The 129,434-nt window shown below is 46.7% G+C and overlaps 2 protein-coding genes across 2 annotated transcripts; both read right to left on the bottom strand.

The window, feature by feature from the left end:
• Positions 1 to 7,850: 7,850 nt before the first annotated feature.
• KCNJ3 (potassium inwardly rectifying channel subfamily J member 3) lies at positions 7,851 to 35,408 on the bottom strand. The gene is made up of 3 exons (XM_042827337.1): positions 34,731 to 35,408; positions 31,510 to 31,726; positions 7,851 to 8,434 (listed from the first exon to the last, which is right to left on the bottom strand). Exons 1-3 carry the CDS (start codon positions 35,406 to 35,408, stop codon positions 7,851 to 7,853), a joined length of 1,479 nt encoding a protein of 492 aa, XP_042683271.1.
• Positions 35,409 to 45,811: 10,403 nt separating this feature from the next.
• GALNT13 (polypeptide N-acetylgalactosaminyltransferase 13) lies at positions 45,812 to 122,964 on the bottom strand. The gene is made up of 14 exons (XM_042827237.1): positions 122,890 to 122,964; positions 115,803 to 115,901; positions 114,174 to 114,428; positions 91,464 to 91,632; positions 81,728 to 81,894; positions 80,487 to 80,694; positions 79,788 to 79,958; positions 73,515 to 73,632; positions 68,097 to 68,277; positions 58,022 to 58,161; positions 55,992 to 56,090; positions 52,245 to 52,379; positions 48,211 to 48,409; positions 45,812 to 45,879 (listed from the first exon to the last, which is right to left on the bottom strand). The coding sequence occupies exons 3-13, from the start codon at positions 114,313 to 114,315 to the stop codon at positions 48,224 to 48,226; spliced, it is 1,716 nt and encodes a 571-aa protein (XP_042683171.1). The 5' UTR covers positions 114,316 to 114,428; positions 115,803 to 115,901; positions 122,890 to 122,964; the 3' UTR covers positions 45,812 to 45,879; positions 48,211 to 48,223.
• Positions 122,965 to 129,434: the final 6,470 nt, after the last annotated feature.

The raw sequence follows: 129,434 nt of genomic DNA, 5'->3' as shown, positions 1-129,434 counted from the left end.
ACCCCACCATTCCAGGGTTCCGTGACCTTCAAGGTCCCTTCCAACCCAGCCATTCCAGAGTTTAAGGCTCCTTCCAGCCCAGCCACTCTGTAGCTCTATGATCTCTGCTGGGTTGACGCTGGGCTCTCCCCTGCGGCTTATGACCATGCTCACAGGGTGAACTCTCCTGCCTATAAAACCACCATTTTTCAGTCAATCCACATCTTCAGTCCTGGGGGGAATGATAATCATATGCTTCACTTTTCAATATTTTATTTCTTATTTTTACAAGTGAGGAGAGCAGTAAGCTGCCTTTTGAAACTGTAGCACATTTAAATATTTCAATTCTACCTCAATCCAAAGGGCAATCCTCCTGAGAGCTGTGCTGAGGCTTCTCATATCGGGAAAGGCATTTTCTAAATATTCATTTGAAATATTAAAGATTTAGGAGAGGCTCGATGATGTTGCTTTGGCTGCGAGTCGTGATGTGAATCATAAGGAGACAGGAAGGTATTCATCATGTTTTTGCTCCTGCAAAACTCACATTCTTGGCAAGAAAGCGAGATTTAAAATAACATCCAGAACAACTTCAGTTCCCAGTGGTGTTTACAAATGTGCAAGGGTTGGGCAGTGTTTGCATTTTAAAGCCCTGGAACTCTCAGTGCAGAGCATTCTCCTCCAGGACCCACCCCATGCAGGTGCCCCTAGGTGGTGGGACTCCTCATATTGCTCCAGTTCTGAGCATAGGAGGGGAATAATTTAGGAGGATAATGTCTATTTCTATTACACTCCACCCAGCAATTATACACAACCTAAAATTCCTGTCTACATCCATCTCCTTTTGTATTATTGTGTTGGGCAGCTATGGATTTTTCAGTCAGGTATTTCTGTCTCTGCAAGACCAAAATTGAGAAGTGTTTCTTTCTTTCCTCTCTTAGTAATTCCTGCAACTCTGCCTTATAGACAGTGGTTGTTATTAGCTGTGCTGGTGCAGCCCATACCTTCCATGTGCAGCTCTGCCAGAGCAATTTGTCACAGACTGAAGCCCGTGGCCATGCCCATAGGTCTCAGCTGATGATCTGCAGGAAATTAGGTGCTGTATTTTTATTGTGAATAGCCAAGACCTTGCAGAAAACAGGGAGATGAAGACAGTCAGGCCCATGGTGCATTTATTCTGCTCTGTCACCATAGAAACAGATAATTCACCAAAGGTCCATGTCAACAAAGCCAGTTTGCAAGACGGGGCATCATGGGGCTTCACCCCATTCACAGAAGGCTGGGTCCAGGCCCTTGTGAGCAGCGAGCACTCAGTGCACAGCTGGGTGCAAACTGAGCATTGCCATCCTGCTCCTTGCATTGCTGTGAGTCTAGGGCAGTGCAGGGAGCAGGAGGAGCTGGACACCTCCACACCATGCACAAAGGCAGCACAAGTAAAGAGGTCTGGGGCTGACAGCTACATCAGCATTTTATTTTATTTTCTTGCACATCCACTTGCTTACAGGATAAGATGCTGATGCCTGAATTTAACAAGACAATAACTTGTCTCCCTAACACCCAGCCCTACCAGCACTTTAAAATGTTCCTCTGCTGCTGCCTTTCTGCTTCATTACGTTTGGTGCTGAAGCATCAGAAAGGTAGCTGACATCTCTTACAGAGTGTGTCATTTCCTTTACACAGATTTCCTGAGGGCTGAGCAAACCACGTGTGTATGTACAGCAAGAAATACGTACAAAAAATACATAAATCATGTGATGACATTAAGGTATCAGCATAGAGGGCTGGTGGGCAGGTAAATGTGGTGTGCGTGCACAGCTGTATGGGACTGCTGGTAGTATCTGCACCACGCAGGGGCTGCAATGTGACTGAGGCATATTACTCCTGTGGCAGATTGTTTTGGAATACCATTAGACATATATATGTTGTTGAAGCCGTCATTTCTTTCTTCTTTTTTCCTTTTTTTAAACATTAAATTATAGGTTACACAGTGGGGGAAACCACGGGGTTTGCCTGGTCCTGCCCTACTGCATGCCATAAAGTCAGTAGAAGGGAAATTAATTCTCTTCACTCAGAGCTTTCTGTTCACTGATGCCACAGGGGATAGCTGAAGCAGAAGTGACTATATTCCTATATATTCCTAAATGACTGCATTCCTAAATGACTCTATTCCCATCAACAGTAACAGCAATGCGTATTGATGAGCTCTTTGGGTGCATATTTCTATTTGATGACTCCATCATCTCGGTAAGATTCAAATGATCAATTAGGGAGGCAGAAAATACAGATGTGTTCATGGGATTGGTTTCTGAGCTCTGTTTCTCCTGCTCTGCCCTTGGCACCGCATGCTGCTGTGCTCCTGTCACCCTGCTGCCACTCTGCCCTCTGAGCTGCCTCTGCTAAGGGAGCAAAGTATTAACAGGCAATGGATTCAGGAAGATACATTAAGGGGTTTCTGCAATTTACATATAATGAAATACAGGTAAAAGTGTAATGTGCTAATGAAAAAGAACAAAATGCTTTGTAGTCTTAAATGTGAACATCACAAATTTCTTAAAAACCTTTGTTATGAATTATCACTATTATTTCCAATTGGTATCTTCTATTTTTGTATCATTCGTTCTCACACTGTGAATTGGGGAACAATGAGAACATGGGGTGACGTGAATTGGGGATGTTGTCAATTGGTGATGGTGTGAACTGGGGGTGATACAAATTGAGGACAGCACGCATTGGAGATGATGTGAAGTGAGGATGTTGTGAATTGGTGGCAAGGTGAATTTGGGATGATGGGAAATGGACTGGGGATGTTGCAACATGGGGATGATGTGAATTGAAGACAACGTGAATTGGGGATGATGTGAATTGAACATATTCCGAATTGGGGATGTTCTGAATTGGTGACAATGGCAACTGAGGCTGTTGTGAATGTGTGACAATGTGATCTGGGGCCGTGAGCAGTCACACGGTGGCCGACAGCCTTGGCTTTGTAGGTGTGATGCAGGGAGCCAATAAGGCAAGAAAACCAGCCTGCACAGCAGTAACTGCTCACCTAACTGGCGATGTTAACGGCTGAGAGAAAAGTGCTCCCTATAAAACTAAGAGCACCAATTACATCCCAGCTTAGGGCGTATTTTTTTCCCCCACCTTGAGAGATGTGTCATTTGTTTTTTATTTCCTCTGCTACTGCCAGAGGGCTCCAAGAATGCCAAAGGAAGGGACAGCTGGAACCTTCCCAGGGAGCTGCTGCAGGATGCCAAGAGACAGAGCTCCCTGGTTATTCACTCAGCAGAAATGCTGCTCTGCTCTGTGCTGCCTCAGCCCTGCACGCTCATCCATCTGCCATGAGCACTGTCTCATGCCATTGGTGTGGAATGAGTCCAGACAGTGCCCAAAAAGCTGCTTATGAAAAAACCACAAACATTTTGGACAGAAATAAACATAAGCAGTTGGAAAAGGGGAGTACATCTGAAGTAGCAAAAAGCTATCTTGCTGTTTGCTATGTATTATAAATACACAGCCATCTCATGGGAATTTATGCACATATATTATGTGAACACATGTATTTCCTTACACAAGTGGTGCCATACCTGGGCACACACCCAAGGAAGCTCCACTGAGCGCACAGTTTGCAGCCACCAGCTCAGCCCATCCTCACTTTCCTCTCCTGCTGCTCCTCAGCCCTTCCTCAGCTTTAATGCCCAGCACTGGGCTGAGCAGGGCAGGTCCTGGTGGGCTGGAGCAAAGACAAATGCCACACCTGCTTATCTCAGTGCCATGGGATGCCCTCCTCTTGTTAGCATCCTGTATCCCTTGGAAGGAAAGAGGGGGAATCTGTGCATCCCCAGCCCACACCCTGCAGGGGAAGATGTTTGTTTTGGAAATAAGCGCATTTCTGCTGTACTGAGAATGCTTGGGAAGGCTGTAAACAGGTGAACAAAACTGGTGCTGCATTCATGCTAAACAGTGCTTAGAGGCATATGGAAATGAGGCTGATAGAAATTATAGGCTCTGTATCCATCCCTGTCTCTTTCCCCATCCTCCGTCTCTTTCCCATTCTGGCTGTCTCCTGGCAGCCCTGCTGGCTGGCTCCAGGTCGCACGCGTTCAGGAGCAATGCAACACTGCCATCCAACATCTTTAAGGACGCTGTGAATGCAGTTGAGCTCCAGCTGTCAGCCACCCAGCAGTCCTGCCCTGGTGCAGTTCCCTTGCTGCTGCAGGCAAAAGAAAGCCCTTAGATCTCATTCAAAAAGCAATCAAATTCTTCTCTGCCCCAACACATGATGAGCATGAACTTGTTTCAAGCTATTATTACAAGGGGGCACTTCTCTTTTTTTCTTGCCCTTCTTCCCCAGCCATCTTTATTCCAAGTATTTAAACAATTCCAGTTCCATTTCTCCCAGTAAGCAATGCAAATTTGCTGTTCTACAACACAGCTGAGGAAATAAATTCAAATGTATTCTGCGTCTGGCGGCACGGCGTGATTGATACAGCTCCGTGTTGCCATGTCTTTTTGTTCTGCCACACTCAGTAATTCAATTATGCTAAACAGAGCTTCAATTCCCCCATTGTGGCACTTCTAGCCCCAGCAGCAGGGCTGACTCCCAGAAACTGTGCAATTCCTGCTAAGAAAGAAGAAAGCAGAGAGGAAGGGCTGCTATGGGCAAGGAAGGACCTGACAGCCACTATGGAGTTCTGGGGAGAGAAATACCCTGTACCAATATAACAGCAGCCACTCTAGGACACGCAGCCCTTCATGAAGGTTAAAAAAAAGGGGACTGGCTGACAGACAAACACCCAGAGCATCACCAAACTGAACAATTCTGAAAGTTTAATACAGCTGTAGATAAAACTGAGCTTGCAGTATTAATGAATACAAGAGTCTGTTGTTTTGCATTATTCAAATAAACTTGTACATTTATACAGTTATAGAGTGCATGCCAGAAAATGCTTTTAGTTTATTCTAATTTGAATATGTACAATTTACAATATAATTCAAGCATAAATTCAGCAGTAGAGAACACAGACCGGCTGTGCAGTTGAACAAACAGCTACACTTCTCTTAGCACAAGCGTTAGGGCTGGGTGAAAACACTCAGGAAAAACAGAAAAGGGGCCATATCAGTAACAATGAAATGTTCACCAGGAATAACTTCCTGAACCCAACAACCAAAGACAGTTACCAACCATCCATGTTTTTACATTCACTCTCAGTAACAGAAGATGCGTTAACATACATCATACATTGCAATACAAGCCACAAGCCTCAGAAAACTTGTGTGCAACAAGGACAGGAGAATTATTTAAAGCATTGAATCAACTGTCGCTTTCAGTATTTTATATGGCATTAGTTCAACAGACACGAGAGCGCTGTCCCAGTGTTGGTGCAGAGGCACCCAGCACCTTGCCACCACTCCCACTCAGCCCCTAACATTCATTTTGTGCAGCACATGGCCATGGCTGGGGACACCCCATTGCTCTTGGTAAGGAGGCATGCTGGCTGTCCATATGGAGGCCTGGGTGCAGGGGGCTGAGCCAAAGCCTGCTGTGTCAGGAAGGGCTGCAGGGAGGTAGGCTGCCCTGAGCACGATGGGTGCCTGATCCCTGGAGATGCCAAGGCCTGGGGCTCTGGGCAGTCTGAGCAGATGGGGGACAGCCAGCCCATGGCATGGGGTGCGACTGGTGATCTTTAAGGTCCCCTCCAACCTAAGCCATTCTATGGTTCTACGACTCATCAGCCACCATCAAACTGGTTCAGGGTCCTTGGCTTTCTGCTTTGGACTGGAGGTAGCATATTTAATGTTGATGCCTGACCTTTGTATGTGGCCATTTTCACTCAGCCAAGGTCTTGTGGAGGAGTTACAAATGGCACAAAACTCTGTCTACAACATGGCCTGAATAAGTGTTAGCAAATAGGGGTAAAGCATTCAGCTCTTACCTTGCAACATTGGAATTCTGCTCATCAGTTGTTGAGTGCACAGCATCAGCGTGCAGGGAGCTACACACACACAGTTCCCTTTAACAACAACAGGCAAAGTATTTCAGTACAGCCAGAGGTGTAAAAAGCATGCAGTGCCACTCAAAAATCATCACAAACAGTGGAAAAAACCTTTAGTTAGTATAAAGTCCATGAGCGCACAGCTAATAGAGCACTGGGCAACTTCCAGGCCAAGCACTGAGCCCTTCTGGACTCTCAGCCAACCCTTCCAGCAATATTGCACTTCTCACTTCTCATCTCATACCATCATTTGTACCCAAACCAAACTATTGTCTCCCAATGAAGCGCAGATCCATCCTTATTGAGCAAGCATAAGCATTCACATCCAGTGGCCCAGAGCTCTCAAGCCAGAACTGCCCTACACAACTGCCATTGCACTTGTACATCTCCAACACCACACAGCTGTGCTTTGCCTCCAACACCATGACGCCATGCTGCCAGTGCTGCCTATTGGTCTGTCTCACCCAAAATGCCCACTAAAGCAAGACAGAGAGCCTTGTCACTGCCCAGCTCCAAAACAGCCACCCTGCTTTGGGTCCTTCAGCACAGCCCAGGCACTGCAACAGCCTGGTGTTAGGCAGGGTTAAGCACAGGTGTTGGGGCACAGCAGCAGAGAACAAGTAAAACAGGATAAAAACCCCAAAACCACACAGAGCCACAGGAGGATACCAAACCACACATTTACACAACGTATTACTCATTTCAAAACCCACAGGGTCAACCTTGGTTAACGTCTTTGCACACATTCTCACCAAAGAGAAAGCAGCACCATGGGACTCAGCAGCTCTCACAGCTCTGGCTGCAAGATGTGGGCTCACAGAACCACCACTGGGACCTGGGTTTGCAGGATGGGGCCTCAGAGTAAGGGAGAGCAAAGCCCCAGCACAACAGGGGCTCAGGGGGAGCCCAGCTCTGCTCCTGAGGCAGAGCACCCACAGCAGAAGCCTGGCTGACTTCAGAAACAACTGAATAACAACTGTTGTCATGTCCAGCTGTCCTGAGAAACCAAGCTTGTTGTCTGTACAGAGATAAATGAGGGAAGGATTCTAATTTTATCCAAAGGGCCAATTTCACTAATTTCTTTATAGTTTTTCCTAGCCTTACCAATAGAAGCTTCTTTTCTCAACAGCATCTTGTTAAATACACTTTTTTTCCCAGCAGTCTAGAGGCAGGAAAAGAAAACCCAAGAACTTAAAGCAAAATGTAAACCAACAGTTAGTTTAAGGCCAGCAGGTTTGGCGTGAGGAATTAATGAATACAATTCCTTTTAGGAGAAGAAAAAAAATAAAATAAAAATCACATGCACTGTAACTACTTTGTTGAACAAAACATAGAATCATAGAACAGCTTGGCTTGAAAAGGAGCACAGTGCTCACCCAGTTCCAACCCCTGCTGTGTGCAGGTCACCAACCAGCAGCCCAGGCTGCCCAGAGCCACATCCAGCCTGGCCTTGAATGCCTGCAGGGATGGGGCATCCACAGCCTCCTTGGGCAACCTGTGCCAGTGTGTAACATCACAACCCACGTCAGAAAAAAAAAGAAAATGAACTCAAATTATAATCTATGCTGACAGTTACCCACTCCCATGTCCCAACCTGCTACTGACTCTTAAGAAATACACAGGGAATGCAACACCCCTGGACGCATTTTTCAGACTATACAGTATAAATATAGTAGGAGCCATGCCAGAAAATTAGATGCAGGAATTGCACACTATTATTGCATGCGCATCGTGGTTCTACATGCCGGGGGCAGACGGCTCTGCTGGCCCCGGGCAGCCTGCTGGTGCACCCACAGCCCTGCCAGCACAGGGCACGGAGCCACATGGAGCTCTGGAAGGCCATCCTCCTGCTGGGGCAGTCTGGCCTTGGTAGCTGGGTTATGTGAAGCGATCCGAATTCATTTTTCTCAGTTTTGGAGGAAGGTTCCCTTCCATCCGACCGCCGCCCGACAGTTTCTGGAGCTTGGGCGGCAAGTCAGCCACAGACTGGCTCATGGGATCCGACATCATCTTGGTGGCTTTGGACACCAGTTTCTCTTCTGAATTCCCAGGGACTGAGCTGATCCGCTGCAGTTTCATGGGCAAATCGCCCATGCTGTAGGCCTTCTCCGAGGTGGTGGAGCTCATCCTGAGGAGTTTTTTAGGGAAGTCGTCCCTGCCAGTTATTTTCTGCAGTTTGGAAGGTAGTTTTATGCCAACTTCATCCAGACCATCCAGGCACTCCACTGAATTATTCCTCTCCTTGCTGTTGCTGACAGCGGGCGCTATCAGGGGTGAGGACATGAGCAGCATCTCCTCCTGCTCCTTCACGCTGTACGGCGGCGTGGGGACCTCAAACGTCGCGTGGAACTGCGAGTAGTCGACTTTGAAGAACCCTTCTTCCAAGGAAATAACCGGGAAGAAGCGATGGCCCCACAGCACCTCATCCTCAGTGTAGGACGTCCTGGCCTGGCACGTCATCCCTGCAAGCAGCAAGGCACAAAAGTGCATCCGTTATACACAACTTAGGAAGTGCACAAACCTTGGAGGTTTTTGAATGTTTTAAAAGGAAAAAAAAAAAAAAAGAGTTGATGTTTTTAAACATATGAAAGAAAAGACACTGGCATGTCTACCACTCTCACATAGTTGCTATTAAATTGTCATTCTTGAAGGGAGAGGAGCCAAAAAATAGAGAAAGGGATCTGCCTGTATGAATAATTCATGTCTGTTCTTATGGCCACTTCTGAAGGCTCTGCTGATGAAGGCAAAACACAGGCTATCTTGATAGCCTCAGGACTGAGCTAGCAGGAGCTGCTAACTTGAACTTGTTGCGATCTTGAAGGATGGCCTGGCTGCTCCACATACTCATCATATTCACCAAAATGCACAAAACCAGCCCTCACACTTTATGTATCCCTTGAATGAACCAAGCCCATTCTGGTGCACTGTGCTCCATTGGAACGCAGTGAGCATGGGTTAGGAAACGCATTTATTTCTCTTTAAGTGCTTCGCTGGCAACCTGCCCACAGATCACAGATATATAGTGATCAGGCTGAGATCAAAGGTTCCAAAAGTTAACACAGACAAAGAAATACGACCCAAGGGCCCAGCGCTGCCCTTGCCTTCCCTTCTGCCCCTGCCCTCTTGCCTTCTCCTCCTCCTCTGGGCCATTGGCCCCTGGCTGCCTGCCTGACCTGAAGAACCAGAGGGAAGCAGTGACTGGGGCAGCTGGAGATCTCCAGCTGTGTTGGGTTTTCTTGTTTTTATTTCCCAAATGGCATCTACAGCAATCTAGAAATGTGGCTACACAGCCATTTTATCTTACCATCATAGAATCATAAAATATTCCTACCTGGAAGAGACCTGTAAGGATCATCAAGTCCAACTCCTGATGTAACAAAAGGACATTTTATTCTCAGAACGTTAAATCTGCCTGGACAATCACACACTCTGCCTGGTTGGCAGCAGTGCCTTTAAGTCAGGAGCAAGTGAAAGGAAACTTTGGAAAGCACATGAAAAACATTACCAGGGCTGTAGGAAAGGGGAGTGGGGCCCGAATATGCATCTGATGACACACAGCCAGAGAAGGAAAGCATTATTATGCTGCATGTTACCACTATCGGGATGAAAGTTTCAGCTTTGCTAATACCCCACAGGACACAAACCTCACAGTTTTATCCCTTAAGGAAAAAGTGTGAACCTGGGAAGATTTTGCCCTGGATGCAACCCTCACTGCCCACAGTGCTTATAAATAGTGCTGCTAGTGCGGCTTTCAAACCCAGCCCATCCCTGCTGTCACCAACAGGACAATACTTCACACCTCATGATGCTTTTTCTATTTTGTTTCTATTTTCTTTATGAAGTGGAAGCAAACACATGCGTAATGGGTTTAGAAAAAATCCACCCTTTTTACCAAAAAGAAGGTAATTACAGTGAATACTTCTGCCATCTGCAGCCTTTATCCTGCAGCAGTTCATTAGCTGAATTTTCACAGGGAAAGCATGGCCCTTTCCCTTCTGCTCCCCTAGAACTGACCCCAAGGGAGCCTTCATTAGGACAGAGTGCTTCCAGCAACGCGTGCACATGGCAGAGCAGCACTCAGAGCTGCCCACAGAGCCAGGGCTGCTTGACTCCATGACCTGTGTTTTAGATGGCAAATGACTTCAAATCCAGAGCTCTTCTAGGACAGTTGGAGAAGGACAATGTAACTATGCTGATGGTATACAAAGTTGGACCTGTGCTGCAGAGCTGCATCACAGGATCATAGAATCACAGAACCATGGAATCACTGATTGGAAAAGACCTGAGAACCCCCCTAAGTCCATCCCTCACCCACTCCTCCATGCCCACGTCCCTCAGTGCCACATCCCCACAGCTCGGGGACACCCCCAGGGATGGTGACCCCCCACTCCCTGTGCAGCTGTGCCACTGCCTGACTGCTCTTTGGAGAAGAAATGTTTCCTAATACCCAACCTGACCCTCCATGCTCCAGGCCTCTTCTGCAAGAAAATCCATGTTTTATTGCATCAGTGTAACCCTATGGAAGCTCATCTGAGAGAGGAATATTTGCAGGTGTATCATTTTTCTTCAAGTTCAATGCATCCTATTCACGAACAAACCCAAGGTTGCAAATTACTCAGCAGTCCCCCAGAGGAGCTGCAGCTACTGATACGCTTGTCAGCACCAGGAATGATTGTCAAGCTCAGCAGAAGATGCTAGGAGGTGCTGAACGTGCTCTGTTAAGGCACTGGGCAAGAAATCGGTTCTCAGATTTTCCTTCAGTTCCACTGCATTGCTCTGCTCTCCCTCCCTTGCTCCTTATGGCAGAATCCTACGAGTGTGGCAGTGCCTCTTTGCAAGCAGTCAGCCTGTACTCAATACATGCCAGGTATGGAAAAGCTATTTCTGTGCCACCAATAGCAAGAGTCAAACTCCAACAGCAAGAGATGGGAGGGCATGGCACCAAATAGAGCACAGCAGGGAACCTCACCTTCCTCCTTGCTTCATGATTAACTTCAGCTCAAACAGCACATCCAAAGGGGTGAACACCAAAACTCAAAGCAGTTTTATTTCCAGGCTTTCCCATAGGAGCACTGCTGCAGATGACAGCCTATCTGAACAGCCACCACTGTGCTGTTTTCTATGTCTCCATACTTAATCTATGCTCTGCTGTGAGCAGCCCTGCCATCTTACAGCAGGTGCAGCTCCTTCTGCTCCCACCAAATCTACCAGGTCCCAGCACCATGCTCATGTTCTGCTCTCCCTCTGTTCATAGAGCCACCACTGTTGAAAAAGACCTCTAAAAATCAACTGCTCTGTCATTACAGATTCTTCTTTTTCCCAAGGAGTTATCCATCAGCAGGTATGATACTGACAGTTCTTTCCATGCCTTCATCATATTAATGGGCTGCTTGCATTTCTACTAACTTGTCTATTATTAATATTCATTTGCAGTATAAAATTTAAGCTCTCTTTTGGAATAAACTCTCCGAATGCTGCGCAGCCATCCGTTTGTCAAAGGAAAAGGCTGAGATGAGCATTGTTTATCACTCCAAACGTGGGCTTCCACCACAAAGTGCTCTTCAGGGCTGTTAGCAGCCGCTGATTGCAATGCACATTAACAAAGCTCTAGCTGAATAAAAATCATAATAATGTACCTGAAAAGTAGGAACAAGTGTCCAATAAGAAAACTCTCTATTATTAAAAAAAAGCAAAACACAACACAAGATGTAATAACATTGCTCACAGTGCCAGAGGGAAGAGATTTCCAAACAGAAGCTGCTCTTCTGCTAGCAAAACATGTTATTTTGGCTGATACACTGCATGCCAAAATCCTGAGCATTTTGGACCACCTCACCTAAGACTGTCCTGCAGTGCTTCCACCAGAAGCTGGAGCCTCCATTCCTCCTCCTGCCCATGCTGACAGTGCCACACATGTTCATAGAATCATCGAGTGGCCTGGGTTGCAAAGGAGCACAGTGCTCACCCAGTTCCAACCCCCTGCTATGTGCAGGGTTGCCAAAAGCAGCCCAGGCTGCCCAGAGCCACATCCAGCCTGGCCTTGAATGCCTGCAGGGATGGGGCATCCACAGCCTCCTTGGGCAACCTGTGCCAGTGCCTCACCACCCTGCATGTGGAAAAACTTCCTCCTATAACAACTTCCTCCTGTTCCACCCCAGCAGCCATGCAATGATGTGCAGCACCCAGCCCCCTGCCCCTCCACCACTGCAGATGCCAGGGGCTGCAGAGCTGAACTCTATGGGATGCCAGCCCCCATGTACGTGCTCCATGCTCATCTGGTCACAGTGGGACAGCCTGGCCATGCACATCTCCGAACATTTTCCATCACTGCCCTTGAATAAAGTAGAGCAGAGCTGCTGTCCAAGCCAAGCATGGGTTAAATTGGTGAACCTTGAGATTTATCTGAAGGCATCTTTTTAATAACCATGCCTTTTCCTTTCATCATTTGCACTGTCTGAAGCGAGCGCTATCACTCGCAGCAAAAGGCATCTATCTGCCATATTATAAGTTATTAACTACAAGTTATTATTTCTAATGAGGTAGAACATTTGCTGTTAGAGCCCCAACTGGGCTGAAGAAGTGAATGCAATTAACTCAGCTCAGCCAGGCGGCAGCTCTGCCAGCTTTTGTTTTCCTGTCCGTGGCTCCAGCAGCTCAGCTCCCCATCCCAGCAAGCACAGCTGGCAGGAGGGGAGCTCCCAGCACAGCTCCCAGCCACCCAGCGAGAGAACAGGATCCTTCAGCATCCCAAATCCCAGTCATTAAGATCATTATCCCAATTGCTTTAAGCTTTGCTACAGGATCAGGCTCATTCCACAGAAGAGCAAGGCCATCTCAAAGGATGGCAGTTGTTGACAAAAGCCCTGCAGAAAGCTAATTCTATCAGCAATAACCCTCAAGTTACGTCTAAATTTCTAAAGGACCTGTGTGGGGGATGGCTGTATCCAGGCAACTCCTGGAACTCACAACACGCAGCCTTACAAACCTGGCAGACATGCTGCCACTTCTCTTCCTCTTGTTTCTTGGGCCCTGTGCATTAAAACCAATTTTGCACTGCCATCTGAGGCCATAAAAGCAATGCAAGGGAAGAACTTCGGTGTGCAACTTGGCATATTGGTACACCATGCTCCGTGCTGCACTACAATGGCACCAAGGGAAGATCAGCAGCTCCAGCAACACGGAGGCGGCATGACTGCCACAGAAATCCATTTCTCTTGGGCTTCCAGGATGGTAGAGAAGGGAAACAGTGGCTTTTGGAAACCAAGGGAACGACAAGCTGGTTGGCATCACGTTCAGCACAATATCCCAATGGGAGCACCTGGCTGCCAAGCCTCTCTCCGCCTGAAATGAAAACAAATGGCTGAATTCTGCAGTAAGACAGAAAATGGGTGCCTGAAATGCGAGGGCAGAAACAATTCAGCCAAACCCGGAGTGATGGATGCTCTCAGGCTTTTCCTCCCGATGTTTGCTGCAGCATTATTTTTTAATACAACTTAAATTGACAAGCTGTGCCATGCACAGCTGAGAAACACAGCCCAGTTTCTACCCTGACAGCAGGCACGGTGTCTAACCCTTAATAGTTCCCACCTATTTTGAAGGAGCAGCTATTCTTAGCACCAGTGTTCTTCCACCGTAATTCCAGGATACATTTTTTATTAGGTGGACAATCATTAGAAGTGCCATAAAACTCTGTCAATTTGCAGCTGCCAGCCCCGGCTGCTGCCCAGCCTAATGCCTGATTTATGGTACAGCACTTCTGCAATCCCATTTTCCTGAACAGAGGAGAGGTGGGCAGACACTGTGCCACGTTCACATGCTTAATGGCTTTGATTATTTTTAAATAACGTTCCAATTAAATAACCTTCCCTAAAGATGAAAAAATGGCATTTTATAGAATTGTGGAATTGTCAAGGTTGGAGAAGCCCTGTTGGATTCCCAAACCCACCCTGCCATGCCCGCATCCCTCAGTGCCACATCCCCACAGCTCTGGCACACCCCCAGGGATGGTGACCTCCCATTCCATGGGCAGCTGTGCCACTGCCCGACTGCTCTTTGGAGTAGGACTGGTTCTTCGTATCCAACATATTTCCTCACAGGCACTGCTGCAGAATGGCAGCCATCAGCTGTTCCTTATCTGCACCCAAACCCCCAGCATCCATGTGCCAAGGAGCAGAGGGGTGAGGCTGCAGCTATGAAGAAAAGAAAACATTTTGACTCCCACAGCTCTGCACCACACGATTTTTGCTTCCCACAGCAGGGAAGCAGAGAGGCTGCCCGTTTTGTCCTTTTAGATCCACTCCACTTTCTCTGACGACAGTACAAGTGGGATTCAGTGACAGGACAGGGTGCTGGCATGTCCCCCGTGGCACAGCATGCTCTGCCTTGGAATTCCAACCGGCAGACAGCTTTTCACAGAACACTTAACGCTTAATCACCATCTATCACTGAAATCTATAAACCACGGGGAATGAAAGGAGGTCAGAGATCAAACGAAGGAAGGATGTATGCAAAGAGGGAAGCGAGGGGGATTGAGTAACAAAACGCACACATTTATGCAACAGTCAGGCATCACTCTTGTGCTAAACATTGCAATTTCTCATCGCACTGAATAGCAAAGGCAGGGTGCTGCCTTGCTGCCCGATTTAGATGCGTTGTTTGTGCTCCAGTGCTATAAATACCTCCCAGCTCGTTCAGGCTGTGCTCTTCTCCCAGCAGCTATCTATCTATCTGCACACTTAAAAAGCGCTGGTGACAGTCAGGGTATTTTTCTATCAGCTGCTCCTCCTAGGGCAGTTTTTAATCAGTGAGGCACACAGCTCTCTGGCACCTTGCAGACAGCTCGCCTTGATGTCTAGCAGGACTGCAGCCAGCGTGTGCTGTACGGGGCATTGAGTGTCACAAAACCTGTGTGACAAAGCCCAGCCCTGCTGCACACAGCCACACTGCCCCTGCCTAACAGCTGAATGCACGGTTAATGCAGTGGCAGCAATATATACTATAGGTATTTTTCATATATACTTTTTTTAACATGAAAAAAACCAAAACAACCCATGCTATTTTGAAAGAGCAACCTGTTCTCTCCTTTCTTCATGCAACAGTGAGTCAGGGCTGATTTCAGCCCTCCAGCCCCTCTCTTGGAGCAGCTCTCCCTGCAGAGCCATCTGCTGCGTGCTGCTCCCCACCTACCAGCACTGAGATGGCATCACTCACTGCCCTGCACCACACACAGCAAAGTGCTCTGCAGAGCCCCTTCCAGCCTGAATGCTCAGTGCTCCCAGCCCCTGTGCAGCTCTCCCCGTGCTCATAGCTGCTAATCTTTCCAAAAGAAGCACAGAGCCAACAGCAGACCCCAGGCCAAGAGGAAAGGTGATGCTGCATTGCTCTCCTCCAGGCCCACCCAAACCACAGTGGTTTTGTTTGCAGCACAGTGCAACTGGACAAGGCACAGAGAAAGGACTGCTTTGTGGTATCTGAACAAAACTGTTGGTGGGCAGAGGATGCAGCGGGAATATACAGCTTAAAGGAAACATAGGAGCAGTCTGCCAATTCACCACAAAAGGAAAGAAAAAGAAATTGAAAATAGGTTGAAAAATTATTATTCCCTTTGAATAAGAACATTTTAGTCATGAGATCAGCAATGCAAACATGAGTCCCAGTTCCCTTGGAATCCACAAACCCATCAGTGGTCCCATGCTCCTCCAACACCCACCAGACCATATGCTGCTCAGCACCAAAATAGGGCTCATCCATCTTCAGGGCTTTAGCAAGTCTGAAGGAGTATCATACGTCACAGACTGCCTTCCTGGGATGGAGAACTGCATCTCCACATGGAAAAGCACTGGCACTAAGCAGCACAGCTGGTGTTTTTTGGGGGCTCAGGTCCAGCAGGAGCCTATCAGCTGCTGTGTGCAGGAAGGAGATGCAGGACCCAGCAGGACAGCAGCTCCTGGGGATGCTGGGGCTCACCTACACATACCTCAAACATAGCAAGCAGTCTGTAAGCAATGCTGCTGAAAACAGCATGCCATACTGAATGGCAGCAACACAAGGAAGATAAAATACAACACCGTGTTTGAAAGTCAGTGTTCCCTACTTAGTGTTGTTGGTCTGACATACGTAATAATTAGGCAAATATCTTCACAACACTCAACACTGAAGGGCAACCCATCCATCCCCAGAGGTGCTTCAAATGAAGCTGCAGTGCTGTTGTAAATTGTCCTGCTCTGCATCCCTCTGGCTGCCTCCAACCAGCATAAGGCACCCAGGATGACTGTCAGCCTCCCACAAAAGAGGGGAAGTCTGGTTCACAATCCCCTCTTGGTGTACTAGTATTTACAGTTAGGACTACAACTGGCAGCCCCACTACTCATGCCCAGCTCACACGTATCTTAGGGCTTAGGCTGAAGGATGGGGTCTCAGCTGCTGGAAGCCAAATTCAGGCAGACAAAGGAACAAATAGCCTCTGGCATCAGGCAAGGGGCTGCCTGCTGCAAATGGATGGTAAATTCCTGGGGCATGGGATTGCTAAAGGCCATCCCCTCCTTGATCCACAGCCATAATTCCTCTTTGGAGGTGACCACGGGCACCCTCCACGGGCATCAGGGGTGGGAAGCAGAGATACCCACCTCCTTCCATGCCCTCAGCACCACCAGCACAGTGCTCAGGGGCAGCTCTGGTCTGGTAGGCCCAGCAGCTTGGGGAACACACTCTATCTCTCTGCTGCACAGATAGCTGCTGGCATTCTGCTTACAGCAGCTCTTCTGCCTGCAGCAACTTCACCACGGCTGCCCACTGTGAGAGTCCCTGCTTTGCACTTGAAACACAGCTCCATCACCAGCATCTCCTCATGTGTACAGCTCGTGTCATGTATTTAAAATTAATTCGCAGTGCTTAACACAAGATCCCTTGAACTAAACATAGCATTTGCCGCAGCGTCTTCAGTTTTAGCTGACAAACATTTCTTGCAAACACGTCAGGCACACAGAGCTTCCCAAGAAATAGATGCTATAACGTTGTCAGTTCTGGGTGAAATGAGTATTTTGATCATCTCTTTGATAATCCTGGGGCTATAAAAGTATCTTCAGGAAACCAGGTTCTCCCCAGTACGCCACATGTATATATATATAGCACACGTGTGTAGCAAACAAGTTATGGGATGGGGGGTAGAAAGCTCCCATAGGGTCTGTGTGGCTCCTGCCAGACCACAGCCTTTCTACCACACTCAGAATCATAGAATCACCAAGGCTGAAAAAGACCTCCAAGATCATCCAAGTCCAACCTATCACCAATATTTCTCACTGTGCCACGTCCCTCAACATGACGTCTAAACATCCATGCTTCATTTCATTGCATCAAGCACAAGGCTGAGTTTGCCCACACTTTCATTACTAAACACAGTGAAGAAAACTCTGTCTCGTTGCTGAAATAACAGGGTGAGAAGGTGAAGTGTTGCTCACATTCCTGAGCCCATACATTGGTGAGCAATGCCCTGCCCACAGACACGAAACTCCAAGCCAATACAGCCTTACAGGTCACTATGGGGATACATGAGTGCCAGCAGGAACTGCCTGTGCTGCTCTGTAATGTGAAGAATTGCACCTAAATGACAGCAAAGCCACGAGAGCAGCATCAGACACTCATTTCCAGAAGCAGTCAGTAGGAAAAGCATCAGATGTCCCAATAGGAATGGCTATAGCACAGCATCCCTCACCACCTCCCCTGCCCCCTCTGCTAAACCCAAACTCTTAAGAAGCCTCACCACACATTCAGTAGCTTTGCATTATGTTATCCTCTTGGTAATACATCTGGCTGGTCCCCTCCTTACTTTTACTTCTTACTACCAGATGCATTGCAGAGCTGCCACTTCATTCACAGCATCCCCAAACCTCTCCCATATTCAAACAAACAAAAATCCCACACTAGAAACAGGCCCAACAGTTCCTGGTGGGAAGGCCAGGCAGGCAAGACCCCAAGTTATTGAATCCTGCTTTCTTCACAAGGCCCATCTGCCACTGTGCCTTACATACAAAGCATCTAGAAGATAATATAGCAGAAAATAATTTCCCGCAGCGTGCACAGGAGAGAGACTATTACAGCAGTCAGCAAAGGTTAATTAGCAACAATATATATTGCACTGTGACGTCACACAGTATACTTGTTATTCCCATGCACACCCTCAGAGAATAAATAAGACAACTCAAAGCTGTGCTGTACAAACTGCTATATGCCCACGAGGAGCTCCTAATTTTATATATAAACCCATTCCCCTACATGCAGCCTGAACCAATGCTCTCACCCCAAGCCTGCAAACCCAGAGGCAGGTTTAAAAACCTGGGGGACCTTTCTGACATTTGGGGGAAAAAACATGAATTTCAGGACGCAGACCGTATTTTTGACAATTCCTTGTGAATGATGTGTGGCATTCCTTATAGCTTCAAATCCTATATTGCAGCTGGGCTGCAGAGGTGCCTCCATGCAGCACGTGCAGAAGGAGCAAACCTGAAGTGCTCAGAGATGTTGCCACCAGGCAGTAGCTGCCACCAGTACCTCTGCTCATAGCCATAAAAAGCTGGCATCAGTTTCCATCACTTCTTAAGCTTTAGGGTAAATATTTTATATAAGATAAATCCAAGAAATACTAAGAAGAGCTTAAATGGATACCTAAAATATTACAAGTTTATCCAAGCTATATTCTCCAAGTCAAGGACTTGTTAATTATTTTACTAAATATCTGATTTTATGCTGACACATGAAGAAAAAGGTGCTGGGAAAGTCTCTCTAGCAACTTCTTGCTTGGGAGATCCCTCACTGTAACAAAAACACACCTTGAACGTATATGGAAACTGCTCCCGTCCATCAGAAGACCCATCTCTACTGCAAGGTCTCAGGTTATGGGATGTCACGCTCAGCGTGTGCCGCAAGCAAGAGTTCAAGAAGCATCTGGACACCACTCTCAGACACATGGTCTGACTTTTGGGTGGTCATGTGTGGAACAGGAGTTGGACTTGACGGTCCTCATGGGTCCCATCTGGCTCAGAATATCCTATGATTCTAAATCCCATAGCAAGAGCTATGCCACTACACTGCTGATGGGCACCAACCCCGACCCCAGGTCTCTGAGCAGGATTAAGCAACACTGCCTGGCAGGGAGGGCATGAAACATGGTTTTCCTCCACAAACACAATCCCTGCCCATACCACACCACCATGGAACAAGGAACGTACACAAGTCCCTGCTCATCACACACACTGCATTATTTCAGCATCTTTCTTACCTCCCATTTCTAGGAGCACTCCTGCAGCCCCCAGGCAGCCACCCTGAGCCATACCTGGGCCAGCCCCTGCTCTGTGCTCACCAGCAGCCAAGCAGCACCAGGATGGCGTGCTATACTACCTGAACACCATTAATTATTTTGTTTGTGTTTACTGATGTTCTCAGGTTGATCTGCTCAGTGCTAATGAGGCATTTATTCTCAATTAGAAAGCTCTTGCAGAAGTGAGCTGTAATTCCAGTGAGTTTTGCAGATGAATTAATTACAACGCGAGCGCTCAGCCTTCTGCTGGTGCCTCTGCTCTGTGCAACGAGCTCCCATACTGAACAACAGCATTTTGAGGAGAAATAGGTCCACCTTTTTGTTCTGTACAAGGTACACAGTGTAAGGCATTGCATGCATTTCCTCCAGCTTTAAAATCTACCCAGCCTTGGCTGCTGAGCGGTGCTGCAAGAAGCAGCCGTGAGCAGAGAATTCCTGCAATGCAATGCCTGCTCAAAAAGAAATATTAAATATAAATCTGTGCTATTTCATCACGCAACATTAAGTCAGCAATGTTCCACTGTGGGAAATTTCATCCCCATTACTGCGTGCTGCGTGAATTTAAAGCATCTGCAGTATAATGAGAAGATGAAACAAGCTACAGAGAAACACTGGGAATATGCTTAGCACTACAATTTGTGCCCGTTAGATGATTGCATCTAATAGATGTGAGGCGTCATGCTAAAAAATGAAAGGGCAAAAAAGAATGAATTATTGATAGAGCTCTGAGGGGAAGTTTGAAGATATCTATATTTAGGGAGGAAGCCTCCAGGACCTGCTTTCTCTCTGCTCTTTGTGCTCTGGGTGCCCGCAGCTGGGCTGGGTGCAAGCAGGGGTGAGCCATGTAGGTGCCTTCCCTGCCTGCAGTACAGTGCCACATCTCCCAGGGTTGCCAGCAATGCACAGTGCTGATGACAAGCAATGTGCAATCTCCTTCTCTTTCTGCCAGAGCCCTGCTCCTTGGCAAGCTCCCAAGCACCCCAAGGCAAGGAGAAAATGTTCAGCTAGCCCCAGAGGACACTGTCAGCTCCAGCCTTTTTCCAGCCAAGTTCTTGTAATGTAGACACTGACAGTTCCAAGAGCTTCACGTCCCATTCTGAGCTGAGAAAGAATCATAGAATCACAGAATGGTTGGGTTGGAAGGGATCTTACAGATCACAGAACACTGCAATGGTTGGGTTGGAAGGGATCATCCAGTTCCAACCCCTGCCAAGAAGCAAACTGTTACAGGGAAGATGAGAACCTAGAGACAAGAAACCAAGAAGAAAATGTACCTAATTACTGTACTTCAGAAGCTGGTGAAGAGGCAAAACCCATGAGATATCCTTGGCTTTGTCATGTCACAAAGCAAAGTACATGCAAAACATTGGGAATCATTTAATAATTTAAACAAGACAAAACATTCAGCTGCTCTGGCACAGAGGGAGCTGTTAAGGAAGCCTGATGGCCCATAGATGGGGACACAGGCTCTGCAAAAGCTGCCATGTGACACCCATCCTGCTACCCATCAGATGCGAGCTTTGAGTGAGGATAGAAAAACCAAAACCTCAGAGCACACCCAATTTGATTTTTCATTCTCCTGCTCTCACAGCCTCATGTGCTTAAACTCCCTCTGGAAACACTTAAATATTGAGTTCAATGTTTAAGCTCAACGCTCAAGCCTGTCTCAAGCTCAACATGGCTCTTTCATCAACCCCATGAAATAAGTGAGGCAGCCCTGGAACTCAGGTAAACACGGACATAAACTGAAGGGTAGGAAAGTACAAAATATTTCAAAGAGCAACTAGTTGGTGCACATGAATTGTCCCAGACCAGTTCAAAAGCAACACATTACATCCATCAAGGTTGTAGACAACCTCGAGGACCACTGAGTCCAACTAATTTGTTGAAAAAGGACAGCAATGTTGCATGTCCATCTTCCAAAGTACGAAGAGCTACAACTGCATCTGCACCGAGCTGCCCTGCAAATCCCTCCTGCAGTACCTTAACGCTACATCGCAGGGCACAGATCTTCACTGTTAGACAGCATCGCTGTCTCAGATGCACTTCCAACATCAATAGCACCACTTGGAGATGTCATTTCCCATTAGGAGTAACTGCAGTAACGTGATCTGAACAATAAATCTTAAGGCTAGAGCAAGCCACTTTAGAACCACAGCAATCTACATCTGCTTCTTTTCCAGCATCACAATTGATGCTGATAGACATCAAAGAAAATAATTCTCACAATTTACTTCAGTTATCTATTATTTTCCCTATTCCTTTTGGTTTCCATATTCTGCCAGTTCTTTTACTGCTTATTATTTCCTTACTTCACCAAAACCTATCAGCACACCTTGCAGCTGATGATGCCAGCTAACTAACTAACTGGCCACTGCTCAGCTAACCAACCAGTGCATCACCAGCTGCTGCACAGCCTCAGCTTTCTGAGCACCCCCAGCCTCCTGCCCTTAAACACAGATCTGACCGCCAGGAGCAGACAGAGCACATTGCAGAGTACAGCCAGATTACTTCCTGGACCAATTTTGGCCTCTTTACTGCCTATTATCTAGGGTAATGATTCCTAAATTAGAGATGTTGCACTTTGGATGTGGTTACAAGCTGGGCAGAAATGTGGTTATTAATGCGGAAAGTAAAATTACAGTTGAGAAGTGCAAGTGGCACAGGGATTAGCAGCAGACAGAGCCCGACTGGTCGATGGAAAAGGAAAATGAGTCTGCAGCTCTCTGTGCTTAAAGGCAACCCAATCCAGCACTGGAACAAGGATAGCATTGATTCACAGCTCTGTCCAGGCATCATCTTTATTACCCCTGCGCTTCTCTGTACTCCGTGGTTGTAATTTTAACTTTAAAGTTGTTCCAACTTCTAGTTATTCTGGTCTCAGAAGCCCTCTGGAAGCCAAAATCAGCCAGAAACCCACAGCTACTCAACACCAAAAACAACACAGAAGGGAGCAAAGCATCATTTCTCTGATAGAGAAGCTGCTTTGCAATGCAGAACCATGAAATGGCAAACAGCAATCGACAGAAGAGTCGCAGAGCAGAGCACACTGTGGAGCAAACTGACGTGGTGGGGACACATGTCCTCAATCATGGACAATTAGTCACGCCATGTCCTTCGTTATTTACTCAGGGGATGGGAGCTCTCAGCTTCATCCCGAGTTATCAGGCCACAGACACAGATCAATATCATAACAAGGAGCTGAGAAAATCTTGTTAGAAAAATTGCTGCTTGAGGAGGCCACTTTGTTTTGCTTCATTTACCCCTGCCTCTCTGTGCTACCACTCCCTAGTGAAACTAACCCAGATAAAAAAAGGGACCACTCCTGATGTGACAGGCACCTGAGCAGCAGTGAGATCCCACAGATATCCCAGAAACAGCACTTCCAGGTGGCATTAGGATTCCTTCTGTAGGCACAGACTGATTTCACCTTTCCCAGGACGACTCTGTGCTGTATTTTGGTCAAAAGCATTCAAGAAACCCCTGCATGCCAACGATGCCAAGACCTCTGCAATGCATTGTGTATTTACACTGCTGTGGCACTCCCACATAAGCAGAACACTATTAACATGTCCGGTTGCTCAGTGCTGTAACGCGATGGAAAGTACAGCAATAATAGTAGGGTGGCAAAGCTTTTCGCTTCAGCAAATGAGAACAAGACCAAACGAAGCAGCTGTGGGGGCAGAAACAACTGAAAGAAGCTGCTTACCTTCAGAAGGCCTCAGGAATGCAGGAATCTCCAAGATACCCCTATCTCCACTGCCAACCCTTAAATGAGATCTGGGAAGGGGTGGGTCCTGACAAACAAGTACACTGCATGCACCTGAGCTCCCTTGGGTTGGCCCTGCGTTCCCACCAGGTGCTCAATCATTGCTTCAAATTATGAATTAGCATTGCTACTACAGGTGCCCAAGTTTTAAGTCAAGCATTAAGTCCAGGCACTCATTGTAAGTAGCACTAATCCCAAGGCTTCAAAGTGCTGATCTGGTAGAGGAGTTGAGACAACGACATTGGTCAGGGTTGATACGAAATGCACGGAAATAAGAACATCCCTAAACAATGTGCAAGAGAAAAAAAATCCCAACATGTTGAATTTTCTGTTTTTTGCAGTATTCTGGTGCTGATTTGTGGAACGTCCCAAGATGAAAGAGACCTAAAGGGATCACTGAGCCCAAGTCCGAGCTCCACGCAGACCCACCCAAAAAACAGACCATATGTCTGGGATCATTGTCCAAATGCATCTTGAATTCTGGCACACTTGGTGCCATCACCACTGCCACTGTACCAATGCCTGACCACCCTCTCAGTGAAGAACCTTCTCCCAATATCCAATGGCCACCAGTGCTCCTGGGTCCATCCGTATGTCTGGGATGGTGAAGAAGTGTGTTTCAACATGCAGAAACTCTTAACACCCAGATGAACTCCTGGATATTTTACTTCCACATCGTAGGCAGATGGGAAATAGCAGGTCTCCCAGCACCCTTACCTAGCTGCAGAAATCAGAGCAGGCTCCCAAGCACACACTGGTCACTTGGCTGCTGTGTCCATTGCGGGTTGGACTCAATGATCTCTTGAGGTCCCTCCCAACCCCTGCAATTCTGTGATTCCAATCAGTGCTGTAAGCACAGCAGCAGTCACGGTGCTGTGATCACTTATTCTGCCCCTACGGTCATGCCTTGCCTTGGCACACAGCATATCTCTGAAAAATCAATGGTTTTTCAATATAAGCCACCTCTTGGCAGCTGGAAAGGGCCACGAGGAGCTGCTGTGTGATTTGCTGCATAAGCTGTGCAGTAAAACAAAAGCTGACATTTGTAATTTGTTTAAAAGTGATCATAAACAATAAATCCTATCAAAACGCTGCGGATGCTGATAATCAAACTGCAATCAAGGCAGTCACTACAAAAGTAACCACTGCACATCAGGCAAGTTTTTCCAAAAACTGGAAACTTCCTGGAAATTCTGAGGCTGAGCCCTAAAACCTGGGAGTTCCTAAAGGCCTTCCCACTGAAATACAGTGAAACTACCTTTGTGATAGGGAGCCTCTTGGAGGAGTATTTAGGGATCAACTCTTGGGCAACTGAGAAGCTCTTTGACAAGTCGTATGTGACAGGAGATGGGAATCGGGTCAAACAAGAAAGCATTATTTTAGCAATGTGAATTCTACCTCTTCTGCTGCATTTACCCTCTGTGCTACCAACAAAGCTGTCGATACAAGTCAGAGAACGTGCAGCCGTGTGCCATGAATGCCTCATCCACAAAGTGTGACTATTTCACAGAATCATGGATGTTCTTGGTTGGAAAAGAGCTCTAAGATCATCACATCCAGCCCCAACCCATCTCCACCACATCGAATGCTGTTTGTTTTCAAATGAACAACGAGCAGGTGTGAAAAAACCCAGTCTTAGAAGCCAGCGAACTGGAAAGCTCCATCAGAAGCAGCCAGAAGGCACACACCACACCAAATGGGTTCAAAACAGACAGGTTGAGTTTGCTATGCAATACGTTTTGTGCTTTCTTTAACTAACGGGAGTACTGTGGTGCAGATCTCCAGGGAGTTAATAGGTAAGAAAAAAAACCAAGGTCCATGAACCTGTGGTAAATAATGCTGTTGGAGCAGGAAGCTGTTCCAGGACCCACAGCATCCTCAGCCTCTGCTCTCTGATGATACACCCAGATAACACAACCCATTTTTAGTTAGAAATCCAACCCACTCACAGCAGTTTGCCCATCACTGGCAAGCTCAGAATGCACTCAGTTCTGCCATTGCCACCTGCTCCCTGCTGATGCCCATCAGCACCATCGGTTCATAACCTCCAAGAGAAAAAAAGAGACAAAACAGCAAATGGAGAAGAAGTCTGGGTTATGTGCCAACACAGCCTCTTTCAGAAAAAGTACATCAGGCACTGCTACTCAGTTATTACAATAATTGCACAGCAAAGGCCATCTGAGGCATTCTGGAAATGCAGTACTGGAACTCAGGCAGGTCCCCCCCTGAGTGCAGGGGTGCAGGACCCAGGGTGGTCCTTCAGTGTGCTGTTACTGCTGGGTGAGCTGCAGAGGGGCCCCAGCTGCACCCATCATGCCAGTGAGTGAGGAACCTCCTGAGGATGCTGTCATAGGCAGTCCCACAGCCATAGAGCCACGGAATGGTTGGGTTGGGAGGAGTCTTAAAGACCACAGAACCATGGAATGGTTGGGTTAGAAGGGACCCCAAAGTCCCCCCAGCCCTACTCCTGCCATGAGCTGGCTGACCCCCATTAGCTCAGGTTGCACAGGGTCCCATCCATGGCCTCAGACACCTGCAGGGAATCACAGAATCACTAAGGTTGGACAAGACCTGCAGCAAAGGATACATCTCCAGCACCAGACACACCATGCTCCATCTCTCCTCCCTCCCAGCTAAATTGCACTGCAAATCAAGAGGCCACATGGGTGTTTATAAATGCAAAGAACATAATGCTTGCTAAGTTTTAACTATCACCAAAGGGCTCTGCTCTCAGTCAAGCGTGAAGGCCCATTTCGGGAGGGCTGCAAATACATCTGTGCAGAGCAGGAAGCTCGCCTTGCCTGCTTTAATCTGTTTCTTCCTCCAGGTCTAAAGGTGAAAACACACTTAATGATACTTAAACTACAGCGAAGAATCACCCGGCACTCGGATGTGTCCCCTAGGGAGTATCTAAAAATGTAAGTAAATAGCTCACAACAACATTAAAATATTCAGCAGCGTGCAGAAAGTGACCTCAGCCCCAGTCTGAAGCACTGACTTTGCTCATGATGTTCCCTGAGCCCTATGAATTAAATTGTCCCCGTTTCTTTAATCAAGTTGCCCTTGCAAATATGAAACCGCACTGAGATCCATATGTGCTCCAATAGGGCACAGAGCCACTGCAGGGCCTCAGCACACTCAACACTGTGCTACTGTGACAGGCTGCAGCCCAGGAGATGGGATACGTGCTGGGAAACCACGTAAAGCATCCACGTGGCTTCCATATGCCAGCTTGGCATGCCACATATGGGCCCAGCCCAGCCATCACAGGGTGAACACTAAAACACAGAGCTGCTCTGCTATCCAAGGAACGATGTTTAGCTGAAGATCTTCAGTTAGGTTTATGTTTTATATCATTTCTGTGATGGGGCAGGATGGCCCCCCCGCACCCTGAGTGGTGAGGAAGGACAGATGCCACAGACTGAGCATCCCGAGTGTGGTGATGGCATAGAAGTCAGCAATTCATACAACACAGAGCAGCAAGAATCAGACTCAGCAGACAATTCTTTGCCCTAATGACAATTAATATTTTTAATTTCATTTCACCTGCTTGCCATCCTCCCTTGTCCCCAAGGACCATTCCTCCTTCCCTTCCTCGCTGTGAGCGCACCACAAACGGCACCCAGGAGCCCAGCTGGGGCGAGCTCAGACTGCACTTAGGAAGGGAGAAATGCACCTCGCATTACTTGTCCTACTCGACTGATTTTTGCCCCTAGAACAAAACAAATTCCAGATTTCAGCCACGTATTTTCCCACCAATTTCTCCACCTACAACAGACAACGAGATGCATTCACTGAGCACATCTCCAAGCGTTTCATGCAATGCCACTGATGGCTGGAGATCATCCTAGCGCCCATACGTCAGCAACAGCCTTGCAGGGGCTGTAAAACACTCACACTTTGTTCATTTCAGTTTGATGCAGTGCAAACAAGTACCCTTACAAAGACATGACTTTTGATGAATCACCACTTGTTTAGATTATATACGATGAAAGCAAAGCATCTGCAGAACTCCAGATTAGAACGACTACCATTTGTCTCTTCTGTATCTCAGAAGACGTCTAAGGAAGAAAAGGGAAGAGCCGTGGAGGCTTCAGGCAGTGAAGCTGGGAGCTTTGGGGGTTGTGCTGTGAGCAGGAGGCACACAGCACCTGCTGTGCTTTCCCTGAGCAGCTTCTACGTGATGCCAGCACTGGAAAAAGATGTGCTGAACTGCCCCAACCACAGAATCATATCACGACATTCGAGTGCCTGCTGTACCCCAGCACTGGGTTGGGATTGTCCAGAGCACCTGAGCAGTTTTATCCCTCCTGCCTTCTGCCCACAGTATGTTTCCCCCTTGCATCCCATCCCCTCCCAAGCCAGCACAAGATATAAATGGCACGATAAAAGGAAAACAGAGAACAAATACATTTTTCACTCCACCTCCAACTTCGCTCAATGCAGGCGGTGGTTTCCTTACATCTCTGCGACCTTGAGAACCACACATGGGAACAGTGTTTTAAGTAGCTCTAGAAATTACCCAAACCTATTACCCAAACACAAAGCTTCGTATTGCAGCTCTTGGTTCCCTTGAGTCGCTTCAGTTCTGCAATCATTCACAAGTGGCTGCTCCTGAGATAAACCTTTCCACGGAGACCGCATCTCCGCCATTCACGCTATCCGTGCTTCTAAAAGTTAAAGTCAGTGGAATGTGCCTTTGATTCCCACTTTCTGCTCGTTCAATTAAAGAACCTGGCAGGCTGTTTGATTTCTTTCATCGGAAAAACGGTGTTAAGAGGTTTTCAAAATAACATTTCATGAGTTCTGAGGACACAGCGATGCACATCCCTGCTGGTTTCATGCCTATTTCAGGCTCATACTACCAGCTCCTCATCCAGCAATGGCAGCGGTTTGGAGGCCTCTGTGCTCCCAAAGGCAGACAGAGGGCTGGGGGGGTTCCCAGCCTCTCCAGCTCCACCTGCAAGTTGGGCAGTCCCAGTGCTGGCAGTGGGGCTGGGATGCTCCATCACAACAGCGTGAAACCGGGACAATGGGCTGTGAAAATAAACGCTCCGAGCGCTCTCCCAAATTACATGCTATCATAATAATGGAGGGGTTGGTGATATATCAAAAATAATCCAAAATGATTAGCAATTACCCTCGTGAATCATAACCGTCTTTGAATGCTGAAAAGCCATTTGAGCACTTCAGCTGTGAGGCTCCTCCATCGTAGCCAACGCTCCAAAAACCCGAAATAAACAGAGCCTGGAGAACATCCCGAGCATCCCCGGGTGTTCCCATGCAGCCCCCGGGGCTCAGCCATGGGGTGGGCACAGCAGGAGCCCGGCCCCACATCCCCCCTCCTCCTCCACCACAGCAACACTCAGAAAGGCCCAAAAATGCACCACGTGTTGGTATCTAAACAACCCGAAGCTGTAATTAAGGAGGGTATGGAAAGCGTAAAGCAATGTTTATATTCCCAGAAATTAAAATGTCAGCGACGAGGCAGCGAAATAATTTAATCAAGTTGGGAGGCATCTATGAGAAATCACTTTTACATGATTTAATGAGAGAAGGCATCGGAAATGGTGATTTTAATCAGCCAAGTGGGGCTCGTGAGCAAGAACCGCCCGCTTAGGGAACGTAGCTCACTTCTCCCAGAGACTGTTCTGTCCCTGCTGACACTCAGCACAACATTTATTGTACATATTTACCACTTCCCCAACCCCTGGGTAACGCTGCTCATCAGAAGCTTGAAGCAGAAAACAAAGCCAAAGACAAACATCAACAAAACCTTGTAATTCAAAACTGTGATTTGTAGGAGAGTCAAATGCTGGAGAGTCTCAAAGCAGGCGGGGAGCCCTGATGGTGCCATGGAGCCAAGCCCCAAACCCTGAGTTGGCTCTGCTCTTTGAAAGGGGAGATAACAGCAGGACAAGGGGAAATGGTTTGAAAGTTGAGGGAGGGCAGATTGAGGTTGGATGTCAGGGGGAAGTTCTTTGCTATGAGAGTGGTGAGGTGCTGGAACAGCTGCCAGAGAGGCTGTGATGCCCCGTCCATCCCTGGAGGTGTTCAAGGCCAGGTTGGATGGCGCCCTGGGCAGCCTGGGCTGCTGTGAAATGGGGAGGTTGGTGGCCCTGCAAGTGTCGGGGGTTGGAACTTCATCATCCTTGAGGTCCCTTCCATCCCAACTGTTTTATGATAAGTCTATGATTCTCCTTCATCACGCTCACTTTGCCTCACTCTGCTTCAGACCAAAGGCAGCTCCTGCAATGGCAATGCAAACAGGAGCAGCACTAAAAGCATCGCAGGAAACATACTTTTGTTCTTCTCTCTGATCTGCTGGCTGCCCCTCTCTTGGCTTTGGCACCAGCAGATCTCTGAAAACGCAGCGCCCTGTGAACCACAAGGGATGCTGTGGATCTGAGCACAGCTCTGCAGCACTTTATGGGCACACACACAGAAAATAATTTACTTGGAAAACAAAGCAGGAGCATGGGAAGAAGGCACTGGATCTCCCCTTAAACTCTAGAAGCTGAAGAGGTGATGAATACCAAAGCCTCTTCTATAAATATGCAGCCCTACAACGCACAGCAATGGGTGCTGCCATCAGCCACCGGACACCCAACCAGCCACCAACACTGCAAAGTGACTCAAACTCACCCATTCTCACAGCGCCAATGCAGTCTTTTGGGTTTTAAAATCCAATTTCATATTGTTTAAAAATGAATGATGTGGAATAAGGGTGATGGTTTCCCTGCAGGAGGTGATAGAAGGGCAGGGAGTGACTGCCTCCAAGGGAGCACTCAGGGCTGCCAAGAGGGCAGCTCTGCATTCAGCTCAGCACCTCCTGATCGTGGGATGGGGAAGGAAACCACCACTGGAAGGGGGCACAGCAGACCACCTATAAGGTCTCCTCACCATTAAAGCCAACCATAATTCCAGCAGAGCAAGGAAAGTGTTCCAACCAAACACCACGCAGTGGGCACTGCAGTGGATTGCACTCTGAATCTGAATCTGAATTCGCAATCTGAATTAACGGCAAAAAGAAGCAACTTTTCACATTTCTCATTCTCCCAGGCAAACTGAAAAGCAGTCAACATTTGTACACAGAACCAAAAATAGGAGCCCAGCTTCTGAACAACTGCGAGTTATTTCTGGCCCCTCCGTTCCACCGCTCTTTCCACACCAGCAGAAGGCATTTCAACCCTCTGCTGTGTGCCTGATATCACCAGACCGCCCCACAGGGCCTTCCTCCTCTACTCACAATATTAAAGATTCTTTAAAACCCTTTCATCCCTCCACGTTTCATCGAGATAGAACTCACTGTGCTCAATTTTACCCAATATTCATCTCATCTCACAAAACTAGGTCACAACATTTGCAAGCTTACACGAGTTCGGCTTTATAAATCCAGAAAATACCTCCTGTTTTTCTTGTTCTGTGTATGTCTACATTGAAAAATAAAACATCTGTGGAGTATAGCAACACACGACTTCCTGTTCCAAATTCTGATGGGCTATTTACAAAATCCCTTTTCTCTGGGCAGTAGTATTTTGAAACCACCCTGCTGAACAGCCCTGGAGCCCCCTGGGCAGCATCAGCCTGGCAGCCCCAACACCAGGCAGCTGAGCAATGCACAGCACTTTTCTTGAAAAGCAGCAAGGATTCTTAGCTGCTGCTATGGCCTCGTTGGTGCTGAAGGCTGATGTTGCTGAAATACTGCAGCCCGACTTTCTGTGGGATTGCCACCCTTGTGAGCAAAGCTGTGCAGCACAGAAATGCTGGAAAAATGGTAAAGACGTTCAGAATATCCCCACTAAGCATCTTTGTGATGAAGCCAGAGAGCAGAAAGTAAAGCAGGGCATGGCAGCAGCTCCAAGGCCCAGCCTGACCACAGGTCCAGTGCCCAGGTGGTGCTGTAGGACACCCAGCCATACCACCAAGCAATGCTGCAGGACACTCAGCTGTACCAATGGGTGATGCCAGAAAACACCCAACTGTACCATGGGGTGATGCCACAGGACACCCAACCGTACCACTGAGCAATGCTGCAGGACACCCAACTGTACCATGGGGTGATGTCAGAGGGTACTCAACCACACCACGGGCAATGCTGCAGGATCTAATGGTGTCGTGTTTTGTCCTCCAGGAAATCCTACCCGAGCACAAGCCAGTGACACTGAGAAAGGAAACAGGGATTTTGCCACCTCACACAGAGCATTGCTTTGGTAACAAATACATTCCCCAAAAAAATCAGTCGAGTATTTTCACTTTGAATGTAATAAATACATTTTCCAAAAAAAAAAAAAAAGAAAAATCACTGAATTATTTTCACTTTCAATGAAAATAAGACTTTGGCCGTCTGGAAATATTCACATTTGAATCATGCACGGCCTTCAGCAGGCAGCCTGAGCAGCAGCAAGCCCTGCAGGGTGCCATCTGCACGGTGGAGCATCTGCTCCACCACTCACCTGTGGTTTCCACGATGCCCTCCAGGATGACGACGATCTCGAACTGCTCCGTCTGCATGCTGCGCTGGGACAGGTCGTAGAAGGGGCTCTTGGCATCGATGACGTGGCAGATGGTGAGCGGCGAGACGAGGAAGAGCTGGTCGGCACCCGTGCTGAAGCCCACGTCCAGCTCCAGCTGGTCCAGCGGCAGGAACTCACCCTCGGGTGTCTGGCGGGACTGGGGGAGAGCAGAGGGACAGGGGTCAGGGTGGGAGGAAGGCCGCAAGCCCCAAAGCGTGGGCTCACACAGCACCCCCAGACCACAGCGAGGGCTCCCTCCCGCTTTACTCCTCACTCTTTATCCCTCCTCGCAGTGCTGTGAATAGGAAGGAACAGAACGTTACACCCCTTCCCAATCATTATTTTTATTACAGTTTCCCATTAGTCTCTATTTGGGTTTAAGGAAAGCTTTATGAATATGTGTTTGCCATATACGTAGAGCCCCAAAATGCCTGAAATGCATTTCCACCATTGCCCACAGCGTGCCCCATGGAGCCCCACGGCCGGGTGGGAGCTGCAGAGAGGCTGCAGGAACAGGGAGAGAGCGGAACAGAAAGGGATTAAGCGCCTCGCTGGGATTTGGTTTCTATTTTTACAATATTCACAGAACGTGGCTGGATCGGAAGATGTAATCCCAGCGAAACAATGATGTCTCCCAGTGCCCCGCAGTTCCAGCTGAGAAATGGGCTTTCATCCATGCATGTGAGCGCTGCAACCCATTGCACCCACATCGCCCTGCCCAGCACCACACCTTCAGCACAGAGCCAAGGAACACACACAGCACATCTGCACAAACATCTGCCCGGCGGCCAAAGGCTCCTTCCCTCCTGAGAAGCCTGCTGCTTTTCAGCCAGAAGGCAGAAGCTGGGCAAGGCAGCCAGCACGGCATGCAGACAGGGAGAGGAGTAGCATGGTCCCAGCAGGATGCCAGGGAGCTGCCTAAAATGTGGGTGCAGGGCAGGAACCCGAGGACAGGAGGTAGTGAAGGTTGAGGTGCTGACTGCAAAGAGACGATGCCATACTACAGGCATCGTAACCCAAAGAGAATCAGTAAAAATGGGTGTTAAAGAGAATGCGGTACTTTAAGGACACTGGAAAAGGAAATGTATCCAATTTGATGTGCTGACAGAGGAAGAAAATGATGGGGAAAAGGTTAAAAACGGGCAAATTGCTGTGCCCCTACTGCAGCTCCTCCGGGGCCTCAGGAAACCCATCCCAGGCACCGTCACAGCTGCTCGGGAGCGCCAGGCAGGACTGAGCTCAGGGCATAACCACCCCCATCACACACCATTTTGCTGTTCTGCTCAATACACTTGTGGAGAAAAAAGACCTTGGGGGACTGTTCTGACCCAGCGTCACATGGGCACCAAAGCACAGCACTGCCAGCATTCCCCTCAGCTCTTCACAACCACAGAGATCCATTCTGCAAAAGGAGCTCCGCCACGAGCGAGGCTTTGCAGTGATTCTGTGCTAGCATTTCCATTACAGCTTGCTTGTTTCCCCACATCATCTTCTTAGCAGGGAGGAAAAAAATAACAGCCAAGCAATTCTCAGGCTTTCCAACTGTCCATAGCATCTCCCAGCAGGACAACCTGGGAAGCAGCAGGGCAGCAGCAAGCAGGCACCGCTCTGCACTGCTCTCCACTGAGCGCACTGCGGTGCCCACGGACAGGACTCCCAGAGGAGCACTTTCACAGCACAGTTCCTGTCCCCGGGCAACAGCACCACTTTGTCTGAAAAGCCACTGTGGCACCTTTCACTTTCAGAAGAAAAACGAACAAACAAAGAAACAAAAAACAGCAGCAAAGCCTTCTGCTCTCGGGTCCTTCCAGCATTATCACAGAGCAGGACTTCTGTGGAGGCAGCTCCAAAGTTGCACAGATTGCATGGAGCCACACCAAGCTGTAAGCACCAACTTACAAAATTCCATTGGAATTGTTCCATTCGGACATAAACAGAGCTATTTTGTTGGTTTTTTTTTTTGCATCTGTGACAGAAAGGACCCTCTCAGCCTCTCCAAAGCCATATGGACACAGCTTATTCCACGTGCAGGGCATGGTGGTCACCGCAGTGCGCTCTAAGAATCGGGGCTGCTCCTGGGGCTCAGTGCACACTGTGCCATCACCCAACTTCCGACATGAGCCAATGACTGGGGCTCACTCACATCAGCACAAGAGAGCCCCAGCCCCAGCCGACTGCTCAGAAAGAAAGGACCAAGACTGGATGTATCCGCTCAGAGCATCCCCAGCACCACCCCAGCCCTGTTATTTGGGATGCAGTGGGGGCCCTGCTTGGTGCAAGCAATGCTGCCCACGGAACCCCACCAGCAATACCCACTGGGGTGAAAGCTCTGCACCTTCTGATGCCTCCAAGCAAAAGGCAGCTGCGTATCGCTGGGACCGGTTGCAGCAGATGGAACGAGAGCATCCCTCACAGGCAGAGGGGGCTGCCTCAGAGCGGGGCCCCCAGAACACCCAGCACCACGTCCCCCACAGCTGGGAAATGTGCAGGATGCTCTGTGTGTGCCAAACATCACCTGAGCCATCCCCTTCCACCCACTGCACGTTTATTTCAGCTCATCTATATATAAAACCGTAATAATGAGTCTCAAATAGATATTCAGTTTTCCTTGTTAATGTCTCACGCTTATTTTTCCTCAGATGTGCAGGGCTATTAGCATGGCTTTTGCACATCTAACCCTGACATTCAGCTGTCTGTGGAGTTCATGCACCACAGAAATGAAGTTCTCTCTAGCTGGTGCCTCCAAGAGCACAGAAATGTGTCAGAAAGGCAAACAGGTCCCTTTGAAAATACACACCAAGCAATTCCAGCTAAGAAGCCGTTACCTCTCAGAGAAAGAATCTAGTACCCGTAGGTATTTACATGCGAAACAGTGTGGAATGTAAACATTATCATAAGGGGATGGTGCCTCAGGAAGAAATCCTTCACCCAGAGGTGGTGAGGCCCTGGCACTGCCCAGAGCTGTGGTGCCCCATCCCTGGAGGTACCCAAGGCCGTGGATGGGCGCTGGGCAGCCTGAGCTGGGGGGCAGCCAGCCCATGGCAGTGCTGGGGCCGGGGCTGCGAGGTCCCTTCCAAGCCAACCATTCTGTGATCCTATGATGTCTGAGGTTCCTTCCAGCCCACCCCGTCCTGTGGCTCTACTCTACGGCAGTGCCTTACCTTGAGCAGCTTGCAGCGGATCTGCGCCGAGACCATATGGCTGTTGCGGAGGTTCCCCACGCGGAACATGAGGGTGAGCTTGCCGTCCCGCATGGAGATGGCCGCGTGCTCGCTGAACATCAGGGTCTCAGCCCTCTTCTTGGGCTGGGACATCTTGATGAACATGCAGCCGATGAGGAAGGCGTCCACGATGGAGCCCAGGATGGACTGGAAGAGGAAGAGGATGATGCCCTCGGGGCATTTGTCCGTGATGTAGCGGTAGCCGTAGCCGATGGTGGCCTCGGTCTCGATGAAGAAGAGGAAGGCGGAGGGGAAGTTGTAGACGTTGGCCACGCAGGGAGTGTAGCTGTCGTCGTGAGCCTTGTTCAGGTCGCCCCGCATGTAGGCGATCACCCACCACATGGAGGCCATGAAGAGCCAGGCCACGGTGTACGTGAGAACGAAGATGAAGAGGTTCCAGCGCCACTTGAGGTCCACCAGCGTGGTGAAAAGGTCGGACAGGTACCGGCTGGTCTCACCGCCCAGGTTCCCGTGCTGCACGTTGCACCGTCCGTTCTTATCCACGAAGCGCTGCCGCTTCCCCCGCGGGGCCGCCCGGGGCGGAGGCAGCCCCCCTCCGCTGGCCGAGGTGCTCACCACCTGGTACTCATCGCCCAGCTTCCTCCTCAGCGCCGACATGCTCCGCTCCGCTCCGCGCGGCACCGCACCGCACCGCGCCCCGGCGCCGCCGCTCTGCGGGCGCGGAGGCACCGCTTTGCGCGGCCGCCACCCACGCGGAGCCGCCGGCAGAGGCGGTGCGGGGCGGCCCCGGGCAGTGCGGGTACCGCCTCTCCCAGCACCGCCCATCAGAGCATCCTCTCCGCCTCCTCCTCCGCAGTGCCCCGCGGAGCCCCGGGTTGCGCTCCGGGACGCGCAGGGCACCGAAAGGTGCAAAGCTAGCGGGAGGGATGGGGAGCTCGCAGCCGCTGTGCGCTCGAGCTGCCGGCAATAAGGCACGCTGAGCGATGCGGCCGGGAGAGCCCCGATGTGCGGTGGCCGCGCTGACCTTCTCTCCGTGCCCGAGCCCGGGGGCAGAGGCGGTACCCGGAGCGCACTGCGGGGGGGACGAGTCAGAAGGAACATCGCACCACCACACATCGCACGTTTTCAAACAGGGAGCAAAAATAGAACTTCCAGTCACATTTCCAATCACGTCTGGGTGCGGGGGACATTTCGGGGATTTCATTAGAGCTTTACGACAGCTTACGCAAACTTCATTTCCCCTTCACTTCCCCTTCCCTTCCCCTTCCCAGCGTCTGACTGCTCGTTGGAGAACTGCCTCCTAAACCCTGCCCTACCCTCCCCGGCACAAGGTGAGGCGGTCACCTCCCGTCCTATCGCTGGTTACATCATTAACCCCAACGCTGCGGCTGCAGGAGCCACGCCAGTGCAAAGGGACTTATTTTCTCCTAATTGCTGCATTTCAATTCCCCCAATTCTTCTTGCTCCTGGAGAGACTCGCAGACTGAGAACATCTGTCTCCTGTCGCATGCGATGAGGTAAGGAAACAATGTGAGTGGGGAAGAGAATGACAGATGCTCAGCAATGTCCTTCCGCATAGGAGTGCTGCTGGAGGCGAGCAGGCTGCCCTAGGATCCACGGCCCTGCTTGGTGCCGCCAGGAGCTCCACAGTGCCACTGCAACTGTAGGAGAAGGTCAAGGCACCATGGAACTGCCTCGAGCTCTCATTCCCTCTGCACCACACGGTGCCATACACAGCTTCCCAACCGAGCCCAGATCCCAGCAGTGATGCCATTAGGAAAAGCCCAGAACCCTTTTCCCATCCAAACCACAAACGGATTATTTCTCAGCAATTAGGTGGGCTGCAGATACAAACAGTGATGCTGGCAGCAGAAGCAAACACTCATTGGGATGCAAAGCCACTCAGGAAACCCATGTGGGGGTTTCCAATTCAAATTCAAATCGAGTTCCTAAATGTTCTTAGGTTGCAGAACAGAAAATTCCACCGTGAATCATCAGATTGGTTCATAAGCAAATACAAGCTCAAATCAGGGGATAAAGGCAGCTAAGGAAGCGCAAAGCTGAGAGAGACATCCCAAAGTTCAAACCAGCTCTACGGCTTCCCTTCTTGAAAATCTCTCCCGACTGTGTGCCCTATCATTTACATTTCTGCCCCAACCTGTTGTCCCTTTGCTCTCCCGTGGCTTAACGTGTTGTGAATGGAAGTGAGGAGCTGTGCCAGCACGTCACAGATGTGGCACATCAGCCCTGAGCTGCGTGGAACCAGCAGGCAGCACGGCTCCATTTCTGATTCTGTCTGCATTTGTTGCTTGTTTGCTTTCAGGACCAGATGGATTTGAATAGTGATAGGACAAGGGGGAATGGTTTTAAACTGAGACAGAGGATGTTTAGGTTGGATATTAGGAGGAAGTTTTCACACACAGGGCGGTGAGGCACTGGCACAGGTTGCCCAAGGAGGCTGTGGATGCCCCATCCCTGCAGGCATTCAAGGCCAGGCTGGATGTGGCTCTGGGCAGCCTGGGCTGCTGGTTGGTGACCTGCACACAGCAGGGGGTTGGAACTGGGTGAGCATTGTGCTCCTTTGCAACCCAGGCCATTCTGTGATTCTGTGAAATGCAGTTCAGTAACGCAAAGGGCACAGCACTGACCCATAGTGCACACAAGCTAAGCATGGTAGAGGCAGCCAATTACAGAAGTCCAGCGGTGTGCTCAGAAAACGAAATCAATCTTCATTTCAGATAAACAGTTACAGCAGAAATGCAGCAAACATCCTTTTCTACAGACAATAAATGGCTGTTAGCTGAAGACAGGCATTCAAATGATCTTTACATTTCCCATCGGTGCTATTAGCAAACTCACATTTTCCAATAAAACGAGCGTAAATCACAGCCATAAATCACTGCAGCAGGGCTGGGGAGCATTGCACAGGGAGTGAGGGGGGCCCAGCCCTACCTGGAGCCAGCACAGCACCCAGCTGTGGGCACAGCACCCATCCCATCCCACCGCCAGGGCTGGGCCCAGCACCCAGTGTAGGTGGTGCAGCTCTGGGATCTGCTCCCAGTTCACCACCGGCCAGAGCAGTGTCCTCACCTGTGCCATAGAATCACAGTCATTAAGGCTGGAAAAGCCCTCCAGCCTGCAGCACAGCTGACACAGCATATGGGGTCATGAAAAGGTGAACTTTTGGTTCGATCTGTATGGATCTGTGTCCTCTACCTGCTCAGTATGCACCAGTGCTGCACCAGCAGCTCATTTTCTGTTTGCCAACCACAGGCACTCAGCTCCTGCCATGTCCTCCCAGGGGCAGCACCAAGCCTGAAGTCTGCACAGCGCAGTGCTGACATTTCATGGAAGAAAAAGATTCACAGGAGCTACAAAACCAGAAAGAAGTGTCTGCTCTTAGAGCACTCCTGCTTCCCTTAGAAATGTATTTTCAAAGCTACAGTGCCAGAGAGCCGACCTGGGGTCATTTGTATGCTTTTATGAGCTTCTTATTTGAAGTCTCAAGCCATGAATTCTTCCCTAAATAAACTCACACCTCACAAAAATGTGCACTTAGTGCTCCGGAACGTGGGCAGCTAAAAATACACCCAATTATCTCTGCTTGAAATGTCAGCACAGACAGGTCTGCAAACGAGTCCTTTCCCATCACATCTTAAATAACGGAGCAGAGACGAAAGTTGGATCTGCTCCTGGCACCTGGGAGAGCAGCGAGTGATGCTGGATGTGGCCGGGCTTCTTGGAAGAGCTGAAAGGAAGGAAGAAAAAAGGAATAAATAGAGAAAAGTGTGTCTTTGTGGAGGGCTTCCTGCTGGCTTTGGGTGCCAGGAGCTTTGCGACCCTCTCGACCCTGAGGAGCTCACTGTGCAACTCTGCTGGGATGTGGGCAGCACTGCAAACACTGTGGGGAATAAAACAAAAGCTCATTTACCCCATCTCCAGGCAAAACGTAAGAATAAAGCTGGGTATGCTGAGGCAGAGCTTTTCCAGAGAGATGCTCAGAAGGATGCTATTGAAATGAGCTCACCTGCAAGACCAAGGGAGATGTGTTACTGAGGCAGGTGTTAGCATGGAGCACCAGGATGCAAAATGGAATCAGTGGCAATGGAAGCCATCCCCAGGGATGTCTGCATGCAGAATTCATAAACCACTGCTCCCTCATTCGCTCACAGCAAAGCGAAACACCTGCAGCAGTTACATCGATATCCAAGCTGTCTTTGCTGGGCTGATCCAAGAAATGGCCCCAAGCTGTTGTGGAGGGGCAGGAATGAGGGATGCCCGAGCAGACCAGGTGAGGGGATGAGTCTGATGTGAAATACTGGCACAGGGCAGAATTTCTGCCTGTTGTGCTGGCAAAAATAGAAGTGGGCAACTGGAAACAGGCAAGGAGGAGGCGGGTGAGGCCTTACCCTGCACGGTCTGTTGGTAAGGTTGCATATACTTCAGCTGCCTCCATGCATTTCCTTCCTGACTTTGTCATTAATGACCATCAGCACTGAAGGAAGGGCTCACATGGCAAGGCTTCTCTTTCCCTTGTAGTGCAAAATTGGGACAGACAATACGTGCTTTGTTCACTCATTCCTTACTCCTAACCTCAGGGCTTTCAAAACGTTTGTAGTTTTGGATGTATGGAACATAAATCCTTCCTTTCTTTCTGCCTTTGCACCTAGGAAATGCCAAAGAAAGCTTTGCTGTGCTTCAAAACCGTGTGATTTAAAATACATTTTCCTCACATCTCAGATGTATTTCAGAAACGCGCAGCTCCCACTGCAGTCCCTGGGATGTCAGAACCTCAATACATTTCCATCCCTCACTACTCAGTTTTGATTAAAAGCAAGCCCTGCTATTTCTAGTGCTTGCACGCAAGCCAGTTGATCTTAAGAAAATAAAATGTTCCAGAAGAGGGAATAATGAGCCCTCCAAGAGCACCTCCTTGCACCCCAAGGAAGGGGATTCTTACCAGCAGCCCAATTTATGCCCACCAAAACCAGCCCTCATTGCCACCCGAGCACAGGAAATGTGCCCATGGAATCACAGAACCATTCAGGTTGGAGAAGACCTTTAGGATCCCCAACCCAACCCCACCCCACCAAGCCCCCTGGGAAACTGTGCCAGTGCCCAACTGCTCTTTAGAGGAGTTCTTCCTCGTTCCCAGCCTAACCCTTAAGGCAAGCCTGGAGCAAGCTGCAATAAAACCATGAAGATATGCTGAAAAACAGCAGCATTCATATATATATAAATGTATGTATATACATTCAGCTACATAGAATGTGGCTGTATCTATGGATTTAGTATATTAGAGACTATGAAGCATATTTGAGCTCTATGAAGGTCTGGCTTCATCTGCTTTGCAAATGCAGGAGCTCCTTACAGTATACTCTTCCAACCCAGTTCTCACAGCCTTCCCATATATTTTGCTGGAAGATAATTCCATTTGACAAATTTTAAAATGTTAAATACTACAAAGCATTGACCAACCTTAGCACTTCCTTAGCACATTTCCTCCCTTCTCTCCCCATTCTTTCCTAACGCCTGGCTGTTCAGGTACGCGCAGCCAGCACAAAGCACACTTTGGCTGAAGCACTTCTCTACAAATGGGTTTTTTGGGTTCCTTGGAGACCTTCTGACCCACCACGTCCTTTTCAGCCTACTGCTTCCATTTGGCTCATTTTACTCAGTAAACTCTCCTTTAAGGAATTTTCCTTCAGCTTCTCATTGCAATGGAAAGTAACACCTGCATCCCCAGAATTGCCTGGTGAGGTCCCAGGGAGCTGCCCCCAGGGAGTGTCAGCACAGACCAGCAGCAGGGCTGTTTCTTCTTCTTTTTTTAATTCCTGTGTGGTAAAAAGGTATTTCAGAATTAGAAAGGTGGTAAATAAAGCACAAATGTGTTCTCACATGCAGACCATACAAGAGGTTATCTTCACAGCTTTGGCTAGAGATCACTTACGCAGAGACGGATGAAATACAGGGCTGCAGCTTGGTGATTTCTGAGCATCCTGCTCTGGCACGTGAAGATCACAGGGTTGAGCTCCTACACAATGCAGAGCCAGATACTGATTTTCTCTCCATTTCCCTGACCAAAGGAGGTGCAGACAGAGGACGGGTGGGCTGAGCCATTGGGGTGAGCAGTGAGCAGCCCCTGGCACGTGGCCCCTGTCCTGCAGTGAGTGCAGCACCCAGACAGAGCCGTGCAGGAAAGGAGAACCCGGCTGCATTGCCGAGGGTTGAATTAAGGAGCACCAATTTAATCACTTGCAGGCGTGACTCCTTCCCTGTGGCAGATGTCACCCAGCAGACAACGAGGGCGTATCATACAGCAAATGGAGTCGCCCCTCTCACATGGCTGGGGCTGTGCAGACTGAACCCATTGCTCACGTATCCCATTGAGCACAGCCTTACCAGTAGTGATGGTGGGTGACACCAGGCAGGTGTGGGACGGCTCGTGCAGGCTTGGCATGTCCCCACATGCATAGCATTTAACTCATGGTGATTTGCTTAAGGGCTCGACCCCCAGGAATTTTTTATCTCCATGCAACTCCTAAATGTACCTCAAAAGAAGAGAGAAAAACACACATAGTTTGGTTTGGTTTTTTTTGCTTTTCCTTTTCCTAATGAAAAATGAGATGCTGGTTGTTTCCCTCGCTGTAATTATAGCCCCATTACCAATCCTAACTATTAACGCTTCTGCAAAATGCAAAAAGAAACATACCTCTGCCTGCACTCATTACTCACAAATAGATTATTTCATGATTCATCTAAATGATTCACATGCTATAATTAACACGAGCTCTACAGTTAATTGCATCTCTGAAATAGTTTAATAATCAGAGTAGCGACTTGACGGGCGTTTTTTTAACGGCGTCTGTGCGATGGATGTTTTATATCAACTGCAGCTTATTAGAAGCAAACACACAAATACATTTTTCTCTGCAGACTGTCCGGGTTGTTTTAGGCTCAGAAAACACAGAAGCAGGTATGCTTTGAGAGAAAAGATTTGTCTGCTTTTTCTATTTGCACAAGTGTCCTTGTCAGTCTCTATGACGCACTGCAGATGAAGGCCACATCACCTCTCCTGACTCTTAACACCATGACTTCATTTTCACAAGGTTAATACCAAAAAGATTTGATTTAGACAAGAATTGGAATTAGAGTAAAAGCTGACATAACCGTGTTAGCACTGGGGATTGGGTTTCTCTGGAGCCCCTTCCATGGAGCCAATGCTATAACCCTGCCCCTGCCTCCCCACCTGCCAAGGATTCTTTGGCACTGATGCTTACAATCCTTTATTTTTAAAGCAGACTCTCCTCCACCCTCACCACAACCGACCACCTCACGACTCAAGATGTGACTGGAAGAAAGAAAATCCTCCAACTGCCAAAATAAGCCTAAAATGCCGTTATTGGCACCATGTGTTCAACATCACTGCTCTGTTAGCTGCACGCAGCTCTGCAACCATTGGCACTGTTGCAGCATCATCAGCAGCCACAGTTCTCATCCTTTGGCCCTCCTGTGCCCCAACTCCAGAGAGAAATCAGATTTATAGGAAAGCTGTACCTTTCCCATTGGTATTTTTCCCCAAAGCACAGCTGCTTGACGGAGCATTTGAAGAATGCTTACCCCAGGAGGTGTCATTTTGGGTTTTGCAACCCAAGGAGAAGCCAAAGGCAACGACAGCAACCACCCCACCTCCCACCTCTCTGCCAATTGCAAACTGTGCACGTGAACAAGGGCCGGGCAAACAGATGGGTTGTGCTGCAAAGCCAACCTTTCAGCACACAGCACCACTTAAGCAGAAACAGACAGAAGCACCAGAAGAAAACTAAACCAGTATATTTTAATTCTACAAAAATGTATAAATATTTAAATGTACAGCAAAGAGTACCAGGATGCCATTTAATAACTGTTACAACATTTAAAATGTGCAATTCTTTATCCACAGTCTACCTCTGTAAATTGAAGTCAATCCTTGCCCTCATCCAGGAGTGCTGCTAAGCAAGGCTGCAGGCTGCCATGCCTTGTGCCATCCCCCCACTTCACCAAAGCCCACCACAATCCCAATGCTCCCCCCAGGAACTGTGTGCCCCAAATGTTCCTCAGTGCCCACTTACCAAGCTGGCCTGAATGTGGAGAAGAGAAATAAGCATGGCTGGTAACTGTTGGAGCAACGGTTCTTGATGAAAGTGACCAAGAGTTGGAGAAGCAGTGCTGATACAAAGCCATGGATGTTGCTGGTGCCCTCTCAGCACCACCAGCCCAGCACAGCTCCTGCTGCTGGGACAGACCGAGGCTCACCAACTCCTTTTGTATCCCCAGGTTGTTCCACACGGGGAATGCAAGGACTTTTAGACAGCACAGAACCCAGGGAGCCTGGAGGCTCTGCCCAGCACCCACAGCAGAAACAACCAGAAGGCGCAGACACAAAGTCAGAACGCACAGCTTTGCAGCAAAGCACACAGCTTTTCTTCAAAACGCCCTTCAAAGAAAGAAATCCTTCTAGCGACTGGGAAATACGTGTGCAGAGAAACTCATCTAGCTGGACAGACCACAACGCCTCACTGCTTCAGCCCCACTTGTGCCTGGTTTCTCCTGTCTCCTTGGGCTCGCAGTGTGCTGATGACCTGGATGTCTGGCCCTCACTTCATCAGTGCAGTTCTTAACACAAGGACTACAAGCAATTCTCCGATGAAATAATTTTTATATTTAGTATTTGTAGAGTTCTCTTTATTTTAAACACACTGTGCAAATAGAAGCCAGTCCTCCCAACACCCTCTGGAGGTATTTTGTCAATGGAGAGCCAAACAGAACCACGCTTATCAGATGTGGTCTGTGACTCTGAGTGCTGCCCTTTGTGGGCACACAACCAAAGGAGAGATTTCGAATTATTTGCCCAGGAAACACAGAAATTTAGGAGATGGAGGAAAAACTGGGGTCCATGCACTCAGAAACTTACATTCATTTCCTACATCACAATTTGTTACCCTTGATGTTGTATCAGCATTTAAATTGCCCTTCACCACTACCACCTCATTCTACACGAGAGGTTCATGTGAAATTCTTCTGGAAGGACTTAGGGGTTTTGCACATTCTCACAAAGGAGGCAGATCCAGGATCTGACCCCTCATCAAGGAGGTAGGTCTGGGATTCGAGCCAACAGAAACACCCACTGTGTCTGAGGCTAAATTCAGTGCTTTTTTCCCTAAGTCAGAACGTAATTTCTCAGCCTCAGTCACTCTGAGACTGCACCTCAAGCCTAGCCCACTGCAGACTGCTTGCACCTTCAAGCAACGATGCCAGAAGAACCTCCCAATGCAAACAGACTCTAAGGGGTGCAGCAGCTGCCACCTCATGCACTGGGGATGCCCTGTCACACAGTGACATCGTCACACTGGAGGCAGCCATCAGTTGGCACCAGGAGTGCTCACTCCTAACGCTCACAGATGCTGTAGGATCTCCCATAACTTTCACTTCTGCAACAGCAAGCAAAAGCCGAGCATCTGGATGTATCATCCACCGGCCTGAGTGGCTCTGCATCCCGAACAGCCCTTGGAAAGGAGACAAAGAAATAATTAAAAAAAAAGAAAATCTGCATGAAGATTGGTTTACATTTGTTTGTGAGGTTTGTATGCTGTTCCTGTGAAGAAAGATTACAGCCAGCTTCTGTTTTGCTGGCTTTTAAGCCATACTGAATAATTCTGGGGGGATTTTAAAATGAGACTGGAAGTGTCTGACACCATACTGAGCAGGGCTGTCAGAATGGACACTTCTCAAATTGAACAGGCTTCTACATTTCATGTAATGATATGTATCTAGAAAATATAAATGGCTATGAATTTTTACTATCCACATATGAGAATACTGACCCATAATTATGTGAATCTCTGCTGTGATGGCCAATGGAAATGATACTGAATGGACAGGTCGCCTTCCCTTACCCAGCCAAAGGCTGACACATTAGCTCCTGGGATGCCTCCGACACGACCACGTGTCATCAGTGCTTCTTTAATAACCATGCTAACAAAGCAAAATGATTAAGCCACAAAATTATTAAAAATATAAATAAGCATCTGCCATCTCTACTGGAGCCGGACCCGACCCACGGTTTTACCCACTGTGACAGGGGATCCCTGGAGGAACGCTCCTGACTGCGTTTCACATAGGATGCAGGGACACAGTGATGCTCAAAAGCAGCTGCAGGTTGGGTCCAGCCTGACACCTGGCCTCTGTTTCTCACAGAGGATCAATTCAGTGGAAGCAGCAAAAACCCTTTGTCTGCCAGGTGTGAGGTTGCAGGCCCTAGCCCTGACCCAGTCTTCCTACTGCAGATTTCAACGCGTGTCACTCCTTCTTAGCATTGTTCCAACGTCTCTTTTGTTGTTCCATTCCATTTCAGTTTATGAATGCGCTCCATCCTGCTGCTGTTTCAAACACACACACGTGGCTATGCCGCTGTCTCTTGACATCAGAAACTCTGCACATCACCTCAGTGGCCCGTCGAGTGCAGGTCTTCCCCACTGCCAACATCCCATCGCCTTGCCAGGAAAGCCAGGTACCAACACGTGGAGGCTGCAGAACCACTGGCCGTCGTTCCCAGCGCCGTCAGCTCCGTAAGGCATTTCGTGCCGTGCCACTGCTCTGCAGCACGATGTACCACACACACACCAACACACTGCACCCAACCTCTCCCGCCAAACTTCACAAAGGTTTCTCTTGAAACAGTCACCGAGGACATTCGCGTTGCTAACGGCGCGGGTTTCGATATTTATAAGCTCCGATGCACTTCTTTTGAGCAGTCACGGGTTTGAAGGGGGCAGGTGGAGCCCTGCTGGAGAACAACACAGCACGGCTCCGTCGGTCGGCGGGCCTCCTGCGGGCGCGAGGCCTCCGACAGGGCTGTGGTTTCCAGCGGGGCCGGGGCCTCCTGTGGGCGAGAGGTTTCCAGCAGCCCCGAGGGCTGCGTGTCGGCAGGAGCCGCGGGGCCGGGCCGTCAGGCCCCCAGCGTCATGTTGCGCAGCAGCCACTGCTGGGACCGGCCGCCCGCACACTCCTTCATGCTGGGGACCAGCTTGTCCTCCTCCGACGGCCCGTCCAGGCACTGGTTGCTGTTGACGTGCCTCAGGGTGAGCTTCTGCAAAAGAGAAGTGGAAGAGCTGAAGCAACAAGACAATCATGGCTGGAAATGCTCTGTGGTTGCTTTTAGCCCTACCCGAGGCCCGGCTCTGTGCCACCCCAACCGCACTGCCTGCAGACCGAGGGGTCCTGCTGCTGAACCAGGCACAGCAGATGGAACGCAAACACAGCAGTGAGCACGTGTGAATATCACCACAAAGCAGCAGTGCTCTGCTTTAAGGAGGACCACCAAGATGACCAGAGGGCTGGAGCACCCCTCCTACAAAGAAAGGTCGAGGGAACTGGGCTTGTTGAGCTTAGAGAAGGCTGCGGGGAGACCTTATGATGGCCTTCCAATGATTGAAGGGAGCCTATAAACAGGAGGGGGAACGGCTGTTTGTGAAGGTGGACAGTGATAGGACAAGGGGGAATGGTTTTAAACTGAGACAGGGGAGATTTAGGTTGAATATTAGGAAGAAGTTTTTCACACACAGGGCAGTGAGGCACTGGCACAGGTTGCCCAAGGAGGCTGTGGATGCCCCATCCCTGCAGGCATTCAAGGCCAGGCTGGATGTGGCTCTGGGCAGCCTGGGCTGCTGGTTGGCGGCCTGCACACAGCAGGGGGTTGGAACTGGATGAGCATTGTGGGCATTTGCAACCCTGGCCATTCTGTGGTTCTATAACAATTCTATGATTAAGGAATTCAGACTCCAACAACCCAAACAGATATGCATTCCAGGTCACTTGGTGTTCGTTTAGAAATAACTGCTAGTGGATAACCTATGTTTCAGAAGCAAACTTCAATTTGTTACGTATTACATGAACAACATCATCGTACAGGTGATAATCTTTCTCTTTTCAATATATTTTTTCTTCTCTGTGCCCTTTCATTATTTGACTATGCTGCACTATTCCTGGGGAATGGGAGAGTCAGAAGGGGACAGAAGGAAGCTGAACACCTTTACCTGAAATCATCTGCTCAAAAGCACTGGCAGCACACATACATAAAGAGACTGAGGGAAGGTGAACGTATCACTGCGGACTGAGCTCTGTACAGCAGCTCCATGCAGGTTATAACCCTGCCCTAGCCAGAACAGCCAAGGGAACAGATTTCATTAACAACTGCAACACATTCTGCTTGGTTTTATATGCAGACAGATACCTGGGCTACTGCACCATGTAATTTTACACTGCAGTCCATCCTGGATTGACACGTCACATACTAACACTCTTCATTTCTATTACAAATATTATTTCACTGGCTCATTCTTAGAGGTTGGCTCCTTGGTTTAAAACAAACTATTATGCACTTCTCAATGAAAATCCTACAGATATTGCAAGAAATCACTGGGGGGCCATCTGACATGCATTCAGTGATGAATATAAGGAATTCTTCTCTAATTACTGGAGGAAAGAGTTAGCAGTGCGAACAGAAGCAGCTTGTTTACTAAACAGCACAGCTCAAAGCACCACTGATTCTTCACTCACATTGTTTCTTGAGCAATTAACCAGCTATCATCTTCTGCTATAACCAGAAATGCAAAGAAGTCTAAAAAAGCTGCCGTCGCCTTCATCAGCTGTTCCCTTCTTTTCAATGTATAATTTAGTGCTAGACTGACATATTATTGGGATTTTCAACCGTCTCATAGATTTTTTTTCTGTGTTCTGTCATTATTTATGCTATTACAAAAAAAGGCCTCATTTGCTTGGGAAACAATTAATTACTAGGCAATACAATACTCATACAAGGCAGCCTAAAATTTCTATTTCACTCAAAGCTGAGAACACACGGATGGGTGCAGAGCAAGCTGCACACACATTCAAATGCTCCAGAACTATGTTGTTTCACACTTAGCCATGTATGCAAATGATAGCTCTGAGGGGAAATCCCTCAGCTCATCAGAGCTCTGGGGCTCTGCACTAATGAGAGCAGTGCTCACCTCGACTTCAGGGTGGTGCACTTGGACATGGAGGGAACAATTTGCTGCATGAAAATATAAGACATGAGAGCAACCCCTGCTTGTGCCACTGAACTTATGTGGTCCCACTGTCTTCCACTACACATACACATCAGTGAAACTATCCGGGCAAAAAAGGCAGTGGTCAGCACAATATTTTTGATTCCTTCAGTGGTTAATGCTTCATAATTGTCTGCTGTAATTAACAACTAACAATAAACATGCATGCTATTATATATACCAAGAGATAGGAAAGGAATTCTCTTGAGGTAAACAAGCAGAGAAAAGAAAAGCATTTTCCTGCAAGGAGCTTAAATCCATAGCTGTTACATTCACTTTCGATGCTGTGTCTGGATGAACTTGCATGAGATGCTTTATATTCAGATACTAACCTCCAACAGCTTGTTAAAGGAAATAATCAGTGGGGCTGTAAAAAATGTTTCTAAAGACTTCCAGCCTGGTGTAGTTCCTTAGCATCCAAGTTTGCAAGGGGCTACCATTGCAAGCCTCCACGGTGGGACCATGGGTGCCATCCTCTATCCTGCTGAGTGTCAGGCATGACTGGGTGATTATGTGTAGAAATGTGTGGGTCTGCATGACAAAAAAATGGTGAAAATAAACAAAACCAGCAAACAGGAGGAGAAGCAAAGGAGAAAGCCATAGCCTTTGACTAGACACCCACAGCAGCAAGGCAGGTCAATCTAACAGCAGTGCTGATAGAGGGGATGGGGGGCTGACTGTGATACCCTGGAGTCAGACGGCACTGTGACCACTCACAGGGCCAGCTCACATGCACAGAGCACACATACAAACAGGCATGCCCATGCCCTGTCAGTGTGGCCTTCCAACACTTGAAGAGAGCCTATAAACAGGAGGGGGTGCGACTGTTTACAAGGGTGGACAGTGATAGGACAAGGGGGAATGGTTTTAAACTGAGACAGGGGAGGTTTAGGTTGGATGTTAGGAGGAAGTTTTTCACACACAGGGTGGTGAGGCACTGGAACAGGTTGCCCAAGGAGGCTGTGGATGCCCCATCCCTGCAGGCATTCAAGGCCAGGCTGGATGTGGCTCTGGGCAGCCTGGGCTGCTGGTTGGTGACCTGCACACAGCAGGGGGTTGGAGCTGGATGAGCACTGTGCTCCTTTGCAACCCAGGCCATTCTAGGATTCTATGATACTGTGAAATCAGCTCCAAAGATGCCAAGCTGTAAACATTTCTGAGTTCCCAGTGTGTCTTGATGTATTGCAGGTACAGCACTGGCAGCCTGACACCAGTGAGTTGCTACCTGAACAGATGAAGCTCCGGGGAGACCTGCAAGGAGAGGACTGTGCTGCTGGGGGAGGAGGAGATGCACTATTCTAGGGTTTGGCACAGGGGCTGCAGCTGTTTCCAAACTTACCTCAAAGCTATACTCCCATTTACCAACATACTGACAGGAGGAAAAAGAAAAGAAGGAAATGAGAGTCAGTGACTCAAGGCACATTTTTTGTGAAGACCTTCATCTTCCAGGGAGTGTAAATTCCACCGCATTGTGCAGATGTCATATTTAGTGACAAATTTGAGAGTAATTATGCACGATCAAATCCTGACATCGTTATTCATGCATGAAGAAACGAAGCCTTTTTCTCTCAAACATGACTAGTATTTTTTCTTCCTTGAGACCATTTGCATTTACCGTACATCCTAAGATTTCACCATCCTACACAGCCTAAAACTTGCTTGGGTGTTGTGGGGAGACACAATGGGATCTACCAGCTCATCCCTTCCCAAGGCAAGCATTGTAAAACCATTACACAATGCGTGCTGATGGGAAGCCATCAAAAGCTGAGAAAGTCCACCTTGGCACATGCCATTGACAGAGCTGATTTATACAGCTCCCTTGCAGTGAAATAGGCAGCTTGAAAATGGGCCAGGAATCCTAATGGGCTGTTAAGGAGTAGGAAATGAAAGCATTACCAATCAATAACAGAAGGCAATGGATTAGGAGGAAAAAAAAATCGAACAAAATGAATTTCCTGCCAAGATGTAAATGCATTCACACACAAAAAAAACCCCTCGGTTTAAAAATGCTGCAAACTGCTGTGGCTTGAACTGCCCAGAGGCAGTCTGCATTGGAAACAGAAAGAGCTGCCTGGGCTGCTTGAGCTGTCTCATAGGGCTCCCACACCAGGTTCCTTCACCACGCGATCCCCTAAAGCCCCATTCCATCCACCAATTCCTGGTGCACACTACTTTCTGATGGATTAAGCTCATGGAAAACCAGCAGGCAGGAAGCAGTGGCAGAATGCAGGTCCAGCAGTGCTTCCCAACACGGCAGCCCAGAGCTACAGGCAGCACGTGCTGTGCTCCAGCCACTGGAAACAGCAGAACCACGGAAAACCAACCTGAAAATTAAAAAAAAACCCACCCACATCTTGATTGAAAGCAAGTTTGTTTCAACATGGACTTTCATTTCTTTGCAGACATTAAACAAAACGTGCTTTATTTGCAGGAGGAACCTGCAGGAGGAGGCGCACAGCCGTGCTGTGAGCCATAGAGACAGCGTGGCACCGAGAGCAAGGCAAGTGCCCCACTCCTCTAATAGCAGCATCTTTGCTTCAGAAAGTAACTACATCTCTAGTTCACATTAACATGTATTAGAGATTCATGTTTCAAAAGCATTTTGCACAAATGTGGACACTTTCCGGCTTGGGAAAATGCAAGGAGGGGCATTTTAAATACTCTCTCCTTCAAGCTGATTCCATCCGATACCTTCACAAATACGTATGGAATGGCTGAGATTTACTTCTCCTATCCCATTTCCTTGTTTATTTTTGAAAAGAATATGAATGCCAGGCACATCTATGGGAATTTTAACGCCAGGAACACCTGAGATTTATCCACAGATGAACCTAAATAATGAACACCAACGCCGTTTCATAAGAAAAGTTCACAAGCTGAGTCTGAGTGTTTGCAGAGTAAAAGTGTTTTCTCAAACAAATAACTCCCGCGAATAAAAAGGTGTGTGATGCAATGCACTGTTCTGTGCACAGAGCAGTCAGCACAGCAGCAGTCTCCGAGATCCCTTATGTAAGGTCTGAGCACAAAAGGCAGAGTATTTCTTTTTTATGAGCTCCACCTAATGGCTGACGGCGTTTTTACACAGCTACAATCTTCTGCTGGGGATCTATTATGCTGAAGGTAAGAAGATAGCTTGTCTCTAATGCTAAAAGTAAAGGGAAACGTAATGGGTTGGAAGAAATGGAACCTATTCAGACAGAATGCTGAAAGCAGCAGCTGCTCTGTGATGCTGGAGAGGGTTACAAATGACCGTGCTGTTATAAGGCAGTACCTTCCAAGCTCTGCAGCACTTTCCCAGCTTTGCTGCCATGGAAATAGGCCAAAGCTAAGGTGGCATTTTTAAGCCTAGAACAGCGTAATTGTGCAACTGCAACCATCAGGCACTCAGTGTCAGAACTCCACGTGGGATTCATTTGCTGCAGCTTGTGCTTGAAATATCCAAAGAAAAGCAACCAGCGTTCTGACTTTTTATCAGGAAAAACTGCTCTCTGTGCTGGCAGCAGAGGAAAAAGCGTTTGGTGAGAAGCCTTGTCTTGAGCTCTGTGCACCTACTGACCAGTGCTACAATCTGCTTATGGAATAAAATGTGGGGAGATGAAAGGTCTTAAATCCCCAACATTAACTGCTGGCATGAGCACTTAACACCACCCAAACACATGCTGTGTAAGAAGAAAATCATCTTCGCTGCAGAGCACACTGGTTTCAATTCAGACGGGAAACTCAAAAATGAATCAAAACCTGGCAAACACACTGGGGCTAACTGTTGTTTGCCTTCTTGGCAGCTCACTGCTGTGGAATGGCAGGGTTGCATGGTTTTTATCAGAGGCAGGTAGAAAAAAATGCCAATACCTTCGTGTGGACTTCACTGTGCAAAACTGACATCCATGTTTCAAAGCAGAAGCTCAGAACTAACGCTTTCAACCTGCTGTTCCCTGCTGCATTTGAAGAGAGGTACTAATTCAGCCCTACAATATTGAGATTCTTCCGTGCTTTCTGTATTAATGCTGCAACTTATCTCTAAGTAACCGCATCTCTACAAACTGCTCTTCCTTTCACAACCCAGGGAAAGCCATGTCCCATCCCAGCAGCTAAATAAGCAGGTGACTGGCACATGGAAAATAACTAAACAGTTCAAACCCAGTCTAAAAGCTTCGAGAACAAGTAGAAACAAAGTAGTAAAACTCTAACTTAGACAAACACGTATTGTTTTCCATTTCTTTTATATAAATCAAGCAGAATGCTTCTTCAATTTTCTAAAGAGATCCAAGACAGCCACGTGCTGGGCTCAGTGAGCTGGCTGACTTGCTGTATACAGGGAAATGGTCAGCAACACGCTGCCCCAAGAGCACACAGGGGAACCCAGTACCTCAGCATCGTACTCCCAGAGCTGGTTCCCTCGCATGTGGTGGCATTTGAGCATGGTCACAGGGCCGTTCAGCCGCGACACGTCCAGGCACAGATCATCCGTGCGGATCTCCTTGTCTGCCGTGTAGGAAAACACCTGCCAAGAGAAAGTGCCTGCAGTGACAAGGCATTGGCAAAACGCAGCAACAGACAACATTTCTGGTCTTGAAGTGAGACAGGGGAGGTTTAGGTTGGATATGAGGAGGAAGTTTTTCACACACAGGGTGGTGAGGCACTGGCACAGGTTGCCCAAGGAGGCTGTGGATGCCCCATCCCTGCAGGCATTCAAGGCCAGGCTGGATGTGGCTCTGGGCAGCCTGGGCTGCTGGTTGGCGACCTGCACACAGCAGGGGTTGGAAGGAACACAACTTACTTCTCCCAACAACCATGTGGTATCGTGGACTTCATAAGCATTTCATGCAAGGTTCTCCAATTGTGGAAGTCCATAGTACATAGGAAAAGGAACACCACGTTTAGGAAAACACATTTTATGTGCCAAAAGCCATCGGCCACTCAGCCTTACTTCTTGGGAACAACACAGCGGGGACACAGAACAAAGACTGCAGCACAACACAAGTGTGAGCGCCGAGCTCAGAGGTAGTCCCACAGACCTTTGGATTGCATGAGTGACACTCTGACCTCCCCATCTGGAGAACCTGAGCCTCTTTTACACCATGTTGGGAAGAAGTGTTGATCTGCCTAGGGGTCAGAAGGCCCTACAGCAGGATCTGGACAGGGTGATCACTGCACTGAGGCCAGCTGGATGAAGTGCAACAAGACCAAGTGCTGCGTCATGCGCTTCAGCTCCAGCAACCCCATGCACTGCTACGTGGTGTTCAAGAAATGTGTAGAAATGTGGCTCTGAGGGACATGGTGGGATGGGTTGGGGTTGGACTTGGGGATCCTAGAGATCTTCTTCAACCTCAATGATTCCATAATTCCTTAAATGAATCGCTCCCCTGAGTGTCTACCTTAACTGCTGGCACCAAGGGTTATCCATGTTGAAGGCTGATGTGTGCAAGAATTACACAACTTGCAGATCTCTTAATAAAATTAGGAAATAAATGAAGACACAGCAGCCATCCGCCAACAAAATTCTATCAAACTAGGTATAAGCTTCAGAGGGATTCTTTAACAGAATGCCTTCAGCAATGCATTCACCCCTTGGAGACAGAAAGGAGGTGGAGGAAAATGTGGAGACCATAAGAGGACGAAATGGAGGATGATGGCAGGACTGCCACTAGTTGTGTTAAATTGTAAGGCCCTGACCCACTCAAAGTATCTCAAAGCATTCCCAACCCACTGTTCAAAGCCTTGATGGTGCTGCTGGCCCCAGCACAAGCCAACGTTAGGTTAAGTAAAGGCAATACTCTGTAAAAACTTGCAAAATCTATAAATTGCATACAGCTGTCATGGGAACAGAGGCAAGTATTGGGAAGCTGAGGTTCAGATAAGTCAATTAGAGCAACCATGAAAAATGAAATAGCGTGCAAAGACAGCAGAGGGGCTGCCAGGTCCCAGTCTGAGCAGTAAGACAGATATGGGAAAGTGCAGGCTGCAAGGATCAGTGGGCTCTGCATTTCTCTCACTCCTTATTCACCACTCAGCAGCCACCCGTTTGGATGAAAATCCAGGCTCCACAGGCATGGTGAAGTACCAGCCACCACCTGTTGCATTTATTCATCTTGAGATAAATCTCAGCAATCAAACTGAGGCTTTCCAAGTGCTGCTTTCACTTAAGAACACATCAGACACAGTTAACACTCAGATGGGCTTTTCTCAAGAGGAAAGGCACTTTTAAATACTGAGCCAGGGGTGCTCTGCTGAGGTCACATTCAAGCACACCGTCTTGTTGGAAAGGGGTGAGATGAGCCCATATCAAAAATCTGTTAATGTTCATATGCTGTAAGTATACATATCCCCACTTTTCTGTGCACAAAAGCACATTCTATGGCTTTTAAAAACACTGTGTAACCTCTATTTTGCAAACATTAGCCTTGCCAGTGCTTGCTGACGTGCAGAAAGCTAAGTATATGTAGGGCCCATCTCATTCTCTTACTTTTCAGAAGGATTTAGAAAGGAAAATTTATAGCTGAGGGCTAACCAAGGAAGACAGATGGGTGTCACTTCGAGAGGTTTCCCCAGAGGAGCTACAAGTGCAGAAGATGCTCTGGATGTAACCAGAAGAAGAAAAAAGGCCCAATTTTCTGTTAATGCAAAGCTCAGCAACATTTGTAGCACCGAGCATTGCTCACTGCAAGTAGCAGCATTTGGCTGCAGGAATCACTCATACACTCCCATGTACACACTGTACAGATAGTTTATCTCCTGCCATGCTCATTACTGAGAGATTTATCCATTACTATTTATCCTGAAGCAACTTCTACTTAAAATTTTAACTTATTTGTGTTGGTTTTCTTAGAGTAAACAAGTTTGCATCAGACATCTTCTAGGCTCAGGGACACAGCAGCTGTTTTCTGCTGTGCTTTACGGAAAGCAAATACTCAGATTTTGTAATGTATTTTCATTTGCATCTTTCCTTTTCCTCTCTTCTTTGATAACTGCAATACTCCATTATATCTTCTGAAAGAATAAGTGATGTCAGAGTTAACAATTACAGAAGATGGATTTGAAAAACACGCAGTCTTCAGGAAGAAAAATGAATGTTAATTAAGACAATGTAAAATTATCAAGCTACCATTTTACTAACGTCCATATTAATTACATACATAATCCTATTAACGTCACTGTATAAAAACAGAGGGTGAGGAACAACAGGTTGCATCTCAGAGCTAATTAAATAGCGTATGCCATGCGATGTGATGCAGTGCACGACAGCAGCACTCCTCCTGCCCTCCTCCTGCCCATGGCAGGGACATGCCTACACCCCAGCATGGCCCTCCAGCCCCATGTGCCCCCAGCAGCTCCTTGGACTCATCCCCACAGTCAGGAGAACTTTTGGTCGTGATGCACAATAGACCACAGCTACAACTGTGCCTCTGTTCCCTCCCCAGTTACTAACAAAATTTGTGTCCAGGATAAGCGACAGACATTGGAGTAAAATTTCCTTTTTGTTTTTTGAGATATATTGGCTTGGGAAGGCTGAGGAAGCACAGTGTTGTTGGGTATCTTTAGATACATCAAACGGCCAAGGTGCAAACAGAACCTTGGCTGTATAAAGTCTTACCAAAACGATAACCCTTCCATCTCCTAAGTCAAATTAACAATGAGAGAGAAGTCTGGGATTACTGTGACGACCTCTGAAAGGAAAGTGGAAGATTTTGCTCTGAGGTCCTTCATCTTCTCTCATTTGTTTGTAGCAGATGTGACACTGGAGAAAGCCACTCGTGAAAAAATAGCTTTATCACAGAACCAGAATCACAGAATGGTTGGGTTGGAAGGGACCTCAAGGATCATGAAGCTCCAACCCCCTGCCACACGCAGTGTCACCAACCTCCACATTTCACAGCAGCCCAGGCTGCCCAGGGCCCCATCCAACCTGGCCTTGAACACCTCCAGGGACAGGGCAGAGTATGCATCCCTTAAAGCTCAAAATCTCAGTTTAGAACCTTTATTACTACATTTACCGACCGCCGCAGGTTTTTTTTGCAGTGATCCAACATGTCTGCTGCAGTGAGCCAATTCTCACCAGGTTTTCCAGATCACCATTTGGCCTGTGGGACATCTACCCCCTTACTGTCATTCCTACCTGGTTCCCTCCCATGCCATGGCAGTTGAAGATGCCCACTTTCTCGTTTTCCTTACGGCCCATGTTGTCCAAACACTGGTTGGTGTCAACATTCCTGATCTGAAGAAAGAAAAAGATGAAACGTGCCTTAGAACAGTATGCCTGTAATGTCATGTTTGTGCAGAGAAAAATTACACCATGTATTTTCTCCTGCAGCCTACAGCTATCTATGCATTCAGCTACAGCAATGTGTTTTAACTTGCAATTTGTAAATGTCACACTCCCTAGAGCATTCCCATCACCACAGAAACACCAATACTTTTCAGCAGATGTTCCCTCAGAACCCACTCTATGCGGAGCAGACAAATGCAGTGACCACTTCTGCTGACTCAAACCATCCCTCTGCCATCTTTGCACAACACAGCTGTGCAGGACCCAGCATTACAGACACGCTGTCAGCAGTACAATGCACTACAAGACCACTTCCAGTGGTGCTCAGCTCATGCATCTGTCAGAAAAGACCACCAGACCCAGAAGCAATGTGGAGCACCTGAGTGACAGCAAGGTGTTGCTCCTCCAAACGCTTCTGGGCTGCACTGAACCCACAGAACAGCAGAGCACAGTACAGGGGTGAGCAGCAAGCTGGGGTGAGCTCTGGGAACTGGGAATATTTCCAGCCCTGACCATAAGGAAATGGGAACGTGGCCTAAGCACCATTTTTATTCAGAGAAAAATGCTTGTTTCACATCCTTCTGTGATTTTCCCCAACTCATTACCATGAAAAGCCTTTTTGTCTCACATCACCTTTTTGCAGAATAGAGTTGCAAGTGTTTCTAAGAGAAAGGCAGTCCCTGGGTTCCTCCAATCAGAGGACTAAAATGAAAAGTGACTCCAAAGCTCATCTGCGATGTTTATGTCTCAGCTTTACAAAACAATCCTTGCCTTGCCTATGCTTTGTATTCAAATGATCAAAATGCAAAAAGGAATATTCAGCATTCACCACACTGCCAACAGCTTATGCACTTTCTGATGCCTGTTTCTGTTTACCCAGGAAATAATCCAATGCAGCATCCATCTATCAGTTCTATTCTAACTGAAGGAAAAATTCAGTTGCAAATAAAATCCCAGTGACTGCCAGGACCTGCCTGTGAAGGCCCAGCTCTGGTGCTCTCCCACCTGCCCGCTGCTGCTGCTGCTGGAACTCAGGCTTCAGGCACAGTCAGCAGCTGTGACACTCAGGCACAGGTTCTAATTCATAGGTACCAAATTCCTGTTTCCCTAGAAACTGAGGCATTGTTGTTAAAAATGAGGTGTTTTAATAACTATTGTATGACTTCCTCGTACTTTTATTTTCCAGTCAGACAATATCGCACAAAACACCCTCATTTGACACTTGTGAGATGAGTTCTTTGCTTGCTGTAAAACCATGTTACACTTTATTCAGTCGTAGTTAAACCTGAAGCCCTACAGTGGCTTTTATTTTCCACTCCAATGGCAAGTTTCAATAGCAAATTGCTTTCCCAGCTGCAATAAAGCCATTTGCGCCTTTGATTGCTATTCCAACAGTACCTTTAAATCAAAGCATTCAAGAGCTTTCAAAAGTCAGCTGAGATACAACTCAATAGAAGCCTTTTAACAGCAAATTATCTGAGTTTTAAAGAGCCTTCCACACTCAGTGGTACTTGAACCACAGGGTTATGAGGGATGGTGGTGACACAGCGCTGGGCAGCCAGGCTGACTACCCTGTGGAGCACACTTCATTAGAAACAGGGGCAGAGGGAGAGAAGAAAACAACCCTATTGTGCTCCACATGACAAACAATGCTGCAGAGTTTTTTTTTCAAATGCTGTGTATTATTTAATCCTTTTCACACATCAGTCACAACCCCCCCCTTTTTTTTGACGCGGGGCTCCGTTTCAAAGACAAATCCCTAATGGTGAATGCTTTCCCAACAGCAACAGCCACGTTAAAAAGGCTTAGTGCAAATATCACCTGCTCAAAGCAAGAGGGAAAGACCTGAGGATGGAGTGAGGCAAGGAAGTGCAGCGTACCTCTCCCAGTGAGTAGTAGCGCCGCGGGATCTGCGAGTCGGGGTAGATGTTCTCCAGGTACCACGAGAAGGGTTTGCACTTCAGGGCTTCCCTCAGCGCTTTCCTGGCTGACACATCGCCGTAATCCACCTTCACAACACCTGAAATCGTTTCATTAAGAGAAACAGAGGGTCAAAGAGCAGTTGTCACAAAGGAAGACATCACCAACTGGCCAATTCCCTCCCACCCGGGCCCAGCTGCTGACACTGCTACACCACAGCTATCTACCAGCACTGAGAGACTCCTTCAGCAAAATGGAACCCCTGATAAAAGTGCCTTTTCTTCTTTCCTGATGATTTACCAGTTCAGACAGGCGGGGCCACTGAATGCCTCCATTACTTCATACCTTCAAACATTCATTTCAAAATTGAGGACCAAAGTCCAATTGCACAGAATCCAAGGATTTCTGACTGAATAACGATGAATCCCAGTTCCCTCTTTGACAAAGGTGATGTAGCAGTAAGTTACCGTGATACTGGCAGAAAGGAAACCACCTCCATCGCACAGCACTGAATGGGAAATGGGCCATAAATAGAAAATATGGATCACAACAGGAAAAAATGCAGATGAAAATTCAATGAGAGAGGAAATCAGCCAGAAATCCCTCCGGGACAGAAGAAGAGATGATGCTCTGAAGCCAAGAGCTTGGCATGTCACAAATTTGTGTGCTGACCTATCTAGCTGTGGAGCCCCTGCTCAGTGCAGGGCAGCTGACTACATGACCTTCACAGCTCCCTTCCAACTCTAAGAATTCCATGATTCTGTGGTTCTATCATTTTAGGTCCGTGTCCAGGAGAGAGGACCACAACAAGAGGATGCAGGAGGCAGTCGTGTGGTAAGCACACAACTCAGGGACTTCTGGTGAGCTAGATGAAGGAATGCTAACAGGCAAACCCCATACCTGCTGTCCACCAAGCAGGTTGGCCTGCACATGGCTCTGAGCTAAAGGAGACCTGCAGCAGCAGCCTGCAGTGCCCTGCTCGAGACCAACACAACTTAGACAGAGCTGTGCAACCTACTGGGCCTTCTTCTGACAGACAGTAAGCAGGAGACTACGGGATTTAATTCTATGTCTATTCTAAGCTGCAGTGCATGCATATTCACAGCCCCCTTGTTTTGGTGACAGGTGACTGCTTGCTGCTTCTCAGTGGCAGTGCTGTACCTCAACAGCTCCAGGTCACAGCTTGAAAGACACCACCACATCTACATCTGAAATCCACGCTGCTTTCCATCATCCATGGGATCTCATTTTGAACTTATTACATAAGTGAGCCCCCAAGGACGCCCCATCCTAACACACAAGGTGATATCCATTCCTAATGAAATCCAGCACTGGGAAACTACTCATTCCTATTGCCAAAAATTGAACCCTTATCCATGCTCCCAAATATCTACCAGCTGTCTCTGACAAATTAGTTCTACGTACCATCATGCAATTGTAGGATGCGACGTAACTCTAAATAATTAACTAAAATATGGGATACCCAACCAATTGGTGCCACTGGTTAAATCAGCACAGGTTGATCAGCATTGTACCACCAAAAGCTCTGAAGAAATGGAATGTGCTTGCCTGGTGCCAAGAAGCTCAGAGGCATTTAGGCAGGTGTTAGGCACAGAGGCACTGGGCCCTATGTTTAATGATGCTCAGCAGCAAGGCTTTGGAGGCCTGGCTGCTCTTGGGCTGCCCACCACAGCCTTAACCTCAGACCCAGGGATCCCACAGGAGGAGCAAAGCCCCAAGCCCTGTAGCAGGAACACCAGCAGGATCAGCAGAACACCTTGCAAATCAAGTCTCTTTCCTTCCTCTGTGTGTTCCCACATATTGAAACTGGGTCAGCACACCTTGGATATTTTCCCCCATACAGACACAGAAGTGCATTTTCAGTCTGACTGTTTTTGAGGTGACTGGAGCCACAGAAACATTAAGGCTGGAGGAGACCTTTCAGATCCCCAACCTCACCCATCCCCCCATGCCCACATCCCTCAGTGCCACATCCCCACAGGTCTGGGACACCCCCAGGGATGGTGACCCCCCACTCCCTGTGCAGCTGCCACTCACTGCCTGACTGCTCTTTGGGGAAGGAATTGCTCCTCATACCTACCTGACCCTCCCCCGGCACAACCTAAGGCCATTCACTCTCATCCTATCACTAAATAATCAATGGGACTCAGCAGAAACAAACAAACAGAATAACAGTTAGTGACTAATAAGCCTTCTTGCATTCCACTAAGAAAATGGAAGTGAAATGTCCTTGAATACAAAAAACAAGATGAAACATCGCAGGAAGGCAAAGAAAGGGCTGTGTGCAAAGGCAAATGTCCCAGGGAAAAAGGCAGATGATAATAACAGAGCAGCAGATGCGCTGCCAGTGGAACAAATTGAATAGCTGCAGAATTGCATTACACCTGCATTTTTTCTAATGGGCACGTCCTGGAAATTGGTATACAAGGACACGGCTTCAGAATTGGCTAAATGTACCATTTCTGTGTAAGAAGATATTTATTCACGACGATAAAGATGAAAACTATTCACTGGAGTGTAAGATGAAGTTGCAGAGCTGGGAATGACTGCCTTTATGCAAAGATAACCCTGAGAAAACGTACTCCAAATTTGGTTTCTGCCATCATTTGCTCCTTGAGACGTCAAAGAGGAAGGTGTCCCATGGTACACTGGTGCATTCCCAACCTGAGCAATTGTATGATTCTACGATTCAGAGGGAGAGAAGTGGGAGCAGAGCAGCACGTGGGCAGCATGGCTGACTGCTCCCAACCTGATCTAAATGTCCCCAGTGTCCCCAGATGATCAAAAAAGTCCCTAAGGAGGTTTGAGGGCCACCAGGAGGGACGTCACCAATGGTCATCCAACGTTGAAGGTCACTCAATAGATCAAGAAACCATTTATAAGGCCAGGAAATAATGGGAGCATCCCAATATGAAGCCAAAAGAGGACCATGGATGAGGCCAGCAGGAGGGACAAGGGACAGTGTTGAGGGACACCCAACAGCCTCTGCTTCCCAGGCTTCTGAGAGCCCCATTCCAAAGGTAACACATGATCATGCACAATTCCAAAGCCCAGGGAGCTCCACTTTACATCTCCATCAAAAGTAGATGCATTAATTGCTATTGGGCGCATTTGCTAATTAGCTAAAACATCAACAAAGTTGGCAGTGGGACTCCTTGGAATCCTATTTACGCCGCCACAAAAAAGATGTGTAAGAAAAAAGCACATCTGAAGGGGTCTCACATCACTGCAGAAGTGATGCAAGAGAAATGTATGCAGCATAACAGAAAATACATTTTGGAATGAAGATTCTGAGCTTTGCATGGGAAAACGTCACCATTTGGGGAAAACACATTTCAGGTGTCCACCACAAAAGATATTATTCATCAAGAGAATGAGTCAATATTGCCAAGACCTCCACAAGCACAGCCTCTTCTGTTGAAAAAGACTTTAAATTACATTTTGCCCCATAAACACATTTGCAATGTTATTTATATGTGGATATTGCAGAGAGAAAAGCAGAGGCCTACTGAGGCTGAATCCTACATCACCAGGTTGGTCCTGACAGTAAAACAAGCAGAGGATCAGTTCTACCACAACAGTCATCTTCTATGAGTTTCATTCTGAACATCCACACGAGCCCATGAAGTAAGATGCTTTCCCAATGGAGAGCAATAACATTAGGGATGAACAAACAAGCCAGCCTGCCTCCTCCACACATTCCCACCATGTTTTATATGACTTGGCACTTCAATATTGGGCACAATCCACACCACTGACGAGTGCATTGTTTTCTCATTCTGCTTTTATCACATGAAAAGTAATAAAGCAAAGGCTCCTTCTGCTCTTCCCCACCAGCTGAAAAGCTTGCTGAAGAGTGAAAATGTTTACCGAGAGCTCTTACTTGCAAGATTGATACAGTCATTATCAACCTAATTATATAATTACACTCGACAGGAGGATTGCACATCATCTGCTGAGTAAACACAAGCACTTATCTTGCAACCCGAAATTAAAACTTTAAGTGCTATATTTAAATCCTCAAAAACGTTTTAAACAAGGTGCCTGAAAAACAGTGGAACTCTGCATTTTAGCCTTGCTTGAGCAGCCTGGCTGGTGCAGGAGAACTGACCCCGAGCTGATGAGTGAGGCCACAGACATGTGGCTTAGTGATGCAGTGGGCATACAGAGAACCAAATGAGGCTGGGCATGAGCTTTTCAGCTGACTCTGCAAAAGCAGGCTGTTCTGAGTTGTAATTATTTCTGTGCAGTGATTAGCTACAGCATTTTAATATGCACAGATTGACAAAGCTGCCTGTATTTGGAAATGCACAGACCAAGTGGAATGAGATATGCTGGAAGAGCCAGAGAAATAAGTGAATTATGCTGCTGGAAATGCCACACCAGGTAAGTGGAGCAAGCTGAGAAGGGAAGGGTGTGCAAATCCACCCAGACAGACACATAAATATTTAGGTGTCTCAGAATAATAAACTAAGATGCATATTTTGCAAATGATAAAGATGTTGGCATTAGCAAAGCACCACCTGGAGCATAATGCTCTGCTACTGGTGTACATCAATTACATTGAAAACAATGCCCAGCAGTGAAAATAACAGAAAAATGACTGCTAAATAGACTAACAGTGAGGAGCTACTATTAAGCAATTAGTTTTTTCATTAGTGAAGCCAAGGAAAGACAAGATTCAGAGCATGAATGAACTGTTGCAAAGGAAAGCACAGCAGTGGGACAGAGTGGGGCATACTTTGCCCCAAGGGGATGAGGTCGACCATCCCAATTTTGGGTACTCTGCATTGCAAAGGAGCTTGGAAAGAGGTTTTCTTTGCATTTGGAACACTGCAAGGACCTACTGACTTACCACAAGTGAAACATGCCTAAGAGCACCACTAACATCAATGTGGGCCATAACACACAGAGCAGCTCTGCTGTTTTCAGAATGACTTAATGTATTTTTTTCTTCTCTAAGAAAGGGATTTCCTTTAATCCCATTTGAAGTGTGCCCAGTGTTTCTGACATTGTCTAGACTCTCCTGAGTTACTGGGCAGGGTAAAATTCAAAGCTCCTTGTCAAACACTGCATTGCATTGGTTTGAAGTTGAGGGAGGGCAGATTGAGGTTGGATGTCAGGGGGAAGTTCTGTGGTATGAGAGCAGTGAGGTGCTGGAACAGCTGCCCAGAGAGGCTGTGATGCCCCGTCCATCCCTGGAGGTGTTCAAGGCCAGGTTGGATGGGGCCCTGGGCAGCCTGGGATGCTGTGAAATGGGGAGGTTGGTGGCCCTGCGTGTGGCAGGGGGTTGGAAATTCAAGATCCTTGAGGTCCCTTCCAACCCAACCATTCTGTGATTGCCACCAAATCCAAACGGTAATCACTCCTCACTGCAGTTACATTCTGTGACCCCACTGACAGCTACAGACCCACGCCAGCCTCACCAAACAGCTCCTTCAGGGCCCACTCAGAAACAGGGTCCGCTCAGGACAGAAAGCAAAACCAGTGCCTCAGAACCAGCAGGGAGCACAGACAGCCTCCAGCAAGCAATCCCTAACTTGATTAATGAAGACTTTCACCTCCAACTATAATTGCGAGGTGTGCGCCCTAATTATGCTGAGAGAGACTGAAGGCAATGCTGCTGTGAGCAGCCCGGGTTCCTCTCAGGACATCATCTGAGACACAGAGTGAAGCAGGGCCCAGAGGAGAGCGGGGAAGATGAGTGTTGCTGATAGATAACAGCTTCAGAGACCTAATTACTGAAATGCATCTTGCTTTATTCTCCAACGGAATTATCTGGAGATCTGTACGTTTCACATTAACAACCTGAAGGAGATGTGTGCCAGACAGAAGGATAAAAAAAAGGAGTTCAGTGATACTAGGAACGATTTCTGACATTTTGCAATGTCCTATAAACAAATCAATTATTTCCTATGGATTTTTGTTAAGATTTTTCTGTTGCTGTTAAAATATTAACTTCTATCAATCTTTCTAGAACACATAAGCACCTTTCTCCTTCCTTTGCTTCTGAATCCCACAGAGCACTGTAATGGCATTTTACTTGGCAGTTTACATAGCATATCCTTAAATAACTGCCCACAACAGGAATAGCACTGGGCATTGGGGCTGGAATTAAACAAACCTGGTCCTGCCAACACCACTGTTATCACTGACTTGCTTTCACTCTTCCACATTAATACAGTGTTGTAGGTTCTCCATTCAAACCTGCTGCAAATAGGCAAACACGTAGCTGTGTGCAGAAGAGAGATGATGCTCAGCAGCGTTCAATTCTGCCAGTTTGTGCTCACTTTGGAAGCAAAAGGCAGCTTTATTCACAGAAAGAGGAGTCTCAATCTAACAATACACAGAGTAAATGCATTAGTATTTTAACCTAACTTTTCTTGTTATAAGAAACAGCCTCACTGAGAACTGGGAGTTGGACTGGATGATCCTTACATGTTCCTTCCAAATCAGGATATTCTATGCCTCTATAAAAACTGTGAGGAAAACCAAAGGTTTTTATCATGCACTGGCTCTACTTTCATACCTACAAGAGTGAATTACCAGCAATGCAGCAAGCGCTGCCAGCAGCTGCAGTGCCCAAGTGGGATGTGTGTCCCCCAGGCACACTTAGCAGTGAGGAACATGCAGACACTGAGGTGATGACAAAGTCCAGTCAGCAGGTGGAATGAGAGCTGAAACGCTGAGGGATTTTTTTCATTTTCTGGCTTGCTACTTTCCATTATTTCCAATGGAGAGAGCACTTTTAGAGCCACCTCGGCACCCTACAGGCATAAAAGAAAGGGCAAAGCACTGTGCCAGCCCTGGGGAAATGCTGCTGGGGAAACTGATGGAGAAATGTCCTTCTCGGTGTGAGGAGGACAGCGGTGCCTTCTCCAACTGCCTTCTTCCCCAGGCAATGACTGCAGAAAGCAGCACTAGCAATGCACGTGTCCTGCTGGATGACAGCCTGCTGAAAAACGGTTTGTTAAAGATAGCCTTGCATTTATAGCTGTGCTTGGGAGCCTAAATTAAAATGGCCCGCGGCAAGAACTGGGCTTTTCAATGGAAGAAGGGATGTCTCTTCCCTTCCAATGCAGCTGATGAAATGCTGGCTAGGAAGCCTAAGATTGGACATCCAAGCTAAAAAATATTGCTGACAAACTTTGCCTGCTGAAACCCTGGGAACTGTAAAGGTATTTTCCAAAGTGACCGCAGAAACTCCTCACTAATGTAACAGAAAATAACCTGTTATTCCTGTCCAAGATACATGTTGTAATGGAGAAACTTCAGGTCACATCTTCATCTGTGCACAGCAGATGTGGTTCAGGACAGAGCTTCACGATGGCTGCTGTCCCCAGAAATGCCAGCTATGTGTCCAGACCTTCTAACCAGGCACTTTCTCCTCAGCTGAGCAGTGAAATAAAGGCAACTTCAGACGATGACCCAGCACCGTTCCCTGCTCCCCAACCCAGGGAGCACCCCTTGGGCACTACGGCAAAAGACTGCTTGGCCAAGCAATGCCTGCAGTGCTCCAGAGGAACCAGCAGCTGGGAGGACTGCTGCCTTCACTCACACCCCCCAGTGTGCTCTCATAACCACTTACACAACAAAATCCCAACCCAAAGAACACGTTAAGCTACTGCACTGGAGCACTGATACATCAAACCAAAGAAGCAGACCGGGAGAAGTCAGGAGCAGAGGGGATTGCTCCAGTTTTACAGATGTTGCCTAGAAATAGTTCAGCCTGCCACAGGTAGGCTCATATCAGACTTATTTCATGTCCTTTTTATTGTAACTGCTAGCGCCCAAACCTAACCTTCTGTCCAGCGCTGAATTCCCCATTCAACTCAGAATACTGTGGTGAGAATGCATTAAAAAGTCAAGGAGGACCAGGGCAGTCCTGCTGTAATTAAATGCACTGCTGATTAGAAGACCCTAAAACCAAAGAAATGAAGGGAAGGAAAAAGAAAACACTTCTTTTTCTTTTAAAAAAATAAACTACACAGCATGAACTCCTCTTGAAACTCGAATTCTTAAATTATTCTCCCATACGCATCATTATTCTAGTCACATTTACATGTATTTTACTAAAATCTCATTTTAAATGTACTGTATTTTAAATAGCCCTTAGTTAGGTATTTTTGGAGCTGCAGCTTAGCTAAAGGCATTAAAGCAGCAAACTCCTCATCAGCCCAGCAAAGGCTGCTGCCCTGGCAGAAGACAGAGGGCACAGTGCCAGCCCCAAAGTGGAATGAATGGGCAGCATCTGCATGTCTTGTACTCACTAGCAAATGCATACTTTGAGGGTCAACTATTAAAAAAGCATTTACAGTTCAAGAAAAATGCAACAGGAATTTGGTATTATGGGACTGCACAAAAGCTGAACTTAGCAAAGGAGGTCTGCACAAAAGTACGGCTTATCTGATGGGAGAACCTCAGGACTTGAACTCTACTGCATCTTATATCAGCTTTGAGTTCACTTTTGTGCCATCACAGACATCCATTTCTCAGTGGGATTTTTTGTGTTGGCATTTTTCCCTCCTCTTACAGGAGCACAGAAACCTATTACATTCGTAACAGCCCAATTTTCCATCACACACTGTATTCCTTTACTTTCAATTGGGTAGATGTAATTATCAATTATAAAGGGACACAGTCCTGCCTATTTCACACAGCTCACTTCCCATATTTAAGAGGATTCTGCTGGTACTGCTGCTTTTCACTCACATTAGGTGAACTCTCTGCATGCTGCTAAATCCAGATGGAGGAACATCCACAGGGCACTTCCCTAGAGTTTGTGTGAGACCCCCTGTTTTTTGGCTCAAAGCTTGCTTCCTGAGGTATTTCTTGTGATAAGACTCTAACTGATTGATTGAGGAGGCAAGTGATGGGTGCTACAGTGTGACAATCAACATCACTTTGTGGACATTTGAAAGCACCTTTCCTTCAGAGCTGCTTGCCTCTGGAATAGAGCGCTCAGGAGTGTTTACTGGCGGAAGATCTGGTCTGTGACTACATAGCTCCAGCCTGGTATGGGAAAACTGGGCAATGATACCATTGTGTCCTGTGAAAAACAGAATGCAGGTGGGCATCCCTGCTCCCTCTTATTTGCTGGCAAGGCCTGGAAGATGGGAACAAAGGAGTTTCTGCTGAGATCCCAGAGCCAGAAGCTGCCACTCCCAGGAGAGCTGACTCAACCACTTTGGATTTGAGCTGTCACTCCAAAGAGAGCTGACTCGACCACTTTGGACTTGTAAATAATTTGGTACTACCATTGAAAAGTTGTTGTCATCAATGGAACAATGCCCGACAACCCACCACTACTGAAGATCAATGACTGAACTACAAACCACGTTGGACCCATGGTGGTGACTATCTTCCTCTTCTACAAAGACTGCTTGCTTCTATTTCCTATCTTTTCTATCACCCTTCTCCCCTTCCCCATCTCCCTGATTAAGATTTGTAATATACTGGTTGGAGCAACATTTGAACCGTCGTTTCTTAATCTCACATCAGGTATACATTTATCAAAGAATCTTCTCTCCCTCCTATAAATTGTAGCAAGACAGTGTGGCACACAAATGCCTGTTTATCCAGCTCTAGAAGTGAAGACAAAATGCCAGTGGCTTTAAAAAGGGCTTTCACAAAAGAAGTGAGGGAATCCCCATCCCTGGGAGTGTCCCACAGCTGTGGGGATGTGGCACTGAGGGACATGGTTCAGTGGGCATGGTGGGATGGGTTGGGTTGGGAATCCTAGAGGGTTTTTCCAGCCTTCATGTTTCTGTGGTTCTAAGTATATTGGCCAGGAAAGGGTGATTCAACAAAATGTACACCCAAACCAACAAATAAATCAGCAGAATGAGTAACAGCTACCATGGAGAAGGCTGAAATTTAGTATTCAAGTTAATACCTCTGAATTTGAAAATGAGCTCAAAGAAGAATGCATTAAACATCTGTGACTGTAGTACTCAACTCTCCACTCAAGTCATGTTAAACATCACCCCAAGGATTCAGAAACTAATTTCTTACCTGGGGATATTATGTAGAAGAAGTCTTTAAACTCATCCATCCAGACCTCTGCCAGCCTCCTGTTGTTCTTGTTGATGACATGTCCTGTGCCACCAGGAAAGGTGTAAGGGGTTGCTTTACGGAAGACATGGCCAACGTGTGAGCATGTGACAATCTCAAGGGAGCCACCACACTGCCAAACCTGAAACGAAAACGCGCAGAAAAGGTTGACTAAAGCCAGCACAAAAGGTGAAAAGCTTACAGCAGGAAGAACTCTGATAGGTTAGCAGCTACCTGCTCATTTATTTCCCCAGGTCACAATTCAACCGGGAATTTCAAACTCAAGTTTAAGGGGAACAGTAGGGACATAATTCCTGAGAGCAATGGAAGCACACAGACCTTAACCACAAAGTGAAAACTTGTGTGAATGGCAAAACTGGTTGTGTGATCTTATTACATACATACGTACAAACCACTGCCTCAGAAAGGAGTAACCCTGTACTATGTTTCCAAGCATAGGGTTTGAATGCTAACCATGTATTTGAGTTTTGAAGGAATACATAATATTCAAAGAAACAAAGAAGAACTTTTACAATCTATCTACCCACATCTGTAGCTTTTAAAGCAGAATCGAGTCCACGACCACACTAGTGAAGGCACAGCAGACTGTGGTTAATATTGAACAAGCAGCACTGGCACCTCAAACATCACAGATATCCCCAAATCTACACTCTGAGCAAGCTTAGTGCCTTCAATATGTCTGCACCAGTATGAACAATCCTTTAATCCTGAGCTAGGCATCCTGCTGGTAAACGAGGTACCATTCTTCTGGCAGCTCAGTAGTCTTGGTGTGATGTACATCAGCTGCTGCACTCCCTGCAATCTGCTGCCTCTCTGGGTGCTGGGAAGAACTAGAAAAGGAACCAGCAGAGGTTCCAGGTCCTACTGGACAGAACTAGAGGCAGCTGACTCCAGATGTGTACAGAAATAAATGAGGATTCCCAAGGGATGTTTATGGGGCTACCCAACTTTCTGTTTCTGGTTGGCTGTTCTGACAGTGGTGATTCCTTGAAGCTCTCCCTACACCGGGGCTCACTGACAAGTTTTGGCACCAACAAAGGTACCACCAGCTTGCCCAGCTTGTTACCCAGGCTCATCCCCTCTTTGCAGTGGTCTCCTGCTGAGCAGGGAGCAGGGCTAAAACTCACAATACCTCTTCCTAATAAGAAGCAGGGCTTAAGAATCCTTTGGTGTCTTAAGATCACTGGTACAGCCTTGTAATTAGAGCTCCTCGACACAGACATAACAGTTACCATAGAAACTTAATGCAGATTTTATTTAATTAGGACTAGATCCTTTTATATGATTTCATTAGTATGCTAAGTGATGTACTCTGTTGGGATGAGCAACGACAACATCAAAATATTCTGGTGTTTAACATCTTGTGTTTTGCAGCTCAGTGACAACCAGTCAGCTCAGGTGAAACTTCAGGTCGGTGGGTGCAGCAAGAAGAGAACACTTATTAAACCCAAAATATGCACTGCTGATGTATTTACACAGCAACACAGCAGCAATCCCCCACACAGGACAGCAGTGAACACAAACAGTTTGAGGGGTATTTTAACCTCTGTCAGTGCTGTGATCAGTGCTCTCACAGCTTCACCCCAACCCTCCTTCCTGGCAGGAGGTTCCTCCCATACTAACACTTTTATATGTGTGTTCTGCACATTTTTAAGTGTATTTTTGGCTGCCCTTGTTACAAGCTGCTAGCTACTGCAGTTGTCATAGGAATACAGATAAACCTGCACACTGCTCAGAAGGGCTTTAATTTTTTCAGCGTTACAAGAAAAAAAACCAACCAGAAAAGCCTACAACAAAACCAAGTTTCCTGAATGCTCACTGCTAAAATGACTCCTTTCCCCAGGCTCAGAGTGGCTAGAGCTTGCAGGATCACATTGATTTGGCACAGACAAGCATGCAACAGCATACAATTAATCACACTTCACTGCAAGCTCCTATTTGCCAAGATAATTTATCCCATTTTAAGTATTGGCATTAATTATTTAAAACTACCTTTTGATCTCAGACTTTTGGCAGTCATTCCCATTACTGCACAAAAGGAGTGCATTAAACTCCATCCCGTTTCTGCACAGCCCACCTTTGAGATCCTTTGCCCCTTCTGTCATTTTTGTACGCTCAGGTAAAGCCACTTCCCACCCGCCCATCATAAATGCAGGAAGCTAATAATGATCAATTTGTATGCAGATAAAAATAACGCATTAAAATGAGCAGAAAAAATACTCATGCAGGTTAGCTGATGGGTCGTTTTGGGTGGCTCTGCACTTGTGGTTATTGCAAGGAAATGGCTCTCCCAGGAGCCAGGCAATCTCCTTTTGTGACAGGATATGTAAAACTAAGTCCAAATGAGATAGACAGCTTCTTAGAGCTTGGATTAACATAAAACTAAAGTTTCAGGCTGGAGAGATTTAAGGCATTTGGTTTTGTTGTTTATATGTTAATGACTTTGTTTACAGCATTTTAGAAATATTTACTTCCATAAAAGATTGCTCTTTTTAGTATACACTACCTAATGTGTGTTTATGGATGGTGGCATTAGATCAAAGCTCTCTTGCATTCCCACAGGTTGAAAGTGTGCTGGAATATCCCCAGTGACTGCTGCAACCAGAAAGTTAACACTTCAGCCTGAGTATGTTAAATGAGTTGAAGTTGCTGGCTGCTGCGCAGTGGTGCATAAGGGAGAGTTAAGAAATACCTCTAATGTCAACCCACAAACCTCCACACTGAAACTGAGTTGGCATACCTTGGATATTTTCCCCCATACCTCTACAGAGGTGCATTTTCAGTCTGTCTGTGAGGAGATTGGAGCCAAAGGACCATTAAGGCTGGAGGAGAGCTCTCAGATCCCCAACCCCCCCCACCCCCCCATGCCCACTGCCCACGTCCCTCAGTGCCACATCCCCACAGCTCTGGGACACCCCCAGGGATGGTGACCCCCACTCCTTGGGCAGCTGTGCCACTGCCTGACTGCTCTCTGGAGAAGAGATTTCTGCTGCTGCTATCCAATAGGAACCTCTCCTGGTGCAACTCGAGGCCATTGCCTCTCATCCCATCACTGGTTACCCAGGGCTTTATACATCCCAACAGCACTCAGACCACAAAAACTCACTTCCAATGTCACTGCACTCTCAAAGGTAAGACAATCCTACATGCATGTGACCCCTCCAGCCCTACAGAGTCACATCCCATTGTGCCCATAACAGCACAGCACCAGTCTCCCTGCCATCCAAACCAACAAACATGCTAAGCCTGCTTACCAAACCACAGCCAAACATGCTCCCATCCCTGTAATTCTGCAGCCAGAAGAAGAGCTCTCCCATACCAGCAGGCTGAACACTGGCTGCTGCTGGTCCCTTGTCCATTCTGGAGGCAGAGCACTGCACTGGGTACAAGCAGCTATACAGAAGGCTATGGGGAGACCTCATTGTGGCCTTGAAGGGAGCATAGAAACAGGAGGGGGAACGGCTGTTTGTGAGGGTGGACAGTGATAAGACAAGGGGAACGGTTTTAAACTGAGACAGGGGAGGTTTAGGTTGGATATCAGGAGGAAGTTTTTCCACATGCAGGGTGGTGACCACAATGATCATCTAATTTCAACTTCCCTGCTAACCATCTAACCAATCTCCCTCATTGATCAAGCCCAACTGATGCACTGGGTTTCTTTAAAGAGAAAGGCTCTAGCCATATATCTCCATACCACTGGTTAAAGGTTTTTGTTGACTTTTTTTTTTTAATAAAAATGCATATGTATATAAAGAAGTTTTGTTATGTGTATACATTAACTCTATTAAATATTTCCCATGCAGCTCAGCAGGCTGGACACCCACACATGCTCCAAGCACAGCTTGGCCTCCACTCCAATCCTACACAACCTCCCAGCTCTGCAAACATGTTTGTTCTCCTCTCTGAGTGCTTTCCCAGCCCGTAATGCTCCCTGAGCTCAGTGGGAACCCTCCTGCAGATGCAGGATGGTGCTCTGCAGCACAGTGCACACGGAGCTGCGTGGGGCAGCCGTGCCACCAGGGCTCAATGTTTTACACTGCAATTGTGGTGCTCTTCCTCAGAAACATATTTCAGACTGTCTGCTAAAAGAATGCAACAGCCCCAAGCTGGTTCTGGGAAGGATTTTTTCTATGCACCAAGGAAATGAAGTGACAGCAAATTGCTGCAGGATTCCTCCAGTCGGGGTTGAATGCACATCTCTGCCCTTCACCATTTCGGTGAACAAGGTGAGCTTCACAGTGATGCTCAGCAAAAAGGGCAGCAGCACCAACCCACAGCACTAACCCAGGAGAGGCACGTGGCTGATACCCTAAGGCTGTGCTATTCCCTGCTGCAGGGATCTCTTCTAAAAAGACAAGAAACAAACGTGCTGCCTTAAAGGCTTCTGCTGAGCATACGCTTCTACACATGCCTGCATCCCGTGTGCATCCAAGGAACACCTTGGAAGGTTGTGCACCAAGAAAGCTGAAATCGGATTTAAAACGTCAATGCTCAGAGTAAGTCTCTCTACCTCTCCATTTTACTGGAAAGTGAATGATGTGTACTTAATAGAAAATGGCCTGAAGATGCTTTCAGGTTCTCAGCTGATCTCCTCTAGAAATATCTGCTTGACAGAACCCTTCAAAGCCTGCTCTGTCAATAGAAAACATTCCACCAACCAACCCTCGCTGAAAACGAGAGAGAAAAAATGGAAGAAGAATCTACCTGTGCAGTTCTGCGGGGATAGGACAGGTGTGGCAGGTTTTATTTTGCATACTTACTTCAAGTGCAAAAACTGTGATCCACCACAGGCATTAAAAACCATTCCCAGTATCGTTCCTACAGACTATTCATTGAAGACTCAGTGTTTCAATTTTCCTTTACTCCTAAAGGACAATCACCAAATGCATTTCACTCCATCAGATTCCCTCCTGTCCCAGGCAATGCACCAACCCTCTCCTGCAGGTAGTGCCATCCCATGCAGTGTAAGCATCACGGCCACAACTCACAAGTTCAAGCCAAAATATGCTTTCAGAAACACAGACATCAGTTGTTTTTTAACCTAGACACATTCATACCTTTATGTCAGTTAGCATTTGCACCATCTTGCAGAAAGCCTCACTTTTCCATACAAGGACATATTATTCTAATACATATATATCATCTCAGAAGTGTAAGGTCAAAGTTTCCAAACAGTTACAAAACGTTTCATGCAGTAAAAAGGACCAAATACTGTATTGAGACATCCCCAAATAGCTGCAGCATTACAATTAACCCACGACTTGCATGGCAGCTAAAACACAGCGGCCCTAACCCCAATGTAGGAACTGTTACAGCAAAAGTGTTTGTTGACAGAAAATGAAGGAAAACGGCAATTACCCTAAAAGACATTTCAAGATTCTCTCCACCCCAGATATCCATTCCTGCATCGTAAGATCCTATCTCTTCAAAGTAGTTTCTGTCAATAGAAAATAGGCCACCAGCCATAGTAGGGGTCCTAGTTGAAAACAAACAGAAAAAAAAAAAAAAAAGAAAGGAAAAAGAAAAGAAAAGAAATACCTTTTGAAAGACACTGTGGAATTCATTGCGTGATACTACAGCACACATCTCCTCAGACATTTTGACTATCAATACATTCTACGCACAGCAACTTCAATACAAAACATCACGCGGTTCCCCCGGCTCGCTGCCATGAGTTCAGGAGCACTGCAACAGTAAAGTGGATGGAATTTAGGCACTGCATCCAGAACAGCACTTAAATCCCATCTGAGATGCTTAGAGAAGGGAGTTCAATGCCTTAGCTTTGCCTTAGAGGGAGACTGAATGTGCGGAACATTACTGGGCGTAATCTCTCCCAACAGGATTAGGGATCCTTACAACAGGCAAATCCCATCAGCGTGCAGCTCCTCCTTTAAAGCTCCTCCTGCCCTGCTTCCCCACACCGATGCCTGCTCCAGGCTTTGCAGCACCCAATGCCTACACCAGGGCCAGCAGCAAAGCCCTGTGCTCCCACCCAGCCCTGCACACGCAGGCTGGGAGCTTCTGGGACGCGGCTGTGCTCACAGCACCGGGTGCTCACAGGGCAGCACGGCTCAGGGCATTGCTTTGAGCACTCTGTGCAGTGCTGGGAGAGGCCTCTGCGCCCTGAACCCACACACACCACCGCCACGCAGTGCTGCAGCTGTGGGGCAGCGGCTGAAGGCTGCGTGGCAGAAAAGCATCTGAGGATGCCAAGCCAACAGCCACTGACCGTGAGCAAGCAGGGTGCCAGGTGGCCAAGAAGGCCAACGGCATCCTGGTTGTGTCAGCAGTAGTGTGGCCAGCAGGAGGTGACTGTCCCTCTGGTGAGGCTGCACCTCAGTGCTGCGTTCAGACTTTGGGCCCCAGAAAGACATGGAGGTGCTGGAGCATGTCCAGAGAAGGGCAGTGGAGCTGTGTAAGGTCTGAGCACAGTCCAGTGGAGGGTGCCTGAGGGAGCGGGCATGGGTAACTGTTGAGAAGAGGAGGCTCAGGGCAGACCTCACTGCTCCCTACAAACCCTGAAAGGAGGTTGGACTGCGAGGGAGGAGAGGGTTCAGCCTCCCCACAGATAGCAGTGACAGGACAAGAGGATTCCACATTGCACCAGGGGAGGGTAGAGTGGGTATGAGGAAGAATTTCTTCTCCGAAGAGCAGCTGGGCACTGGTAGAGCTGCCCATGGAGTGTGGGGGGGTCACCATCCCTGAGGGAGTCCCAGAGCTGTGGGGATGTGGTACTGAAGTACATAGGCAGTGGGCATGGGTGGGCAAGGGATCCCAGAGGTCTTTTCCAATCTTAATGGTTCTGTGATTCTAGGACAAGACAGCACCAGCACCTCTGCCCATCTGAAGTGCAGCTTCCACACTTAATGTTTGGTGATACCCTTATGCAAACACTGCTATCAATCATGCTTCCAGGAATTTTTTTGCAAAACAACAAGTCAATAAGAATGGTTAACGTGCAATTCAGGAAAACTGATTTAACAGAGCTGCCTGCAGTCAGCTGCTATGTGAGCATGGGCAGCCTGCAGCCCCAAGCTTACCAACATTTCCTATTTTCCCCACGTCCCCAGTTCAGCTCAGGTTGCCCAAGGAGGCTGTGGATGCCCCATCCCTGCAGGCATTCAAGGCCAGGCTGGATGTGGCTCTGGGCAGCCTGGGCTGCTGGTTGGTGACCTGCACACAGCAGGGGGTTGGAACTGGGTGAGCATTGTGTTGCTTTGCAACCCAGGCCATTCTAGGATTCTACGGTTCATTCCCGCCTGTTCCACCTGGCCCCAGCACAACCTTGCCTCAGAGCTGAGATGCTACCACTGTAAAATGAGAGAGCTGAAAGAAATTTCTGTGATTGGTTACTTAGTGTATATGTCTATGCGAAACTTATTTAAAATAAAACCAAAAGCAGAGTCAGCACTTGGTTTACTCATAGGTTCAAATGTCTATCATGGATTAGAAGCCACTGTAAAAGCAAAGGAACCACTGTATGCCACAATGTTAAATAACTGAGGTGCAGCAGGCAGAGCTCGTCTTTGCTGAGTAAATTTAATGTTGCATAAACAGAACTGCAGAGCTCTCACTGAAAAACAGCTGAAACAGTAATTTGAGCAAGAAGGAGCATCTCTGCAGATTTTCTCAGTTTTGTGCTTATTAGCTCTGTTTTGCCTACTTGGAGTCTCACTAGCAATACGGTGCTATGATTAATGCTAGCCATCATTCCAACCCACTTCTCATTTTCTTTTGGAGACAGCTCTGCCTTTCCTTTCTGTGACTGTGAGCAGCAAGCAGGATTCCCATTCCCATGCTCGCCCCATTGCCTTCCCATAGGGAAGAGCACAGCAGACAGGTGTTTAAGCCCCACTCTGCTGCACCCCAATGCTCCCAGCACCAGCTCCCAATGCTGCTCAGTCCAGCACCAGCCCACATTACTTGCCCAAGGCAACCCCCTGCAAAGACCTCAGCCCACTGCTGCCCAAAGCACTCACCTCAGCACCTACAGCACCAGCCAGAGCCTAAGAGGACAAATAAAATGAGGTCCTTGATCTTGTGTTCTTTCCTCTTCCTAACCCATTTAATTTAGATTTTTTGGAACTATATACGTATATCTGAGTATTTTTAAGTAGAAGTCTCATCAGTTTTCTGTTCCAAAGCAATTAAAGGCAGATATGGCAATATCCGTAGAAAAGTGCAGTGAGAAGTGCTTTCTGGTTGGGATCCTGCAGCTGTAGGACGAGTTGGTTGCACAGTGACCTCAGCACAGTGTTGCACCACCACTGGCAAATCACAGAAGGAGCACTGAGCTCACCTGGAGACACAGGATGTGTGAGTACTGCTTTGCAGTGGGGAAAGAAGAGCACACCAATGAGAGATTGACTGAGGCCACTGGGTTTAGCACTCCATGAGCATTTACCACTAAACCTGAGAGACCTGTGACCGAGCTGCACTGCCCAGAGCCCTGTGCCAACGTCCTCAGCTCTACCTGTGCAGCCACATGGATTCTGCCCCCAGGCAGCCCAATGGAACAGGAGGCTTTGCACTTCAAGTGACGTGCTTTGCAAAGCCATGGACCAAGTGCACAAACCAGGTGTTACTCCAGTGACAGCATAAGTAACAGCATTTAGAGAATAGGAACAAGACAAAATCTTTGAGGAACTTTAAAACAGCAATGAGCGACAGCAATGGTCCTTTCCAGCTGGTGCTGAAGCATTACAAGAAAAAAGTAAGGGGAAAAGTGCTAGGGGCTGAGGTGTGATGGCCAGCAAAGGAGTAGTGTATGTGGGAGCAGCCATATCAGAACCCATTCTGTCTAAGGCAGGCGTTGCTCATCGGTATGAGAGGCACCTATGAATTCTTACTGTTCTCTTTGCTAGAAATATGACAAACAATCCAACTTTTCTAATAGATTCCATTAAGAAAGTGCTTTTCCAGCCATACTGCACAACAGGGAGATGTAGAAAGTCAGAGTCACTGCATTAATTAACCTTTTCCCATCAATTCCAGAGATTCCTGCAAGGACGGATATTTCAGTGGGCTGAAATACCTGATTTGTGAATTTAAGAGCTTCTTTAATTCCTTAAGCAAACAAACAAGCTGTGCTGCACATCCACTAATTAGAAAGGATCGTGTGCTTTCCCCTGAGGATAACACACGGTCTGTGCTTAACTCCCCCTTGGGATTAATGGTCCCAGTGATGGCCGAAACCCATTCATGCCAACAAGTGATTTCTTAGTGAGCTACTCTGATTTTTCCATTAAAAATTGTATATACAGTAACAATATATGCACAAAAAATACATTTTATATAAAATAATTAAAAGAATCACAGCACAGTTGGGTTGGAAGGGAGCCCTCAGCCCCAGCCCTGCTATGGGCTGGCTGCCCCCCAGCTCAGGCTGCCCAGGGCCCATCCATGGCCTGGGGCACCTGCAGGGATGGGGCACCACGGCTCTGAGCAGTGCCACGGCCTCACTGCACTCACAGGTTGATGATGTCTAATCTGCATTATGGCATTAAACGTAAAAAGTCACAGTAGGAATTTATCATTGTTATTACGACAGGTAAGAATTTGAGTAAAACACTTTTTCTGATTACATGGCTTTTTAGTGTAATAAAACGCAGGACTTGAGTGCAATGATTGCATTACACATACAAGCACATAAGTCACTGATCTTTATGTATTCTGGGCTTATTCCATTGATTGCAAAGAAAGAAAGATGAATGCACACATATTCAATCTTCATGAGATTGAAATAATGTTATAGAACGGGGAAGGCAATGCAAAAAAAATGAAGTCAGCAGCTTGTTCCCAAATGGTTGGTGTGGGTTTGGCTTTTTTTTGGCCTCTCATCTTTAGAACAGACAAGGAGCAGCATTTGCCAAAAGCCTTCTGAACTCAAATGAAATATTCGACTTTTTTCTCGTTGGATGCAGAGTTCACTTTTGTGATTCTGACACCTCAAGACTGATTTACTGCCACAATCTCTTGCATAGCTTTTGATAAGCATTTCCAGATAGTGGCCAGCACTGAAAGCAGCCAATGACTTATTAAATGCCATTTCCCATATGAAGACTGTTACACCTCTTCTCAGTGCTCACCAGCTGCCAGTGTTTCCAGGAGAAATCTCACTGCTGTTTTGCACCAAAAAATCTCCACTGCGTGTTCAGAAAGGGCACCTGTGCCTAAAAGCTAACAGCTTGCATCCCAGGCAGCCCAATTACACCACCTCTAGAGCCACCACCTCCCTCTCAAATACTTGTTACAGGGCTAATTAGAGGATGTGCTGTGTTGTTCATTAACTCCTGACCCTTCACTAACACCCACCTTCACCTGGAGGGCTCCCAAAACACCAGGCAAACACCAGCTACAGCCATCGAGGAAAGGATGAAAAGCTGCCTTGCTTTAATAGGAGTCAGTTACGTGTATGATTCTGGATTAACTTTACGTACTGCTTCCCTTCTGCCCATCTTTCAAAGCTTCCTGTGTCAGCACAGAAGGGCTGGAGCAAAGCCAAGGGTGTTGGAGGAGCAGCCAGCAGTGCCAGCCAGCACAGCGTGGGGCCGTGCAGCTCGTTATGACAATTAACACTGTGAACCTAACACACACTTCAGGCTTAACTGGGTAAGGAACTGGAAAGCAAAGTGGTTCCAGAGATGGTCTGATGAGAAAGAGATGTAAAACACCCAGCACTTCTCTGACCCCAGGCTTTGAAAGAATTACAGTGACAGATTTTGGCCACTGTCAGTCACAGCAGATCCGAAAAGCTTTTCTGTGCCCACCCTCTGCCTTACCTGGAAACTCTGCAAACCTTTGCTGGGAACTGCCATCCCCTGAGCTGCCTCTCTCCTAACCTGCCTGTCACCCACAGTCAGGGGGTTTACAGCACTAGAATTCTTTCCACTTCATCATGTCTCTTTGGACAGGTTTGAAACCATTACATCCACTTATTACAACTTAAAGTTGTTTTTTTTCCATTTTCTTTTTTTTTTAATTTTTCTTTCAGTTCTCATGGAGATGACAGAAGCTACTGGAGCTGAGCAAATAACCCATAGCAAGTAATGTATTCAATCTGCTTGGTTTCAACTTCATTTAGAACTTTTCTCAAGGTTTTGTTACAGACTTTGATTTCAGCAATTAGGAGGAGGAGGTCAGGAAGGCTCAGAGGAACTTAGGATATATTCTTAGATTAGTTTTGACTGGGTGTGCACTGTCATCACTGTTATTTTATAGGCAGTATGTATTTTAAGAAGTGCAGACCATAACCAAATGCTTGCATTAAATGTCCAAAATTTTGCATTTCAGAAATATGCTCTAATATTTGTTTTAAATCATGAGAACAGTAATGTCTGCAAACAAGTTCAACGAGGCTACTTGCAGATAACAAACACAGAAGGAAGCTCAATACTTAGAAAGCAAGTATTATTTTGAATTATTGAATGTTCTAAAGGAAATATTGACAGAGTTTTCTCAGCTCTGATAGTTATCTGATAGTTACACTACAGCATTAAGGACAAGGCAGATGTTGGTGCTTTCTGCCACAGCTATCTGGTGTGTATTCTCCAATACTGCAGCAAAACCTTCAGTATTATCATCTACGTACAGCAAAGCCAAACACCCCAGAACTCCATTTCCCCTCCTTACCTTACAGGCAAGGTTCTGTCCCCCTTCCTCCTGTCCATCTCCCTCTGGGGCACGGGATACCAGCGGAAGTTCAGCTTCCAGTTGAAGCCTCCATAAGTCATATCTGACCCAGCCATGTATTCAAACGTGTCATCACTGATCACGTCGATGATGGGGCACACAACAGTCCTCCTGTGAGGAAAAAAATAAAAGGCATTTGAAAACGAAACTGCTGTTTGAATCCCCCCACTGTTTTATTCTGTGGCTCCTCTGCAGGAAAGCTCTGTTCAGCAGTGCCCTGTGACACGACATGGCATAAACCAGAACCCAGGAAGTTCCATATGAACAGGAAGAAAAACTTCTTAACCTGGATGGTGGCACAGCTGCTCAGATTGGTGAGCAGTCTCCTTCTCTGGAGATATTTGTACCCACTTGGACACTGCATGCAGTGTAGCTGCTGTAGGGAACTCCTGGAGGGGTTGGGCTAGGGGGCTCCAGAGGTCCCTACCAGCCTCTAAGGTTCTGTGGTTCAGTATGTCAGATAGAAATTGTATAGAATCCTTTACCTTCCTGCAAAATTAATCTTTAACAAAATTCTTCTTTTTCAGATCAGTGAATGTTTTTCTGCTTTTTTATTGCTTTAGCAGCACGGTGCTCGAGGGACGGCCCTGAGCCCCAGCTGATGTTGCAAGGATCTGCTGTCCCCCACCCTCCTCTCACCTGTCCTCCCGGATCCTGGCCAGCAATGGCTCCAGCCAGCCACGGGTGCACTCACAGTGTGCATCCAGGAAGGTGACCACCTGCCCCCGGGCAGCTGCAGCCCCCCGCAGCCTTGCACGGATCAGCCCTGACCGCTGCTCCATCCGGAGGATCTTCACTGGGACCTCCAGCTTCTTCACATAGTTCTCCAAGGAGGCCTTCAGAAATTCTGCCAAAGGCAGTAGAAAATAATAATAATAATAATAATAATGAAACCTTACTTGAAGGTGCCGACGTCCTGGTGCTGCTGCCCTGAGCTGAGGTGCCCTACGCCATGAATGGGCTCTGGGCAACCAGAGCTGGGAAGCAGCCAGTCCACACCTGGGACTGTGACATCCCTTCCAACCCAACCCAACCATTCCATGGTTCTGTGGCCTTTAAGGTCTCTTCCAAGCCTTCTATGTCTCTGTGGCCTTTAAGGTCCCTTGCAACACAACGATTCTATGGTTTGATTATCTTTAAGGTCCCTTCCAACCCAACTGCTCTGTTGTTCTGTTACAGCTAGGTTCAGCAACTCCTGAGGGCTCCAAATGCAGCTGCAGAACATACGTGTCATGCTCTGCCCTGCCAGGGACCAACACTGGCACAGGGCAGGAAACTCCTCCTGACACGCGTGGAGTTGTTTTGAAGAGCAAGAGCAGAGCTACAGAGGCTCATGCTGCAACTTAGCTCTGTGCAGCCACAAAGCACACATCCATGAGTGCACCTCAGGAAAACATCACAGAGATAAAAGGATCTTCAAGTAAGTCACAGTCTGTTTTCCAGTAATAAATCAGCAACCAGTATTGGGTGTAAAATGATTACACTTCTGCTCATTCACAAATGGCTTAATATGACTACAGCTATTTCTGATAAATTGCACTGTTTGGGCCCTCTAGGACCAGCCTTTGGGCACAGAGAAGTAACAAGCCTGTATGTTTTCTGAAGCAGGGAAAACCAGGACAATGACTACAGTGAAGTTAGTGCTACATGGAGCAAAAGTAAAGGATGGCTTGGCTTGCACCCTCCTTCCACTGAATGGTTGCAACTGGATGTTACATTTGGCTGCACCGGGGAAAACCTCTCATCGTCCCATCCATCCCAGCTATGGGATATGATCCCATTAGGGAATGGAGCAAAAGAGAGACCGGGGAAGGGATTCTGCCTTGTGCAATGACCAAGCACAGCACAAAGGGCTGCTGACCGTTTCCTGCAGCACCCACCCCTCTCGCTGGCATCGTCCACCAGGATGATCTCGGCAAGCAGGCGGCGCGGGGAGCGGGCGACCACGCTGTGCACAGTGCGCAGCAGGGTGCTCCAGGCCTCGTTGTGGAACACGATGACCACACTGGTGTTTGGGAGCTCGTCAGGGTACACTTTGGTCTTGCACCTGCCAAAAGAAGTACAGGAGAAAGAAAAAGTGAATCTAGAAGATCCCTAATGAGTTCTACGGACAGGAAGGTCGGAAGGAATCTTCATACGCGTGAATTCTTTAGGAGGAGCTCCTCCAGTACATCAAACCTCTCTGTTAAGAGACAGGAAAACAAACGATCCAGGTCTCTGCAGCAAAGTCAGCTTGCCCATATGGTTTCTTTCATAAGCATTATCTACTATAACAAAACTCACTTTAATCTCTTCTTCTGAATCACTGCCATTAAAAAAGTACGTGAAATCGTGATCACAGCTTTCAAAATGCAAGGTGAGGTGATAATACAGAACACTGAACAGCACTGCATTCTGCAGAACAGGCAAAAGGTTCACAAGATAGTCACTGAACACCAGATCTGACTGCAGAAAGTATGGTGTTAATAGAAACCATACATACACAGGCATGTGTATGAACACATGTATAAATATTCGCACGCACAGAGCTACGTAATGGCCTTCACATCATTTGGATGGAGACCACCATTCAGGTCTGCTGGTCACCATCCCACCTTTCTAACTTCAGCAACCTTTCCGCATCTAGACATCGTGATGTGGATTCAGAGTTCACACAGAAAAAGTTCATCACTTGTAATCAGAGTCAGTTGTGACAGAACAAGGGGAAATGGCTTCAAGCTGAAAGAGGGTAGATTTAGGCTAGATAAAAGGAAAAAGTCTTTTACAGTGAGGGTGGTGAGGCACTGGAATAGGTTGCTCAGAGATGTGGTGGATGCCCCATCCCTGGAGACTTTCAAGGTAAGGCTGGACCAGGACCTGGGCAACCTGACCTAGCTGTGCATTGCAGTGGAGCTGGACTAGGTGACCTATACAGGTCTCTTCCAATTCTAAGGATTCTATGATTCTGTGATCATCCGTGACAACAGAGGTGCCTAAAAGAGCAAAAGCTCAGCAGAACAGTGTGTCCAAAATCAGACATTCTGAACTGATTTAATTCCAAGGCACACTGAATGGGTATATACAAAGCTGGCATAAATTCTGCTTGTCCCACAATTCACAACAATCGCTTGAATTATATTTAGAACAGACTCAATTTTGAAAACTGGGAGAGAGCTGCTCCATGGGATTGTTTACAAACGTCCAGACACGTGCATTAGCAGCTAAAGGCCAGGACACAAAGGGGCAGGCACTAACTTTGATCACAGAATCATGCAATCTCCTGAGTAGGAAGGGACCCACGAACTGTCAAGTCCTTCTCTGGCAGCCCTGGCTCCGCTCACAGCAACAGACCCTGCTGCTCATCCCCTCCTTAGCATCCCAGACACTTCCACGCTGGGATTATCCCCTCTGGGGGAGGATTATTCAATTTCCAAATGACTTCATTCTGCTGCTTGGCTATGTATAGTTACTCGGGTACCTCAAGCAATGAACTGGGATTTGCTGATATCTGGTCCGCTCATCAGAGACCAAATTAAATCTATTCACTCTGCTTAATTTGGGTCATTTGATTTCAGTAGAAAATGTAAATGCATGTACTTTGTCTATATTATGGTATTAAATCCATATTTCAGTAGATTACTGCAGTGCTCAGCCCACCCAGAGGAGCATTTAGTCTGCTCCGGGTGGCAAACTGGGCCCCATGCTGACTTCCACCCCACAGCATGCAGTCATCAAATCTGAAAGGTGCTCTCAGAGGAGCAGTTCTACAAGAAGCTCAACTTTCCTCAGCTTTCTGGGAGGTTCTGGAAACAGGCCTGCAAAAGTAAAGGGCTGGCTGTGCAAAGGGGAGGCCAAGAGCATGGCATCACCTAAGCAGCAACACTGTGCACAAAGATAAAATTGGGGATTGTCTACATTTGTGCTTTAGCTATCACTAATGTTTTGGTATGCTTCTTGAGCTCAAGGGATAGTTCATGTTGCATTTTATTTCTCACAGAATATTCACAGAAACATGGAATGGTTTGGGATGGCAGTGACCTGAAAGACCATAGAACCACAGAATGGTTGGGTTGGAAGGGAGCTTGAAGTTCATGCAACTATAGAATGATTGAGTTGGAAGAGGCCTTAAAAAGCACAGAACCATAGAATGGTTGGGCTGGAAGGGGCCTTAACCATCACAGAGCCATGGAATGGCTGGGCTGGAAGGAGCCCACCCTTGCTGTAGGCTGGCTGCCTCTACAAGCTCAGGCTGCCCACAGCCTCTCTCCTTGAAAAGAAGTGACCTAAGGATCAAATTTTAAATGAGCAGCTGCTCTGGAGCAGACAAACCGCACAGGCACAAAGTCATTAGTGCGTGCTAATTGATGAGTGTAACAGAGGTGATTCCTGTACTGGCTGCTGGGATGACCTCAGTCCACAAGCACCGGTCCCACGGTGAGAACATTCACTGCCTGGATTCAATAACTCCATGAGCTCGCTGACCTGTTGGCTACCTAACACTTGCAAGCTGCTCACGTATCTCCCATGGAGGCAACGCGCTGCTCCCTGGATCCTATGCCAGCACTCAGCTCTGGAAGCTAAACAAGACGTCAGTACTGCTTCAGCCATGCATCATGTGTGTAATCTCCATCACAGCACCGCTCACCTGGAAGTGTTTGTAACCACACAGAAGATAACATCTTCACTGCAACCACTGCACTGACACACACTGCACTTTTTCTGCTTCAGGAACACACACCTTGCTGAAGGAGAGGTAAAGGTAAGCCATGCACTGCCCACACAGCCATCAGATCCGAGGACTGCCACTCCACCACCTCAAAACTCCTCACAACGCACACCAGTTGTTAACAATGATCAATGTTAACTGATGCTGGCATGCTGGCAAGACTTCCCCAGAAACACTGGTTTTCCTTCTGCACTCATCAGATGTTACTTTATAAATACACATGAAGTAAATACAGCTGTTTAAATGCAGGAAAAACACATTTTCCAAGATCAGTAATATGGAAACAGTGAGACTATTTACCATCCTTCCCGTTGGCTGTGTGCAAATTGCACGAACATGAAGGGCTGTGCTGTGATTTTTCTCTTCCAGAATTATATTGAGGCTCTCAGGAAAGAAAATCAAGGCAGAAAATCATGCAGGAAGGCAAAACACTTGGAGGGAAAATGAGAACGTAACCAGTAAGTAGAATTTATTATGCAGTATTTGTGATACGGTGCATTAGGGAACATAAAGAACTGTGTTAAATAGATGTAGTTTATATGAGCTGGGGGATTTTGATGATTATTTAGTCATTACCCACTATTACCTTGCATTACTGAGAATATAAAGATGGAAACGCATAGAAAAGGCTGCATGTTGGTGCAATCCTGGATGTGTTTTCTAGAAGCTGCACTTTGGAGCACCACTGGCCACCTGCAGTCAGCAGTGCTTTGTTTCTATGTAAGTGATAACGTTTGTGCTCAGAGAATCCTGCTGTCTGAAACACAGTTCTGTCTTGTATACTGTATATAAGACCTGCTATAAGGAAATGCATGGTACAACATTCTGAGCAGGAGAAAAGCTCATTGGAGCAGCTGCATAAAACAAGAGACTTGATTTAGGTCTAATTTGTCATCTCTCCCCACTGCAAACCCTACCTCTGCCACCTGCCCCATCACTTCAGCACACACCTGTTGGAGCTCTGCTTCAATACATTCACTTCAACTGCCCCAGCTCCTGTTTTAAAACTGAAATTAATGCAAACGAACGGCAAATAGAAAATAATTGAAAAGGAATTTATTTCACTTAGAGTGCCAGGACTGCAGCCACGCTGTCTCACTGACTTTTACTGTATCAATAAGTCCCAGCGCCAATCAATTTTTACAGCCAGCAGATGAAGGATGTGAAGATGCATGAAAATTGTTTTCCGGTGTTTCATTACAGAGTACAAGCAGGTTTGTACTTGGTAGGAGCAACCCTTCACTCATCCGTCCAGCTATCAGTGCTCATAAAGCTCCAGGTACAGCCCTGAATATCAAATATTCCTCTGGGATTTTCCATCCAAACTCTGCTTTGAGATCTTAAAAATCACTTCCCAAGTTGTTTACTGAATGCTCATAGTTATTTTCACGTTGAGGAAGGCCGCAATTACACAACACAGCAATATTAAAAGCAAAGAACCTGCAGTCAATACTGCAGATCCGCCATCCTGAGCCTTCCAGCAGACAGCTCAGGGGATTTTCACCTTAACTCCAAGTGGAAGCATCAATACCCCCACAAACCTGAACACAGCACCAGGCATGCAGCTTAATTCAGGACAAACCTGTAACGGAGCTCACAACTCTTCAGATAAGGTTTTCCTGGACAGCTTTTCATCATTAGTTTTGCTCCATTTCCAGTGCTGTTTTTTATGATAGCATTGCTGCATCTTCTCCATTTTACAATACCAGGCTAACCTCCTCAACCTTCCATTACTTTTCGATGTATCCTTCAAAGTATTTTAGCAAGTATTAACTCTGTATCCCCAAATCTCTTGCTCACACCTGCAGTACAGGAAACAAGACACCACTGTGTCTGTCCCAAAATGCCTGGTGGAGCAGACATATCCTGATGCTAATGCTCTTTATAAGGCTCTCTTGGAGCTCTCACTAACAAAGGGAACTCTCTCTGCATGCCATCAAAGCACAGGAGTCAGTGGGGTGGGACAGCAGCCCACAGAGACATGGCTGAGCATCACACCTGCCCTTACCAGATGGGCACAGCCTCATTGAGGCCAGATGCTCGTTGGGATGCAGCTGCAGCTTCTGCCACCTGCCCAGGGCAGACCCTTGAGTTCTGGTTGCAGTTAGTATGGGATCTATGTTGCTCTAGTCCTACAGCAACCCCTTTTCTGGACATAACTGACAGCACCGTAAGCAGTGTTGTTCCATCATGAAGCAGTTATTAAGGAAGCATATATAAAGAAGCCAGGACAGCCACCCCCACACAGCCAAGAGGTGGCACAGCCCTGCTCTTGGCCACCAGTAAGCACCAAACCTGGCCAGCACTTAGCCAAGCCCAGGGTACCTTCCCTTCTCTCCAGCAGCACTTCTGCCCTTTTGGTACAGAGAAGTTTCCCCCATTTCCAGAGGAACAACAGCAAGCCACTAGGATTTAACCCTGCAGTACAAACACAGCCCTGCTGAGCACTCACACTTTCTCCTTCTCCTCCTGCATGTGGTTGTTTTGCTGCTGGTGCCTGACCCGAATTGCCTCCCCTTGTGCCTGTGTTCTGTCACACAGAGCAGGCTCTGTTTGGCACACATGTAACATCCTCGTCTCTGCACTGCTCACTCCGTGCCAAGACCACAAACAACTGGCTGTCACTGTGATAAAGTAATTGGAGGAGCAGCATTTTCCACTAAGCAATAACAATGCAAAGCCAAACAAAGCAAAGCTCTGGTCTTGCATGGCTCTAGGAACAACCCAAAGTCCACCTGTGAGAAGTGCTCCAGCAGCCTGAGCACACCTGGCAGAGCTCAGAGGTCCCCCTGCATCCCTCATCTCCTATGAGCGCTATGGCACCGCAGCATCTTTAAATTCAGCAGCAATCCCATGCATAAGGACCTCACAGAGGCCACAGCTGCTTTGGAAGCGTGAGGGGCTGTGAGCTCAGCAATTTGGAAGAAGCTGATGGGACTGCAGGGGCTGTAGGCACCTCCTGAGGCACTGCTGCTAATCTGACACCAGGAATTGCCTTCCATGTTGTGCAGATTACCCATGGGCACCTTTCCTCCCTGCAGGCGGTCACCCAGGTAATTCTCCCTCCACATACACAAGGCAAAATAATTCCTAATGTGTCATTCACATTTTCTAGCTGAAAGCACTGATTAATTTCTCTCTGACCTTCCTTGTTTAAGGATGGTTTAGAATTTCTCTATGCATAACTTTATAAGCACAGTAAAATATTTAAAAACAAGTTAGCTTTTACTGATAGGAAGCTGCAAGCAGGTAAAACCTGAACACACTTCAGTGACCACTTTGAGCTGGAAGAAGAAATAAGGCAACACTTCATGGCATGAGACAAATGGACTAGATGAGACCATCAGAAATCAAAATAATTGGCTCTCCGTTCTCAGGGCTGAACTGGATGCTCCCTGCCCAGGCACAGGGCTGGAGGCACTGAAGGACTTCAGGCAGCAATGGCTGCTCCTTCTTTGTCCAGAGTCCCTTCCCTGCTCTGAGCACATACAACAGCCAAGGCTTTGGACTTGAAGAAGGCAGCACAAAACCATAGCACTGCACTCAAGCCAGACTTACAATTAAGAAAAAGTTGAAGCTAAGCAAGATGACAGTGAAAGCATTGCTTCTGCTTCTCATGTTTGTACCAAGCTCTTTCTAAGAGGCCTCCTAGACATGCAATGACCACATCTAGACCATGTTTGGACAAACCCAACACCAAGTGACCACCAGATCTGCATTGTAGTAAGTGCCAGAGCAGCAGCTGAGCACCTTCAGTCCTTGAGAAGTGTGCTTACTGCTTATTATGACTACTGCCTCAGATTTAATAACGGATTCTCTTACCTTCATCTGAAGTGGCATCGTTGGGCTAAGTCCCTTCATACTCCCAGGCATCCATAAGTCGCAGGCAACAAGGCCAGCCAGATCCGAGCACGGCTGTCAAGGATAACCCCCAGAAGAGCTTCTGACAGCATAAAGATTACCCATGCAGGTATTTGACAGCTCACAGCCCTGCCCACTCTGCTGGATTCTATGCAGCACCTCTGACACAGTTGTTACCGATAACAGGCACAAATTCTGCAGGACTGCTGCTTTTACAAAAGCTTCTCCAGAGCAGAAAAATAAAAGCCTCTTTCTTATGTGAGCTGTTTCTGATTAGAATATGCACGCTTGTAAGCAGAGACACAGCACAACAGCTGACTTCAACCTAAATTTCCATGATAAGGAAATCTGATTATAAAGGCTTAACAATTTGCAGAATAGCACTGGCAACTTATTCTTTCAGAAAAGACTGAAGACAGATTTCCCTACACTGGGGAATATGTTTAGAAACAAAATTACACATTTCTACATTTAATTCGACTGCTCATAATTAGACATTGATTAACACCTTCGGGCTGGCCATTACCAGCACAACTCAGGCTGTGGGCTGAGATTCCTTGGCATAGTGGGAAGCAAGAGACACAGCCTGAGTGCTGCTGAGCTCATCAGCACCAGGCAGCACGGCAAGCCCTGCCAGAAAACTCCCTGGCTCTGAAAGAAACATGCAAGAACACACAAGGCTCAGCCACCCACATACTGCAGCACACCTCCAACCCCTGGCAATACAGCAGGTGCTGCTGTTGCATACTGAATGCATTAGCCCTAAAACTCATAGAATCGTAGGGTTGCAAAGGAGCACAATGCTCATCCAGTTCCAACCCCCTGCTACGTGCAGGGTCACCAACCAGGCTGCCCAGAGCCACATCCAGCCTGGCCTTGAAAAACTGTATTCTTCCCTAAGAGCAAAGCATTATAAATAGGCACTTGGAACAGTTTAATCCTCCTTAAAGACAGGACGTGCAATTGTAATGAAAGAATCTCAGAAGAGAAAAACAAAAAGATGCTTTTTTTTTTTGAAATCCCAAAATACTTTGTCTTTTCAATGCAGATTGAGTGTGAAAGCTTTTCTCATAAAAGAAATGCACACAGGCACATTTGTCTCAGCACTACATAGCTCATCTCCCTCAGACCAAGCACATCCATTCACTGAGATGAACACTTTACCTATTTGCTCATTATTCCTTCTCTTTTCAACTATCACTCACAGGGGGAGGATGCAGCTTTTGAAGCCCACCAAGCAGTCCCTTCTTGGTTCCTTCCTGCACAGGGAAGCGCAGGCAACAAGGAGCAAAGCAGCAATAAATAGTAAAGCCTTCCTGGTGCTTCTGCTGCACACAGTGCATCTCTGCTGGCAAAAATGTTAGGTGCTGTTCTATTGAAAATGAGCATCACCAGGTTACAAATGGTCATGCACTGGAGAAGCAACAACTGCTCATGTTGCTTGTGAACTAGGCATGGTTTTTAAGGAACAATTATGCTATTTGAAGACACTTACAAATAAAATGGGTGGGAGGGACGTAGTATTTGTTTGATTTAAAATTTCATAGGGACCTGAAGAATCTAATTGGAAAGAAATCACAATAAGCAAGATTCCAGCTAAGTGACAATTCTGCTTAAAAAGTAGAAGAAATGGAAAATTTTAGAGTATCTGGCAACTTGCCTACATTTAGATCAGCTCATATTTTCCTACATTTGCATTTCTTGCAAGCTGCAGCAACTATAATGCTAGGATACAAAATCATCCTTGGGGCCCTAGGCAGTCTGGTTTGGTATTAAATGTGGAGGTTGGTGGCCCTGCCTGTGGCAGGGGCGTTGGAGCTTCATGATCCTTGAGGTCCCTTCCAACCCAAGCCATTCTGTGATTCTATGACCCTTAAAGAGCTGTGCAAAAACAGGAAACATATGGGGTTTTTCTGATCTATAGCTCTGCCTTCCAGTTCTCCTAAATCTGCCGACGCTCAGGTGCATCAACCCATTGCTGAGCCCACCCTAAGGAACTCCGAGAGCAGGAAGAAACCCACCAGCACTGCAGAGCTGGGAGATGGACAGCAGGGCAGCACAGTCAGTGCCACCCAGCTGCCAGCACAGGTGCCTGAGGACAGATCAGTTATTCACTGCCTTGTTCACCTGCTCAGAGAGCAGCTGCTGTGTAGAACCTCTAATCTTTCTGCTCCCATCACACTGAAAACACATCAGTGCCTTTAGCAGCTGGGTTTCTGCGTCTTGCCGTTAGCATCTCTAGTCAAAAGAAGGCATGGTATGGATGTCAGCAATTCAGCAACAGGCATCAGTATTCAGTGCCACAGCCTGTAACTGCACCAAACCACTCTGGTTTAAGTTGCTGTGCAACCAGGCAGGGCAGAAGTGCCAAAAATGGGAGTTATGTGGAGAGGTCACCTCTGAGCATCCTTCCATGAATGGCAGATGCCCAGAAGGTGGGGAGCCAGCAGCAGTCACAAACAGGGTATCAGAAGTTATCAGATTTAAATGAATAAGCAGACTTTAAAGTTTTCCCATTTAAACAAGTGCAAAGTGTTCTGAAAAAGATTCTTTAAAATGTGATTATCCTAGAAAAGCCTACAGGCAGAACTAATAGGAAGTCACACAGTGCAGGACAACTTCAGGCACTGGTAGCATTGTCTTCTTGTCAGAATTAACATGTCAACTTTTCAATGCCAATGGCTTAATTACAAAAAACTACAAAATCAACAATGGTGGGATTTTTTTTTTTAATCACTTTAACAGCTTAAAGTTTTCCAGGAGAAAAAAAAAGTAATAACAAAGTATTGCAGGTGACATGACAAACCAGACAGCATTTTGTTACGTGCCACAGTGAAAGTCGACAATTTTCATCAGTTCACAAAATAAACTGCACATCTGTGAAGCAGTAACTCTTTGCCTCAGCGTGTGTTACAAGAAGCCAAACCTAGAGCTGGTAAGCCCCAGATAAGCAGGCTGCAACCAGAGCCCAGCAATGCACCCGGAGCCCAAGGAGGATTTGCCTGCAGCCAGCCCACAGCCCCTGCAGCAGAGCCCCGAGCAGCACTCACCCATCCAGCCTCACGTCTGGCAAGCTTCTGTTCAGAGCAATCAGGTCACTGGCCATAAGGTTAAACTGGTTGATTTTAAACAGCTCTTTCATCTTCTCCTGGTCGTCTTTTGGGATGAGCACCGCCTTCCCCATCTCACCGGGTCCTTCCTGGTTTCTGGAAATGACAGCTGCAACACAAGACAGCAAGAGGGCAACTTTGAACGCTGGGGTGTCTTTGAGCATTTGCAGCTTTCAGCTGGAATCACAGTGACAGTGCATGAATGCTCCTGAGAGACTCACATAAGGATTAAAACCCAGCACCAGGTTCTCAGGGAGATCCTGCAAGCCAAGGTCTAGGCAACATTTGTATAGCTGTTGAAAGAATTTGAACAGCACGTGAATTAAATCGCTCTGACCTATTTCTTTTGCTGTTAATTTATTCCCAACTGAACGGCACATGGCATTATAAACCTGTCCTTTAAAAAACAAACACCCCTTCAACCCTGCAAAAGGCAGTCATCCTCAGAAACACAGTCTAGACACACTTGCTAGAAGAGTATCAGGAATTTACCCAGGAGGTTTCTGCCTGCAGTTGTACTGTATGCTCCATTGTGCAGCAAACACTTTCCAGTGATATATTTCTATGACTTGCTCTGCTCAGAAGCACTGCTGGATGCTGCACTCACAGTGCACTGCTTTCACTATGACTGTGTGTGATTTCCAGTTGCATGCTGTCCACACAACAAAATTCCCCTTGGAGCGTTTCATAAGGGATATTTATGCAATGCATAATGCAGACATAAAGCACTTGGAAGTAACGGTTGGTAATTAAACTCTGCTCTGCCATCACTTTTTGGAGGAAGGACAACACTTTGCACACTGGAATTTGAAAGAGATGGTCCTTCAAGCTGCTAATTCTGGCTATGGAAGCAAATTCTCCCTCTTCTTTCCTCTGCTGGAAAGATTGAGGGCTGCATCTTTCCCCTGGCAGTTCTGCAGGAGCAGCTCTCTGCTTCCCAAGGGCCTGTGCCCAATGAGAGCCCAGCAGGGAGCAAGCAGCCATGCTGAGACACTGCTGAGGTAGTAAGTCAGCAAGAAATGGGCTCGTCTGGGATGCTGAAGTACTCTGGGTTTGGCTGAAAATATCTTAGTGACAGTTTTCTGCTGTAGAAATCAGAAGCTTTCCATTAAAGCAAATAGGCGTAAGAAAAAAATCTGTCAGTGTATTATTAGAACAGTCATCATTATGACAGGAAGTTTGCTGCCTCTCAGAGCAAACCACCTAACAGAAGTGCATCTCCTGAAATTGTGTAGGGTACCATCCAAACACCACAAGGATGCTGTGCTGCAGTAGGACACTGTGCTGTGCTGCTGCAGGAATCACTGCCAGCTCACCAATATGGCAGTGCCCCATAACAGTGCCTCACACTCATCTCAGCCTGAAAACTTCCAGTAACTCTCCCTGAAGGCATCAGTTATTCATACAACCTGCAGTAAAACTGAGCTTTCAGTAAGGGATTCCATGTGCTTCTGCTGCTTGCTAAGGTTCATCGAGACAAAGCTCAGGACAGCAGAAGCTCTGTGAAGCTTCACAACAAAACTAATTGGGAATTTCTGATCAGCCTTCCCACTCGCACGGCTTTACTCAAAGCCAAGTGATACCTGACTACATTTCAATCAGAGTACATGCAATGCTGTGACCAAGAAATATGTTTAATTTTGCTAATTGCAGCAACATCAGCTTGCCAAGCCTGCAGAGAAGACACACACAGCTTGCAGGCTATGTCACCCAAGCTTTCAAAAGGCACAAAGTCACAACAGTGCTGCAAGGAAGGCCACAGTGCCATGGAATGGGAATGCTAACATCGAAGAGGGAAACTGTGATGCCTTCATTAGAAGCTTCTTTTTTGCCTTATGAAAGGCGAGTCACTCCTCATCAGCCTCCTTCCTGCTACTGGTGTGTTTGTGCAGCATCATGCTTACACCATGTTTTACAAGGAGGCTGTGGATGCCCCATCCCTGCAGGCATTCAAGGCCAGGCTGGATGTGGCTCTGGGCAGCCTGGGCTGCTGGTTGGTGACCTGCACACAGCAGGGGGTTGGAACTGGGTGAGCACTGTGCTCCTTTGCAACCCAGGCCATTCTGTGATCTTCAATGATAAATACAGAGGAGGATGGCTGAATCTATGTGCTGCCATGTTAACCCACTGACAGCTGCCAGGTAAGAGCACTCCTCATTCCTTCCTTTCTGCAAAGACTTCAACGAGCTCTGTCCTTCCACACCAACAATTCAATTCTATCAAAGCCTTACAAAAGCAGAGATCTGTCCTTCTCTTCTCTGGAAGTCATGGTGGTTAATGAAAATGGAGTCTTCTTGCTATTGTTTACAAGCAGGATGGAAAAAAATGACAAAAAACAGATGGATGCAGATCTCAGAAGGTCACCAAAGCTTCCCCCAGACCACACAGGGTTAACTGGACTTAAGACACTCACAGCACAAATTCAGTATCTACCTTCATGGATATTTTACAGCCTTTCAAGAAATCCAAGCAATGCAGTAAGTGGATTATACTCTTGCCTTGACCCAGCTGAGGAAACAGAATTTTCAGGAGCTAAAGACATAAAAACTGGAGGACGGGGGCTCAGGAGGGCATCCACTTGTGTCTCGCCATGCTTTAGCTCATTCTGTTTAAAGGCTGCAAGTGAGGAGCAGTGATTCTGCACTTCTGTTTGTTAACTCACTGAAGCAGATTTCAGAGGTTGTGCTTTTTAATAAAAAGTGCTTTAAAAAAAAAAAAAGAAGTGTCCATCAAAAATAGCTTCATCTCCAAGCACAAGAATTAACGCTCATCTCCTCAGTGACCATCTTGGTGCATGCAGGCATAATGGAACTGACACGAAGCATGCCCACAAAGAATAAAAATGCTATTTATCCAGCATTCTGCCTGCAGACATTTGACATCATCTGTCAGAGGAAACAGGCCTGCTTTGGAAATGCATACAGCCTCCTCACAAGGGCTTACCAGAAGCACTGAGGTCTTTGGTGGAGCACAGAATACCAAGTGCAAAATTCAAGATAAGGAAAGGAAAAGTAAAGCTGACCTCAATAGATCTGAAAGCATTCAATTTACTTAAGGATTCAGTAAGGGCTCTACACATGGACTGCTGCTCAGATACGTTGACACATGGGGGATATAAGGACTCATCACCCATGCATTCTCTCCAAAGGCTTCTTTTCCTTGCACATACCTTGGCTTAAGCCCCTGTACCTCCACAGCAGCGCTGTGGAAAGATGCTGGTTTGCAGATGGACAGGCAGCAGGGTCCCTGTACCCCCACCCCTGTCCAATCTGCCTTTCCCAGCACAGCCCTGGGCAGCCCTATCTGGTGGGGCACATGGAGCCCACAGCAGGGGGCTGTGGGGGCTGTAAAGTCTCTTACAACCCAAACTATTCCATCATCCCATGATTCTTCGTATATTATTGATCAGTTGAAATCACTAAGGAGAAAGCTGGAAATAGCACTGATGCCCAGCACAGCTATGATACAGCAGCAGTCAGATGGCTTCAAAACAAGCAGAGTGCTGCAGGGAGGGACTTCAGCCCAAATCTCCATTCTGCAGCTGCCAGAAACGTGCAGTTTGAATAGAAAACCTCTCAGCTTTGTAAGAAATCAATGGAATGCTGGCGTTATAGTTTGGAAAGCTAAAAATAACTAGGTGAGGATAAAATCAATCTTAGGATAGCGATAGGGAAGAAAGTAGCTTAAGGGGTGTAAGCCACACACAGCTGCCATCTGCCCAACTTGCTGTGTTCACAGATATCTCAGAAACATAATGGGTAGAAGATAAGATGTGAACGGCTCACTGGTAAGAACACCCCAGTAAATGACAGTGTCTCTCTACTCATGCTGAAAATGTTGAGAGAACATGACTTAAGTTCATTTTTCAGAGCAGAAAGGCTGAGGTTGGCAGGGACCATCTGGTCCTGCCCTGCTCCACTGAGTAGGGCCACTCAGATCCAGGTGCCCAGGACCACATCCAGGTAGCTGCTAGAGATGGCCGAGGGAGACAGTTTTGATTGGAACTGCAATTAGAAGAATTAATAAATAAATAAAACATCAATAAAACCAGTGGTAACTGAAGTGTGATCGGAGAGACAGGCAGAGCTGCCTGTCCTGCTGCCTCAACCAGCAAAGGCCCTTCCCAAGCAGTCCTGCATTATGTAGTTCCTCATCATATCTTACTACAAGGCATGAAATCAATCGTCCAGAATCCTGAACAAGTAATTCTTTCTTCATTGCACCTCTACAGTGGCTCTAACACTCAATATTATTCTGCTGGTTTATGCCCAAGTAATTTGTTATAAACTCCACACAGAATCCAATAAACTAAAGGATCAATTTGCAGTCCTTTGCCATTTGGATGATATATCTTTTGCTGCTCAGACTCATCTTTATCCGAAACATATGGAATTCTAGTTTTAATTATACAGTAGTAACAAATCCCACAAAGTTGCCATAAACATCATTATATAGGTCATTTGCTTTACAATGTCTTCTAAGACAAGAGCTCCACAAATTTGAACAACAAAAAAAAAAGTTGCTTTCAAATAATAATAGAAGCATCAGAATTCATTGCGATTTCTGCCATAAATATTTCTTACAGCATTTCCACACGTGTTGTCCAGAGACACATCAGACCACATTGCTACTGCCAGCCCCACACGAGCAGTGCAAACGAAGTGCACATCAGATTTAAGCAGCACTCAGGAGGGACACGAGCTCTGCTCACAGCTGCTGGTTGCTGCCTTAAGAGAGCTGAAGGAAGGCACTGATGCTCCTCACGAGTTCCTAAGGAATCTGCACACATGATGCAATCTCGTAAAGCTAAAGGTCTCCACCATTACTGGCCTTGTTTACACCATGGTAACAGCTGTGATACTGATAGAAATTCAAAGCCTAATGAGATATCATCTAGAACATCTAGTTATTTCTTTCTTCTTTGCGGTTTCACACTCTGGAGAGAGAGAGAAGCAAAGCTGCATAAAGCAAGACAAGAAGTGACAATTCCTAATTTAAACAAGCTATTCAGACACTTCAAACAGGGCTGTAAGATCAAGCTCACAAGCAGCAGCAAAAGTTCGGTCTACTCATCTGCCTTCTTCACTGTAGCAAGTAAATAAATAAAAATAAGTCCTGGAGCAAAATCCAAGAGAAGGATTGTCAAGGCCTGCACCCATTCCAAAGTGCATTGCAGCATCCCACCACTCACACAGCACTGCTGCCCATAGGAGACACTGCAGTGAACGGACACAACTCCCTTCCCTTGAAGGAAAGAATGGCATCCCAATAAGTCAGATGCTCATCTATCACCTTCATGGCTGTTATTAATGAATTCTGGGCTTGTGCATACAACGAGGTATGAGTTACCTCCCTCCAAATAATAATTAATGAGCAACAGCCCAGGAAAGATATATTAACTTATCAATATTAATCAAGATGTAATGGAAACCCCAATGCTAGCTGCTAGGCAAGCAAAAGCCAGCAGATTGCACCTGCTGCTGCTGGAGCTGGTCCCATCAGCGTGGAGGAGCTCCATCGTGGCACAATGGCACGCTGACAAGTCTGCCACAACGCAGCCCTCAAACAAGTGTGCACACAGAGCACCATGTTGGCCTATAGCAGCAGTTATTCTGAGAAATTCACCTTACAAATGAAGCAAAAAACACTGAGGGTAGGAGCAGCGAATGCATGATTTATGGCAGCAGGAAAAGCCATCTTCCACAAGGTAACACTAAGCTGGCAGTAATAGAATGGAATAAAGGCAAGAGGACTTTCATTTATTTTTTAAAGCGTTCCTGACCTCCTTAGCTGGCAGTCCAGCGTTTTAGAGGGTCTTATAACGTCCAATCATTACGAATATACAGCTTCCCTGTCTCAGGGTCCTGTCAGCTTTCATCAACAGGCTTTGTGTTTCCACATCCATGAAAAAGGAAGCGTCTGATAGCGACCTGGATTTACCTACACGTATCTTCAGAGCAAGGCCTTCTTTGTGGTTGTCCCACAGACAGTTCCATGTTTGTTCAGCACCTCCCCTCTGTTCTGCTCTCGAGGAGCTGTGGGTTACCACGAGGTCCCCTTTCAGCCTCCTTTGCTCTGCGCTGAACAAACCAAGGGACCTCAGCCACTCTTCACATCCTGTCCTCTGGGCCCTTCCCCATCTCTGCAGCTCTCCTCTGGATGCTCTCCAACAGCTGTATGTCCTTCTATGGCAGTGCCCAAAGCTCTACCAGCAGAGCAGGCCCTGCCAGCTGCCAGCCCTGCCCTCAGAGCCTTCTCCCAACACCTCGCCATCCCCAGCAGCCCCACCACAGCCCAGGTGATTCCTTACCCAAAATACATTTACTTACCTACCTCTGCTGGACTTAACAGCTTTCAGGACAACTGTCACTTGAAGCAACACGTGCATCTGCAGACAGGGATTTATGGCCGTGCTCCTGCTGATGGTCACCCCACATCACAGGGCAGCACCCATCACTGTTCCCTTTAATTGTGGAATGCTGTTCTACAGCAAAAAACACTTCTAATGACCTATTTAATTACTGCAACAAGATCTGCCAGATTTGGCACTGTTTTAAAAATGCATGTGCTTTCTTAACAAACATTGATTTCCACTTCTCACAGACACAATATGACACAGGTCTATCAAGTCAGGCCTTCTGAATGGTTTAAGTACATCAACCAGTTCTAGACTTCACCCCCATAATTGAGAAAATAATTAAGTCATGAATAAAACAAACCCTTACCTGTGATTCTTCATATTAAGGTCAGTGACTGTTGTGACTGTCTATCTACCTGACTGCCTTGCAGTAAAGGATATTTTCCAAAGCAAACCATGCTTAACAAAGGAGTAAGCGAGCAAAGAGACAGAAAGCCATCCATCTCCTTGGGGAGAAGAGCTGTGCATGCACTGATTGAAGCAGAGAGCAGTGTAAGTGCACTGCTGCAGGTGACTAATGACAAATCACACATGCAAAAGGGGAAGAGCTCCTATTTCTGTAACACATCTGTTGGCACCAGCAAGTGCTAATGCTGTGGGCAGGGTCATACATCAGGCTTGCTGACTGCTCCTCAGCAAGAGGCAATACAATGGTGTACCAGGATTCGATAAGCAACACCTGGAGACTGAAAACAACCATGAGTCAAAAGCCTCATCTCTAATTACAGACAGGAGAAAGGAAACAGGTTTGGGGCTCTGTTACAGTTTTTTTTTTGTTAAACTAGCTTTAAAAAAAAAAAAAAAAAACCAATCTGCAGACATTCAATACTGCAGATATTTCTGTTTCATTTGCATCAGATGTGTAACATCCTTCTCGTCAGAAGAAACTGCCTAAGGGTGAAGGAAGGACCTCATGACTGCTTCCATAATGGTAATATATCTCATCACTGCTTACTTAACCAGGAACTTCCCATCTCCATATGTAGCCAGTCGAGCAGCCTATGCAGTAACAAGTCAAGTGATGCCAAAAGAGTGCACATCTTAAGATGCACAGGAAAAAAAAAAGAAACATAACATAATTAATCTGAGTTTAAGCTGGAGTCTTCCAACAGTTAAACAGGCAGAAAATTTAAACTTGCACTTAACCAACAGCACAAGCTGGCTTTCCAAACCCAGAGCAGCCTTCACTCTGCCTCCTTTACAACTCAGAATTTTCACTCTTCTTAATGAGAAAACAGTGCACACCCACGTCTGCTCCATTCCCTGGTGCTGAGCAGCAGTGTGGTATCTGCCTGCAGGCACAGCCAATGGTTCTTTGCACACACATGCACACAACTGATCACTCTTCCAAGAAACTGCACTCTATCTGCACATGTATTTATTGAAGTGCATTTTTAATTGCTGAAATAGATGAAGAGGAATCAAAGGTGCTGTCTAGATAGGTTGACAGCATCTATCTAAGGCACTGGTGCTGATCAACCCAGCACTGCACCCTTGATAGAAGCTAACTACACAGTAAGATGCAACTTGCACATTGTCTTCTCTTAGAGAGCTGATAAAAGAAAAAATGCCTAAAATTATAGAAAAACTAATTTGCCATTAACAATGCCTGCTAACAACAGACTTTCGTGCATCTTAAAAGTCTACAGTTTACAATGAAAGCTTCATTTCCTGAAAGATGTTCCTGAGAACACACAGCAGTTCCAAACACAGAGCTACAAACATAGGATGGTTTTTCATTTAAACACAAGTAACTGAGAAAGAAAAACAATTGAAGAATTGGCTCCAACTAAATTAAGGCACAACCTTAGCTAATGTCTTCCAGACTGCTCCTTGTTTCAATGGAAAACCAGAACTGTAAAATGAAACAGGTTGCCCAAGGAGGCTGTGGATGCCCCATCCCTGCAGGCATTCAAGGCCAGGCTGGATGTGGCTCTGGGCAGCCTGGGCTGCTGGTTGGTGACCTGCACACAGCAGGGGTTGGAACTGGATGAGCATTGTGTTGCTTTGCAACCCAGGCCATTCTATGATTCTGTGATATAATTAAATTATGCAGCTTTTCTTTTGTCAGTTTCCCAGCTGAACCACATGAATTTCTAAGAAGAATCTCTTATTTCCCTGACAAGATTCACTTCCTCACATATTATCCTGCCACATATTAGTTGTTCTTATGTAACCTGCACTTAACTTGCACCACAGAACTGGGAAATTCATTACACTCAGCAAGGGTGAGGATTAATGCACTCACACGAGGAACAAAGCATTTCTAATACTCACTTAAATTTTGCCCTCTCTTCCTCTGTAGGAAGAGCAAAACCGAAGCAGGAATTGCCTTATTTTGCATTTATAATAGTTTGAGAGCAGTTTACTGCTGAAAACTTCCAGCAAGGGTACAGGCTGATGTAATTGTGCCCTCCTTCATTAATTTTCCTTTCTATTGCAACATGCCAGCTGTCCCACTAATGTCATTAATTCCAATCAATGCAGCAATTAAGGAAACCGAGGCAGGTGATGCAGGAGGAGTGCACTGAGGCAGCTGGTGCAGGCAGGATGGTGAAAGAAACCATGGAGAGGTGGCAGCGGATGGAGGGAACTGAGAACACCACTGCACAGAGCTCCATCTCCCACAGCCATAATGCTCCTGGAGAGGAAAACCTTCATGTCTTAACCGTAATTCCTTTCAAGAAGAGCAAAGAGAAAAATGTGAAGATGATGTGAGCCACGAAACCTTTCTCACTTTGATACCAGATCAGCGTTCTTTTTTTTTCAGTTTTTCTATATTGATGATAAAACACCTTCTAATACTCTACTGAAACAAGCTAAGCTTGAAATTATGCCCTTCATTTGACTTGTTTTCTACGTTGAAATGCAATCAGGGTTACTATTTTGGAAGACAGTAATGTGGATCACCTGCTCCTGAGGCTAAAGGAAAGCACCCAGCTGCCTCCTACATCACGCATCTGGAGGTCTACTTTCTCTTCCTTGTTTTATATCCTAGTAGGGAAACAGCATCCACACACCACTCGGTGCCTGTGGTTTCATTGAACAGCTCCATGTTAGCCCCAGCATGCTCACAGACAGGTGTTTGTCTACACCTTGGGAAGAAAAAATCATTCATTAGGGGACTCAGCAGGAGGTTGGTGGCCCTGCCTGTGGCAGGGGGGTTGGAGATTCATGATCCTTGAGGTCCCTTCTGACCTGGGCCATTCTCTGATTCTGAGGGGACCAGATGGTGCTACCTGGATCTCATTAACATTAGACAGGCAAACAATGTTGGATTAAGCTAATTTAAGTTTACCTATCAGCGGTTGATAAAGCCTTCCTCCAGCTGCTGGAGAAGAAAAGGCACTTCCAGAGGGCACCCAATTCTCTCCAGCTGAGACCAGCAGCTCTGCATTAGGCAGTAGATCCTCTCTGATTTATTACAGCCCTCACATGAGGCAGCACTGAGCTGCAGGTTAGTTTGTGCCACCTTCCAAGGATGCTGCCCCTAGGAGCATCACTGCCTGCCCCACAGCAAGGGCCCAGACCCACGGCAGCAGTCTTCTGGGTGTGATAAGCTTAGCAACCCAGCAGTCTGCCAGCCAGGTACAAATTGAGAGCAATTCTTCATCCTGAACACAATCTCACTTAGCGAGAATGGAGCAGCTGCTGAGAAGTACCAAGAAGACACCCTCATCAATTTGTTCTGCTTCCAATAAACTTATCACAACGACAACTGGAGCAAGAGGGAAGAGTTGTCATGAGGGGTGGGGACCTCTGTGGGGTCAGGTAGTTGTGCCTCCTCCTTCATCAGCTGAGCAGTAACAGACACATTATCCCTCCTTATGTGCTTATCTCCCACTTAGAAGCTTTCTGCCCGCCAGGCTGCAATCCCAGGGATTAGCAGCAGGCACTTAGCTCCTGTCCTCACTGCTGCCCATGTCAGAAACAGCGAGCTGCTGGGGCTCGAGCTGCAAAAATAGCATTTTCTATTCCGTTATCACCAGTCGGGGTTGTAGAATGCAGAAAGAACCACAGCAGGGCTTCAGCCTTCAGTTGGTACAAGACTGCCAGCGCTACAGAACAGTCATTGATGTGTTGCTTATTTTGTCAGACTTTTCACTTGTTGGTTCATAGAATCATTCCGGTTGGAAAAGGCCACCAAGTCCAACCATGTGCTCAATGCACCGCTAAGAGCCACCGCCCACTGCACCAACACCTGCCATGGAACTGCATGAACATACATCAGATCACACAGATCAGATTTAAAAATAAAAATGAGCCTCTCATGAGAGGCAGTGAGATGACAAAGTTCAAACACTAACAATGTGACAGAGCACTAACCTAATTTAGGAAAAAAAAAAAAGGAGACATACATAAAGAATAGGCTAAAAAGTCTGAAAATTGCAGTGACAAAAATTAATTTGGAAAGACAGCAAAAGGACAGGAAACGTGCTGTCAACAAAATCTTGTAAAATGCAGAAATAGAAACCTAGCAGTCAAAGATGATCACATCTCAGACAAAACGAACCCAAAAGCAAAAGCAGACTCACAGTCAAGCAAACAGCGTGTGTTTGAGCACATGTGGGGGTGAGCAGGAAAAAAACAAGTAATTTCTATGCAAACTCTCTTTAATTATGTTTTAAACACATACCTCTAAAACTGAGCGAAACCTATTTCCAGCACAGCACGAAGCCTGCAGGAAAACAGACAGCATGCATTTAGAGGGGACATAAATATGTTTGTTCTTCTGGAGAGGCTTTGTGGGGGTGTGACATCTTGTGCGTGTTTCAGCAGCTATGTACGGCTGCAACAGATGAGACAACTGTAAATTTGGTGAAGCATTAGCTAAATTAATGGATGTGTTAGTATCATCATTATGGTAGCACACAGTGTAGGGTCTAAAGATTAAAAGACTTCAAACAAATTCTAAAGCAACGGCTCCACAGACTGCAGTAACAGGTAGCAAACACAAAAGCAGGAGAGTAATTACTTGTGCTCCCTGAACAGAGCCCATTTAGGAGCGCATATTTTCAGCACAAGAAGCACTGACTGAAGCTGTGACATCCAGGGGAATTTCTCATACACAGAGACAGCAAAGTCAAGCACACAAAGCCTCGAGCTCTTCCTGAAGTGTGAAGGAGCTGTGCAGACTGACTGCAGAATATTTCAGCACAAGGAAGAGAATAACAAGCTTTAAAAGGAAACTAAAATTAATCTTGATACCATTTAATAAATGGGTTAATATGCCTCACCTCTTAAGAGCCAGCAACATTTCCAAGCACTAATAAGGTTCACACCACCCCTCCGTCCCAGTGACATCCCATCACTGCCATTCACCAGCTGGCACAGATGAGGCAGCCATAAATCCAGCCCTGTCTGCACCACAGGCAGCAGCCATGCTTGAGCAGGGCTAAAGCTATCCTGAATGTGATGCTTCCATGGCAGGAAACTGGAGAAAAAAATAGGAATAATCCTACTGAAACACACCCGACTGTCTCTCATGTTAGTTCATTATTCCCAAGCTGATGAGGCAAGCAAATCTTTACTTCTTTCCTTTTCTTTATTTCCCATTAGTTTCACAGCTCTCAAACTACTAAAACCAATACCTGCAAACATACAGAGCTGTTCTCATTGCTGTGAACAGCTCAATCCCAGAAGTTAACTGTGAAGATTATGCATGTGGAGAAGGACAGCACTGAGCCCAGAAAAATAGACCTTCTTGAAATGATTTTGATGCCAATGTGGGAAGTAAGTTCAGAATGTACACTTAGGGCAATGAGGGCTGCCCAGAGCTCTGGGTGCTCCATTCTAGAGGTGTCCAAGGCTGTGAGTGGATGCTGGGCAGCCTGAGCTGGGGGGCAGCCAGCCCACAGCAAAGCACTGGAACTCACTGATCCTTGAGGTCCCTTCCAACATAAGCTATTCTGTGAAGAACTTGACCTAAGGAAGGAAGCATCTCCCAGAACAGATGCATGGCACCCATCTGTCCCCCTCCCTGCCACATCCAGCCACACTCCTGCTCTCCCCACCCGCTGTGAGCACAGATGGCCCAGCAGCGACCAGACACCATGAGTGGCTGACAGCAGTCTGCACTAATGTGGAATTAATTATGAGCTTACCAGTGGGCAATTCCCAGAGGTTCTTAGGTAAATCCCATTACCAGCCTCTCAGTCTGCTGGACAACACACAAGTTTTGTTTACAACGCAGCGTTTTCAAGAAAGCAAACACTGTGTTCTCCACCGTACTTTAGACCACGGCTCCAACCCAGTAGTTTTGTGCATAACCTGATGTATCCTCAGGTGACACTTGTAACCTGCTGATAAGCCACTTGAACAATCCACTGAGCAGGTTCTGCCATTGCTGGGGACTCTCATCCTCAAGTTCCCTGCTTCCAAACGCTCGCTGCATGGAGGGCCTCCTCTGAGATTTTCTCCCCTTCTTAGCAGAGGGCTTTGGAGCATCATGCACCTGCATCAATAATGACTTCTGATGCCTGAATCAATACCAGCCAACTGAGATTACAGCCAAGCAAATCCCATGAACGTACCCTCAGAGGTAGATGTCACAACACAGGAGGCCTGGGAATTAAGTCAGAGTCATTATGTGGTCAGCTTGCCTCATTTCCACACCAGCAGCCTCCCTAATCTGCTGCTAGCAGCTTTAGGCCATTTGGAATACTAACACTTCTTACCTCTACAAATGTTGACCATCATGCTGAACCATAGAACTATCACCTATTTAAGGATTTCCTTTTCATTTCCTCCCTTCACTCTACCTGAAAGTTCAGCTTCGGTTACAAGAGTTTCAACTCCTAGCAAGCAATCACAGGAAATGCTAAATGTCATCATCACAAGCATTCCAAAGCTTGGAGTGTGCCCACAGGAGACTGGACAGGGTAGAACAAAAAGCATGTATTTCTGGTACTAATAATTTCTGCTCTAACTGCAAGGATTTCACAGAATCCAGCCTGGATATCAATTCCACCCTAAATTACAGAAAGCTCAAAGCAAAAGGTGTTTTTAATTAAAAATGCCTGTACAGGCCTTTGCAAGCTCAAATTAAGGCTTACAATGGCACCATTATCTACAGACTGTTTCAAGAGGTTGCTTTAACTGTACCCACTGTGATAATTTAGGAAAGTTCTTGCCTTCTTTTTCCATGCTTACAGGATAACAATTCTGACCATAAAAGCAGCAGGAATCTGAAAATATAGAGATGGGAGCTCCAAACTGCCACTGAATGCCCAACGCTTTCCCTTGCTGGAGGTCTCCTCGGTACAGTAATCGACGTTAGCAATTACACTTCCATTCTGGCAGCACGTTTTAATTATACTTTATCATATTGCAAGAGAAACAGACTATTAGCTGCTGTTTTGTTGGGGCTTTTATTTTTTTTAATATAAAGAGAACCAGCTATCTCTTAATTGTTTAATAACAACACCTGGAACAGAATCACAAAGTCCTGACTGCTTCATTATTTTCTCATCATCCTATTTTCATACACAGTTAACCTATAACCACTCCCCCCCCACCCGCAGCCCCAGAAGGGCTCACCCAGAGCAGATGAGAGCAGCAAAGCTGACTATTTAATTCCTCTGAGAACCCAAACACCAAGCAGGTTACCCTCCCTCCTGGTTCCAGATGTCTGCCCAGAAACACAGGAGGCACGTGGCCTCAGATAAATGAATGACAAAGTTATGCATCTACAGCCAAAGTTCATTCCATAGTACTTACCTATGAGATTCATTTTCTACAGTACCAGAAAGGATAATGACTGAAAGAATACATATTCATCACACTGAGTAATTTTAATACATTTAAATGATTTATTTATTCACTCCTTGTACCTTGGGCCACTGATGGTCAACACACAAACCAAGGCTGGTTTAGTGGCTGAATTGGAGGTGCATGACCTGTTCATGGGGAAGCAGTTCTGTCCTCTCACTTTATTCTTTACGCTGCCATAAAACACACGCCAGATGAACAGCATTTCTATGGAGCATCTGCCCTGTCTCATTTGTGACACATGGCTCTTTTTCAAAGTAATGTCAGAGCAACTTCTACACCTACAGAAAGTCACAGTCCCTTAAGAAAATCACTTCAAGCACAGTAGCTTAATTAAAGCTGGTTTTAAAGCCAGCAGTAAGAAGACAGTGTAAGAAATCTGCACTATACAAACAGCAAAACACTTTTCTTGAATATCAGCACCTTTAGAACAAAGCAGCAAGGGATATACAACAACTTTGTGCACACTACTCTTTGCTATCAAAGTGGTGAGGTGCTGGAACAGCTGCCCAGAGAGGCTGTGATGCCCCGTCCACCCCTGGAGGTGTTCAAGGCCAGGCTGGACGGAGCCCTGGGCAGCTATGAAACATGGAGGTTGGTGGCCTTGCCTACAGCAAGGAGGGCTGGAGCTTCATGATCCTTGAGGTCCCTTCCAACCCAACCATTCTGTGATCCTCCCGTACCCACCAGTAGATGCTGGCCTCCACTGCTCTTTTTCTCTGTTCAGCAGTAGGTACGAAGGAACTGAGCTCTCTGCTCAGCACCCACACCAGAACCATCTAACAACTCATTCTTAAAGCAAAATGAATGAAGTATTCATTATATTTAAATATAAATGCTCTTTCACACAGCGTATGTTCCCATTTTCCTTGTCTTGTTGTGTCACGTAAGGATTAAAGTACCTAGCACAGAGGGCTAAGCAGAGGCATAAATAATTATGACAGTAAATAGAGAATCCTTGAGGAAATCAAATGAAATGCTTAAAGGAAATATTTATCAGCGATACAAACCTTTAATCTTCAAAACAGCAACAGACCTTAGAGGAGACAAACCAAAAAGAAAACAAACGGGGCCCAACCAACACCTCTTCCTACCTACCTGGGCTCACTTCTGCACTTCTCCTCTAAGGAAGCAACACCCGTATCTTATTCTGGGGCACCCAAAGGCCTCAAACACAGCCCAGCATCAGTGATGTGTCATCCCACTGCAACGGGTCGGTCCTGGTGACAGAGGAGCTCACAATCCCAGGGCCAGCTCCACAAACACAGCCACACACGTTTGTCAAGCAGACAGCACCGAGCAATCCCACACACCAGCACGCTGCCTGCGTTAATGCTACGGTACATTCAATCCAAAAATCATCATTTCCACCCAGTAGAAGAATGAGGCAAATTGACGTTTTATGAAGTTTAAAACAGGATAATTTCATGCAGTTAAGTTTTAAGACTATCAAAAGTGGAACCAACTGCTGAACCCATCAGCAGTAAGGTCCCTATATGCTGTATTTAAACTTCCGAGCAGCAAGTAGGAGAAATTGCCATTATATAAAGCCTAAATCGAGGGAGTTTAACGTGGTTAAATTATTCCTAAACCATGGAAGACTGACAAGTTCTTTTATTACAAAGCGCTCTTATCGCTTAATGGAGAAAGTCTTTTATGATTAAAGTTTTATTTGGTTTTCAGATACCAACATCACTCAAGCAATATTGCTCCTGCAATTCAAGGCACTCCGGAGTGCAGAATTATCTCCATGCAGCAGCAAGGAACACACAGCTGAACTCACTGCAGAAATGACACAGTATGCCATACTGTGGAGGTTGATACCATTGTGAGGATCATTTTGGTTTGGTTTCAGATGTTCTTTGTCACAGTCCCTCTGCACTTACACTGAGTGCAGCGATGCCAAGGTCCCAAGGCCGGAGCTTGGCATTCCATCTGCCTCTGCAACAAAACCTGGACAAATGCAGCTTTATCATGCTTGCCTTGGGAATGTGAAGTTACCAAGAACATGGTAGCTCTAGGTTCAAGGCTTTGTGACTGGAGAATGTCCTCCAAAAACCCTCTATTAAACAAAGCCAAGACTGGCCAAGGCACTGGGCACAGGACACAGTGCTTAGCATACATTTACATACAACCACCTTTAAGAGCTAATGAGAAATGGGAACTGAAGATAGGTTTTCAACACTTTGATAACAGCAGGACAAGAGGAAACGGTTTTAAGTTGAGGGATGGAAGATTTGGGTTGAGTATCAGGGGGAAGTTCTTTACTATGAGAGTAGTGAGGTGCTGGAACAGCTGCCCAGAGAGGCTGTGATGCCCCATCCATCCCTGGAGGTGTTGAAGGCCAGGTAGGATGGGGCCCTGGGCAGCCTGGGCTGCTATGAAATGGGGAGGTTGGTGGCCCTGCCTGTGGCAGGGGGTTGGAGCTTTGTGATCCTTGAGGTCCCTTCCAACCAAACCATTCTGTGATTCTGTTTTTAACTGTATCATCACTGAGCAATGCCGAAGCGTCAGAAATTGGTCTTAATAGAACCTACAGCAAGCATTAGTGTATCCCTGCACTTTTACAGACAGCTTCTTTACAAACTAAAATAAACACTCTTTAACTAAAAAATAGCTTATTTGTACTTGAAAACATTCCATAGCATAACACAGCAAACACAGCCCTTCAGCACAGTGTCGGTGTGCTGCTGACCACTGTACTTTCAGAACATAATCTGGCAAAGCACTGCTTAAATTTTACCACAAAATATCATTTTCCACGTATTTTTTTCTTGAACTGCAGCACTGTAAGACACAAAGCATACAAGCAGGCGTTCTGCATATAAAAATGCTTTCCAGCTGATTAGACTTGAAATTATCTTAACATTTAAGAGCAAGCTGTGCAAAGCACAATAATGGCTATGACAATAAACCACACCAGATTGTCCAAGAGTGTGTGAACCCAGGAATCAGGCAGCACAGGGATAGCATCATACCCATCCCTGCTCCCACGGAGAAGAGGAGCAAAGCACCGCAGTGTATACCTTCCTTGGCACAGAAATGCACACAACACTCTAGTTTAAGAAGGGCCAAAAGCCAATTAAGTGATCAGTGCTATACTTATTCCTGCAAGCCTAGAAATAAGGCCTTACTGACCAAGTGATAATTGAATTCCAGTGCTTAATTTGTACATTTAAGAAGCAGTCCTCTCTTCGATAAACACCAAATGTTTATCGGAATACCTCTTAAAAAGCCTCTTTGCCAGCCAAGTTTTCGTAATCTCAATAGCAACTGCTGTTTTCTCTCAATGAAAGGAAAGCAAAATTACATCTTGTGTGGTGATAATCAGTGAAAGAGCAATGGGGAATGGAGGGAGGAGAAGGCATCAAGGTGTACATTCACACTCCACCTGCACTGCTTTGCAGAACGGCTCCTCAGGAGGCACACAGCACACGTGCAGCTTTCCTCTCTCCCTCATCCCACCCCAAAGCTCCAATTTTTAAAGCACTGCTACAGGTTTTCTGCACATGGAACAGCCATGGAGTATGTAATTAATGATGACCCTGAGGAGGAAAGGGCTATTTCTGCCACAGCTAAGCCCAGGCATGGTGACAAACTATTAAGAGATTTAGGGGCTAAATGTTTCCAGGCTGCTTCCAACCTTAACAGACAGGAAAGGAATCGCACAGAATCACAGAATCGTAGGGCTTGGAATGGACCTCCAGAAATCATCGAGTCCAACCCCCAAAAGGAAGAAACTCCACACAGTGTACACACAAGCATTAGTTATACGACCCAATGGACCATTTGAACAAAAATAGTTTGTATTTGTTTTATTTTGCTGCTCAGCCTCAGAAAAGCTTGTAACTATTCAGGATGAAACTCAAGACAAAAGTGTCAAAAGTTACACTGGTTTGATGCAGAAATTCGTATCATAGATTCATAGAGTGGCTTGGGTTGGAAAGGACCTCAAAGATCACCAAGCTTCAACAACCCCTTTTAATACCAGCCCAGGCTGCCCAGCCCAGTGCCCCATCCAACCTGGCCTTGAACACCTCCAGGAATGGGGCATCCACAGCCTCTCCACTGCACTGTTATAACACTGCCATGTTCCCACAGGAACTGGGAGGCACCCAGAGCTCTCATTAATCACAGGCCTTCCTACCCCAACAAGGTGAACAACACCTCTCTGTAGTTGGGATATCACAGGGGGCACAAAGTACCCAATGATATTTACTCATCTCACTCATTTTTCTGCACGGTAAGAGCCTGGGGTTCTTGTTTTGGCTTTGTTTTCTTATTAATTGATTTTTAATACAGACTAGGCTCCCAAGGACAAGAAGGACGACACTGGAATAAATTCCACTCTGATTCTTCACTCTTTATTATGCAGATGAATGCACACTTCAGCTTGTCAGGTTTGGCAATCAGGGCTCCTGAGAACATCTGCAGCTGAAAACTTTCATTCCAGATAGAGAAGTACTCTGCACGACAGCTACAGAAAACAGTCATCCAGGAGCAGCACTCAGATACACAAACAACCAGGGCTTCACACAGATATCATGATCTGTAATTGTTATTCAAGTCTCATACTGCACTACTACAGAGAAACATAATCGAGAAGTGTTTCTCAGTGATAACACCAATTAGTATTTCTTGCAAAAGTTGCCCCCCAATTCCATATCACTGATACTTCACAAGGGGAAAAACAACCACAACAGTAATCACGAGAACCACAGCTTAAAGCCAGTATTATAAAAACCTGTCTCTCCCTTTGCAAAATGAATTGCAGCACAGAGCCACCCAACGTGCTGTGTCCCCTTCCAATGCTCTATGACCTCTCTGCAGTTCTCATTGCTCCAATGTCTTCTTGCACTTCTTAACACCTACACAGAACTCACAAAGGATGGAAACCTACTCTGCCGTGCTCAGCAACACTGTTATTTTCAGAACAAGTTAAGGACTGTTTAACAGTGGATTAAAAGAGGCTGATGGCAGATCAAGCTTCATTTTTAAGCCTCAGTTCTTGCAACCGGGCTTGAGCACGTAGACGGTGTTTGCAGAGCTTTCCTGAAATCAATGAAGCTTCATTCAAGGCCTAAAGCATGGCATCAGTAACAAAAAGGAGCCATAATTCATCGACAGTATCCATTATTAAAACAGATACTGGAAGCACACAGCTTCCAAGAATCACTTATTAGTTCCCACAAAACGAAAGGATGTGCAAGCAAGCGGGTCTAAAAGCTGATAGGTACTCCACAAAAAGGAGAGCTGCTGGCTGGAAAGAATTTCCAGTAATTTTATGAATCATCTGCTGAACATAAAAAGGAAATCTAAAAAGCTACCCATCAGCTGGAAATCACATCCTGCCATCGCCAAAGCAAAGGTGACCTACAACACCTGTGCATCCTCCACCGCTGCAGTGAGAAGCATCCTGCCATTGGTCCTCCACAGCCTGCTGGAAAATGTGGCTCCTCTGCAGCCTGCTTGCTCTGGATCAGGGGGCACCAGATCTCTGAGGAAAGCTTTCTTCTCTTTTTAGATGTTTGCAACCAGATAAAGGCATCTGCTATGCTCTAGCTTTCCCCTCGATCTCTAGAAACTGAACTGATCTAGAAATCAGCCCACTGTCCCATCACAATACCCAAATCAGCACTTCAAGTTTTATTTGTCAACAAATCTGTGGCAAGACTTGAGCGCAATGTACACATTCATCCCTCCATCCATTAAATCTTTATGGCATGCTATTAAAAAATATCTGCTCCCATTGTGAATGCAGACAACCCAGTGCATACAGTAATTTGACAGATAAACACGTTACTATGGAAACCACCAAAATGAATGCCTTCTTTTCTAAACTTGGCCATAACCCCAAACTTTTCATACCGCAGCCCAATGTTTCATTCACTTGCTTTACATGATCACAACAGACCTTTTCTCTCTCGTAACAGAAATACATTACAGGGTTTGAATAAATGAACCTTTCCCTTACACCGAGTTGTCCTCAAAATAGCAATTTAATAACTTGCACCGATTTTATGAAAGCCCTTTTGTACGACTTCAGAATACAGTTCATAATACAGGAACAGAAATCTGCATTAAAACATTAGACAAAAACATTATGGATTTGACACTACTTTATGAAAGTCTAAAGCATACAGCACGCTACAAAAACATGAGTCATGCTGCAAAGACAAGCATTCAATAATACAATTCCATCTCATCATCCTCGCTCATTTTAATTAAAATAATCACACTCCCTAACAATTACTATTTCAGTCAATGCACACGATCCCTGCTTTATTGCTTGGAGAGCTTTGACTTCCCCAGGTTCAACAGGTATTTTCCAAAAGCTTCTAAACAAGTATCTCCAAAGACAGCTTTTGTAACAGAAAATGTTGTGTTTAATTAACAATTTTGATTTTGAAATTAAAAGATCCGAGTATTTTTCTGCAGGAAAGTATTTTTCCATTCCAAACCCACAGCACCTTTCTCTGCCCCCCAGACACATCCTAAGCTTTCAGCCCCCCGCAGCACACAACCCAAAGGGATGCTGGCCTTCACTTCATCTCCCAGACATTGTTGTGGGAAGGATGGGGCTGCAGGAACCAAAGCTTGAGCCTCTTGAGTCCCTCAGAGCTCCTCCAATTCATGGAAAACAAAATTAAAGCTGAACTGATAAAGCTCCAGGCCATTGGACTACCATGAGTTAAACAGCACTTCCTTTGTTAGAAGCTCAGCGTGCTGAGCAAACTGACCTCCAGTCCATGCATAAGCACTCCTGCTTTAAATACAAGAAGGATTATTTCTTCAGCCAGACCTGAAGGCACCCTGCCTTGCCTTCTGCAAGCTTTGCATGTTTCAGAAGAACCATCTGCTAGAAATATTAGATTAAATGCAATTAGTTCACAACATCAGATTTCATTTCCAATCTCTTTCCTTGGGCCAGCAACTACTGCATTCATCTCTGTCATTTCACCCATTTAAAAACAAATTACCAAAAAAAATCCCACAGAAGTTCAGAACCGAGCTGTCCTTATATCTTTTAAAAAGCATTTGAAACAGAACTGTTACCAATACTAACACTGTATTTTACAGGCTTTTTTGCAAACTTGCCAACTTTTCCCTCTCCCTCAGAGCCCTGGCTCAAGCAGCACACCTTGGCTCTGGATGTTCCCACATCACACAGCTGTGGTCCCTTCTCCTGCAGGAAGGAGCAGAGGGGAGCAGCCCTGCACACAAGCCAAGAGATGCCCTCTGAGACCCCTCTCCCTGGCTGCCTCAGTGTGCTTCAGCCCAGAGAGAGGCCAGACCCAGCTTCCACTTCATGTGATGCTCTCCATAAAACTTACCTCTCTTACAGCTTTTCTGAAGTGCTCTAAGTCTGCTGAAATTCCAGACAAAACTTGAGCTTCCAGAGAAATCTCTACTTCTGTGCAGCTTGCTACAAGACACGAGGTGCCTTTGAGGAAAGGAAGGACTGCAAACCTTTTCTGACTCTACTGACTGCTTTTGGAAGAGCATCCCACACCCTGTCTGGTCCATGCCCTGGGAAGTTACTCCTCTGCCACCTTGAGATCTGTGAGGCATCAGCCACCTGCAGTATCAGTATGGGGAAAGCTGCAAGAGGAGAACACAACCCTATAGATGCAGAGCCCACACTAAAAGGATGCAGAATGCTGACATTTTCACAAAATTTCTGCATATGCCATTGATAAGCAGGGACTGCTAAATACTGACCAGTATTAATTTTCTTCTAGGGCAGGAAGGAGGTATAAGAAATAAGCATATTTTCCTTCAATCGTGGTACAAAAATAGATAAAAGTAAAGACAGCTTGACTGGAAGACAGCTCCTTGTTAATTGGGATAACACTTGCAAGTTGTTAAGCAATGTCACTAACCAGCACAGCACAGCTCACTGTTACAGCACCCAGCTTTTGTACTTGTCACTTGTATGCTTCAAGATGCAACAGACATCAGAGGGAGACTTCTGACAGCTGTGTTCAGTCTGTGAACTGTCACCACTTACACTGTGCACCTACTGCAAAGTTGTCTTCATGAATCATTTACAGAGCAATAATTACAACGAAAAAGGCAGGGGAAGCTTACCTCTTACTTCTATCTACGTTCTACACAAGCAGGATCTTTCCTCTCTAATAATAAGAATGACTTCAAATACTAGATTACCAAATAATAATTATTGTTTTCTCTTCTATGTACCAGACATTTAATATTGCTTTCACTGAAAAAAAAAAATAATAATGTACAAGGCTCAGGCTTCAATATGGTAAAAGGTCAGACACTAAGATATCTGCAATTGTGAAACCAGCGAAATAAAACAGAGTACTTCAGATCTTGGTATTCTGTCTGTTTGAATTGGAAAAATAATTTAGGAAGCACAGAGAAAGATATGAGAAAGATAATTAAAAAAATAATAACAAAGCTGCAGCCATGAGAGATGGCTCAGACTTGGCACTCACCCCTCAGAGCAGGCAGCAGGGACCTCTCCTTCTTGTCATCGCATTTATTGCATTCACTGAAGTACAGAAGTAAGAAGACGTCCACAAGCACCCACATGAGAGAAGTGGCCAGCACCACCTTGCAGTAAACAAATCTCCTCATTGCTTTGCTTCCTTTCCAGCTAAAGTGCTAAAGAAAGAACGCTGCTGCTGAGATGCACCAAACTCCCAGAGCTAAAATCCAACATGGAAGCAAAGGCATGCATCCCACTGTGACTAAAAGAAGAAAAGGGCTCAGTTAGCTAACAAATACAGTCTGAATTGAAAAAAGTAAATATCTCAACACTGTACTTCCACACGAAGTATGCAGGCACTTTTCATTTTTCAGCCCAAGCCCTTTCCACCCTCGTCCATGAATACCAACTATTTAAATTTACAGATTTCATGCATAGTCTCCATAGTGCTTTTATTTAGAAGCACACCATGTATACCTCAATCATCTTAATGATGTTCTAATACAATGTAATATATTTTAATAAAGAGCATGCAAAAGGTCAAAGTAGTGCTAACAGACAGTTCTAACCCATACTGCAACCAGTTCTTGCTGGAGTACTGAAGAAAAAACATATGGGAACTTCAAAGAAGTTAGACATTAGACACTAACACAAAGAAGTTTTCTTTCACCCCAAATACTGTGTTTATAGTGCTGCCTTAAATATGCCCTGCAAGGACTAGAAGCAATTTGTTTTGTTTATTTTTTTAATTAATCCTGAAGGAAAAAAATTGAGTACTGCCATAGCAGCACCAAAGACACCTGCAAAAGACACTGCAGTTACCCATGCACCTCTTTAGGCTCTTCCCTGCAACACTACATTTGAATCATAGAATCACCAAGATTGGAAGAGACCCACAGGATCACCCAGCCCAACGATCCACTGATCATCAACAGTTCTCACTAACACTTATTTAAGTTCTTTGCTATGAGAGCAATGAGGTGTTGGAACAGCTGCCAGAGAGGCTGTGATGCCCCGTCCATCCCTGGAGGTGTTCAAGGCCAGGTTGGATGGGGCCCTGGGCAGCCTGGGCTGCTATGAGATGTGGAGGTTGGTGGCCCTGCGTGTGGCAGGGGGTTGGAGCTTCACGATCCTTGAGGTCCCTTCCAACCCAACCATTCTGTGATATATCTGATCTAAACCTCCCCTATCTCAGCACACAGCTGCCCCTCAGCAGCCTTCTGAAAAAATTCACTTTAGAAGTGCTTGCAGCCATGGCTGTTCCATCCCAGCCCCCAGCCGAGCTCCACGCCAGCAGCCAACACCCCCAGAACCTGTCAGGTCCTAGGTGCAAATAGTCACACCTTCATCCCCCTCCGTTTCTTTTACACAAAGGGCAAAAACTGCTAATAATTGCAGGGCTTGATTCCATTCACAGCAAAATGATGATGCAAAAAGGAGTGTCAAGAAATTGAGCAGAACCAGAGCCAGACTGATGCAACAGGGTGTGTGGTTTATCCATAGGTCTGAAATCACCAGTGTGCAGAAATGCAAATGCAGCTGTGCTTGGCTCCTAATGCATGCATCCCTTCCAGCCCCCACAGCTCTGGGATTGTCTGCTCAGTCAGATGACCACACGTGGACACCTCACTCGTACCTTCATACGCTGCGTTCCACGCCAGCGCTGGGAGCTGTGCTTCAGCCACGTCCCCACGCACAGCCGTGGAGCTGAACCACGGGATAGCAGTCCCAGCACCTGCAAAACAAAACACAGGACAAGCTTTACTGCTCCACTGCCTTTCCTAGCATGGGAACAAGAAACCCACAGAGTATTTGCTTCCTGGCTGAGCTGGCTGTGGGGTGGATGGAATCAATGCTGCCTGCTGCTGTCTCTGTGCAGCCTCCAGCTCCTAGGGCACAGTAGGAAGGGAAAGGGGACACAGCCAAAGGACTTTCAGGATTGGAAATGGACGATCTTGAAAGTTCCTTCCAACCCAAGACGTTGTGAGATTCTCAGAAAGAACATTCTCATAGATTGGGTCCGCATTTTAACCCACTCATCTTAGTTCCAGCACATTTTATAAAGAAACTTATGTTTAAGTTTCACTTCATTTGAACAAATGAGATGGAGGAGACAGAACAATTTAAATAAGCTTTTTAGAAATCTGCTTGAAGTGCTATTTTACTACGTAATAATCAATAAAGCTGTTCATCTGCCACGTAAACACAGCCAGCAGCTCCTTTTCTCATCACAGCAACGCAGGGCCGGTTAATTTAAAACTGTACAGGCTTTGGAACACTTGCTTCCAGTTAGCACAATTTATTTTCATGCTAGTCAACAGGAACGGTTAGTGATAGGAAGAAAATTACAAAGGAAAAAAAAAAAACCAACAGAAAAATGACATAGATATTTATTAGGGAAAAAAACAGAAAAACATGCAGAGGCCTTCACCCCCCACACAGCCCGTCACCACAACAGCTGTAATTGGCTTCTGTAGCCTTGAGTAGCACAGTTATTTGTTCAGCACCAGCTGACACAAAAGCACGTCCTCCCCGAGCACTTCAACATACAGAGGAATTCTTTTCTTCATCAATTCTTGCTTTAATACAACCCAGTGAAAGTCAGCACTGTAGCAGTCGGAGGGATGAGTGGAAGAATCTCCTATTCCCAAACCTGTGCATTTTCTAAATCAACTGTGCAGAAACCATCGCCTCTGTAACACTGTGGCCAGGAGCTATGCAGTTTGCAGGGGTTAAAATAGAGACAGCCAGACAAGCAATTATAAAGTCAATGGCAATTATAGTTTGGCTTTGCTTTTTTAATAATTAACATTTCAATTAAATACTCATGCCACTACTTTAAAAAAAAAAAAATAATCAGACCTGCTTTAGCACTTGAAGCCCAGCTAATGCTGGGCCACCGAATTCCTATGCAGCAATACACACCAGGTGCCAAGTGCCCTGGCCCCAAGCTCTCCTCATTACTCTGGCCCTAAATTGCTTTGATTTGGGATTTTACTAAAATCTGGGGTACCAAGGCTTCAGGGGAGGAAAGGGAAGAGAAATATGCCAGGTCTCCCAGCTACCAGCGCAAAGAACAAAGCTAATCTGAAACAGCAACAAAGCAGGGAAATCCCTGCCCCAAAACACTGCAGTTTGGCAGCGCTGGAAGCAATAAAGGCAGGGTTTTATAATAGAAAACAGGATGCAAATTTAGAATTCAGCTGCATTGCCAGGCTTTCCTAAAATTGCCACAGCAAAACGCAGCGCTAAGAGGATCTTACGGTGGTTATAAATTCAAGCTCTGTACAATTGGCAGGATTAAAAGCTCACATCACCTTTATCGGGTAGTGAAACAGTCCCCTGCAGAGCTTGCTTCCACCCAGCATTGGGGACATGAAGCACATGCTCAGCATTGCTCCCTGCAACCCCCTTCATTTCCTCAGGGACTCAACACCGTGGCATTCACCACCATTCTGTCCAGTTGCCTAAAAAGCTTTTAATTTAATTTCATGCCACCTCTATGAGATTACAAACCAAAAGAATCACCCCTGCGTTGAAAATAATGGCAGCATCAATTGGGGCCAGGGCTCTGAGGAGCATCCAGCACCGGCTGTGCTCCCTGGTTATATCCACACAGCCCAAAGCTGACACACAGCCCCACCAGTGCACTGATCCCACCACAAACCACAGACCTCAAGCCAGCATCTTCCTGCCAGTGCTGTTAGCAACACACCTGTTGATTATCCCAAGCTGGGCTCCTCTCTGAAGCAACCATCCATTTCACAGCCCAGCGCTTTCCCCTCACTGCTTTTTGCTCTCACCCTTTGTCAGCGTGGCTCAGCTGTGGATGCAAGATAGCAATTTCAGCAACAAGGGAGTGAGGGCAAGAGGAAGGTACAGCAGCAGCACCTGAGGGACTGCAAGCAAAAACTGCGTGCAGAAAAATGTATGGAGCTTTATCTCTGCATATTTCCAAATGGCCAGTGTCTGCAATCTGTGAGCGCGCCCTTGAATGGCCCCTTAATCTACTGCCATTCTTAGAACTGAGTATATATTAAGTTTCCTAAGCCTTAGGCAAGACTCAAACTCAGTACAGAAGATCCTCCAAAGAAAATCAGAAGCATCACCCAGTGCCTACTAAGCACCTTCACTGATTTAATAGGAAAAGCACCATGAGAGTCCTAGGGCGCACCTACATGCTAGGTGTACTCCTAGAACTGGGGCCACATCTTCCAAAGCAATGTGAGGACACCCTGACCTCTGCCTGGGCCCCAGCTGCATGCAGCCACAACCAGCCTATGGCCAATGGGGTGCCAACACTCACCAACACATCTGCACTGACATCTAGGTGCTTAGATGAGAAGGGATGCAAACTGAAGATCAGCACTGCATGGAAAGTTTTGAAGTGCTAATTTCTCATAGAATTGAGTGTAAAATAGAGGTGAACACCATTTTGTCCAAGTGGATGCTGTTCTTAGCAGTGGCAGTGACAGCTTAATGGAGTGCCCAAATCCTTGTATAAAGCTACACGTTTCCACAGAGACTATTCTCCAACAGCATCATACAACAAGAAGAACAACTCCTATTCTCCTCCTACACTTCTCTGAACTATGAACACTGAGGGAAAAGCATGCTGTCAGGAGCTGGGGGGCAGAAAACTGCTTCCACTGACCTTCAGAGCTACGTTTCAATTATCACATGCAGACTGCAGATAACAGGTGCTTTAGGAAGATGAGTAAGTGGATGGAATTGCATTACTGTTATGACTCCAGAGGTAATTTCCTGCCTTTTCATTATTCAACCGAGATATGCTGCCTTCTCTAGTGAATCTATCACACGGGCTATGCTTTTGAGGCATGCAACTTCACCACCTCAGTCAGGGCTGCAACTCACCCTGCTTGACATCTCTGTATTTTCACAAGCCATCCCCATGCACAGCCTTCAGCTCTCCTCTTGCATCCCAGCAAATTCAAGCTAGAGGCTAAGAACTAGAAACCTCAGGATGGCCACAGATACCATGATGAAACTGACCACAGGAGTAGGGCGTGTGAGAAAACCAGCTCATTTACAACATTTAAGTACTGCTAAGAGAAAGGTTTGGTGTTATTATTTTTGCCAATCTCTGCTGCAGAACCAGAATGCAACAAGGGCAGCACTGCACCGAATGGCAGCTGGCCAGCAGGAAGTGACAGAGTACATAAACACAACTGCACCCACGTGTGCCAGGGCCAGCACATCACAAAATGAGACCTGACAAACCAAAGCCCACTGCCTATGTTTTGGTGCAGTATGTGCTACCCTGCGTTATAAATAAAAGTCCATTACAGTTGCTTCCAGACAAATAATCATTAAAAAGCTGAGGAAGCAAACTTGCTTAAAAAACTACTAAGGACTGCAATTTTTGTGACATGCTGAATACGTTTAAAACACATTTTGCCTTCCAAGAGTTAACACTCATTTAACCAAACCTAAATATATACTATTATCTCCAAAAAAAAAAAAAGAAGCATGAATCATCACCCAATACCATGAGCAGTTTATTAATGAATGTACAGGTACCTGAAGAACTCAGAATGGCAATCTCAGAGATTAATACAGGAAGCTTTCACTTTCAATAAGAAAATCAGGTGTATCAGGTTAGAGCTACCCATGCTTTGTGTCTTAAGACTGAGTTCCTCCCCCTCTTTCCTTTTCTGAAATAGACAACTTGACATTTAAAAGTCAACCTGTTCTTCATTTTAAAAAGTGGTTCCGTGACTCTGAAATTAAAGTAGAAAAGGCTTATTAATTCACCTAATCAAACTTATTTGTTAGTCTATCCTCTATTTTCTGTTGCTTTGTTCAGACTGGAGGCAAGCAATATGCCTAGCACTAGCTTCTCCCAGAATCAATACCTCGATGCAATGAACCTCCCAGGTCCCCAACATCCAGACAAAAAAAGCTTTTTGTGCTCAGAGCAAACTCGCTGTACACCACCGAGCCTGCAAGTGATGGCAAAATGGTAAAGGATTCCTTTGCCTTTAGTCCACACCTTCACATTCTCGCACCAAGACGTGCTGTTTCCACAGATCTGTTAGCAAAAAGCACTAAAAGTGTAAACCCAGTGAAAATGCTGACCTCAAAGAAGACAGGCACCAACTCAGCCAGGTGGTGCCTCCCCAAACCTGCATCCTCCCCAGCAGGAAACAGGCAGGGATCCCTCTGCAAGCTGCTGGAGCCTCCCTGCATCTAATTAACAGAGAAACCTGACTGCATGTGCTCTGCTTTCAGATGGTGGGTGCTCTCCCACACAGAAATTAAGAAATAACAAGTACTTGAGTGGTACTGACAAATTGACAGATAGCACCCAGAACCAGTTTTCCAGCCCTTCAAACGCTGATGAAACGGTACAACAAGCCAGGCAACAGCCAGGGGAAAAGCTATGGGACGAGCACCTGGTACAACCCAAGCAGCACAGCCATGTACCAAAGGATTTCCTCTGGCAATGCCAGCGCAGCACCAGGCATCCCACAGAGACGTGGAACCGGCTGTCCAGCTGGGACAGCCTTCACCAATGTGCTCAACAGCAGCGTTCCTCTGACACCAAAACAAGAGCTGCTGAATGCCTGAACGAAATCAGTTTTCTACTAGGTGCTGTGCCCATGTGAAGCTGGGGAGCTCACTGCAAGGAACAGCAGCAGCTGCATCACCTGGAAACATGCAGTCTGCCCACCTAGTGAACTGAATGGCCTCTTCATTCATTTTCCTACGTACCAAAGAAACCCATTTCCAGCGCTGAGAATCTGCAGAATTTCTCTCACTGCCAATCGCACAAAACAAGCCCTCAAAATGCAATGTTTGTGAATACTGAAAAGGCCATTGCTGACAGTCCAAATTTTAATTTCACATCATAGTTGCTAACTTAAAAGCGAATCACCAAGAGGGAGTAGAATAAACAGAAAGAAAAAAATCAGTATATAATCTCAGTGTTTTTGAAGAAAACAGAAGAGCACACGTCTCACTACACTGAATAAAAAAAATCGTATACCATACTTTCCTGTGTTGATAAAAATGACTCTCCCATATTTTCAGTGCAAGTACTCCCTCAAATTCATCCACCAATGTCACACATACAATAAAATAAGAAAATAGTATTAACAGAAAGTAAAACAAGCAAAAAAACCCCAAACCACTAGCCATGGGCAATCAGATCTAGTACTTGACCTAGCAGTTGGCAGCCCTGCCCGCAGCAGGGGGGTTGGGTGACGATACTTGGGCTCCCTTCCAACCCAAGCCATTCTATACTAATAGTAGAGCAGGGCAGCCTGGTCAGGTATTAAACGGGGAGGTTGGCGTCCCAGCCTGTGGCAGGGGGGGTTGGAGCTTCATGATCCTTGGGGTCCCTTCCAACCCAACCATTCTGTGATATGATTCTATGAATTGTAGGCAGCTTCCAGCTTTCTAAGTTTCCTATTTCCAAGTGTTTCTGCTTTCCTTCTTTGGCCTTAATTTTCCCATCGTTGGACATAGGTAGCACTGTGCTGTACGCCGCCTCAACCCAAAGCAGCAGCACTTTGCATTATGAACAGAGCAGCACGCTCTGATTCTGCGAGCAATGCTCAAAACAGAAAATGGTAGTAAGCTCTTGCTGTAGACGGTAAGGAATGATTTTACAACTCACTAATCCTACAATAGGGTTCTCGGGGCACGGAGAGTGGGAACGGATATGCCACCTCCCGTCTTCCTAAACGCTTCGGGAGAATCAGACTTCTCTTGCAGGGGGAGGCAGGAGCTAACAGCACAGCCTGGAGCCACGCAGGGTTGCATTCACACAGACCTTTATTCGTGCCTGAGAGGCAAAGCTGGGCACAGTCCTTCCTTAACACTCACCTACAGGCAGAGGAGGCTGCCAGCCTGCTTCCCCCCGCCGTACCGGCACCAGCTCTCGCCGTAACGCACACTCATCCTCCGCAACCTGCGCACACCGAGCTCTCACACACCAACGCAGCCACAGGAAGACACGGCACAGATCCGGGTTCTTCGAGAACCGCTCCGATGAAGAAATCACTCCTAAACCTCGCACGGCTGATCCCAGGGGAACCCAAACGCGTGCCACATTACACTCCTTGGTTTGCAGCAACAGGCCAAGCGAGAGCACCGCCCGGAAAGGGAGCAGCAGTTTGGGAGCTGAGCGCAGCCCCTGCGGCAGCCCTCACAGCTCCAGCAGCACGCACCGCAAAGCCAACGGAGGGATTTACACAGCCTGCTTGCACAGCAGCCCGAGACCTAAGGCCCATTCCCTCCCCACGAGGCAGCACCCAGCGGCAGAAGCCCTCCTGCTTTCTTCTGCATCATCCCGAGCGCGCCTTACCCATTCGCCTTTCCTCTCGCTGCTTCCAGAAGCGCCCAAATTCCTCAGCCCGCTCTCGCTCCACAGCGGAGAACTAAGCGGGGATACCCAACTCCGCGGTGCTCCGCAAAGCACAGAACCACAGCGCCTTGCGGGCAGGAAGGGACCTCCGGAGCCCCTTCAGCCCAAGCCCTGCAGCGGGACGCGGCTCACAGTAGGCGGCTCTCCGGCCGACGCCGCGCCCGGGGCGGCCATCCAGGAGGCGGCAGCGCGCCGCCCAAGCCGTCACCCCGCGCCCGCCGCACACGGCGCGCTCCCCGGGGACGCCCGCATGTCCTATTTCCGATAGCTAAGACAGTGGGGGCTCACGAGGGGGAAACCTGCGACGGGTTGAGCCGCGGTGTAGACCTACCTGGGGAAGCGTTGAGCCGGCGGCAGCTGCCACGCGCCGAAAGTTCTCAAACGCCCGACCCGGCTCCGGGCAGCGCGCACCCGCAGCGGAGCGCCTCACGGAGGAGCGCCCTCTCAGCGCCGCCCCCCAGCACCGCCCCCGCCCGGGGCGCAGCGCGGCGCCGCCGCCCGCCTCCTCCTCATGGCCGCCGGGAACGGGACGGGGGATGCGGCTGCCGCTGCCCGGCGCTCGGCTCAGCCGCTCCGCGGCCGCCTTTCCTCCGCCGCGCCGCCCAATGGCTGCGGCGGCGCTCGGCTCCCGCGATACTTGCGGCCCGGCACGGCGGACCCGGCGAGCGGCGAGTCCGCGGAAGCGAGGGATGGGCGGGACGGTGGGTGCGAGGCGGCGCTTCTCCGACAGCGGCGGGCGGGATGGCGGGGAGCGGCTTCGGCCCACCCCGCCCCGCAGTGCCGCCGCGCGTGCTGTGAGGGTCGGTTGTGAGCACTGCGCTGAGGGAAGAGTAGGCGTGTCACGGTCGGAGAAGACCGCTAGGATCCCCGCTCCCCCATGCCCGCTGCCCGCGTCCCTCAGTGCCACATCCACGGCTCTGGGACACCCCCAGGGACGGTGACCCCCCGTTCCATAGGCAGCTGTGCCACTGCCTGGCTGCTCTTTGGAGAAAACACCTCCTCAGGGGTGCAAAGGCAATTCAGTGCGTGTGATGTACAGCCTTTAAAGTATTAAATTATTCCCAATGCAGATTTAGTATGGACAAAGGAGAGAACTTAGCCTGGTGCGTAGAGCCCAGGACGTGAAATCCTTCGTGTTGTGTTTCTCTCAGGCTGAACAAGTCAATTCCTCTGCATTGCAGCGCTCTTATCTCCAGCCTCACATGGGTGTTGTAAGCATTAATTGCTTTCTGTACAGTGTGTGGAGGTGCAGAAGTGCACGTTGCCTACAGAAGAGCCAAGTGGTCTCTGTTCACCTTTAATAACGACATTAGGTATTGGAGCTCTTCAAAGTTTAGAAAGGTATTTCCCAAGTGGGTGCCCCATCCCTGCAGGCATTCAAGGCCAGGCTGGATGTGGCTCTGAGCAGCCTGGGCTGCTGGTTGGGGACCTGCACACAGCAGAGGGTTGGAACTGGATGAGCACTGAGCTCCTTTGCAACCCAGGCCGTTCTATGGTTCTGTGATTCAAACTGTTACATGTAGCATCTATTGTTTGAAAGTCTATGAATTTCTTTCTTTTAGCAGCTGTTTCAATCTCTTTTAACTTTTAGTTTCAATACCAGCTTGAGCCACAGAGTTCCAAGAATAATTGTACCTTTTGTATGAAAGCACTTCAGCTTCACATTTGCTTTATGCTTGCCGCTTAGTATTCTTACTGGGGGGGGCTTGCCATTCTGTCTTTTGGGAAGCAGTGGACAAATGTCTCTGCAATCTCATACACTCCAATCTTTCCTCACCCTTACCAGGCAGAAGGCAAGCCCAGGTCTCATCAGTTTCCCATTATGCAGAAGCCATTCTGCATCTTCACTACTATTCATCTTCCCATCTTTTCCTATATATATATTTTTTTTCCCACCAGGACTTTTTCCCACCCAGAGAAAACAGAATTGCAGAGCACCCCTTGCTGCCCAGAAGCATGAGCAGCACAGTCAGACCGCTCAGCAGCAGGCTGGCTTTCTGCCCTGCCTAAGTTCACATCCACTAAGCTTGAACAGGAACCGAATAGCACTGAAATACAACTGGTGTTTTTTCTTGACAAGTACTTTTAAATGTTCTGTTGTGCTATTTAAAATGTATATACATATCAGTGTGCCAAAAAACGTATTCCTAGCTCTACTGGAAAATCTACCGTGACCTTCCAACCAATCTGTCATGCCAGAAGGTAACCTTTTCTTCTTGGCAGATGAGGTTGGAGACAAATTTTATGTATATTTATCTCGTGGAGCAGATCCTTTGACTTGTGTATGGTCATATGCAGAAAGGAAAACAAAGCTGAAGGAAGAGCCAATTCATTTCCATCTGAATTTCACATCGATAATTACACAAAATACAGTATTCTTTCCTAGCACCCAATAGAAATAAAATGGGCTGATAGATAACCGACTGACAGTTATTGCATGTGTGCTGCCTTTCAGTGTAATCCATTTATTATTTTTAGCAAACAGCAGCCTATGCTCTTCTACTTACTCAATTTTATTGCTTTTTCTATATTATCTCCACAAACGCAGGACCACAGGTAAACCAAAAGTAACTATTCATCAAACTCATGGAACTATCATTTGTAGTATTAAAGCCATCACACTTATTGCACTCGTTAATCCCACACCGCCTCCGACAGCGGCTTCCTTTACAACTGCACTGCCTGGTTTTACCACTTGAAAACAAATTGGATAACCTCTGAGATAAATTTCCCTGCCTTATATGAGAAGGTTTAAATACCCTTGCATTTAAATGCTTGATGCCTCAAACACAAATCTTAGAGCTTTTTTAAAGCAGGATATGGCACTGAGTCCTCTCATCTGATATAGCAGGTGTGTGTAATGATAAATTATGTACATTTGGCAGTGATTCCCTTGCTTTAGACTTCAGTTCCCTCAAGCCTCCTAGACACGTCATCTTTGTGCTTTCATTTCATTTTTTAATTTATATTTTTTTCCATCATAGTAACTGCCCTTGTCTTGCCTTCTCTATGTATAAAGGCTACTTCTGAGTGGTCATGCCCTTCTAGAATGGAAGGGAAGTGCATGAGAAGTTGCTACTGAGCACCCTGAGGTATTCACTCACCGAAACAGCCTGCCTTGGGGATGGCAAAGAGCATTCCTTCTCAGGGTTCCTCGAGTGCAGCAGCCTGCTGCTGTCTGGCTATATGTGTGCTGGAACTGGCACTCAGGTCTCTGAAGCAGTTAGTGGTGATAAAAAAAGTGTTCCCAATTTGTTCACAGTTTGAAAATGAGAATGGTCTGAAGGACACGGGCACTTCTGGATGCAGAGCATTTGTGAGGCAAGAAAATTCAAATTTGGTTGAATCCCTGAGGGGAGCAAACTGTTTACAGGGGTACATAATGGCAGGACAAGGGGAAATAGTTTTAAGTTGAAAGAGGAAGATTAAAGTTGGATGTCAGGAGGAAATTCTTTGCTATGGGAGTGGTGAGGTGCTGGAACAGCTGCCCAGAGAGGCTGTGGATGCCCCGTCCATCCCTGGAGGTGTTCAAGGCCAGCCTGGGCTGCTATTAAATGTGGAGTTGGTGGCCCTGCCTACTACAGCAAGGAGGGTTGGAGCTTCATGATCCTTGAGGTCCCTTCCAACCCAACCATTCTGTGATTCTATGATTCTTTTTGCTCTGAATTCAAAACACAGTTGTCCAGATGCATCTATATTCGACATAACAGAGAATTAATTTTGTCGCCAACCTATTTCTTCACGTTTGATGGAATTTCATTTCAGGAATAAAGGATTTATAGCTTACTTTCCCTCAGTGCACATTATCATTTATATAACTGACAGGTTCAGTTGTTAAAAGCAGTACATGAGTTTTCTCCAATAAAGAGCTCGCATCTTTCTGACATTTATTACAACTTTATTACTTCCATACCCTCCTCAGCGAAGCTTTTTCACTCATTGTGGGAGTGTCTGAAGTACAGATTTTTCATTACCTGCCACTTATCATTCATTTTAGGCCAGAAGTGATTTCATTTGGACTAGCTGTTAAAAACAGGAACGGCATAAAAGTACTTGAAGTCAATTAAGCTAAGAAAGCTCATTTGGGGCGGGAGGGGAAGGTTTTTGTGATTTTTTTTCCCAGGAGGAAGCTGTGTCAGTCGTTCTTCTGATGTGCTGCAGAACAAAAATCACTGCTAAGACTGAGTAAAGTGGTTGTGTTGTAACAGGATGGTTTTGCATCTGTATCACCGTGACAGTGATGATATCAACACACACAAGTCCTTTACAAAGTGCTTCCTTGAGAAACATCCTTGCTCCCAGAGACATACTGAATCCCATGCCAGGTGGTTGCATTGCCAGAGAACAGTCCCAGGCAAGTTTAGTGTACTGGTAAAGGTGAAGCCTCAAGAAACCTACCTCCAAATCCTAAATTTTGGGTGAAGGTTCTCAAAAACCTGTATAAAAGTCATTTTTGTTGGGCAGCATAGGAGCAATTGTAGCCCCTTACGTCACAAGCAAGTTTAGTAGGCCTTCAACTACGCATGAGAGAATCTGGTCCTCTGCCCTGAAATGCATCACATCTTTGTGCCTGGAATACTTGCTTCTGATAGTCCAAACTTTTTACGCTGTCAGAGGCTTTGTAAGGACCTGCCACCTTGAGAAACCTCAGTAACAATTTTGTCCACATCTCCTATAGCCATTTATCTGACTGGTTCTTAGTAAAACTTAACGATGAATTAAGACATCATTTTAGTACAACTCAATTTTCTTTGACCCTTTTCTTGTCTTCCCATAATACATTTATTTTCCCCCTTCAAATGGTCTTCTTTTTTAAAATTAAAACCTTTGCTGCCAGCATCATCCCATCAATTGTTTTTTTTCCCCCTTAATCTGTGTTTCAAATCTATATCTGCGCGAAGGACAAAGTGTTCTTCAGAATCTTACATAGAAATAATGCTCTATGAATACTTGAAATCATAAGGCTTTCTAGTTAGAAATAGGAAGCATCTTGAATTCACATCATAAAACTGCCTTTGGGATTTCAGCATGTTCTCTTGGAAACTTCACAGGCATCGATCAGGGAGATTACTGTCATCTTGCTCTCAGCTCAGAGGAAAAATAATGCTTTACAAACTCAATTAGAGCTCCTGAAATTAAAGTAAAACAGTGTAGCAATGGCAATCTTAAGTTTGGAAGCGTGGAATGGTAACAGGAGTGTGATCTAGCTTTGGAACAACCTGTGAGCCACAAAAGAAATAATTGACGTGGGAGGGGAAGGCACAACCACACTGTAACCCAGGCAGTGAATGGGGAGCTGGATCTTCCTTTGAGGTTGGCGTTAGGCCCCGCATCCCTGGACTCAGCAGCACAGCACAGTCACTTCATCCCTGTGCAGGAGGGCAGGCCATGTCTGGGTCCCTGCTCTGCTTAATGGAAGCAAATTAAACACTGGCTGGAGGCGAGCCTGGGACTCAACTATCCGCAGCATCCCTCTGCCTTCTTTCTGGCCCAATTAATACTTAATGATTCTGTACAAAGCGATACGGCTTTAATAGGATGGACGGAGAGAGATTTCCTTCCTGCCTCATTAGGCAGCTCTCCGGGGAGATGGGAGCTGCGGGTCGAAGCTCTCTGAGGCAGGGAAGGAAATGGAATCCAGATCTTTGCATCCTGCGCAGCCACTGGGCTGAGGATGTGCCGGAGCCACAGGCCCAAGGACACACAGTGCACGTTGTCCACCGTGACACTGCAGGCACGTTAGCACCTGCACAGCGCTGTGCTGCTCACATCCACACTGACACGAATGGAGTGTGATGCGAGATAGCTGCAGCAGTATTCCGATCGGTTGTTCTGAAGGAGCTGCTAGATATTTATGACATTAATTCAGGCTTAACGGCTTTCTGCCCAGGGAAATCTTTGATTTTAATAGCACGCAGATCACTTTGTTCGTATTTGGAAAACAGATCTACGTGCGGTGCTTTCCGGGGGTTCGTTTTGCTTCTGTCGTTAACTGCTGCCACATCTGAAATGAGACATAGTATTTTTGTATGTGTAACAACGGCCAGCAATCTTTCTGGCTCAGAAGTAAACCACAAATGTTCTTTCTGACGAACAAATGAACAGTCATTACCCATTGCGGTGCAAACTTAGTGTCTCACAGCACATTTGCATTTACTCCATTTAAATGAAGAGAGGTTTGGCCAACAGTAATAGCAGAAATATTATTTGTAGAAAATGAAGTGAAATGAAATGAAAGCAGGAACTAGGTTTCCCTCTGTGAGTGCACTTTCCAAGTGTTTTCCCAAGGTGGTACCCAAATGCCATCTGTATTGCTTGCAGAATTCCCCACGTTAAAATATGCATTCATTTGGTTTAATTTTGCAAGGCACTACAGGAATCCATCTGAAACCTTGCCGCTCATTGAAATCTTTCTTGCAGTGGGAAAATGCTACCCACACCTTAGGAGAGCAGCAGCAGCGCTGCAGTCAGCCCTCAGGTAGCATTCCAAGCTGGAAGGGACTTAATTGCCTCCTTCAGCACTGCTACCAGCACTGTGCACTTGATGGATTGGGCTTGGCTGCTGTCAGCCATTAACATGTCCCTTGCTTGGGGAGGTTTGCAGATTCACTGAAGGGAAGAGCAGTGCTTCCTCCTGCATCCCTGTGTGTCCTGAACAGAGCAGGGTGGCTGTGTGCACTCAGTTGTATTGAAGAAGCACACAGCAAGGAAGGAGTTAAACATCAATACAGCAGTGTACAGCGAGTTAAAGTACATTCTGAGTCTGTGTAACAAAAGGGTTAAAAAAGCTGAGCTCTGTGACAGTGCTAATTTGTGCACAGCTGCCCAACTCTGAGCTTATTTATTTCAGACTCTTAAAATTATGAGTGTTCCACT

This window comes from Centrocercus urophasianus, unplaced genomic scaffold, assembly GCF_019232065.1.
Source record: "Centrocercus urophasianus isolate 14NV4802_14NV808 unplaced genomic scaffold, USGS_Curo_1.0 seq_28, whole genome shotgun sequence".
Classification (NCBI taxonomy): domain Eukaryota; kingdom Metazoa; phylum Chordata; class Aves; order Galliformes; family Phasianidae; genus Centrocercus; species Centrocercus urophasianus.
This window is presented reverse-complemented; position numbering and strand designations above follow the sequence as displayed.

What these genes read in the sequence shown, in the direction of transcription:
- KCNJ3 (XM_042827337.1), bottom strand. Translation starts at nt 35,408, where the DNA reads ATGTCGGCGCTGAGGAGGAAGCTGGGCGATGAGTACCAGGTGGTGAGC. An exon ending in TCCGCTGCAAGCTGCTCAAG is followed by an intron (nt 31,727 to 34,730) that starts GTAAGGCACTGC and finishes GCTCTCCCCCAG; the next exon opens with TCCCGCCAGACACCCGAGGG. An exon ending in GGGCATCGTGGAAACCACAG is followed by an intron (nt 8,435 to 31,509) that starts GTGAGTGGTGGA and finishes TGCTGCTTGCAG; the next exon opens with GGATGACGTGCCAGGCCAGG.
- GALNT13 (XM_042827237.1), bottom strand. Translation starts at nt 114,315, where the DNA reads ATGAGGAGATTTGTTTACTGCAAGGTGGTGCTGGCCACTTCTCTCATG. An exon ending in CCAGACGTGAGGCTGGATGG is followed by an intron (nt 81,895 to 91,463) that starts GTGAGTGCTGCT and finishes TTCTTTTGGCAG; the next exon opens with GTGCAAGACCAAAGTGTACC. An exon ending in GACAGAACCTTGCCTGTAAG is followed by an intron (nt 73,633 to 79,787) that starts GTAAGGAGGGGA and finishes GTTTTCAACTAG; the next exon opens with GACCCCTACTATGGCTGGTG.